Source organism: Camelus bactrianus, chromosome 20 (genome assembly GCF_048773025.1).
Source record: "Camelus bactrianus isolate YW-2024 breed Bactrian camel chromosome 20, ASM4877302v1, whole genome shotgun sequence".
NCBI classification, from domain to species: Eukaryota; Metazoa; Chordata; class Mammalia; order Artiodactyla; family Camelidae; genus Camelus; species Camelus bactrianus.
Window position 1 is genome coordinate 5,808,740 of NC_133558.1, and position 144,179 is coordinate 5,952,918.

The window sequence follows — 144,179 nt, forward strand, 5'->3', positions numbered from 1 at the left end:
AAAGAGGAGTGAGTTGGGATTGAGGGGAAGAAGGTGGGGGTTTTGTCCTGCCGGCAGAGGTTGGGAGGAGGGCAGTTTTACCCACAGAGCACTCAGGGCGGGGCAGGGAGAGAAGTTTAGAAGGGAGGAGGCCAGATCTTCAGCCCTTGTGCTGGATAAGGTTGATAGACAGGCCGCAATCATTCCTGCCTCCTTTCTGTTTTCCTCCCTGTGCTGTGCTGCAGAGCTGAAAAGTTAAAACCTGAGTTTCCTGGAGTCTCTTGCAGCCAGGCTTCTGGCTAGGAGTTAGGTCTGCCTAATTAGATGTCTCTGCAAAAGACCCAAAAAGTAGAGGTGAGGCAGAGACTATCATCTCGATGTTGATTCTGACCCCGAGGAAGACCACGGAACGTGGGTCTTGAGAGACATTTGCAAAAGCCAATCTGAGCATTGTCATGGCTTCCTGATTCCTGCATTGCACCTGTTTTGTCTTAAATGGACTGATTCTAGAGCTGCCTTCTTGTTTCCTGCTCCTCCATTCTATTTCTGAAAGCCCCTTTTTGCTTAAAATACTGAGAGTGGTCTCTGTTTTCTGCACTGAGCTTAGACTAATACAATCGGACTTGCAGAATTTGCAGTTGACAGATGGAAGCCAGACAGTTTGATAGCTGCCTACAGAGGAGTAGGAAGGCTTTGGTCATTGTTTGGGATGATCTATCTATGAACAGCGTAATCCAGGTCTTTAGTTTACACGAGAATACTTCAGAAGAAAGGGCTGCCAGAAGTTGGATGCCACCCCAAATAAACAATCAGATACTGGAGATTGTGTCAGGGCAACAAAGAATTTGTAAAAAGGAAAAAAAAATAAGGAAAAATTACACTAAAGCTTCATGCACTTGGCTAAAATAATGGATTGGCAGTAGGGTAAAGGGAAATCTAAAACTGAGAAGCTTAAAAAAAATTCCAAGCCCTAAGTTGAAGCTGGCAGAAGCTATTAGAGAACTAAATAAAAGCAATCTATAACAGTTAGGCTCTGGATTTCGTATCTAGAGGCATGACTTAAGTCTAGAGAAGTGAGTGATATGTGACCTGAGAGTAATAGGACTGACTCAAGAGTCAGAATCGTACTGAGATGACAGGTGGGAAAGTAATTCAGGGATCTGGCTCGTAACACATCCACTCTGACCTGTTACAGTGATCAGTCTGCAGAGACTGCCTGCAAGTCTGATATCACAGAAAGCGCTGACATGGTGCAGGCAGGGCAGGAGGTACGAAGACATTGAAAGGAGAGGGACCCTAGGAGAGGCCTTGAGGAACAGGAAGGGGAGAAGAAAGCTTGAGGGGAGAAGCATCACTTTTATTTCAAGAGAATTATTCAAATTTATAGCCAGAAGTCAACTAAAAGATTACAAAACTGAGTGACCTTACTCCCTCCAACAAGAGAGAATGTCCTCCTAAGCATTTATAAGGAGCTGAGGTAAATATTTTTAAAGGCTATAAGTCTGAGTTACAGCCATCAGATCTCATCCTCCCCACTGAGTTTAGGGATCTCAATTCCAAAGCGGCACCTCTGCCGCCAACCACAGGCCCTTTCCGTGAGCACAGCTGGCCGGTGGGTTTCCTGACCTTCTGGGGTGGGTCCGATCTACTGTGCCTGCCTTCCTGAGCACTATATTCCCACTTATTTTCTACAGACCAAAGTCATCTCCAAGCCTACAAGCAGCCATCCCATCAGTGAATTCAGACAGGCGTAGCTCTCCTTGTCAGCATGTGAAATTCTAAGTCACAGAAAGGTGCCCAATAATAAGACTGTCTCCTCTACCCGGCCTTACGTCATGGACCGCCTGTGTCAACACTTCATTCGCTGTCATCCATGTTCTTTCTGTTCCTACCAGTGCGTGCTACTGTGGTCATAAACCTGTGAATAATTCGGTGAATACTCCATTTCTCCCCACGTAGGAACAGTGCTTTCTTGTTTTCAGTCACGCTGAGAACTAATTCTAGTGTTGGTCTAGAAATAATAAGGAGAGATGGGGGCACGTCTTGAAGGAAAAGTGGTATTTTATGAAGCACCCGCTTGCTGTGAACTCTTTGTATGGCTTCCATGCAGAGGGCGCCATTTCTAAGATTCAGGTGATTCTAGGGATACAAAAGTCTCAAGTGTGCGACCCACATGTCTTTATTTGGGGTCTCAAAGACCTTTCCTTCTCTGTTAGAGCCGACTTAACTATGAGAAACTTCCCAGCTCTGTAAATAGAGTGTCCTTGTTAACTACCATCGACGATCACATTGTGGGTCTGACTTCATTCTGGCCTGTTCCTCTAGGTGCAGGATAGGGGTCTCTTTAAACCTTGCCACGAGGTCCTCTGACTTTCACAGTATACTCTGCAGCGATAGTTGGACGAGTCTGTCATTACCTTTTGTCAAGGTTTTTGTAGCAATCAGCAAAATCCAGCCAACTCAGGAGCCTTCCAGCGACCGTCTGTCCAAGTGGTGCTTCCCCTTCTTCGGTACCGCATTGTATTCCGACAAGGCGAGCGCGCTTGGCACTGCGACACAGGCGTTCTCACCACCCTGCTTACACCACCAGGATCAGACTCCGCCGCCGTCCCGTCAGTGGGTGATCCAGTTCCAGGATGGCCCCGCGAGGGACGGCTTTCTAGGCTGCTTTTCACTCTGTGTTCCTTCAGTGGCAGGTGCTAAGATGGGATTTTGGTCCACACAGTTATTTAGGGGGTGTCTCAGGGAGCACGGAGGTGTGATGAGGAAGTCAGGAAGAGAATGATGTGAGAATGAGGGGGTCCTCTTTGTCGGGAACTAAGCTCTGTGCCACCCCAGACCCTTTCAGATGATAAGTGGACCATGTCTCAGATACATCGCACAGAAGCGCAAGGAAGCCGGTGTATTTATCCACCAACTCCCATCTCTCATTTGTTCAGGGCTGCTCCTGGGACTTTAACTCCTTGAAACGTCTGGCTGTTTCCATAGCCAAAGAATGCAGGATGCCTCTGGCTTCGAACAGGACTATCTGTGCGTGCCTTTGAGGGTGCACTAAAGGGATGTGGGTGGGCTACTAATAATGTCTGCTCCTGCTAGGAAGCTCAGCATCAGTGAAGGAAAAGTTAGTCTCAGCCAGCTCATATTTATGAGCACTCTGGGGTCCTTCCTAGTATTTGGCAACACAAATGTTGCTTAGCTGATGGACTAAAATATTTAGCATAATTCTAGGAATCCCTACAGGGTCTTTCTTCACTACATGTACAACCTGAAGTATGGAGCAAATGAGCAGTAAATAGTCAGAAGGCATCTGCATCGGAGCTCTGAGTTACTCTCGGGCTGTGAGGATGGGCTCTTGCTTGGAGACTCTAGAGTCACTGAAAAATGGATGAGAGAAAGAGTAAATAAGTTCTTAGAGCAACAAAGAATGAATGCAAGTAAGAAGATGAAGGATTTTAATGCACTGTTTAAACTGCTACTGTCTTTAAAATATATGTTTCCACAGTATGCATGCGCATTTATCTGTGTATGTCAAATATATAAAATATATACATACATATATGATGCATACTTCTGTTACAAAATCATTTATGTATGTGATTTTATGCACCTTTCATAAATTAACTTTGTGTGCTTCTTATTAGACCCAGAGCATCTTGTTTAAGATTCAAAGCCCAAAATGTGATGATCTCAACTTTTTCACCTGCTGAAGATGTATGATCTACTAAATGGACTTAGATGGATAGATAAGTGGATAGATAGACAGACAGATGGATAGATAGACATCATACAATTATATGTCATTAAAATATGAAAAGGTCTTATGGCGGTTCAGATGATAGTGAGATTACATGGATTTTAGCTGAGCATTAAGAGAACAATTAAAGATGGGAACAGGTTGGGGAGCAGATCCAGACCAAACGCTCCACGTGGAGCAAACAGCTTAGGCAGTGAGTTCGAAGAATATACCAACTAAAACAACCACCACCACGAGCCTCGTATTTCAGAATGTGCTGTCCTAGGAAACTGCACAAAATTGGAGCTGAAATAGGCCCCATGGTCGCATGCCTACCTCTGGTGTCTCTTCGAGGTTCACATGGGATAACAGATGTGTACAACTGTACATAATTACAGTAAAAGGTTAGTGCCAGTGAAATGGCCACAAGGGGTATTAAAATAACTAACGGCCGAGCGATGCTTCTTCGCCTCTTCTGCCTGGTGCCCCTTCTTAGCCATTGGGGTGGAAAATCAGGAGCAAAGTGGGGTCCATCGCTGGTGGTTGTCCTTTCCTGGCTGATTTCCCTTCTGACCTTTTGGGGTTCAGGCTGTTCTCCGACGTCATTTGCATGCCCTTTTCTGCTCTCTCCTCGCTTTAGCACTCAGTGTTTCCACAGCAGATTAATGACAGCTAATAATATCTGATATATCTGGACATTGCCACCATAATGAGTTGCAGTCCCACTGGGTCCCAGAAGTGTCACCACTAACAAATTCGCCAGACCTGCACATAATTAGCATGTGAAGGGAGTGATCGCGCAGTAAATCTGTAGGGAAGATGGATAGCCCAGGAGAGGAAATAGAAAGGGGGGGGTCCCCTCCTTATCACGCCTCACTAAATATATATTTCTTGGCAAGGATATTTTCTTGATAACAAACTGTGGCCGGGTTACCTTTACAGTAACATTATTCCTTCCATGGCTGATAGGCAGAATTTCATTATGTCACTGCTAATGTTTCACTATTTCTGCAAAATGTCACCATATGTAAATTAAGAAAGGTTAGGGTTTCCCTGGCAGTTTCCTATAAAGATGCACGGCCCCCTTTTCACAGCAGCCTCAGTGATCATTCCCACACTCTCTGACAGGCTGGAATACGGTGATGAATATGCGGAAACTTTGCCTTTAGGTCGGCAGGACTCAATGAACTGACATGCGTCCTCGCAGACATTGCCTTAAAGGCTGCGAAGACTACATGTACTACCAGGTGAAACTGAAGAGAGAGAAGGGATCTGAAAAGCCGCCTTGTGCTTAGTCTAATTATCAACTTAGAGACCTGGTTCTCCTGTGACACTAGCGTTCACATCCATGTGAATTTCAGGATTTGTCTCAAACAGTCAGAGCAAAAATGGAAGTGTTTCAGGCTATGTGTGCTGTGCCCTGAGGGCTGCCCCTGATCTCTCCAACCCAGCCCGTGAGTCCACGCTAGGGGAAGGCTTCCTACTTGAAACATAAGAAGTATGGCTCTGGAAAGAAGCCTGGGGAGGGAGACACTTCTGGAACTTGAGTCAACCCTCTTCCTGCAAGAACATTGGTATGACCCTGAGTCCAAAGGCCAAGGTAGTTGCACAGAGAAGTTTTTAAAAAAAAACAAGTCACAGAAAAAGCATCCCTGCACGGTGCCTCCGGGAGACGTGCTCGTGGAGGTCTCCTCCTTCGCCTTTGATCTGGGGTGGGGGGCAGTCAGTCTTCTTGTTTCACATCTCACAGTGTTTCCAGCAGCCAGAGGGCTTTGGGGGAAGAGGGAGTCGCTCCTCAAGCTGGCGTTCTGGAAAGACCGTCCCAGGTACTCAGGAGAGGTTAGCAGGCAATCAGCATGTGTAACCGGATCGTTACCCTGTGAGGTGATGAGCAAGGACCCTGCAGACAGAGGCCCTCCTCCACCCCTCACCCCACCGAGCACCGTGACACTGGTGACCTCTGACCGGGTCACATGTAGGCTTTTTTTTGACTATCGTGTTCTGTTTCCACACATGGCTTCCACATCCCTTCTACCTGCTAATTCTCAAATTCATATTGAATTCTCAAATTCTTCCAATTCGTCTATTACTCATGAACTCAAGACCCATTTAAGCAACGGTCAATTGAATACCCGCTCCTGAATGGCACAATGGTGTCTCAGCCTTAATAGGTCTAAATCGAACATCTGATCTACCACTTTCAAGACATATCCTTCCTAGCCGAGAACGTAGACATGGAGCAAAGTAGAGTCGATAATAAAAAGATAAGAATTAATTAATTACATAATTAAACATAGATTTCATCCATTGCAGCCCCAACCCTGTTCCTCTTATATTGAAAAATGTGAAAATAACTCACAGCTTTCAGTGTCCAAAGCTCTTCTAGGTTCCATCTTTCCCCTCACCCTGGTATTCAGTCAATGGCATAATCTTATGTGGCAGGTGCTAAAAAATGTCAGAGCACAGAAAAAAGCAGATGACATTGGCCTGACCACAGCATCTGTCAGTAACTAAATTCTGGCCATGGCAAAGAGGTAGGGCTGAGGGGTAGGTTTCAGGACACCATAGGGTCCTCCTTAAGTATTGACATACACTAAGACAGAATGTTTTTATGTGTTTTCTAGAAAGTTTTCTTGCCTCAAATCACCAAGATAATTGAGTAATAAGCACTTTTATCTTCAATTCCCGTCCCCACCCACCGTTCCCCTCACAGATATAAACACTAGCATTGGCCAGCCTTCACAGCAAAAACAACGCTCTGTATATTGAGACGTCATTCTCCTGTTTGCCAGACAGGATGTTGTCTTCAGTTTTGTAGTGTGTTTAAGTCTTAGATGTCTTTGCGGGGCACGGACCAAAGCCGACCCACTGCATCAAGCCTCCCTCTGCGCTGCTGCCGCGACGGTTTCTTCCTTCTTGATCCTTTTTGTTTAAATGAAGTATAGTGGATTTACAATGTTGCGTTGGTTTCTGGTTTACAGCAGAGTGATTCAGTTATACACCTATACATATATACTCTTCTTCATACTGTCTTCCATTATAGGTTATTACAAGATATTGAATATGGTTCCCTATACACTAGGACCTTGTTGTTTATCCGTTTTATATATAGCAGTGTATATCTGTTCATCATAAACTCCTAATTTATCCTTCTGCCACTCTCCCCTTTGGTAACCATAACTATGTTTGCTATGTCTGTGAGAATGTTTCTATTCTGTAAATAAGTTCCTTTGTATCATTTTTTAGATTCCACATGTAAGTCATACCGTGTGATATTTGTCTTTCTTTCTGACTTACTCACTTAGTGTGAGCATCTCTAGGTCCATCCATGTCCTCTTCATTCTTTAGAGTAATAATGATTGTCTAGCTTGATGCTTTTATGCAAATTAAAAGAAAAGACAATAATACAAGAGGATCAACAATACAAGACAATCAAAGTCAGAAAGTATTCATGAGTCTGCTGTGAAACCATGCCGGCAGCCCCTGCAATGCCCTGCGTAAAGAGTTTTTGAGGAAATATAAAAACAATAATTCTTTGAAAATGTGTTTCCCTTTTAGTGTTCTGTTCAAATAAAAACATGATGCTTAAAATTATTCAAAAAAAGACAAGGGCTTTTAAAAAAATCTGGATTAGAAAATAATTTATTTTCTTGCTGTAAATGGTAAGAATGGCAGATGCACAGGTAGACCGTTCAGTAAGTGCATCAACCGTAAGGTAAAATCACTGTTCCAAGTTCAGGAAAGAAGGCAAGTATCCATCATGTTCTTTCTGGTGAGGAAGGGAAACATCCACAGAAAGTGAACGAGCTAGATAAATTCTCAGCCCTTGAGACGATTTTGAATTCTTTGTAAATTGTTACCGATTATCTATTATTGTTATTATGTCGTCATAGTAATAGCTACCACTTACTCAGTGCTTGTTGGTGCCAAGTAGAATAATGATCACTTCATATTTTTTTAGCTTATTTATTCCCCTCACAGTCCTGTGAAGAGAGCTCTCCAGAAGCATATTTATACTTGCCAGTTTAATTTGAATCAGTTTCTCCAAACGAAAGTTTTTTAAAGATTCCCTATTCAGCCAGATTTCCATAATAGAAATTTGGGATCAAACTTGGCATCCTCCCCTACCTCATATCCCACCCAAGTCACCCCACCGCAAAGCCCTGTCACTTGCATTTGCTGTTTCTAGTATCTCTTCTGAATCTACCCCCCAGTGTTTCTACAACCACCACCCTGGTGCTGGCTGCCCCGGGATCTCACAGAACACCTTCCCCTTAAGTGTTCTTTTCACATGCACTCTCCACCGCTCTTCAGTGAAGCCTCAAGTCAGCATCCCAAGTAGTCATTTTCCCCCAATCATGCATATGACCACGTAGCTCCCGTCTAACAGGGTGATGGAAGATGGGCGTTGGGAAGGTACCCAGCGGCTTGCATGATGGTCATTACCCTCACCATGCTCTTGACCACAGCCTCAAGAAGGCCACAGGATAGAGGTCGTTTTGAAGCAAACAACAACCCCCCAAAACCACACAAACAAAATGATAAAGAAAAGGTGCACAGTGTTACTCATCTCATCATGTAATGAGTGAACGTTCCCATGTTGAAAGCAATCACAGTGTTCATTGAACACTTGCAACGCATCAAGCCTTACGTGAATGAACTCATGTAAACTTTCCAACAACCATGTAAGGCAAGCCCTTTTATTAATCTTATTTTACAGGCGAGGTGAGCTTATTGTAGCTCTGACTTGTTAAGGGACCTGTCTAAGGTCACCTAGCCACTAAGTGACAGAACTGAATTCCAACCCAGAAATGTCCCTCACTCCAGAACCTGCGTATAGACGGTATGAGTGGTCCCTCAGCCCCGCCTGGCTCAGCATTTGATTTGATAAGGGTGACTTTGTCCTTCCTCCTTTACATCCTGACATGAAATTCACAGATACTATAAGCTGCCTAAAAAATGCAATGAAACGTTTAGTACAAAGCTACCAGTTTCATAGAAAGGAGTAATAAAGAGAGTATTTTATAGTAAAATAATATGCATTTTATTATGTGAATATTTGGGCACAACATTAGAAGACATAACAAAGAAGTCAGATGTTTACAGCTGAAATGCCGTGAATGCACCAGCTTCAAATGTAGAATGATCCAGATGGCCTGTGCTGGTGACTGAATGGTGAAGGTTCGCATTGCAGTCAGGTGACTTGATTTTCTAAAATGGCGAACAAATTATGGTCATTTTCCAGGGGAAGCAAAGTTACATCTTATCTCAACTTATGCAGCATTCAATGTAAATTAAAACTGAGTAAAAAAAAAAAAAAAAAGAAACAAAACCCAACAGCAACAATAGCAATGACTTTTGTTCACATGTTACCTGTATAGCCTCCAGGTTCAGATGAACAGATTTCCATCTACATGAATTTCCAGCAAGACTAACAGAAGTCGCGTGATACACAGGCAGCTCCTCGTGGGCAGGACTGAACCGCACAGTGTGGTGATAACTACGTCTCCGGCTTCCACCCACTAAATGCTGCCAGCACTCCTCTGCTCACTGTGACGACTAGCAATGCCCCCACAGATACCCTCAGTGCCCCCAGGGGTGGTAACTGCCCCACTGAGAACCGCTGTCCTTCACAGCAGTCACTCTCACACAGACTCGTGGAACATGGGCCTCTTTTGATAAACATGAACCACATTTCTTATTTTCAACTTGCAATTCCAAGCTCATTAATGACACATACACAGCCATTGTATTATCTAAAATAATTAGCCTCTACTGTACAAATGGAACTCACAAGGAATTCAGCTTTAACTAAAAAATGATACTACAAAGGAAATGTACCTTTTATTCAGAAACCACCATTGCAGTTTGGATCCAAGATGCGTCAGTGGACTAGAATTGATAAAGTCTAATGATTCATAGATACACGCCACTAATAAAGATGGGCAGGTTACCTAGAACTTTTTGGATGTTTTAGGTTTCCAATTAAATATAGTTTTTAAACAAATGTGTAACTTGGAAAGGTTAATTATTTGCAGGGGCTCAGCCATGCTTGACTGAACCAATATCGTTCAGTTGGGTCCACAGAAAATTTCATTTAGCAAAGTCATTCTTTCATAGGTTACGTCTCTTTGTGTTTCTTACCCTGAAAAGCCATGAATCCATTGCCTTGAAAAGTAATGTTGTCTCTTGTTCCTGTTTCATATTTATAAATACATGTTTATATGTGTATGTATGCAATTACAGGCATGTGTAAGTACAACAAAAAGCCTTTGTAAATAATTGTGATTTTAGAGTACAGTGAAGGAATGCCAAGAGCTACTAAATGCTGAGAACTTTATATAATTGCTTCCTTCCATTCTTACCACAGCCCTAAAACGTGAGTATTAGTAACTCCATTCTGCAGATGGGGACACTGAGGCTCTGAGAAAGCACATCAGCCAGGAAGCAAGCAAACCACAGGGCCAAGCCAGGGACAGCCGACCTGACAGTCGGTCCTTTTCCTGCGAGACTCTGTTGTTGCGAAGGAACGCAGCAGTGCTTAGTGGGCCTTAGAATACGTCCCAGCTCATCTCACCACAGGTGAAATTAAAAGAAGTAGAACCCTAGCAGTGAACCCCCAAACCCAAAACCTGCATGGATGATGTCCAGCCTCACCCCCAAACGCCTGTAAAGCACCTCTGAAGAACCAGGATGCTCCAAGGGAGACAGTTTTCAATCTGGTGTTCTAGAGCCCAAAAGAGGATCTGAGATAAATGGGCCTGTCTTCAGAGTTCAAAACGGAAGATACTCACTTTTTAGAACTTTGAAAGCTTTGATTTAAAAATACAGAAAATGAAGAAAGCATTCAGATTCCAAGTTAAATGTACCCAATAATATATATAAAAGTTAAACTGAACGTGCCACAGAGTTTATGATTCAGTAACTGTTAGGAAAGCAGCTTTATTGAGCATCTACAAATGTTCCAGCTTCTGTTCATACTTTAAAACTGACTTACATCTCAGAGGAAGACTCAGAAGTTGGCGTGAAGTGGAACTGAAATCTACGTTTTTAGGTTGGCTAATTGGAAAAATGCAGATCTGTTTTACAAGTACTAACTAATAAATGCAAAGTTCTTAGAATAGCTCCTGGCGCATCGTAAGTGCTCATAACTGGTAGCTAAGGCTGCTGTTACAATTATGTAACGGGAGCTCAATCTGTGCCCCTTCTTGTTTTGGAAGATAACTTTTCCTGAGTTGAACACTTGTTGCTTATTTCTTCCCGTTTCAAGAATCCCTCTGTGTCCTAAAGAAAACAATGATCCTTTAAGAGACCCTAAATAGTCATACACTTTTAAACTCAAAAGCCAAACTTGGGGGAAAATTATGTCATAAAATTTAACTTATATTCTATAGACAAAATGACTGGCTGATTGGCAGGGGGCATTTCACAGAATTTTGGCAAGTTGTGAATTCTTTGAAAAGGATTTCAAGATGGCTCTGCCATCCCAGGGTCCGAAAATATAAAAGCACACAAAGTGGGTCTGTCTTCTGATGAAAGCCACACATAAGAAATAGACATAGGATAATATGCCTGGAATGTGACCTCATAGTGAAAATGCCTTCTTTTTCATCTCAAGTTTAATTTTGAAAAACAAAATGCATCATTTCCCAACAGGAAACCACTGGGGATGATGAAGGGCATGAAATATGTTCAGACAAATTAAGCGTGTTTAATCTGTTTGGACTCTTCCATTTTTGTTTTCTTCTCTCGAGCACACAGCCCTTTGTTTATAGCTGTTGCCCAGGAGGAAACGAGCACCTTATGTGCCTAAGAGATCCGTCATGTGATTACCTGGAGGAAATTAGCATGATACACAATGTAATAAGGCGAAAGGAATGTGGAGCAATTATTCAGGAAACCGGACTGGCCAACGTACAGGGCAGTAATTCCTTAGACATTCCACTCTCAGTGAGAGCTTGTTCTGCCCTCAGAGACATGGAAAAAATTCCCTTCCGCGTAGAACCCCCATGGGAAGTCAATGCAAATCAGTGTACTTCCTCTTCTTGTTCTGCATAAAGGACTTGAAGGGCGAGGAATGTGTGTCACGAGAGCACCCCAGGACTGTATCCGTGTTACTATGCATAGGAATAAATGGAACCTTTGCACCAGTAAGTAAATCATGGGAGGTATATGTTTTTTCTCAGCTTAAAAAAAATCATTAAGTATCAGGGCATTTTCTTGAGATTAATCACTAGCCCGAGTTTTGTTACTTTGATATGGAACACAGTCCAGTCATTAACTCTGAAGAAATTCTCTGCCTCTCGGTCATGGATACGGACCAACCAGTGGATGGTTGCTCCCTCTTGGATTCAGGGGTGGTGCTCCACAGACGCTGGTCTGGGCACAGAGTTGAAAACAAAAAACCAAAACAAAGCAAAACAAAAAACACCAGAAAATGAACTCCTAGCCTCATCTCGATTATTTATTGGAGTCAGAACTTAAGTAGAATTTACCAAGTAAATCTTTTATTAAGAATCTTACCGTGCTCTAGGTAGCTGCAAGTCCCCAACATTTTGTGAAGAGCAGATGTGCACCTGCCAAACTGCCCAGGCACCTTTTGCTTCAGCCATCCCGGAATGATGCTCAGAGGATCAAAAGCAAACAGCATCACCTGGCTCTTTGCCAACTACGTAACCGCTGGGGGAAGAAAGATCTCTGTTAGGAAGGAGCTTATGACCAGTGACAGCCGTTCCCACAGGGGCGGACATACGTGTGTATGAGTATTTACTCATCAAAATACAGGTGCGGTGGAAGAGCTGTGATAACTTCAGTAGTAGCTAAATAGGAAGTTCAGTGAGAATATTGAATAGTCATTGAATCACATTAGGCATGGGGACTAAACATTAATGTTTCTATATCACAATTGCATTCGTTATTTTCTTTCTAATTACATATATCCACACTAGTAAAATTACTTAGACATTTTTCATCATTTTTAGATTAAGGATCAATGAATTAGCATTGTTTGATTTTTCTGCTGCACTGAAGAAACGGTTAATTTGGTTTGGGGGAGTATCAAACTACAAGATGAAGAGATAGATGTAAAGGAATCTTGACACAAATATGTTGATCTCACTTTAGAATCCGTGATTTCCCTCCCCGAATGCCACCAACCTATCTCCCATAGGACTTTCTCTTTTTGGACTAAAGTGTTCAGATGCAATTTTATACAAAGGGTCCAACTAATAATGAGAGTGGAGAAAAAGCTGAAATTGTAGGATTATTTCTCAACTGTCTTTACTAGAAATGACGGCTTCCAAAGGGTTCCTTCTGTTGCTTCCTTCATTGTTCAGGGTGCTCCTACTTAAGGCAAGAAAAATTAAAAATCCTCTCATTATTGCAGAGACAGTGTTACAAAAAAGAAAGTACATTTTCCATGAAATCTCTCTTGATTTTAGTGAGCTGCTCTAAAAAAAAATTGCTGATTGCACTAGCTTGGACTTGTATAGGATTTTATGGCTTCCAAACACTTTCTCATATGACCTCAAAAATCCTCATCCTCACTTTTCTGATGAGGACACTAAAACTAAGAAAAACGAAAGGGCTCTCCAACATCTGAAACCGTGGCAGACGATGGACTCGGTGTAGAGTGCAAAGCCGCTGAGATCTTTCCATGGAATCCTCTCACTAGACTAGGCTCCTCCTCTCGCCTTCAGGAAGACAGTGGTGGAGGACATGGTCTTTAAAAATCTCTCTTTAGAGTCTAAATCCTATGATGGACGCATAAAAGGAGAATAGGTCCACAAAAGCTGGAGGAAGAGAAAAATAGTTCAGTTTTTTTACACATTTTCAAAGAGAGTTGGGAGCAGACTTTTGGAAGAGTCATGTGAGAGCAAAACCGACAGACTCACAATTGACTGAGAGGCTGAAAGGGGCTTAGGAACCGATCTAAGACCAGAGCCATGACTAAGGGATCTTGATGAATAGGTGCTTCCCCTGCTTTTCATCATTTTCCCCTTGTATTAGCCATGACGTCAGTATGCATCTACCTCCAGGATAGAGAGATCTGCATCTTCAGTGTTTTCTTCCCCTTCGCCTCTTGGTGGGTTTTGTTTGTTGTCATGTCTTGATTCGTACCCTTCCCTCTCTGTCTCTGGAGTCCCGCTGGTAGTTCCTGTGACAGTCCGAAATTGTCTTTCACCTGAATGAACTATCCCCCCAATGCATTCTCTGCCTATAGTCTGTAACCAGTTACCTTCCGAAAGTCTAGGTCAAACCATGTCATGATGGTTCCCAGAGCAGCGGTTTCCAAACTTGAACCAACAGGAGAGCTTTTTCCAGCAGGTTGCTGGGCCCCACCCCCCTGGTTTCTGATTTGATAGGTCTTGTTGGGCTCTAAGAATTTGCATTTCCAACAAGTCCGAGGTGGTGCTGAAGGTACTGGGCCCAGGACCACACTTGGAGAACCATTCACCTGGAACAATACATCCTAATCCCTTGCCCTTACATTTCAAGCTACATCCGTCACTAAGTCAACTTATGTTCAAAATAATTGAGTCTAGTGGGCTGCTTTCCATTTGTGTGACATGCCGTGCAACTTAATATTACAACATCTACTGTTTAGACAGCTCCAGTGTCAGACGCCTGGCTTTAAGCTCTGCCTCTAGACCCTAAGAGCCGTTTGAACTGGAGTGGTTCACTCAATACTTTGCACCAGAGTTTTCTCAGTTGTACAAGAGAGACAATTGCATGTTCCCACTTAAAGAGAACATGAGCTCTTGATCCCTTGTGAACATTCAATTAATGTTTGCCACTGCTATTTCTTATGGATGTCAAGCTTTGGGCCATTCTTTTTTAGGCATCTTGTTTCTAATTCTTACCATAATTCCGTAATGTAGCTATTTTCATTCCTGTTTTAATAAATGAAGAGGCTGAGGCCCATAGACGTTAAATTTTAATTTGATTAATCTAGTTTAAAGATACATCTTTTTCATTTTAGTCATGTTGATCCCTTTATACCGCCTTCAATCTCGTCATTCCGCCCACTTCTCCCTTTCTTAGAATTCTGCTCCCCTCTCTGTGAGGCCAGTGCAGGAGACTTTCCTGAATTTGACCGTCCTCTGGATAGACTTTGGCTGCATTTCCACCAGAGCACCATTTTCATTCCGCCTTGCTGTTTATTCAGCCTAAAAAGCATATTAGGAACTTTCTGGTGGCCAGTGTTCTTGGAAACACTATTAGGTCCCACAGTACTAAATCAAGTCTCTGCTTAATACCAATTCTTGAATGTCTGATAAATTTGAAAATGAAACTCTAACGAAAATCTAAATTAAAATTAAGCGTTACATGGCCTCTCCATTCACCATTTTGATTCTGATCATCTGAGATGAAATTTACATTGAAATAAGACAATGACTGAATTCTGCTACGTCATTTAACTTGGACACCTCTAGTTGAATTCAGTCAGTTCAAATTCAGCCCTGTGTCACCGATGGCTTGTGTTCACCCTCCTCAACTGAAGTGCAGGGCTCCCTACAGTGAAATGAAAGGGAAATGAACCCCAGCAACAGCCATCTCCCTTTCTGTTCTTGACATCCAAGCTTAGTACTTAAATAAAAGTAGAATCTATTGCCTCTGATTGGATGTATTTGTTAAAAGTGTTTCTTGGCCTGCTTTCTATACTAATGATTGCCTCTGGTTTCTGTCTTGCTTTTTTGGTAAAAAAAAAAAAACAAAATCTTCTAAACTGACAGTCATTTCCTTTACTTTTAAAGCAGTAGAGATGTCATTTCTTCATATTGGCTGTTTCTAGGATACATGCCTTTGAAGCCAAATTTTGGTAGTTTTTATTTTCAAATTATTTTATCTAAAGAACTAGTTCAGAGCTCACTGCTGTCATAATGTTTTGCCTTTTTAAAAATCTACCTCGGATTTTCTACCTTAAAATTGTAATTTGAGTTTTTCAGAAAACTCAAGTGTCTTTACCATGGGATTTATTTCTGGGCTGTAAGGTGTATAATGTGAGCGTTATGTAGAATTTTTACCTTTTTTTTAAAAAAAGTTTTCTCTTACTTCCCACCGACTAAATTCTGAGTTAACATTTTCTATATCCATAGTAAGGAGCTCCCACAATAAAGTCGATGAATCACACACATAGAACTTTTATATCCTGAAAAGAGTAATATATAGTATCTTGTATTCCAATTAGATGGAACAAATATGCTATAATTTGTAATTATTATAGCTATTACCATTATTTTTAATGATTCCGGTCTTGAATTAAGGTTCTCCTTGGTTTATTCACAGTATTGTAAGAACTGTTATAAAAAATGAGCAAAGCTTTCAGCCATTTATAATAAAAGCTGAATGACTAAACAGACCTACATTTTTTTATTTGCATTAATGAGTTCATCCCCAAATATATATGCAATAATATATAAAATTAAGTTATAAATGTAGGGATGTGCTCCAAGTCACCATGAAAATCTGCATGCAAATGCATAATAATCACAAATCTACAATATTACAATATTAAAAAATACCCACAATTAAATTATCATGTGGAAATAATCATAATGTTATTGGAAACTCAATTATTGTGGCAACCCTTGTCGGGGAATTAGCAGAATATGGCAAAGGCAAGTCAGACCTGAATTCATCAAATATATATTATCACAATATTACATGTTCACTTCGATTCCATGCAAAGACAAACATCCTCTCTCACTAGTATCTGCTCAATGCATTTGTATTATTCATGAACAACTCTGTGATCTATTATACATACAAAACTGATTGTACGCTTCTTGCCGCAGGCTACGATGCAGAGACACAGAATTAATTTTATTATATACACATGCATGATAATTGTGAAGGATTCGGTCAAATACCAAACTCTGCTCCTGTGCCCCATTATCCGACTTCCCAAAAAAAAAAAAGGTCTAAGGTCAGCAGCAATTTCTCTTCCTGACAGTGAAGCTCTTTGTCATTCAGAATAGAAAGTTCTTGGGGAATAATGAGCCCCGAGCTGTGAAGAAGGGTCCGTCCACTGCTCTCTACCAAAGCCGACAAAGAAGTTCATTGGGTGGAAACCCTAAAAACTTTGGTCAGGCAACGTCACTATTAGGACTGTATGGTTGTGGCTGGTGGCAGCTACACTGTATCTGGCCAGTTTCCCTGCCGGGACAACTGGGGGAGCGCCTCCGACACAGACCAGGACTGAAACAGGATTGAAAGGGAGCAGTCTGCAACTTTAAGAAGGCTGCTCCCTTCCTCAGCAACCGTCCTTCCTGCTTTCCCCACTTCCTCCCTTGCGCCCTTTTTAAATGTTTCTGTTTCCTTTCCTCACTTGTAAATTCCTTGATGCCCTTGTTTATTTTGATTTTTCATTTCTTCTGTCCCCTGAGCCTTGCAGAGGGCTAGGGACAGAGGAGAAAATAAATGCTTTTTCATAAGTATGAGATATTCCAGCACTGCTGTCTATCATAATCTTATTTTCTGGATTGCTCTATACCAGTACTATCCAATAGAAATATAATGCAAGCCAAATGCAATTTTAAACTTTCTGGTGCCTATATATATATTTTTAATGTAAAAAGCCACAGTGAAAATTAATTTTAATAATATTTTATTTAGCTCTATATATCCAGATTATTGTCATTTCAACACATACTCAATATGAAAAATTATGAATGAGATGATTTACTTTTTTGTATAAAGTCTTCACAATTTGGTATTTTATTCTTCCAAGGACTGCTCAATTAGAATTAGCCACAATTAATTGCTTGGCATCCACATGTGGTTAGTGCCTGCTGCCTTGTTGGACTGAACAGGTCTAAATGCTGGTAAATTCACTAAAATGAATTAGTTAAATCAGTTTAGGCGCATGTGTTCCAGGTGCACTGATTCACTTTTCAATTGATTTTCCTCTTTTTTTTTGGTGGGGGAGCAGTTAACTAGGTTTAGCTATATCCACCCCTCCTTCAGTTGATTTTCTATATGTCATGTGTATATGGCTTCAGATTCAGAGAATATTTATTTTGTCTAATTAGAGCAAATAAATATAGCTTTAAAATAATAAAATAATTTTTGGAAAAGGCTCTCTGTTGTTTTTGGCATAGACAACTCTTCTAGAAGTAGCAGATGGGGATGTCAGTCTTACACACAATCCCCCATTTATATTATTTGAGTAAAATGTGTATATGGAAGAAAGTGAATTGTCAGAGAAAGTGAGCAAAGTTTGGAGTCAGTCAAACCTAGGACAAAAATCACGTCTCTGCCCATTGAGCCATAATTCTGAACCTTGGGTTTCAAATCTATAAAGTGAGGGCACAGTATAGTTCTTGGATGTGTTGTGAGTGTTACTGAGTCCAAATTCATTCTGGTTGCCAGACAGCAGGCCAGTAAATAGGGAGACAAGGTTTTGGGACAAGGAATAATGACTTTATTCAGAAAGCCAGCAGACTGAGAAGATTGCAGACTAATGTCCTTGAGAACCATCTTCCCCAAGTCAGAATTCAGGCTTCTTTTATACTGAAAGGGGAGGAGGTGTGGTTGGTAGCTGCAGACTTCTTGGTGTTGAAATCTTTTGTTCTTGTAGCTGTCCATGTAGGTCAGGGCACCATGTTCCTGTAAACCTCCTACAAGGCAAATGTTATTCTGTGTTCTGCAACTTTTTAATCTCTCTATGAATGGAAAAGTGTTATCCCCTTAAAGGTCAGAGCCTTGAGAATGGGCTCTCCTATGTATTTCAGGCTCTAGGCAACATTTACAGAAGGTGCAGAACCAGCATGACTGAGCCCAGGAAACTGAGCACAGAGTTAGAGCCTAAGGAACAGATCTAGGGGGAGGGTATAGCTCAGTGGTAGAGTGCGTGCTTAGCATGCAAGTGGTCCTGGGTTCAATCCCCAGTTCCTCCATTTAAATACATACATACATACATACATACATACGTACCTAATTACCTATCCCACCCCCAAATAAAAAACAACAGAAAATAAAGGAACAGATCTGATATGGAGTCAGGTTTGTTCTTTCCTATTACATGAAAGGTAAATGAGAGAAAATGTGCTTAGGATGGTGTCTAGCTTATATTAAGCACTTAATAAGTGTTAAATTGTTTATTTTTATTACTGGTTTTTATTCAAACTGTCACTAAACTGTCGCTCACCTCTTTCAGTGTAAAACTCATTATAAAAAGTGAGGATGGTGAAACCAGTCTTACTGGATCCCAGCTGGAAAGATGAATCATGGTGAATTGGGTAAATCTACGTGGAAAATCCACAAAGCACCATGTGCAGCCTGTCACCTAAGTGCTTTTTTTATGCCGATGCTGTTTCCCTCTCTACGTATCAACTGGCCAGTACAAATTTTTTTGAGGGATGCGTTTTTTAAGGATCTTCGTTGAGTCAGACCATCATAAAGAAAGATCTGTTGGAGGGTAATTAATAAAAGGTCTCCACTTTATGGTGGATGAGTTGGTAACTGAGAGAAGTTTGTGCAGAAGCGGAAGAGAGTCACCTTTAAGGGCACATGCCCTATTTTCTTACTGTTCTTAAGATGCAGTGGAGAATGTCTTTGTTGTTTTTTAGAAGCACTGTTACAGTATATGTCAGATGAACACTCTTGAAACCCTCTGCACATTTCAAATGCAGCAACAGTGTATATGTCTTCGGCCTCTTCACCTAGGACCACATGTAGAGTATAGACAAGTACTGACTGAAAGAAGAAATCCAGCTTTCAAAATCAGATGACTGAGAATTTTGGGGGAATTTCTGATAAGAAATTCCACACGCCAAGGACTCATTTAAAAAGTCCTTAAATAATGTTTGTTCAAATTAGACATCTTTATCATTTTTTTAATTTCCTTTAGTGTGAACCTGTCATCCCCTCTGTCCTTAAGTTTTCGGCTCTCCTGTGTGCTTGACAGAACATGCATTTGAAAAACAAATGTGCAGGGGGAGGGAGTAATGATGAGACCTGGGGTCCAATGTTAAAATCTGTGTGAAATCATGGATTTGCCTGTTGTAAATCAAAGCTGCTTTTTCCTGTGTTTCTTAGAGGCATGTGCTTCAACGGGCTTAAGCTTGGTTTGTTGTACAGCATTTATACCAACACGCTCTAAAGCATCGCTGCTGTAATGGGCATAATGAGGCTTTTCCCGACAAGTAGCAACAAGATGACGGCAAAGGTGAGGCTCAGGGAGGAGACTTTAGGAGCTCTTGCCTGGAATTTATTGGCTCCATAACTTTCTGAAAAGCTCATTCACTGCTTCTCTAACTTTACACAAACTTTGAATATATTAAGAAAACCCTGCACATGAATTTTTTTCAGTTTTCTTTTACTGAAAGAAAACAGTAATAGTAATGGAACCTCAAGCTTCCGCAGCTTGCTTCCCAGTTATCTCGTGTGCCGTGTGCACAGTCGCTAACGTCCTTCCAACCCCTTCTGGTCTGTGAGCACGTTCGCATTTCACGTTAGCCTTGAACGCCTAAGGTTTCTTAATAGCTCCAGACACACTGATGTTCGGGGAGAGGACACACCTGGAGGTGCACAGCATAGATTCCTATCAGAGAGGTGAGGCAGCTAATGAAACATTCGCATCCGCTGAACGATATTTGTAAACCCTGTGTCTAGAACGTGGCTACATTTCCACTAACATGCTGTCACACAGCTTGTTTGAGTTGGCGTCTTAGGTTTCCTGGTTTTACCACACAAAACTGTCACGCCAGGATTCTTTCTTCCTGCCCTTCTATTGGGTCTTCTCACTAACAGTCACTTCCATATACAGTCAGCTAGTGGTAACAGGAAAGAAAATTAAAATGCACTTTTATTGTTGGCCAGAGTCTTCTCTTCTCCTGGAGGTCTAGCCAGCATTGTGCTTAAGAAATATAATGAGTCACAAATGGGAGCCACTTACGTAATTTGACATTTTCTAGTAGCCGCATTAAAAAAGGAAAAAGAAACAGGTGAAGCTAATTTTAATCGTGTATTTTATTTAGCCAAACATATCTGAAATATCGTTGCAACATATACTAGTATGAAACAAATATTAATGAGATATGTTACATTTTTTTGCTAAGTCTTTGAAACCCTGAGTGTGTTTTACACGTGCGGCACATCTCACCCGGGACTCGCCGCTGTCAAACGCTCATGAGCACGTGGCTGTGCCGTGGCTGCCATCTTGCATAAGCAGCTCCCGGCCACCTCGGGCCTCTCTCAGCCCGAGCTGCGGAACGCTGCTACTGGTAAACGAAACAAAAGCTTTCTTTCCACCCAGCCTCACTCTTGAATGCTGACTGACATTTGAACAAAGAAAATGTCCTTATATTTAAGCATCGGAACTATTACTTTTCTAATAACGCGCAACCCTTGGGTCACTTCGGGCCATTTGTCATGATTTGCATTAGGTGTTCTTTGAGACACAACATTAATCCAGTAATAATTAAAATGATATACTGTACTATTAACATTCTCAGATCTTTAAAGCCAAGTGATCTATGCCTGCAGCACTGCCCAGGCTGGCTAATTAAACAGCACACAGTTGTAAATGGCGATTGCAAGCAGTTCCCTGTTTAAAAATACAGCTCTGGGAAGTGCAGTTTATAGTGACAGAGGCAGTACTTGGACTGGTCAGCTTTACATGGAGACCGAGGAGGCACCCAGGGCTGTTTTTCCTTTAGAGACTGGTATCCTGTGTTGTTGCCAGTATGAGGCTTTGGCCACAACTGGGCCTCCCGTCGAGCGCAGGGCGTGGGGCGGGGGAGCCAGGCCCCTGTGGGGCCGAGGCGGGGGTGGCAGAGCGCTGGCGTGGGCGCGTCCCCCTGGGCCTTCACCCGTGAGTCAGCGTTCCCCGCCAGCCATCCGACAGGAGCACACCGGCTCCCTTCCACCTTGCAACCTCTCACCTGCCGTGATTCGCCCCTGAGCCACGGGATTTGGGTGTGTAAACTATAAAAGGGCTTGTCTCCATCTTCTCCCTGCCTTCCCTCTTTCTGCCGGAATTAGAACTAAATGTTTTGCCTCTTGTTTCGCTTCCCCTGCGTGTTCCGCCACTGAACATCCAAGTTAGTCACTTCTCAGATTTTTTACACTAACCTTTCCTTGCTTTGAAGGGCAAGTGGTATTTGAATGCCCTTTATTCTTTGAAAGGGAACTAAAAATGCAGAGGTAGCTGCATTACCTGAGAGGGAGCGGCAACCTCTTTTGTCTATTTCACTTCCTTTGAAGATGCCCCAGGGAAGACTTCAGATAAACTGCGTCAGCCCTGGGAAAACCCTGGCAGTGAACTCAGTGACACTGCCTTCTCCGTGTCCAAGTTCCGTTCACCCTGTAATGATCTTTACATTATCCAGTATTATCTTCCCTACATCAGCGGCGTGTAACCTGGTCTGGCTACAATCACGGCGCCTGGCACAGAGTTAGTGCTCAATGAATGAATGAATGAGTGAGTAAAGACATGAATGTGTTACTGTCAACTCAGACTTTCTGGTAATCTCTCCTGAGTCTTCAAGTTGAATTTTGACATTTTATATATTACATCAAGTACTGTAAGGAAAATCAGACAGTTGTCCAAGTTGTCCAACGTTACTGGTTTTGGTTCCCAAGATTAGAGGGCGAGTGAAAATATATTTCCCTAAGTCAAGTATGAAGTAGAATTAGGGATAAAATACTGATAGACCAGAAAAAAGATCAGATCTATGGTCCAAGGATGAAATCATTGAAGAGGCAAGGTAGCCGTTTGCTCAAGATAATAATTCCTCTAGGTATCTAGGTATCCAGAAATGTTATTTTTAAAACATCTTATTTCTTCTGCCTGACAATGCATATAACTTGCATTTACCTGAAGTGTCCATTTACTCTGAATAGTGCTGTAGAATGATACATACTACACTGCAGGGTGTGACGCAGCCAGCAATGTGCTGAATAAACCTCGGGTGTGTTCTAACACACAGCCCTCTGATGCCTCAGCTTGCCCAGAGGAGGAGTGAGCTGGCCACCAAACAGAAGCCCTGCAGTCATTACAGGACTAAGACAGGGTCAAACTCCAATCTTACTTTATAATTTCCGGATGATCCTTTCTGATCAGAGTGGAACCCACTGCAGCAGTTGAAACTGTCAGAACTGTCAGCGTGGCCACGTTTAAGTACCAGAGGATGTGGTCACATCTACAAGTGGCGCTGACTGTGGGAGAGCCTCCTGGAACAGGTGTTCCCTGCCAGCTCCTTTGCATGGTTTAGCAAAGGAGAATCGTGAGATGTCCACTAGGGCTTGAGTCAATCTGATTCGGATGGAGATTGCCGTGTAATGTATGACTTAAAGTATCAGTACCTAGCAGTAGGAGTAAGAAGACTGAGCAATAATATTTAGGGCCTGGCGTGGTGAAGCACTGACGGGTCCATTACCTGTTAGGGTCTTCTCTAGGATGTCCTATGTGGAGTTAGGTCCCTTCTGAAGTATCTAAAACCATCAGTTGTGTAACACCAAAAAATATATACAAAACAGGTTTATAACAATGCCCCAATATTCAGGTGACGAACACATAGCTTCTACTTTTTGGCATTAGCAAACTATTTCCGTGTAAATGGTTTAGCCCAGTGACTAAATAAATAGTTCATTTTTCAAAGCAGATATGACATTGCACAGATGTAGGAAATCCAAAGTAAAGCAGAATGCATGTATTACCATGCCCTAGTCTATTGAGATACTTCCTGTTTGGAGCTATATTTTGAAACTATGTAAGAAATTTAATCATATTCTAAGTATCACTTTGCCTAATTTATACAAAATAGCATTTATTGGACCTGGTTGTAGACTGTTACTCGTCTTCATTGTGCAGTTAGTTTTTATACAGGGCATAAATAAAATTAGCACCCATACAATTAGGGATCCTAAGGGAAATACTGATCTGCACTTTCCTTAGAAATCAGATGAAACAAAATAAAATATGTATATACTGTGAGTGGTACAGCTAGTCATATGCATAATCACGGGTGTAAGACATTTCATTTTACAATTATCCAGTTGTCACCATTTCTGATGACATTCATTGGTCTGTCATATCATCTCTTGCCCCTTCCACCCTCTTTTAAATATCATCAAGTATATACTGCATTCAGACGATGCTGACTTTTCTCAATTAAAGTTCTTACAGAGATGATAATTTTCTCCTGCGTGAGAATTTGAACCTCTAAACATTGACTAAACTCACTTGGACATATATTTCAAAACCGTGACTAAATGTAGTGATATATTTTCAGTATAAACAGAAGTTCAAAACAATCTCAATATCCCATAGCCCTAACCATCAGTCTCAGTAAAAACAAATCAATAAAAAACAGTATAGCAGAACAGCAAACATAAATACTGAAACCTTATTTGTAGATGGTTGCTGTAAATGTAACAGCTACCATATATAGAGAGGGGTACTGAAAATCACTTGATTTTGTAATAGGTGCCCCGCTTCCTGGGAGTAAGGTAAGCTGAGATACATTATTCAACAGAAGTCGACATAACAAAGCTACTTCCTAATGTCTGACACTTCCAAGTTTATGCTGAAGAGGAAAATGTCCTTTTGAGTAATTGAACTCAAAAATCTAATGGAATTGAAAGACGCTTGATTGTAACCAAGTGACATCAAATCATCTTATTGATTCAATACAGAATTTAGTTAACTAAATATTTTATGTACATGAGAGCCGAAAATCGAAACATGAAGTGAATTGATTGGATGTTGTGGAAAAATATAGATCAGAACATTATCGTGATTGGCTATAGCATTTTGGCTCTAAAGGCAGACATGGGCTGCACCAAAGCCATAGGCATGCTGCCGTAGAAACAGAAGCCCCACTACTGTTTCACAGAAGTTCTGCCGTAACCCGCTGCTCTTCTACATGCATTACTTCCCTTTTATCTTCATGTGACAAACCTACAACCAAGCCAAGAGTATGCCTCATAGCCTTACATGCCGCGTACTTACGAAGGAACCTTCAGAAAGCAGGTCATGTAATGGATTACTAGGGGGAAATTTTTAACTTGACATTGAGGAGTTTTTCTATAAGGAGTATTTGTCTCTTCTCCTCTGACTTCGGACCGTCCGTCTCAGAGACGTGCCTAGGGAATCTCAAAAGATTTTTATCTGAATAAATAAACAAGAGAACAGATGAATCAGCTGCCCAGGCTCAAGATGGCAGCCCACGTGCTGTTTCCCGCTTGGAGGCTGATGAGTGGAAGGACCTCTCGCTCTCGGGTGATGGAGAGTTCGTCCTCCCATCCCCACAGCCGCTCTCAGCCTCTGTCCGTCTTGTGGGCCTCCCCTGTATGATGCCCACAATTAACAGGTCAGTGAGATTTTCCACTCTGTCTCTTCCTAATTTGTTTCTCCCCTTTACTAATCTATTCAATTCTCCATCCAAGCCATACAAGTTCATATGATAGAGGTAAGAAAGGAGGAATATGAAAACAACGGAGCACTGCCTTTAAGCCGGGTGTGTGCCATGTTTTGGGACACATTGCCTCTCTTCATCCTCACAACATCCATTCGAAGTGAGTGTTATTATGAATCCCATTTTATACGCATCGATGTGACATCAAAGCGACACAACTTGTGAGGCATAATCATCAAGGAATTTTGTTTCGATCTTCCCCATCCTTCAGTGTGTTCTCCGCGGGCTTGTTCCTCTCCTGTTCCTGTGACTGTGGTGCTAAGAGGGGCATTACGCTCCCCTTCCCCCGGCTTCGTACTTATACTCCTGCTGATCCGGATGCCTGGCCCTCCAGGATGGATCAGTCGAAGAGAAAGGGGGTTGGGTGGAGGGGAAGTGAGCAGGACAGTCTTGCTGGATGAGCGCTGCAGTGAGCTTCTGCTGGTTCTCACTGAACCTGGCAGATATTATGGGGGACCCTCGTGAGGGTCATCTTGAGTCCCTCCCCCTCCACTGCTGAGGATTCCTTCTCAGCAGTCCTCTTGCTGTAGGCAAGTGCATTCCTTCCTGCAGGCCACGTGCCTGCTTCCCCAGGACGTGGGAGCAGCTCACCGCCTGTTGCTGGGCTGTCCTCTTGCCTCAGACCCTGTCTTACATCGTTACCTGCAAGATTGAACTTGATTTGCCGCACTCACCGGGATGACCCTTGCACCTTAGGTTAGAGGTCTCTTCCGTGTTCACAGCCCCATGAAATCTCTTGCCTACTGTCATCATTACATTTTTCACATAGCATTGTCATAAAATGTTTGTTGCTTCTTTGGATCTCAAACAGGATCTAAGATAGTCCCAGACCAGCTCTCCCAGGTGAATAGCCCACTTCTGGGAGAAGGAATGGACTCACGGGACCCAGGATGCAAGCCAAAATTATTTTCAGTCTCTTTTTGATGACAGATCTAGGTGATCGGAACAGTACTGCAAAACTGGTTTTTCCACTTTTTTTTTTTTTTTTTTTTTAACAAATCCCACTTCTGTGGGCCAGCACATCACTTCGGTATGTGCCATCTACTAACTGGATTCACAATGAAAATCATTCCCTTTTAACATCCATTTATGTTTTAAACATCATGAACAAATGAATACACAGTTAGTAGTTTTAGAAATGACAGTATGTTTTCTAGCTTTTGTCTGACAAAATAGAACTGTGGTTTTGGAATGTGATTCACTTCTTGAAAATCAGTGCTGTCTTGCCACTACTGTTTTCCTCTTTCAACAACAACAACAAAAATCTTGTAACATGACACATCTTCAGAGCATCTGAAACATTATTCCACGTCCATAACAAACTGGACAAAACGGCAGTGGGTCCTGGCATTCCTCAGATGAAGGACCACTGCCTCCTGGAGGTTACGATGCGCTTCTCGCCTCTTTGTTTCTTTGAGGGAGAGTCTCCGTCAACTCTGTCAGCTATGATCACAAACGTGATTCTTTCTTACAAATCCTTTTTTTTTTTTAGCTCGGAACACACGTTTACATTTCCTAGAACTCAACCAGAAAAAAACATGACAAAACTGTAACTTGTTTCTAATGTCTTGGGAACATATAGACATTTCTCTGCGTGTACTTATGTTGTATGTGTTCAACGTTCTGAGCCAGGGTGAGTGATTTACGGTTAGGGGTGTGTGTGCTGGGTATCTGTTTGTTATGTAAAAAGCCAACATATACACTGACAGTTTGTGTCAACTTTAACCAAAGTATAGACAAAAGACACATAACTATCCAGGAATTAAGTGGGCAAGTTAAGCTCCCAACACATGCAAATAGCAGATGTAAATAATAATAAATATAATAAATTAAAAAAATAATTACTAGTAAAACAAAAACTAAAAGGACATGGGATCAAAAACAAATTAAACACCTCCACGGCCAGGGAGAGAACAGAAACATAAAGCGTCAGGAGAGTAAAAAGCCTGACGCAGACAGCTGCAGCTGACAGTTTGTCTCTCGAAAGGGAAATGGAAACTAAATGGGCTCCATAGAAATAAAAGAGCCTTCTCATAATTTGAAGCCTGAAAATGCGACAAAACTTCATTGCTAACCTCTGTCTGAAACTGTGCTTTTTGGGAATCATAAAACAAGGGGCAGCAGGTACAGTGTTCCTACCAGAAGTGAATCCAAGCTGCCCTCTGCTTCCATAATTGGATGTGTGATTTCTCCAGCATCTCTTTGAGTCAGAAAACCTGGTTCTGTGATTTGACCTGGTTTGGGATTAGAACCATAGAAGAAAAGTAGAAAATTGTTGGATAGGAAGGAGTTAGAACAGAGAGGGAAAGTAAGGACTATGGGAAACTTCCACTCAAGACAAACATACAAACGAAATTTCTAAGGCATGTGAATAATCTAAGAAAGATAAGGAAGGAAGTTAACAAGATCGGTGGGGATAAAAATTTCTTACAGATTAAAATAATTCTGTAGCTGAGTCTGGCAAGTCTTTTAATATATGTTTTGTATATTCAAAAGGAAAACATGATTTCTAAATATGAAACAAAAACAGGCGTAAATGAAACAAGAACAGATGGATATAATACTGCTATAATTTGAAACACAGGAAAAAGTAAAAACTTAAAATAACAAAATAATAATAATAACAGCTAACAATGAGAGCACAGCAATCCAATAAGGTAGGAACTATTATCCTCATTTAATTATGAGAAAACTGAGGTACAGTGAAGAAGTAGCTTATCCAAGGTCACACAGCTGGTATGTAGTACATTAATCTGATCAAGGATTCATCGAATTTTTTTTTCACAAAAATTTTTTAAAAGCTTTTAGTAAAACAGATGATATATACTCTAGTCTAATCACAGTAGACATGACAATTATTGAATTGAAAGCTTGTGCTCTGGAATCCAAAAGAACACAAGACAAAAAAAAAGATTTTTAAAAAAGGAACAATGAAGAGGAAAGAAAGATCAATTGAGCACGTCCAACATTTGTCATATAAGAGCTGGAAGAAAAGAGTACAGAATGATGGAGAGCAATATTTTTTAAAGTAACTGTTATTTTTTGGCTTTCAAATTTAACTTTAATAAGCCAAATAGTAATCTTAAAAATCAAAGCATCTGCAAATAGTCTTTTCATGTATAAGCATCACTATTTAAAAATTTTATTTTTAACTTATTTTTCCAACTTTATTGAAGTACAATTGACAGATAACATCATGTAAGTCTAAGATACATGTGTATATATTGCAAAATGATACCACAGCAGAGTTAGTTCACAACCTCCATCGTCTCCCATGACTACTGATATTTTTTCAATATTTAAGAAATACATAGTCTTCAGAACAGAATGTTATTGTAAGTACCCAACAGAAAACAAATAAGTAAATCCATTATACAGACACATTGCAGCAAAACTGCAGAATGTATGGGAAAGAAAAACTAATCCTCTAAATCAATCAAAGAGAAATACATTACCTATAGTAAGAGAACAATTAGAATCAACATCACTCTTCTCAGCAATCAGAGAAGCAGAAATGAAGGAACTGTATCTTAAAATTTGCATAAAAAGAAAAAATAGCCTCCTGATTTAGAAAGTTATTCAAGATGAAATATCATACAAACGTAAGAGCAAGTTATGTTTCCTCTTCCACGACCTTTTCCTCCTCCTTTTCCTTCCTGAAAAATTCAATCCTAAAGCCATTAGATGGAGGTGAGCAATACAGGTGTCCACACCAGACAAGGGGCGGGGGCTGGAGAATGGAGATGGGTGACCCACGGTGTCAGGGTCAGAGCAGAGTGAGGAGAGGGGGACACAGGGCAGGGGAGGGCAAGGTGGGCAACTCAGGAATATGGGCCAGGACCCTAGCAGGGCCAGAAGACTCCAGCAGAGTAAGAAGTGTGCCCACATGGAGAAGTGAGCTGGCTGGGTGTCAGTGGAAAGTGTGTTGAGGAGGGCGTCCACATTGGGTGATTATGGGAGGCTGGTTACATTCAGAGGAATGGATCACATAAGTAAATCTATTAATTCTAATGGGAGCTGTGTTTCTCACTATTAGAAAAGAGTTACAAACATGGAAAGAAGGAGGTAAGGACGAGCCTCATGGTTTGGGCTTGGAATGAGAGCTGTACTCGTGGTTTTCTAGATAGATCGATAGATGTAAGTATTTTTATATTCCTAAGTTAGGGTTTGATCAGAGAAACAGAAGTACTAGGAATAATACAGAGTAAGGAATCCATTGTAGAGATTTAACCTCATGCAGTCATGCGGAGAAATTGTTCCTGAAAGGAAGAGCCAATCCATGTGGCCAACTTCACTGCTGTCTTATTTTAAGAAATTGCCACAACCACCCCAGCCTTCAGCAGCCACCACCCTGATCAGTCAGCAGCCACCAACATCAAGGCTCCACCAGCGAAAAATTCTGGCTCACTGAAGGCTCGGATGATAATTTGCATCTTTTAGCAATAAAGTATTTTTTAAGTTAAGATTTATACATTGTTTTTTTAGACATAATGCTATTGCACACTTAATAGACTATAATAGACTGTAAACATACACTGGGAAACCAAAAAATCCATGTGATTCACTTTTTTGTGGTGATCTGGAATTGAACCCACGATATCTCCCAGCTATGCCTGCAAAACTACCTGTATATATACATAGGTCCTCTGTCTACACAGATAGATGTAGATTCAGATACAGGTTATACATATAGTTACATAGATACATAGAGAAGGTGTCTGTTTCTGCTTGTTGTGTTCCTGTGGTCTCTTTATGTGTGCATGTGTATATATTTATACCTGTATCTACAGCTGTGGGTATCTCCTATGACAAGCATAATTATAAATCCATATGAAAATACTGGCTGATAACACTTAATGGGGACCTGAACTTTGTTCATCTCTAGGAAAAAATGGAACTATATTTTTACCACATATTATGCACAACAAGTGTGGATTTTTGTCTTAAATTTAAAAATGCTTTATCAATGTATTACCTAAGCATACGTATATGTACACAAACTTCCTTACACATAAATAGGGTAGAATATTAAAAATAAAAAATCTGGGCAAAATATGCACAGGTATTTTTTTGCACTCTTCTTATTCTTGAAACTTTGGAGTTTGACATGATTTCCAAATAAAAGTACTTTAGAAGACATTAAGGGGGAATAAATAGTAGCCACAGACTGGGGAAGAAAAACAATACAGGGAACTAAAAAAAGACTATTTCCTAGAAAATGTAAAGAAATCTAAAAAGTCACTCACAGAAAAAAATGAACCCACTATAAAAATGAGCAAAGTATCTGAACAGGAAATTCAAGCAGCAGGAGAATGCAATGGTCAATAAGCATATGAAAAGGTGGCCAATCTAACTAATCCTAAAAGAATTGCAAACTAAAAGAAGAAAGCTTTATTTTTATCCCAGTGATAAAAATTGCATGGTTAAAAGGAGAATGCCAAGAGCAGTTAAAGAAAAAAGAGAGAGAGAGAGCAAGCCATGCACTACTAGTGAAGAATAAATCAGGACAGCTACTTTGGGGAGCAATCTATTACACACATGTGCAGGAGGCAACTCATTATTGACAAGGGAATGTCTCAGACATTGAAAAGTGAGGGGAATGCCCTTCTGCAGGAATGAAATGCTAGTAGCTCTCTGGGTTGACCCTCTGGAGCAAGTTTTGGAAGCACGGCTGTGTTCTGTACCTTTCTGTGGCAGCTGGTCGGGACAGCATAGATGCTTTGAACCCCTGGCTTAGTCACTGGATCCACACATCAAAAAGATGTACATCAGATAACCAGATGCAAGCCAGTGACTCAGCAAGCTACTTGGTCGTCTCCAAGTACACAGACCTTTGTTTGCTGGGGTGAAGTTTTACACCAGACTATTTCAACACTTGTGGTAACAGAATATCAAAACCCCTCTTGCTGAGACATTTGCCCAGAGTGGTGAGAGGTGGGATTTTGATGTGGAAACTTGATTAAAATAATAAGTTTCGTCATTGCTATTTTGTTTTGATAGTTTAAGCAAAAGTGGAAACTAGTAGAAGGTATTGTTTCTTTGGAAGTAGCACTGGTGACTCAGTATTTTAAATGCGTTTGAACACCTTGAGGTTTTCCTTTTGTGACAATTTCTTACTCTGTAACAGACAAGGTATTTACAGGGTTCTTGTTGCAACAGCCCACAGACAGAAACTTCCCCTCATTAAAAAAAAAAGTTTGCTACTGAATATTGTAATCCTCATGCATGTCTGTTTCATCCACACTAGCCTGAGTTTGCTTTCAGGTGTGCCTTCTTGGGGGTCATTTTATTCAGATGAACTCATATGAAGTGTTATGTCATTATTTGCAACTCACTTGCGTCAAACGTTCATTTGGTTCAGTTGCAAATTTTATTGAGTGCCAACAAGGTAACCCGTCTTGACCCTGGTGCTGGATATAATAATGATCAGCGTTTATTGAACATTTATTATGTGCCAGGCATTGTTCTGACAGCTTTATGTGAATTAACTCATTTATTCTTGCCAAGAACTCTGTGGGGCAGACGCTATCATTATCCCATTTTACAGGTGAGGAAACAGTTGCCGAGGGAGGTTAAATCATTCGTTCTAGATGACTCAGTTAGCAAGTGAGGAATCCAAGATATAAACCTAGTTAGGCTTTCAAGAATATACTTGTCGCAGCTATGTTTTTCTACCTCTTTAAAAATCAATCATATTTCATACCATCAGTATAAAAAATAGGTAGATTTTCAACCTAGCACCACAGTATATAATTTTAATTCAGTATACCATTTTCACAATTACAGTTTAGTGCAATTATTGACCTTCAGCATATTGTGATGAACAGCTATCATCTCCTGCTGAATCCTCTTACTAGTGGGGTAGCCTGGGCGGGGGGGAGCTGTTCACAGTAGAAGGCACTTGAGTATCTTTGGCAAGATTTGTCCCAGTGTCTGAGTAACAGCTGGGTTTCTGAGAGATGGGAGAACTAAAACAGAGAATTTTAATACAAGTAGATTAAAACAATCCTCTTCAAACTGTGCATAAAGTAAAACAGCATGCGATGTATTGTTGAAAATTTGCAATTTTTTAAGAATTTGGGGAAAATTATTCTATACTGAGGAGAGTTTCAATTATTACTATGATGCGTCTGTGCTTTTTCACAAGAAGCTGACAGCTTTAACATTTAAATAAAGTAGTTGAAATACCTAATAAATAAAATTAACTGTGTAGGAAGCATATTCTCTTGCCTAATGAAAGGCATTATTGAAAAGTGATGAATGTTATTTTTTTAAAGAAGGAAATTATGTAGATTAAAAATTTAACACAGCGGTAAAGACATGCAAATAATAGTCAATTCTTTGGTTTAACGGAAAGTTATAGTTTTGAATTGAAAATTAATTGTGTTTATGTAGTGGTCAATTAAATAAAAATCACTTAAATGAAAAAATAATTACTTTAAATATAGGACAATTAAGTATTAAAAATGAACACTTTTATAGAAAACATTTTGTTATATTTTATACCTGTGATCATATACAGAACCCCCCACCCTCTAAAACAGTCTGTTTTTAAAGGTGTCTTAAAGGAAATCACGACTTTAAAAAGTTTTGGTTTGGACAGAGAACTGTATGTACAGTGTGTGCATATGTCTTTACTACACTGTCTAGCTACTTGGTGTATGTGGGTGTGTGCATGTGAGACAGTGTGTGTGTGTGTGTGTGTACATCTGTGAAAGCATGTGTTGATATTACTGTTTCCATGTTGGAAATTCCCACCAGGACAGACACTCAGCAAAGGCATTTGGCAATGATAGAAGGTGTTTATTCAAAACCCAGCTCAGCCATTCATTAACTTGTGCCCATTTTAAATTATTAAACCACTCTGAGCCTCGGTTTCTCTGCATGTAAAATGGGGAAAGATGAGATTAGTAACAGCAGGGCAGCAGCTGACACAATGCGTGGAGCATTGTACAGATGCAGTAAGTGACGGCCATGATTATTACTGCCATTGTTACTCTTGGCATTACTCAGTTACCTGTGGGTAAGTGCTTGGTAAGACTTGGAGAGGAAAGACCTAAATACTAGGGTTAGACTGGATACGCTCAGGGTCCTTCCTTCCTGAGCTCTGTGACTCTCACACTGCCTCTACCATCCTCACCAGCCTCAATTGTTTACTGGAATGGTTAGACAGTGCTTTGTTTTTACAGATTGCTTTCCAACTTTTGAAATTTTTGGTCTTAGAGCAACATGTTACTCTTTCTGTCTTGCAGGTTAGGAGGCTGATGCCTGGCGCGTTGAAGGGATTAACCCGTGATCCTTCGGCCAGTGACGGACCCGAGATCAGATGCAGGGTTCGTTCTCTGAAGCTCTGCCTTTCCTGCCTTTTTCTGTCTGGTCTCTAAGCCAGCAGCAAGCCAAGCACTACGTTGTGCAGACTGAATTTAGCATCCAAAGCAGAACGTATCGGTGGGTGAAAAGTGGTGCTGTTACTCATGATGCTGTGACAAGAGGAGTAGATCAGAATCTAAAGAATAAGGTGTGCTTTCAAATTCCTCTTTTCCTTAAAAAATAGCTTGGGAGTTAGAATATAATTAAAACGAACAAAACCCTCTCTAAGTAGCATAGAAAGAAGTAAGTGATACCAGGAGTAGCTGTTCAGACAAGAGAAATAGATTCCTTAGGCAGAGAGACGGTGCTTCTGAGATCCCGGTACCTAGAATGATAGAAGCTCAGTAAAAGTTTATTAAATTGACTTGGATTTCTTTGAATTGCGATATTTACTAAATGAGGAAGGAGGGAAATATAGTCAGTGTTCATATGGAGTCTTTTCACTCGGCCAGTGGAAGTAATAAATGTGTGCTCAGTACCTGCCCTCTTCTAAAAGGACAAACTCAAAATATCTTCGTGCTTTAAGGATGTAAAGCACAGGGCATTCCAAGCTACGAATAATCGCACTGTGGGTGAGGATTTGGGGCAAGAGGCAGAGATAATATGCATTTCCTGTTGGAGCATGAAATGTTCTTGTTGCAAAGATCAATCCATCAACAGCGGATTGATTTCATTCATATTGGTCAAAGATAATATCATTGAAATGACGGGCTCAGTTCAGTCAATAGGGTCCAAACTGTGTCCTCGGACATGCACCGCTGCAAGTTCTGTATATGCTAATTAGCGTGATGTTTCTTTTTTCATTTATGGCTCACGCCCGATGCCGTTGCTAAGTAGATACGTTACAGCGTGCCCCACGGGACAGTACAGCCCTGTGTTTCCCACGAGTGCACCTTGAATTTGTTTGGAGGTGGGAGTTGCCACATTTAGTGCCTCTGAATGCACTCGACGTGATGTCACATGTAGGATCTGTGGGTGTGTCGGTTTGGTGGATAAAGAAACCTAGGTGACACATCACAGCTTCGTAGTTGGCTAGACACACGCCCTTCCATGTAGTGGGCTTCAGGGGCTGGGGCTGGGAATATTTAGAGAAAGATCTTTGAGGCAGAGAGATGGTTCAATGAGATGCTAATCCTGGCGTCCAGGGCTGGTATCTAATACTTCTCATTAAACCCTCCCAGGCTCCACGGCTTCATCTGCAGCCTGCGGTGCTTTTCCTCAGGAGAAGAGGTTTGAGTATCAGAGAGGAAGTTGATACCGGAATCAAGAACGTTGACTCCTAGATGGAGCTGTGCCACCGGCTAAATGTAAGTCTGTGGTCAAGTCTCAGAGCTTTTCTGGGCTTCCTTTCCTCATCTTCCAAATGAATGCTTTGCATAGAGTAAATCTAAGGTTCTTCGTGCCTCTAAATGACATCTCCTGGTTCACTTCCTGCAAATACTTGTCATCTTTGCATGAAGGAAGGTGTAAACACAAGTGTCCAAGAACTCTCATTTTCACAGCTAGTGGAAGGAAGAGAAATCACTACACCCCAAAAATCTCTTAAAACACAGGCTGCTGCTGAGTTTCTACTCCCCCTTCCAAACTTTACTGTGAAATTTTGCCTCAGTCCTCTTCTGATTTCAACCAAACTTGGTTGCCCTGAAAACCAAGACGCTGGTCGTTTTCAAAGGTCTAAAGGGTTGGAGAGTTGTTAAGTAAAAGGTCAACTTTATTAACTGCAATTATATGTAACTTGACTTAAGAAAGTGCTTTAGTTAATCTGCTAGAAAGATTCCACATTCATATTCAAATTTACTTAGAGAATGTTTTGTATATGCTAATTAGTGTGACGTTTCTCTTACTTGTCCAGTGACCAGTTAGAGTCCAAAGACTAAGGTGGAACGTTTTGTCAGTGGCGCCCTCCAGTAGCAGTGAGAATTGTGACGTTTTCCTAACTGCTCTGTGCAGTGAACTGTGGCTGGGAGATCAGACATGTGCACGTAAACACGGAGCTCGGAGGGGGCAGGGCAGGGAGAACAGGCTGTCCTAACAGGACGCAAACACACGCGGACCTAGGACGACCAGTCACTGAGGGTGAGAGGGAAAGGCCTCGAGCAGCAGGCCGGTCATAGGGAAGGGCACCCATCCATGCACTGGCCTCGGCTAACAGACTTCCTGTTAGCGATTAACTAAGAGGACCCCATGCAGGACGTGGCCTCAGTGACTTCTCAAATCCCAGAGTGAAGCATTTGCCAAGTGACGAAGGTCTGCTAGTGCTCACTGAGGATAAAGCCTGCTGGTTGACAGTTTCCTACTTTTTCTTGAGAAATTACGTAGCTCCTCTGGGATAACTGTTACTGAGCTTTTGATAAAAATATTAAAATTCTATTTAGATGTACAATGTTTTAATGCAAATTTTTAACCATAAAAACCAAACGCTCCATTCAGTTAAATTAATAGAATTACAAAAAGATGTAATGATAGCAATTAAGTCTTGAAAATGCAAATTTTATAGTCAAGGACAATTACCTCATTTATAGTATGTTGGAATGGTGCCAGATGAAGGTAATTTAGATCCCCCCAGCTCACAGTTACACCGTGATGGATATCTTCATTTCATTAGTACAACAAAGATGGGTGAGAAGTTAGACGATACATAAAAAGAGAACTGGAGAGTGTTTGACCTTTATGGTAGAACTAGAACCAGCATTCATTCACTAATTCATCAAGTATTTAATGAGTACGATTATCTAAAATGTTAGTAATATATTTCTTTGCCTTGGATTTAAAAAAAAAAAAAAACTCTTCTATTTTCAACGTCCGCAAAACCCTGATTTCCAGGCAGATCAGATTTCTTCTAAGTCAGGATGAGTCTTTGGTGCGCGGTGTACACCTCTCTGCACCGCGCAGATGCCCTGGTTCCGTGGTGACTGGAGGGATACCAGACCTCTCTGCAAAAGAACAATGGGTTTTTCACTAATTATCTTCTCTTTAATTCGAGCATTCCTTAGGTAATTTTTGGTGTCTTCAAATCATACAGCTGTGAAATTGTACTACCTAAATAATTACGTTTGACATTTTAATATTTTACTATGTATTTTCTAATGTTCTTTATTTTAATGTTATCCTGTTGGCTGCAGTTAATTTGCATAACATTCAGAGCACATTATCCTTTCCACATTACAGGAAGATAAGCAACTTTACCAAAAAGAGAGAGAGAGATTTCATAATAAGAGTGTACGTTTTTCAAGCATCTATGTTTATGTTTTCTTAATGCAATTTCCCCACTTGTATTCATAAAAAACCCTAAATAGCCCATAATCTCCTTCCTCCCCTCTAGAGGGCACTAGATCACACTCCTGCAGATACAAGGAGTCAAAGCTAAGCCCTACTTGCTGCTGGTGAATTTTTCCCTTGAGTCATTATCTCTGGAGAGAAAATGATTCCCATCTAAGGGAACGATGACTGTGAGAAGAAGGCAGTTGTTCCTTGCTGTCCAGCCCCTGGAAAGAGGGCGACCAGTGTGCTCACGGTGACAGAGGGAGGTGGTGCGTAGTGGGCCGACTCAGGGGACAGACTGCCCACCTTCCTCTGGATATGGATGTTGGGCAAATTATTTAAACTTTCTGTGCCCCAGTTTCCTCATCTGGAATATGAGGCTTATAACATCTACCCCATAGTGTGTTTGAGAGAATTGAAAACAATAGTATTTATAAAGGACTTACACAGGGACAGCCTACAGCAAGCACTCAATGACTATTAGTTATTATTATTTTAATCACCCCTATGAGTCAAATGGACAGAGACTCTTTAGGACCCCCAGAGAGAGAGATGCAATCCCCTTGCACGGAACAGATCCTGACTCAAAGAACTTTTTCAAGAAACTTATGTTATTGATGTAACAAATGTCAGAACAGAAGGTAAATCTCTTCAAGTTCAGAGTGACATGATAACCTCATAATTTTACTTTCTTGGTCACTTTTCAGCCATGAGCTCCAAACCAAGACATCTAAAGTTTATTGTAATGAAAGGTTTTAGGAACATGTGTATGTACTGAAGAAATGAATACACATGATAGAAATGTGGCCCTTCTTCAGTACACAGAAAACATTTTTTTGTTCATTTTGTCTGATTTCTTTAAATGCCATTTATAGTAAAATAAAAAAAAAAACTTATAGTAAAAGTCATTAGGGATTTTTTTCCCCCGGACCAACAGGGCTTTCGTGAAGGTCAGTCTTTGTTTCCAGTAATGATGCTTGCGTCTTTGTAGGTTCGTTTTCTTGGTTAATTTATCTGCTAGCGTAAGAATTCTGCCAAAATACCCATCTTGTGGGTGGTGGTGGTGATACGCTTCTCTCCTTTCTCCTCCTGATGTTTGTATTTATTTTTGAGGTAAATTTATCAACATCCATCTCTAATATTCTTCAGTTCTGCTTAGATAGCATTCACAAACATACATGCTGGTGGTGAATCTCCAAAGCATGCCATATCCAAGAAGCATTGTCGGAAATCCTATGCATTTTTGGCTATATAAGTGTTCAAAGAAATCTTTAAAATCAGTTGGCCCTGATGCTCTCACCTGTGGTAAGAATTCATCAAATGAGCCAACTGATAGTGTTTGCCATAACCTTTAATAGAACCAACTTTGCCCTGGAAACCCATTCAAGCTAAAATCAACAAACAACCTTTTCCCTGGACTGCATTTCTCAAACTGTCAGATTTTCAAGTGTCTTGTAAGCATTTCAAATATATTTGTATTGCTGTATGAAACTGGTTGCATCATTATTAATGAACTAAACAACTGTCTTAATAAACTGGTTACGTAGCCAGTTATTGCATCTTCATAATCAAATCAAGTATACTTAAATCTCGTGGCGTTCCTGTGGTCTGCCCGATTCCCAGTACGACACACACCAGTTTTTGCAGATCTATTCAGAATGTACAGGCAAGATGAAAACAAATTCATGTATGTATTTTCACCATTTGTAACGAGTAAGTCTGTGTGAGGCAATGGTGCCTAATACAGCCTTAGCGTCTTGACATTAAGGTGGAATTAGAAGCTAAAACTTCATTGTCCGGTTCAAAGGGAGAAATGAATTGATGTCCTTACCTAAAATGGTTTCCTATGCAAAGCCACCAAATTTCTGGTGTTAGAAAAAACAAAGGCACATCTGATACCCTGGCTGCTGTTTCTCAGTTGTAAAATCCCGTCTGTGATCATAATAGGATATTGATTAGTTTGGATGCCGTACAAAGCTGAATTGCATTTCGTGGCGGAGCACTAAAGGTCACTGTTTGATTACTCCATAACTTTTCAAATACAAGAAGTGCTATTTAAAAGTGTGCTTGAATGATTGGGCTGTGTTGTGAGAGAGAGATGGTGGCATGGAGCTTCTTTTCTTTCATAAAGATAGATGTTAAATTCATGTATCAACTTTACGTTTGACATTCTGAAATATTTTACATACTAGAACATAAACCATGAAATTAAATTATGAATGCAGTTTGTTCATGTTATGACCCATGTGATATCTAACCTATGAAACATATAATTCACTTGAGTTTTTTAGGTATTAATTGAGTTTGTCACCAGGGTCATCTTACACTTAATAGCATTTATTTTCTGAGGTCATAAATGTAAGGCATTCATACTTTAGAATATATAAAATATAGAACTAGATAAAGAGGATAAAATTACCTATAATTCTGGTTACTTTCATAATTTTCTCTTGCTACTTATCAAAAACTATAAAATCTTTTCTTATAATTATTATATTTGGTACAAATTTTGAAAGTAGATCATCTTATTCTAGTTTTTACTGATTTTCCTCCTTTCTATTATACTGGGGATGTACCCTTACAAATACTAAATGTTATTGGAAAATTAATTCTTAACGACTGCATAGTATTCCATGTTATAAATACAGCATATAATATTTAAGCTGTTGATTTGTGCTCATAATGCCTCCCCCAGATCATGCTGTTCGTATGACCTATTGTTTGATTGTAAAGAGCCGTGTGTGGTGGAGAATGACTATCTCCTGTGGTCCCACTGCTGTCTTCTGACATCATCACTGTATCCTTCCACTCACTTCCCTGTTTGATATTTCAGGTTTGTCTCTAATCACTGGCAACCTTGCTCTATCCTGACCCTCACCATGTGCCCAAACTAGTATCTTAGACGGTCTGATTGGCCTCAATCTGACTCGACAAGATGAAGACATCCATTGAGTCTGTTGCAAAGATGGGCTAGCAGTGCTCTAACACATCATTAGATTTCAAAATATATTTATTGAAAACATAAATGGCTTGAGCTCAAAGGCTGTTACTCTTTAAGGATCATGAAATATATATTTAAACAGACCAAGAATAAAGCAAAGAAACCAGTTAAGACACTACTGTAATAGCTCTGAGAAAGATCTTCCAAACCTAAGCTGGACAGTGTAGTAGGTATGCAGAGAAAGTAAAAGAATTACGAATTATTTTTAAAGTAAAATAATTGATTACTAAGACTGATTGAAAATATTAGGCATTAGGAAATGCAGTGGTCAATAATGATGCCAGGTGTCTTGGGTGATCCTGTTAAAACCATCCATGGAGGTGGGGAGCAGGAGGTTAAGGACATGTTTTGTGGGAAAGATTTGATTTATCCAATTTGGGACTATTGACTTTAAAATACTTTGAAGTCCTTTAAGTAGTTATGTCAGGGAGGCATCTGGATATTAAGGTTTATATCTGAGGAGAATGGCTCTGTTTGAAGGTATAAATCGAGTTTTGTCTACATGTAAATATCCAGGGGCGAGAAAATGAAAAAAGAAGTGGACTGAGGGGAAAAAAAAAAAAAGAAACACTACGTTTAAAATGATGAGCGAAAACGGAGATTCACAAAGGACTGAGGGAAGGTGTGGCGGGGGAATTAGGAGAATCCACAAGTCTGATAACCTAAAACTCAGGAAGCAGCTCCCGGAGGACCATCAGCTGTCAGTGAGACCCGTGGTCTAGCAAGGTCACAGCTGGAAGTGCCCGTTTAGTTTGAGAATGAAACGGCCACCTGAATGAGACCAGTTTACCTCGAGGAGTGGCCGGAGGAAACACTGCTGTGCTGATTATTAGATGGGAAGCAGGAATTAAGGACTGAAGTCTTTTCATAGGGAGCGTTCCTCCTCCTCTGTCCATATCGGGGTTTAGATGAGCAGAGAGAAGGTTCAGGTTCAAGGAAATACAAGGTCAAGGGGGTAGCAGTATTTGTCTCCCTTCGGTTTTGTTTTACAATAAGAAGAATTTCGACCTGTCTGTATGTCCGAAAGAGTGAGATCTAGCAGAGAGGGAGAGTTGAGGGTCGTGGAGAAAGATGTGACAGACGGAAGGTGACACTGGCCTTAAACAGGAGAGAGACAGCGTTTTTTCCAGCTCCTGTACTCTCCGCCCTAGTTCAGCTCACTTACTCATAACTCATATATGTGTGTTGGTGTGTGTTGATAAAGTACTTTTCTATTCCTCTGGCAATTATCTGTACTGAAGAGAGTTTAGTTTTATTTCCTAAATTTTTAACTATACGTCTACAGATCCAAATTAAAAAAAAAGAAATCTTCGTATTGTCTTTAAAGTAAGACATTTAAAAAATACCCTAAAAATAAGTCCTATCTTTTCTTCAGCATAATTTTTGATCCCCCATATTGAACCCCTAAGCCTCGTTCCTTCTACTTCCAAAGAGGTGAGGCTGCAAGAACAGATTGCCTCCAAGACTGCTTATACAACGAATGTGAGCAGTTCTCATACAACAAACACGTTCGGGGCAAGAGAATACAAAGAAAGTTAGCCTGAAAAATCTATTGTAGTTGATGGACTTCTTACCATGTTACTAAAAACATCTATACTATAAAGACAGAATGCTGAGCCCACAATCATGAATTTGAGAATATTCTCCAAAATGGGCATCAAAATAGAAGTTCTATGAGACTCAAGGAGAAAGGGCTCTGGGAGGACCTGTGTGGGGAGTCAAATGGGTGCTGGACTTCTACAGAATTCCAGACAGTTTCACTCACTTTTAGATAAGGGATCTAGCAGTGACTAACGAGAAGAGAATTTCACTGCACAGCACGTATGCATCACGACTGAAGTATTTCCTGTGCTTTGATCATTTAATATTCCGTACGTGATTGAGTTCATCCTGACTCTTCTGTTGGTAACATTCATACAGCCTGAGACAAAGAACCGGGTCGAGTATTGCTTAGAAGTATTATCTGAATCTGGGGGACCCATCGAATTCATTGTCTTCGTGGTCTGTGGGCACAACAGAATACATCCATGTTTTCCAAAATTGCATGTTACCGTGTTGGGTGAAACAAGAAGAATCACACGTGGGTGCATGCACGGGCGTGCGCTCACACACACAAAGGGAAGAGGAGCCGTGGACGAAGCTTGTATTATCATATGTAAGATCAGTTGGCACAGCTTATGGGCCCTTTGATGGCGTTCTTTGTCTGATCCAAGTCCAGGATGCCTTGATGATGATGACGTTGGTAATAATGCCAGTAACTGTAACATCAGCCTGTTTGCTCAACGTGCTGTGGAAAATTTTGTAGGAAGGTTGTACTGTTCAACGTTGATTTAGATAGACATGCCTTGTAGATAATAAGGGACCAGTATACAGGTACTGATTTGATTTGAAAAATAAAGTCTCAACAAATATGTAAGTAAGGAAAATGTCAACAAATACATGAATCAGAGGCCTGAGCACAGTGTCTCCCAAGGTGCGTGGAGAGGCGGTACACCCACTGGTCTGAGGCCTGAGGAGGCCGCCAAGCCACGTCATCAGGGAGGCCGAAGAGCGCTCTGTGAGCTTTTCTGGGCTGACTCGTGGCAGGTCACGTGGAGAAAGCAGTGGGCATTCGGGAGCTGTTTGAACCGTGGGTGGGAGAGTTCGGAGACCAAGAAGGGCAGACAGACGCACGGAGAGCAGAGGTGGTTCGCGTGGGAAGACCTCACCTGAAAAGAGTGGCAAGGGTGGCCGGGGAGCAGGCGGTCCCATATGAAGTTTAAGTGCATACGATGTTCCTGTTTCACCAAGACAGTAGATCGAGGACCACGGCAGCTGACAGCGGATGTTCGCCCAGCGCTCCGCCCTCGCCGCCCTGAAGTGTGCTCTGTGCTAAGTCAGCCTGAGTTGTTTTCCTTCATGTGAGTGTTACTCCTCCTGAGCAGCTCATTAAGCTCCTTACAGAGAGATGTTACTTCTAGATAGTGTATCTTCGGAGCTGTTTGCACATTGCAAGGGTCTAATGCTCCCTAGCTGGGTAGTGGTATCACTGTTTTCTGAAGTGGTCCCTCTGGTTCCTGTCAGTGTGGTTCAACCTACCTGGCGAAGAGACGGGTTGCATTAAGCTTCAGTGTTCCAAAGGAAAGATCATTTATGAGTTGCATAAAACGATTGCGACCTGAAGCAGGAAAAGCATCAGGCATGCCCAGTTTTACCGAGAAACCTTTTCGTCACTTGCTTATATCATTTTTAAAATATCTTCCCAGTGGGTATCACATTTATAAAGTCTTGAAAAACTTCACGCGGTTTTGCAAAGAGGACTCAGACTAAGCGTTTCCATCGCCCTTTTGTTTGCTGGGCCCTGTTGTTCCCTCTTTTTGCAGTACTTTAATGAGCAGGAAATTATTCACAATTAATGATAGCCAATCACTACAGTGGGGAATATACACTTAGGAAATTATGACAAATAGCCACACACCGTGTGATCAGGGTATACAAATTACACCATAAGCAGAAAGGAGCTATGCTTGATTGGAGCAATTAAATGTTTTCTTTTAAAAAACGTAACTCCACAGAGAATATTTTAGAAAATGACTTTTTAATCATCTGTAGAACTGCTAAAATTATTGTCTCATAATAGTTTTAAAGTACGGCATGTTTAGAATTAACTGTAATCCCTTTGCCTGGCCCTGGGAGTCTCCCCCCAGAAACCCGTTTACTTGAAACCTATTTTTAATCACAGACTTAACATCAACCCGTTCTCCTTTTGGATAAAATGACAGTCACTTCCTGGGATTAGAAAATGTGACGTTTTGGCTACAGCCAGATTAGGGAACAGAAAATTCTAAACAAGTACACTTTGTCACCTTGTAGTTGGACTGACCCCATTGGATTGGAACTTGGCCAAGGGTTGAGGGGAAGTTCTGGGGAGCTTCAGCAGAAGACCTCCATCATTGCTACAGGATTACTCTACATGGAAGCTGAGATGCTACCTGGTCATAAATTAAATAAAATTAAAATTTTCCCATTGTCTTCCATCGAAATAGTTTAAACCCTTAATTTGGATTTTTCTCAATTTTTTAATATATACCTACAACATATGGATTCAATTTCGTAGTCTCCTTTTTCACAAGATAATAAGTTGCACGAATTTTCATAATTTGACTTGTTTTGGCAACCCCTGAATAGTTGCATGATTCATTTAATTAAACTAATGCCATGAGAGAAATTTGTCTTATCTCTGTTTAAAAATACTTCTCACCTTGATTATTTTGAATTTTCCACACTTTCCCTGATGCCTAGTTTTTCCATCTTGTCTGTATATTCACATGAAGATAAGCTTTCCCAAATGTGCATCCACAGCCCACCTGAGCTCACACGACTTCGGGGGGAACTGACAGTGGGGTTATCATGAATGACCTTTTTTCCCCGACTTTTCATGTATTCCTTACCTTTTTCCTAGGCAGCGTGGCTTGAAGAGATGTGTTCATTGTTGGCTCAGCAACCTCATTCTGGATGCGTGAAGGGAAGCTGTCTTTCTCACCAAAAAGACAGCTAAATATAATCACTTAAGGAAAGCTGATGTATCTTACAGAAAGAAAAGAAAGTTTCCAGACTTTAAATTTACACAGCGCTATCTCCAAAGTCTCTGAGACCAGGAATCTGGCCATCTCTATGGATTATACAGATCTGTTGCTTTTCGTCCTTTGTTGGTTTCTTCACTTTCACCATCTTTATAGCTTCTACGTTTCCAAACTGAGTCCTTGTCTTCATGTGACGTGTAAATAGTAAAATGTCCATTTGACCAGACTCGAGTGGGTGGGTGACTTGAATCGAAACTAGAGAAATCTCCAAAGCAGATAACGTCTAAACCGTTCTGAATACGATCTTTGATCACATTAAATAATTGTAATCTCCTTGTCTAAAAACTCTGGGATCTAAGCCCAGGGCAGATCTTGTTGTTAAGGAGTCAAAACTTAGACAGATATGATAAAATAGCAAAAGGCTAAATATTCTGTGAGTTCTCAGCTCTATTCTTTCATTCTCATTAGCATCTTTAGTTGTTTCCAGTGAGACCCCTTTGCAGCAGACACAGAAAGACGACGTGTCGGTGCGCTGATGTGTGGTACCATTTGAAATCCGCACAGGCTTTCTGTCCACCTGCTGTGCTTCGTGCCAGTATACGTTTCTGTGATTAATTTGATTTTTCTTCAGTACATCCGAACGGTCTAAGTCATTTGTGCTTGTGCATTTTGTTCTGTGGATCAAAGTGGACTTCTGCTTTCTAAGAAGTGGGCTCTTTGGGAATTTGAATTCCAGACTCTCTGTCACAGATGACTATGGATCCTGATTCCTTCCCTGACATTTACAGTCCCACACGTGCATGACCCCAGCCTCCCTCTAGAGAATTCGAGCAGTCTGAACTTGGATGAGAAAAATTACCTCTTAATGTTTCGCTAATACATGACAAAATTTTTTAGCATTTCCTTTCGTGTTTCATATCAGAAAACCGTGGTGGTGGCAGCAATACTTACGGTTTTGTCACCAGTGAAAAGCACAGGTACATTCCTATCACCTTGTCACCGATCTCCTGGAACGTGACTCATGCTCGGCGCACCTTCAACATTGTGATGGTGATTCGATTCCACCTTTTGATCTTGTTATGTAATAAACTGGTGAGGAAGTGTGTGCGTTGTACTATCAGAACGGCCTTCACATTCTGATAATTTTAGTATAATTCGTTTCCTTTGTAACCTTAAGTACTTTATTTCTTTAAAAGTGTTATTCTGAGAATGGATTCATGGCTTTCATCCGACTGGCAAAAAAATCCATGACTCAAGAAGGGTGAAGAAACCCTGCGTCAGGTTACGTTAAAAAGGTAGATCACTAGTTGGAAAAACTATGTTTTACTCTCTTCTACAGAGTTTCAGGTACATCAGGGCTGAACTAAAGCTTATTGCTATATCTGTATTTTCCATCAGATTTATCTTCATGTTTCTATAAAATGCGTTAGTGCATCACTTGGTGAGAACAGGTTGCACCTCAGTATGTGTCTGCTCCTAAGCAAAGGTGCTGAGAAATACACAAGCTACGAGCTGCAGGCACGCTGAGTTGACCAGGTTATGACCCGCAGTACAGCTGGAGCACAGTCATCTTCTACATACTCAATACATATTAACAGTAAGTGCAAAAGAAGAGAGGACAAAGGAAAAGTCAGACATATGGACCCCAAATGCTGGGTGAGCTTGCATGGAAGGATGAGGTCTGAGCTGGAAACTGAATACGGTTAGAATTCCAGTAGACAGGAGTCAGCCCTCGTGGTCAGACGGAGAGAAGGAGCAGAGGAGAGACACGAACAGTCAGCCTCCCTGCTCCCAGCCTGCTTTGTTTTTCATCATAGCTCTTAAAACAACCTGGAATGTATGTATGTATTTAATGATCCATTGTCTCCGATTAAAATATAAGATCAGGAACTTTGTTTTGTTCACCAGTGCACCCTGAGTACAAAGAAATAGTGCCTGGCACATAGTAGTTGCTTGGTAAAAATTTATTGAAGGAAGAAACGAGAGAGGGAGAGAAAGAGAGAAGGAGGGAGGATGTGACAGAGAGGGAGAGGCAGTGATTGTGTGGCCGGAGAAAACGGACCAGAACAGCCTGATCAAAGCAGAGCGTGAGTGTAGAAACATGAAACTCCAAATGGAGTGGTTAGTACTTACTGCACCCGTAAGAGAATTAACCTGTACAACCGGTAGCTGGGAGCCAGATAGAAGGCATTCTATCTAATAAGCTAATTAACACCAAAGTTCCCAATTTTAGTTCTGGGAACATAGCAGGGGCTCAAAAAATGTTAGCTCTTCTTTCCTGATATTTAGATGTTTACGTTTTAAACTTAATGATTCGATGACACAAGCCTCACTTTAATTGCAAAGAGTGTTTCATTAAAATATGTGTCAATTTTAGAAAAATTGAAATAAAAAATTCTTTCCCTTGAGAACCTTTACCGCATAGAGTCAACATGACTGGCTTATGCTGTTGAGCAGAGCACTGGGTTGTAGAGTTCCTTAGGTTCCAGCCCTCAGTGGCTCATTCAATACATTATTGAACACTTACTAAGACATTAAGACCCAGGCACAACGTTTAGTTCTTCCTACGGCCAAACTTGTTCAGAGATGTTCAACTGAATAAAATGCTGGCATCGCAGAACTCTTGGACATAATATAAACTAATCCTTTCAGTTCTCAGGTTAAAGATAAACAAAACAAAAAACCTCAGAGAGACATGACCCTTGTCTAACTAGAACGTAACTTTTCCAGTTCACAGAGATGCTCTTTTTGCCATGTTCTCTGCTGGTATCTTGAGCAAACGTTCACCAGTGTGACCTCTAAGTGTCACTATTTTAGTGACCCTTTAAGTGCCAGTTCCCATAGATTGGAAGTGTTCAATTAAAAATTTTAAATGAAATAAAGGAATGGGGGAAGGAAGGGAGGGAGGGAGAGGAAGGAAGGAAGAATAAATGAATGGATGACTAGATCATCTTTTCAAATACCTGTGTGAGGTCACAGATCCACTCTGCTGTAGAGTTTACCATCTCTCATCTTAAGTGTTTGTAATCATGGGCGGTGGAGACAACTTCAAAGCTTTCATTTCCCATTACTTTATAAGGAAGAGAATTAAATTTTATTTTTGAGGTTTAAGAGGTTAAGGATTAAAATTTATAAATATGTATAAAGAAGCACTTCTTATAATTAAAATTTTAGATCTAGGGATGATAACAGATAATAGGGATAAGAGAAAGGTTATAAATTTGAATTTTAAACATTTTAATTGTATGTACTAGCTCCACTGGTTTTACCTTTTCCAACCCCAGTTCCGTCGTTATAAAGAATAGATAATGTTGATATATACTACCTGGGCTATAGGATTATTTTAGACTTAAATGTCGTAACACTTGGGGAAGTGGTTAATTCTTGGGGAAGTGGGAGTGTTACACATACGAGCAGTAGTTGTTACTGCTATCCAAAATTTTCCGAAGTACCAAATGATGACCCTAGGCTATGTGTAAGGATTAACCTTGTATCTGGCAGAATTACATAAATAATTACCAGTCACTAGACTCCGGGACACTGTGCTAATGTTAATTATTTGTATTCACATCTCACCCAAGTTACCTTTTTGGTCTCTTGATTAACTCCATAATCGAAAATATTAATGATGGCAAGAGAAAAGAGCTTGGAATTAATTCCAAATCTCAAAAACTTGGACCCAGCAAAATTTCAGTAATGAATTGCAAACCTAGGGTTTCCTTCAAAGAAAATACGGGTGGATTTCATTCGTTATTGTTTAATCATCTCCAGCCCTGTCAACGCAAGAGTTTGGAAATGAAAAACAAGCTGGGACGGGGTGTGTGGATGGGGACTGTCCGGAAGTGCCAACATCTTGAGGACTGCCCTATCAGAAGAAGCTATGGCATCTCAGTCCAGCTTCTGCCTTTCATCATGTTAACCTGGTGATGGAAGCTGATTCTCACACAGGCTGTAAATTGTTACAACCTTCGGACTGGAACATGCATGCTCTCAAATGGAGTGCCCTGCTACAGTGAACCGATTAAGTCTCCACCAAGAAGACAGCATACCTACTATATTTTCCAGATCTTCAAAGAGCAGCTGAAGGATCAAGTAACTACGAAAAGATTTAAAAGGGCGTCAACATGAGCAAATCAAATAGATCTGCTGTTCGCAGCCTCTCTTCACCATCCAGTGCAGATGGGGGCTGGAGAAGCTACAAGCCTGTACTCACACGTGCACCCTCGCGCGCACGTGTGTGTGTGTGTGTGTGTGTGTGTGCACGAGGGCGCGGGTGCACGCACATGTGTGGGAAGGGCTTTGGAACAATTTACAACTGCCGGTCTTCTGATGAATGAAGGCATTAGAATAGCAGATGTAGAGTGTGGGGCTAGAGAGTGAAAAGCTAAGCGCTGCCTTGGAGCGCCAGGAAATGGAGCCAACATGGTGAAAACCATCAAGTCGCCCGGGCTATGAATGTTTCAATGTACAATAAAGCACTTTGATCGCTGCCTTTAAAAAAGAAACCCAACTGGTAATGTTTGCAAGTGTTTCCTGAAGGCCTCACTGAAATACCACCAGCAGCTAACAAAGGGGAGAGGGTTAGTCGTTGGCAGCGATGTAGGGGAAAGGCGCTAAATGACTCTGGCAAGTAGCGCGCTAAGTGAGAGGCCTGGGTGCAGTGCGGGGCCGCGACATGGAGGACTCCGTTCCTCCCTCGGGGGAGTGTGGAATCCAGGAACGGTTGTTCCGCTGCTTCAACCTTCTGAACTGCAGCAGAAGACTTTTGCCCCCAGAGCTCAGTCTTCAGTTCTGACCTTTCAGTTTGCAACTTGAGCTTTCCGGAATAATCTGTTGGACAACGTAAAAAAAAAAATGACATTCTCCTACCTACCCATAAAATGTTTGTCTTGCGTTAGGGAAGGCTTAACCCAAGACCCTGAAGAGAAGCGAAATCACGGTTTCTTCCTGATAGGGTCGGTCCCTGGGTGTGATGGAGGAACTACAGATGCAGCATCCCCAGTCTCTCGTGCATCATTCCTCGTTTAGGGGACCAGTCACCTTTACTCACTGGACCTGTTAGTTTCTCTCTGTGTACCGTAGCTGTGCCCTCACTTAAGGGCACGTTGCTTATAAATTCGTACTATTGTTAGCTTTAAAAAAAAAGCTAAAAGAATGCAAGTGACAATCTCTCATTACTACTAGGGGAGATGTTATGCAATCCTCAAATTTATGAATTACGGAGACCCCCTAGAGAATAATACATTTAAATGCTTATCCAGTCATTTGACCTTCATACCAAGGAAAGGACCAGTTATTATTTAGGTAGGCGAATGTCTTTTAAGTTTTTGATACATTTCAATGACGTTGACTCAGTCAACAGACAATCTAACCCCATTTCCCTCCCAACATACAGATTTAAATGGAAGGGTATGCAAATGAATTCCTATTTCTCATGAACTAAATATTTTAAAAGAAACAAAAACATTTCCTCGATATTTTGAAATGCACACATGGTTAAAATTCAAGACTATAACTTTAATGCTTCATCCTGTAGGTTTGTTTCTAAGCTATTAATTTGCTATCATGTTTTGGGGGAACTTGTCAAGTTCAATTTTTTTTTCTTTTCCCCATATCTGCAAAATATGCACACATTTGAATTATGACTTTCCTACAGGAACTAACAGCTGTATGTGCAAATCATGCATATAAATCAATTACCAAGGCCTATGTACTATAAATGCACCCATTAATTAAGCAATGTCAGATGCTATGAACCATGAAGTTCATTACATCTTTAGCATTCAAAACCAAGGATTATTTGAAGAAGAAATACTAAGTTTACCTAATAGTTAATGAAATTAAGCCGGGTTGTTGCCAACATTTTTATTTTATGCCTAATTCAGTGTTTAAATGTTTATGAATAAAACACTAACTGCTGAAAGCAGATATGTTGAAATGTAATTACTGGTAAGTTATAACACACTTGAGGACTCATTATACCAGACTTGGGAGTTTTAAGATCACCAGTGTAACACACTCTCCAAAAAAAAAAAAGAGTTTTTATGGGCTAAAAGCTGGAAAGACATAAATGCTGTTGAATTTGTCCTGGCTGAGTGGAAATTTTGATGATCGCGGTGGTATGATTTATGAGTATAACATTTTCCAGTCATTACGTGGTCGCATTTCAGCATTGTGACATGATTTGCATATGTGAATATCCCAGCAAATTAGCTTCTGATGACTGCTGCATCTGCCTGGATAAAGAAGCCCTTATCTTAAAATCAATGCAGCTGCTACTACAAAAAAACCTGCTTGGAACAGAAATGTTCAGTCTTGTTTCCCTTTGAAATCTATCGTCAGTGACTTGACACACATGGGTTCAATTTCAGGGATAAATATATGCCTGAAATGACTAGGTTTACACATCTGTAGACATTTTAACATCCCTTAAGTTGTCTGCCTTACAAAGACTTCCTGGATGATTCAGAGAAGACTGACACCTTTTCCCACACCCCTCCGTCTGGGCTTGGAAACCCCATGACTCTCTTTCTGTCTGCCCCCCATAAATTGCCTCTCCGAGTCTCCTACATGTAAACCATCCTTATGTATGACCTAAAGTGTACTAACTTGTGTTCACGTATACTTGTGAGTCTGTTTTCTGTATGTCTACACATACAGTACCTAGATTCCTATGTTAGCTCTTTGCAAGTTAAATAAAATGTTGCTACTCAATTCCAGAATCTTGGAAAATGCAAGATATTTTCCCTTCAGACATGTGTTGAAGTACGTTTTGCATTTTATGCACACCATCAAATATCTTATACAGAAACAATTGTATAGAGAAATCATTCAGAAGAAGCTAAGAACATAATCAATCTTCGGAAATGAAGTATATCCACAAGTGATTTTGCAAGTTTTTTTTTTCCGCCTGCCACATTGGTCAAGTTTGGCTGTCTTTAGTCTCTGAATATGTGATTATGTCATTCCTAGCATGGTGTCATCTATTTCTTTTGCTTGTATTTTCCAAGCAGAAGCCCCATGTTTTCCTTCCTCATTTTCTTTCTCTAAGCATCGAATTTAAGTCATTCTGTTTTTTTTCTGGTTTTCACATTGTTTATGAATGTTTGCTTACTTTGGGCTTAAGTAATGTTGACATAATTTTTAGAAGCTTGCATCATTCTCTTGTTTTATGACTCTTGGTGTTGTCTTTTGATATTCTAGAAACGTCCTTGAACGTCTAAATGCATCAACTCATTTCATATGTACTTAGGTTGATTTTAATAGTCTCCCCAATTCTTTGTCATTAGATGTAGTCCAGATTTTAGAAATATATTCTTTAAAGGTTTGCATCATCCCTCCTTGGATTTCTGTAAACAGGATTATATTTGTTCTTAGTCTGAGAATTTTGAAATCTACTTTCAAAAATTGGAGGATCCTGTTTGCTCAATTCACTGTTAAATCTCATTATTTTCTACTCCAGAGATGGATAATCACTTCCCCCCCATGATTCCCAGTTCCTGTGTGTGACTCACCAGTTCTTCCTCATGGAAAAAAATCAAACAAGTCACATTTTCTGTATTTCTTAAATTAAGAGAACCATCAGTAGACAGTAAAGACAATGAAGAATTTATTAGATCCTAACAGACTTGGAAGTTTCGGAGTTGGGTTGAAATGTATCAGCCAATTCTGTCATTAGAAAGCAGGTCCCAGAGCCCCCTTCTGCCCGCGTGAGTCATCCGGATCCAACAGTATCATCAGTTCTGGTATTTCCCCCATTCAGTGTCATCCCAGTCATCACAGGCTCCGTTCACCTGGATGCTGAGGCTCTAATGAATCTGGAGTGTATTCCCAGCGAGCAGACATGCAAAACGGGGGAGCGGAACAGGAAAGCAGGGAGAACCACGATTGAGATTGTCAGAACGTTGAGGATTGCTCCAAGGGACTGGTGCTTCATGCTGCCAAGACCTACGGAAGAGACTTAAACTGTGTCTCAGAATCACCTGCTTGGAAGATGAAAGAAGGAAGCACATGTCTATCATGTCCCATCTGCTATTGTTCAAGAGCGGCTCCTTCATTTCTCCAGTGAAGACATACAGGTGGCCAATAGTAGGTACCTGAAAAGATGCTCAGTATCACTAATTATCAGAGAAATGCAAATCAAAACTACAATCAGGTAGCACTTCACAGCAGTCAGAATGGCCATCGTTAAGAAGTCCACAAACAATAAACACTGGAGTAGGTGTGAAGGAAAGGGAACCTTCCTACATTGTTGGTGGGAATGGAAATTGGTGTAGCCACATGGAGAACAATATGGAGGTTCCTTAAACTAAAAGTAGCATTATCATATATCCAACAATCCCATCCCTGGGGGCATATATCTGGAGAAAACTCCAATTCAAAAAGATACATGCACCCCAGTGTTCATAGCAGCACTATTTACAATAGCCAACACATGGAAGCAACCAAAATGTCCATCAACAGATGACTGTATAAAGAAGATGTAGTATATTTATACAATGGAGTACTACTAAGCCATAAAAAAGAATAAAATAATGCAGCAACATGGATGGACCCGGAGATTGTCATTCTAAGTGAAGCAAGCCAAAAGAGAAAGAAAATACCATATGATATCATTCATATGATTAAAAAAAAAAGAAGAGTTCACTAATGAACTCATCTACAAAACAGAAAGAGACTTGCAGACATAGTAAACAATCTTATGGTTACCAGGGGGAAAAGGGATAGGTAGGGCTAAATTTGGGAGTTTGAGATTTGCAAAGGTTAACCACTATATACAAAAGTAGATTTAAAAAAAACAGTAGTCAAAATCTTGTTCATTGTCTTTGTTACAGTTACTTAAACTGGAAATGATGTTTGTCTCTCAAGTTTGTCTGTCTCACTGCCTGTTTTGGTTCCATAGAGGCAATAATTATACCTTTGACCCTCGAACAACATGGGAGTTCTGAGTGCTGACCCTCATGCAGATGAAAATCCATGTATAAATTAGAGCTGGCCCTCCTTTTGCCCAGTTCTGCCTCTACAGATTCAACCAGCCACAAATCGAGTGTACTATGCTATTTACTAATGGAAAAAATTCACGAAGAAGTGGACCCACATAGTTCAAACCAACGTTGTTCAAGGATCAACTGTACTGATATTCTTGTATTTTTTGCTTTCTTACAGCCATAACTTTATTTCCTTAAAACCTTTCCTCTTATTTATTAGATAAATCTTCTTGTTTGGGACTATAGTCTCTTTCCAAATGCCTGGCCTTTTTTCTCAAATCGCTGTGCACGTGTAGGGAGACCTGCATTATGTACTTCATGGGAGATCAAATGGATTATCTCAAAGAGTCAGTGGCTCTCTGACCTTTCAAAGATAATTTAAACTATTCTAAACCAGTGTTTCCCTATAGTGGATTTTAGCCTGATTGCAAACTCAAGAAACTGTTGGAAGTGGCAGGAGTCACAATCACATACAGCCCAAAGGGTGTTGTGCTGATAGGAAAACTTCTTTGTCATACACGCTGTGGCAGCCAGAAGTCACCCAGGATCTGGTGCATGTTCTTTGCCTGATCTGACTGTCCCCTTTAGGGGACAGCTGTAGTAGTGACCCCACTTCTTGCTGATAAAAGTTGCTGTTGCCTTGGGCTCTTCCATGTGGTGGGAAGGAAGTCAGACATAACTCTGGACCCAGTTTTACCCTCAACCCTTGAGACTGGTTTTTCGTAGGAAGTCCTTTCCCTCTCGCCTCATCCCCATTATATTTTTACAGAAATCCCTCAGCCGGTGCTGTTACCTTAGCAAGCGTCAATATTGACATAGGCCTTTTCCATACTTTTAAATTGAATTTATTATTTTCATAGAGCACTTTGGAAAGACAAGTTAGACATGTGGACTTCATCTTGATTTCTGAAGGAAACTTAAAATAAGTTATTTACCTGTCAGGTATTTAGTTTACCTAAAGTGGGTTCAAATAGTTAGCAGGTAAGTTTAAAGGAAAAGGAATACATATCACAAATTTAAACGGGTTGAGATTATTGCCTGATTTTTAAGGAAGCAGTTCCATCCATCCTGGTGAATTAAAAAAAAAAATGTGAAATGTGTGTGGTTCTCAATGCACAGGGGCCAAGTAGCTTGGTTCATTTCAGGTTTCTGTCCACAGACCCAAACGCCAGTGAAAAGGTAATGAAAATCTCAGAGGTTTAACCAGTTTCTAGAAAGTCTCTTTAGGGAGATAGAGGGAGTTTTAGTTATTAATAATGGAATCATTAAAATAACCCCCCAAAATGTAACGTATTTAAGCCATTAACAGACAGAAACCTTCACAGTCATCACACACCTGTTTTCTAAAATACCGAAGAAATTATCGCAGCATTGCAACTGGTAAACTGTATTTTCAATCACAAAGAATTATTTTGAGAAGTTGCTTGAAATCAACATGTGGCGAGAAATATGGGCCGTTAATCATAACAGATGACACATGGTTTTGATGGCAAAACATTTGAAATGTTTAATCAGGTGACATTATTTGAGGAGGAATTAGGTTTCTGAACTCTTGGAGAGGACTGAGGTCCGTCATAGTTGAGTTAGAGCTCGTGCGGCTGTAAATCAGAGAACTAGGCTTAACCATCACCTGGAACCTGCTTCTGAAAAACGTCCTTACCTAAGTCATACCATGGAAAATAAATACCCAAGTCCTCCGCCATTAATATTTCTAATAGCCACACTGTTAGAGTCTTGAGGAATTTGCAATACCGCTTACATTTCAATATGATAATGATTCATTTTCTTTTTGGTTCTGCCAAGCTTAAGAAAGGGTTTTATTTATTATTTATTTATTTATTATTTATTTATTTATTTGTTTATTTGCATGTTAATTATTCGTGAAATGCTACTTTTTTTACCCTAAATGATCAGTAACGCTTTAAGTAAGATGTGCATTTTATTTTCTAGTCATCTCATTTTATTCAGTGTTTCAGAGAAGGTTTAAATATCAAGGGAAGATGCTATTTTAAATATTAAATTAAAACATATTTGCAGTGAAAATACACGTTCCAAATAAAAGCTTGAATTAAAAATTACATTTGCTTCTCATATGCATAAAATGCATTTATGTCGTCTGGATAAATGTCCCTTTCAGTCCAACTGAGGCCTTTCAACCAATGATTTAGACCCTCGTAGGTGCTGCAGTGAACTTCCTGTTTCAGAACAGAGGGTGGACAGCGGGGCAGCGGCATCGATCAGCAGGTGGTAGAATGGAAGAAGTAGATGTCCGCACACCACCACGTCTTGTGTCGTCTTGACAGCCTGCTTGGTGCAACAGCCACAGCAAACACCACAACTTAGGCGACACAAACAACAGAAATTCATTGTCCCACAGTCAGGAGGCCAGGAGTCTGAAATCAAGGTGTTTGCATCTTTGGTGCCTTCTGAAGGCCACGAGAGAAAGCCTGTCCCAGCCCTGTCTCCAGCTCCTGGTGGCTTGCTGGCCATACTTGGCACTCTTCTGCTTGTAGAAGCACCACTCCCATCTTTGTTTGTCTTCTTATGTGGGATTCTCCTTGTGTGCGTGTCTCCAAAGTTCCCCTTTTTGTGAGGACACCAGTCCTGTTGGACGAGGTGTCCAGCTACTGTGTAGCTTCAGCTGAACTACATCTACAAAGACCTGATTTTCAATAAGGTCACATTCTAAGGTACAGATGGTAGGACTTCAGCATGAATTTTGGGGAAGACAGTTCAACATATAACACTGCCCCACTCTCTGACCTTGTGACTGTGGGCAGGGCACTTCATTCTGAGCTTCCTCGTTGGTAAATGTAGTGAACCATGGCACCCATCGCCTTGGAGTATTTAATTTAATACAGCCTAATAGGACCCAGGCCATACATTCAGAAGCCATCTATCTGCATTTCACTTACTATGAACGGTAGTGGTGCAGTGTCTCCTGTCTATAATTTGATTTCCGCATGGTTGCAAGTTTCATTTAATTTTAACGTTTTTCTCTACATAGGAAAATGTGTAAACACTTTAAAAAAGAAGGAAATACGACTATCCAAGTATATTTCAACAAACAAGAAATCATTGTTAATGTCCAGTTTCCTTTTTCAGATGCATTCTGGATGTGCTCACATATCTTTACATAGTGAGCTTGGTGACTCAGTAGTAAAATCTCATCTGTGATATATAATGAAAGTTTAAAAGTTATGGACTAGCAAGACTGTGTTTATAATTTTTCCTATTGCATATTTATCAAGAGGAAATGTTGTACATTGTACATATTAAACTTCAAAAAGTGAGGTCAAATATAGCTTTGAGTTTACCTGTCAAGCAGGTATATACTTTGTATATTTTGAACATGTTTAATATTTTTTGATTTTCCTGAAAATGCGATACCCACAAGAGTTCAGTTACTTAACAGAACTCATTTTCCTACGATGCCATGAGAAGCCTCATTAGTTTTTCTTTGATAATTAGCTATAACTGCATCAAAAATTATTAGCTATAATGAAGCAAAGGGTCTCTGGAAAGTGAACCCTCATGAATACTTATCGTGAGTAAATTGAATTGAAAAAGCCTTGATTAAGCAATATACACCTAATTTCACATAAAAATGCTGATTTCTCCCTGAAGAACAACTACAGACTCCATTAAAATGGGAGCATTTCATATGAATATCAATTAATCAAAAAATGTATTTATATGATGTCCCTGACTAGAATAAAAAGCATATACAATCTCACACGTATTCAAAAGTCGAGTGAACTAATATTGATATTATGCATCAAAACAGCAATCAAGTTGTCACACCTCAGTGACACAGATTCATCAAATAAAATATGACCCTTTTGGAGAATTCTCTTGTTGCAGTCTTAGAAATATTTTTTTTTTCGTTTTATAGTCAGATACATATATTCTCAGTCATTGGGGAAGTCATCAAGGTTGGTAATATTTTTAAAAGGAGCTTGGATAAGAAAAATGGAATGGAAAGGACAGAGGGCAAAAGGAAAAGCGAGAGTAACTGAAGCACATGCTTCCTGGTGTCCCTGCCGATAGGCTAGCAAGTGCTTTCTTAATAAGCATTCTAAGCACACTTCGGCATGTGTGTTTCAACAGCAGCATCCTTTTGGGGATGGGCCTTCAGGGAAGTTTTCGGATAAATTTCAGACCTGATTTTCATTACACATTCACAGGAGACCCTGCGTGGTGACGAGACACATGCAGGCAAATAGTGAGAAGGGTTTGTGTGACAGAAGTATCTGATGGACTCTCCCTCCCTAGGTCCCTAAGCTAAGAGCCCCAGTGACAGTGGCTGTGGCTCTGCAGTGGCCCTCTGTCCCATCACTGACAACACGCTGGCTCCTCTGCTACCTGCGGGTAGTAGATCCAGCTCTCCTTCTGCCCACGAGGCAGGCGGAAGGCCAAGCTTGCCTCTCCAAGATCCAGCCGTCCTCGACTCAAGTCTGCTTCCTGGAAGCCGTGCCTCACCAGTGGTTAGCACTATACCAAGTATTCAGTAGATCTGAGCTGTTCAAACCGGTCTAAAGTTGGTCATTTAAGGACAGAGAGAATTTAAAAGACAAGGAAGGAGACGCTGCATTATTTCACTGGTCTTGATATCTTCTTATTTAGTGCCTGACTTACCAGGTGTTTGCATTAGATTGTCTTCTGTTCTGATACTTGGATGGGATCAGCCTCCGAGAAAACATTTCTATCTGTTCTTCACTGATCAACCGATGACCATTAGAATTTAGCTGCTATAATGTATAAATACTATTCAGCATATTTTTAATATGTCTTGTTTTTTTCCCACATATCTTGACTCCTAAAATAGATTGTAACTAATTAAAATAGAAATTTTGTCTTACACATACTTGTAATTCCACACCTTAATTCTTGGAGTGTAGTATGAGGTTTACAAATAATATGAGTTTAAATAGTTCACGAGGGGGAGGGTATAGCTCAAGTGGTAGAGCGCATGCTTAGCATGCAGGAGGTCCTGGGTTCAATCCCCAGTACCTCCTCTAAAAATAAATAAACCTAATTATCTCCCCCAGCCAAAAAAAAAAAAAAAAAAGAAGAAAATTAATTAAATAGTTCACCAAAATAACCATAGCTATAGTATTAATTAATACTTCTTAATGGAGTAATTGCAGAGGGGTCCAACCAGTTCTAGATGAGGATTATTTAAAAAACTTAATATAATGAAGATTAAACCTGTTCAGTATTTCTCAGTATTCCACACTAGGAGTAAATCTGAAACAATTCTTTTTATCCTAAAACAGTTTTCTCTAAAGAAACCAATATTAGCATAAATGGAAACTGGGACACACTCACTGTCTAAGAGGGGCAGTGACTGGCTGCATGTTGCCCAGCCTTTTTACTGAAATAGAAGGTGTTTTCTTTTAGCATCATGAAAATCATGGTTTCCATGTTAAAGCTCTATGCATACAACTGGAAAAAACAGAAACCAAGCCTGAGATGTCGGAATAAAGTTTTTTCTGTTCGTTTGCCATAAACCAGCATTCTGTGGCTCATTTAAAGGAGATCTGTTGAAAAAGAAAATGGACTCAAATGATTTTCAGATGTGAGTAGATTTCCAGGTAGTCACCTGGCCTAGGGACCACTCACACCTCCTTTTGCAGTCTCTTTAATGTTGCTACGGCACCATGCTTCAGTGGTCATGGCCTTCCAGGCCGTTCTGCAGGATTTTCCTGGTTCAGGTCAATAGAATCAATCATATTAACTCCTTGCAATGATGTAGGTGCTAAATGAAGCCCCTCTTGAAGGAGAAATGTTATCTAGGTGTTATAAGAAAAATGTTAGATTAATGGAAACCAAGGGTTGGAAAGAAACTCATGGGTCATTTACTTCAGTCCATGTTTCAGTTGTGGAGTACCCCCCACCATGTATTTGCCAAATTCTCATGATGTATGAGCTAGAAAACCTTTAATGCTATCATTTATGTTCAGGGGTAGGAAATAGACGTTTTTTCTGTTCTCACGGTCTGTGACATTTTCCATGCCACACTCAATGAAATCCACTTTGATTTAAACTCAGCCCCGGAACCTTGGAAGAAGGCCTAAACAGAGCCATGAAACTGGGCAGCTCTGCTCCCTGCAAGGCTCTGAGTACCTCCAGTTTCCTAAAGGCATAGAGCGTCTCAGTTAAGAAATAGAAATGGGTATCGATTCTGTTTTATTTACTTGATGTGACTTGAGCGCTTAGGGCTACCGTGACCTCAGAATTTCCATCCCATTTGAACTACCAGGTTTAAAATTCCATCTTTAGAGAATCTTTTGTTTCTGTCAAACTATAGCCTTTATTTTTTTTTTTACAAAGTGTAATAACTATGGAAAGGTGTAACACATAAAGTTGCTAAAATTTACTATATGAATATATTTATATATGAATTTCTCCCTTACAGAAATAACTGGCCTCAGCAATATGTAAACCCTCCAAACAAAGAGACTGAAAGAAGGGGAGAAGACAAATCTAGGAAGGGCAGGTGCCTATCGGAAACACAGTGAATAGGAAATGGAAACTGTTTTTAGGGCTGGCCTGACCAGGTGGCCTGGAGCAGGTCCCTCCCCTGCACCCTGGTTTTTATAAACCAAGGGCCCAGGTCGTACTGTCAGCAGCTGTTGCTTAATTGTTCTCACCATCCGACGGAACGTTATGGTAACTTCAGACAGTGTTGAGTGGGATGTGTAATTCCCACTGATCACAGGCTCAGACACGCTGCGAACTGGCCCTGGCCCTGGCCCCTGTCTTTGCTGGACTTCAGTATCTGCTGTCTGTCCGAGAGCAAGTTTTCATTAAGCACATAGCATATGCCAGGTACCAGGTGGGGTTTGGATGAGGTTCCTGAAAGACTGCAAATGACCCTGCCCTCATGTGGCTTAGACCCTAGAGAAGAAGAGGGACATTCAGGAGGTCACAGGGAGCCTGTCTCAAGGACCGCTTCCTCTCCTCCGGCCCCCAGCACTATGTGGAGGAGAGTTACCTGGGAGAAGGGCTGGAGAGCCACGGGAGCACTCCAGGGGGAGGGAACAGCGTGCCATGGCCTGAAGCAGAAAAGGCAAAGATGTTTTGAGGAGATCGAAGAAGCCCAGAAGAGTTAGAGCAGAGGGAGTAACTGGTGGTGTCACAAGGGACGAGTCTGGAGACCCAGGTCATGGAGGGCTTGCGCGGCAGGGGTCTGAGAGCTTCACTTAAGGGAAACATGCCGATCTTGCGTGACTTGAAACTGTCTGGTGACAAGATTCAAATTACTTAATTTTTTTTAAGTGTCACCCTGGCTACAAGTTCCAAACTGAATTAAATAGTGTAAAACAGCACGTGAAGGAAGGGAGAAGAGATTGGATTAGTCACCAAAGAGAATATTCAATGCCTAAACTAAGGTAGTGACAGTAAGAACACAATGGACACGTGTGCTTTTCAGCAACTGAGGGGGCTGGTGAGCCATGGATTTTGAGTACTGGGTGAAAGGTGGAGCCATGTTTTCATTTATTTATTTTTATTGTTTGTATACATGTGTTTTATTGGAATGTAGTCAGTTTACAATGTTGTGTCCGTTTCTGGGGTACAGCATTTTGAACAGGGAAAAGGAGGGGCAGCTTTGGAACAGGAGGCGGGGAAATCTATAAATAACAGTGGGCATTCCTTCAAGAGGAAGTGTTGTGTGGCCACGTTGGGTTTTAGAAGGCTGTGGTTTAGAAGAGAGATCTGGGTCCCAAATGAACATTAGGGGGAAAGTCCTTGAATTGCATCTGAAGCTACTGGAAAGGACAAGCTCCCTTTGGGGAGGGAGTTCGGGACAGTAAGGAAGAGTCCACCAAACCAAGTCCGGTGAACTTCAATATTTAATGCCTGAGTTGACATAGGAAAGAAACAGCAGAAAGATGTAGGGGGGAAAACCCACAAATATTTGACATTAAGATTCTTTAGAAGCCAGTGTATGCATGCATGGTGAGCGGTCATCTGTTTCGAACATTATAGAGAGATGAAATTGAAGACTAAAAAGTATCGATTGCCATGGAAAGTTGTCATTGGCAAACTTGACAATATATGTGATTAATGAGGAGCTGTATAAAAATCTCAAATTCTGAAGGAATATTGCAGATCATTTTGCCCTCAAACTCTTCTGTCAGATGTAGAGACAGGTTCAGAGCATCCAAGTAGATCTCCTGAGGTCACACAGCCATTTCAAAGCAGAGCCTGGGCCAGATCTTCCCTACAAGGCTTTCCATGATGCCGTGGTCACTGATGTTTTCTTGTCCTGGGGTGTCAACTTAAATTTTTAATTGAAATAGGCCTCCAGTTGCCCAGATCAATAATAGGGTTCAGTTGTTCAGAACATTAAAACTTTCTTCTCTGAATATCTATAGGAGTTAGCATATAGATACTTGAACACAAGGATGCCAGAAATGCTCTGTATCAAAGGGTCCACCAAAGGAGATGAGAGGTGTCCAGTCCAACATCTGTGTCATCAGGCATGAGGAAGATGTCTTTCATTTTGACATTTTAAGAAAGCCACCAAATGGCTCGGGTAAAATTACAAACAAACACACTGTGAAACGTCATGTCAAAACCAAACAAAACAAAAAGCTCCAGAAGCCGCCTTACAGTGGCATGTGAGAAAGTATTTGAAAATGGTTTCATGCCATTGCTTTTTTCACCGTGGTGAGATGAAAACAAACAACATGATTTTGTTTTTTTATGTGTTAACAATGTACTCTCTCAGGCTAAGACCTTGTATTCCAAGTCAAAGCCTAGGGCAAAATTTTTATAGCTGAATTATAAATCCCCCAAAATAGAGATTTATAATGGAAATTCTAGAAACCCGTACCCAATAGATCTGTACTACCTGGAGCCCATCTAGTGAAAGGCGGGCTCCAAGACTTTCTTCCAGATAACTTTCCTAACGAGATTAAATAATGAAAGGGTGTTCGGATGAAATATTTAAGATACAAACCCTTTTTTGGTACCAGCACATATTGCAGGAGGCTCTACGCACTGAAAAACATAAACAAAAGAACCCTTTACAGTTGGGTAGAGGAATGCAAGATATGAAAAATTCTTTGGGGAAATGATGGGTTATTAAGGTATGGACTGTAATATCATCGTCAATCTATAAAACTTTTACAACCTATTCTTATTTGCACAGAGATTACATCCCCAAAGCTCAGTGCCAAAGACACATGTTAATAAGCTCACAACTTTTAATTAAGCAGTATGTGAAAGCAGATCCCCATTAAGCTGTGATTTGTGGGCTAGTTCATTGCAGTGGGCCCCAACCACCAGACACATATTCAATACAGATCAAGCAGTCTGCATGTTCTCCAGCTTAATGTGAGCCTACCAGTGATGTTTCATTGCCAGTTCAGGAGAGAGGTTCAGAGACAGTGTTTTCCCCCAAAAGACTAAGACAGAGATCAAAACCTAATGACCCCATGGTGCTTACTTAATGAAATGACTCATCGGCATTGTTTATTTGCATAACACAATAATTACTCATACAGTTAATTATCATACATCTGATGATCTGACCTGAGGGGTTAGGGTTTTTATTATCATAAACCCATAGAGGGCAGTCCCCGTGGTTGGTTTGGGTAGTTGGGAGCAAGATTAAATTCCCATTTACTTCAGTTTGGTTGGTTATTGGACAATTAGTTAAGCGAAAAGAAAATGAGGCTGAATCTTTCCTCCATAAGGTGAGTTCTCCATGGATGAAAGTGTTAATTCTAAAAAATAAAACCATGGAACAATGAGGGGAGAATGTGATCTCATGATTGGGAACATTAGTAAAAGAGGGGAACAGACAGAAGAAAACACTGGTATATGTGACTGCATGGACAATAAAACTTTCTGCATAGAATATAACCATCAAATATCTTTAAAAAATGATGTATGATATCCTGAGCCTAAATATTTGAGTTAGTTATTTAATCAATCACTCAGTTGACTCACTGAATATTTATTCAAAATATTTATTCAAAAGTCATTGTGCGCCAGACCTTCAATAGCACATAGACATGCATAGATTCAGATGATGTATACATATATTTGATAAAATAGCTTGTACCCAGTGAGTGTCCATATGAATAGGTACAATCATATGCATATAGTTACTCCTGACCAATCATCAAAATCTTATCCTTCACTTCTGTTGATGCTTTGGATTGCATTTTAAAATTTCATTCACTGTATTCTTCAGCAACAGATTTTCTAGTTTTTTGCTTTTCCTTTTTTGTTGTTGTTGTTTTTAATGATTTCTGTATCTCTATCAATCTCATTTTGTTCATGTATTGTTTTCCTGATTTCATTGAAAGACCTTTCTGAGTTCTTGTGGGATAGTGCGCGTCCTCAAAGCCACTATTTTGAGTTTTTATTGGGCGAATCACAAATCTCTCATTTTGGGGGGTCAGTTACTGGAAAATTTTTGTGTTCCTTTGGTGCTGTTGTGTTTCCTTGATTTTTTTCATCTTCCTTAAAGTCTTGAATTGCTGTCTTTGCATGTGAAGAGGTAGTCACCTCCTCCAATGTTTAGTCGTTGACTTCAGAAGAGAGTACTTTCTGTCTGCCTTGCTAAGGCTTCTCAGGCTTTCTTGGGCTTCTTCCGAGGATACCCCTGCTCCACGCTTCTTCTTTCCTCTTGGTGGGGAAATTACTAAGATTATATGGCTTCTCTGATCCTGCAAATTCAGGCAGGACAACCTCTTCCTAGGGTGGTCTTGAATGCTCTCAACTTTGTGTGCTTTTTCCAAATCCTGTAGAGTTAGACCAGCTTTTCGCATCACTAGCCAGCTGCAAAGGTTTGCACTCTCCACCCCGTGGGTGAGCACCTGGCGTGCTGACTAGGAGGTGTGGGGTGCGGGTGAGACAGGTGGAGCACTGCGGGTGCCCATGGGCCGGTTGAGGGGTTTCACAGGGGAGGTGTCCCCAGTGATTCACGGGCAGGGTTTCTGATGGAGGCTGCGACGTGTTTAATAGGATCTGGGTTCCTTTGAGTATCTCCAAGCCCTAGCGGCTGCTCTCCCCACCTCACCCACCCTCAGTATCCTGGCCGGGCAGGAAGGAAGCGGGCCTTATTGGCGGCAGCATACACAGCTGGGGCAGCTGGATGCTCACTCACACCCGCTCTCTTCTCACATGATGGGCCAGATCACTGGCCAGGAGGGTTTGTCCCGGCACTGCGCCGCGCTGCCTTGGGGAAGGGATGCTGCATGTAAAGTGGAACTGTTCCTCTTAACCCTCGTACATGCAGCTCATCCTGGATTTTTTTTTTTTTTTGACCCAATTTGGCGCTAGAACTTCTCCAGTGGACTCCAGGACTCCCACAAGGTATGCTCATCCGTGGATATTGTCAGAATTCATGTTCACTGGGGCAAAGGTGGTCAGAAAGTCCTAATTTACCTTTTTGCCCATGCCACGTCTCTAAAGCCTCCCAGCGCAATTGACTGAATCTCTCTTTCTTGACTGAAGTACGGGAATTGATTATAAACTCTATCAATAAGATCATTTTTATTTTTATTTTACTAATGTTATGCATGTACTAATATACTTTTTAATGATGCGTCATTGTTCAGCAATTAAGTAAAACTTTTTTAGGGACAGGATAGTGTTCTTAGTTTAGTGCTGTACAGAACGTGCTCATCTTTTCCTCCAGTCCGTAGTTCTTGTGTTTGTACGAATGTCTGTGTGTGGATAGAGGGCGTGTTCTCGACATCCCTGTGGGCTAGCCACCAGTCTCATATATATGTATTCAGCTCATATAGACTTAAAATGGTTAATAACTCATAGTCTTCAGTTATTTAGAATAATTTAAATTGCATAGGATTTATTAGTTCCTTAATTATTTTATTTCAATAAGAAATCCATCTAGCCTAAGTAATTTTCTTCTGAAGCATGTTGTCCAAAATCCTTTAAAAATGTTTGCTCTGTTTATTAATTTAGAAATTGAACCTCTCAGAGATAAATTTGATACTTGGAAATATTACCCTATTGAAATATGTTTATCTATCACTACAGAGCTATGGATATTAAACTTTTATATGTTATGTCTCTTCTTTATCTGTGGTTATACCACACTGCTCTGATCTCCAGTGTTGTATGCTTGCAGTTTTTCTCTTTTTCCTCACTCTTACCAGAGTGAAAACTAATATTGGGCTTTGTCACTTAAAATTTTTTAATATTTATTTATGTTCCTATTTTCTGAATGACTTTCAGCTTTGGAAGATTTATTCTTTTTTATATTTTTTTTCTAACCTTGATTTCATTTGTTTAAATAATAAAAGTGTTTCTATCTGAATGTAGCTTTGGCTACATCTCATAAGTTTTCATAAATAGCATTCTAATTGCTTCATTATCATTAATTTCTTAATAACTTATGATTGCAATTTTTATTTCCTCTTTGGCCCACAAGTAATTTAAAAAGCTCCTCAACATGTATCCTTTTAATACAACTTGCATAATTTTTAAATTGCTTTTTGTGCATTATTATCTGACTATGTATTGTACAACTTCTGTTTTGTGTGATTTAGTAATTTTGTTCTCTTTTGTTGGAGAATCCTATTATATAATATAATTTTATAAATGTGCCATGAGCACAAGAAAACATGATTTTATGTTGACATTATAAAACATTAACATTCTTGTGTGTAAATTACCCTGATTTGTTGTATTGTTCATGCCATCTGTATTAGTGGGTAGCTGGAAGATTGTCATAATTACATTCATGCCTTTTAAAAATACAAATTTCCAGGAGCCACCCATGGCCTCCTAAAACAAAGTATTAAAAGATTGTTTCCAGGGTTATTAACTATTAAAAGTATTAAGTTCGCCTCATGACTCATAATGAAGCTGGGTTTTGTTTGTTTTTGTTTTTGTCTTGTTTTTCTTCTGTTTCACCTGTACGTATTCTTCCCAGCAGCTGTTATGAGGATTGCTCCTAGGGAGAACTTTTGGTGTGCACACACTTTTGAAAGCTTGTTCAGTGGCTGATCCTCCTGCAGCCGGCTGTGTGTAAAAGCCTGAGCTTGTGGTCAGTAAGAGTTAAATTGATCTGCGTAAGAAATGACCCAAGAGGTAGGGGCCGGAGGACCCTAAATGTCCCAGGGGAGAAGCTCATCAGATTTAGAGGGCTCTCTAGTGGGTGGTTGTGAGATGCAATTTTTTTAATAGAGGGGTCAGTGTTTGCTTCCAGTGAGAAGGTGCCATTTGAGCAAGGAAGAGGCGAAAGGGTTAGCTGGTAGATCCCGGGAAGGGTTTAGTGGTGTCCGTGCCAGCTTTAGCAGGCAGCCTGGAATGACCCTTTCAGCTGAAAAAACAGGTATGTTTGGGGAATAGGAAAAAGCCAGACTGATGGCTTAGTGAATTCAGGCAAGAGCACGCACGGCTGAGCTAAGGAGATACTGACTCGGCTGCCTGTGACTTGCGGTCATCCTGAGGGCTCTGCCTTTTATGCTGACCCAGCGGAGAGTCTGCGCAAACGAGTCACGTGTTTTGACTTATTTGTAAAGGGTCACATCAGTTAATGCATTGAGAGTGGGTCAGTGAGGTGAGAGTAGAGACAGGGAAATCCGTCGGAGAAAACTGCAAAAATCCAAGAGAGCGATAGCGGTGGAGAATTGGGTGATAGTGAGTCAGATTCTGGGGTGACTTTCAAAGTACATGCAGGAGTTCCGGAACGGTTGCCGTGGAGCCCAGGGGAGCGGTACGAGTCAGGGTGGCTGTTCGCGTCTGACCCAGCTCCCCCAGATGAATTCCCACCTTTCTGTGACCGTGCTGCTTGCTTTGATCCTGTGAGTGGAAGAGACATGGTTCACATCTTCCTAGAAGCTTAAGAGCCTGCCATGCTGCCTCATATTCCTTCTCCTCTGCTGGGGCAGCCGGCAGCATGCTAGCGGGCGGTTCCGCCATCTACCTGAGCGCGGGGTGAGAACGATGACAGTGCTGTGCAGAGCCTGGGGGGCCTGTGCAGGACGTGGAGCAGTTGCAAGGCATAACCTTTCCTACTTAAACTAGCAGTTGTTCCCAGCAGTAACTTGGGAGTTGTAATCTATCTAATGAGCTCGTGTCTAGGATCTGAAAACATGGAAAAAACAGAATATTAGGAGCACGTGTTGGATACTCCCGGCTGCACTTGACAATGTGCTACAAAAAGGGATGAACTTAAAGAAAACTATTTGCTGATTAGCAAATAGAAATGAGGGATGAAGGGAGTGGAAGAAGGTTGGTTAGAACTACTTTTGCTGCCACCACAAAGGGGACCATTAAGAAAATCAGGCTATGTGCTCACATCAAGCGTAGAGTCAGTTGAATAACCGAAGTGGGAGAATCAAGGCCAATCAAAGACAAGCTGGACTGAAAATACACAGTCAGCTTCGGAAGAAAACAGAAACTTCAGGACATTAGCTGGTGATAATCTGTCTCTTGGAGCTCAGCTGAAACCCCTTTAAGCTCCCTTCCTGACCAGGAAACTCTCATCCCATGCGGTCAGCTCTGGACCAGGTGAGGCCTGTTGTGAGGTGGCCTTTTTCCAGGACGGGGGTGGACAGAGTGCATCAAATGTTCAGATACTGCAGCTATTCTGTCCCATCATGTAATCCCCAAACCACAATTCTGTGTCAGTGAATTAGCGAATACTATTTGACATCTCTCAGAGAGGTTGAGTAACTTGTCCAATGTCACACAGCCAGTAAGTTATAGAGAAGGATTCCAACTTGGTCCTAACTTCAGAGCCCAGCTTTTAGTCATTATGCTGTACTATCTTACTCATTCACTCATTCCTTCATCCACTTGTCTTCTAATTATTGAGTTCTTATTGTGACTCACATGTTGGGGAGGTTATATTTAAGGAATTTGTATCATTTTAGGAAAGATTTTCCAGCTCATCCCAGGATTTTGACAGATTAAGGAAATCGATCAGAGAAGGGCCTCTAAATTCCAATCTATTCTCATCCTGCAAATGTCCTCGCTGTCCAATGTCAAGCAGACCCTCCATCCAACAGATCTCCGTGTTCCTGCCACGAGACCAATGTCTCACTAATTAATACAGATAGTTGATCCTATGTAAAGCATTGCAGGCATTGGTAGAGTAGGCAAAAAATTAAATTTTGGGTTAGTGGCACTTTTCCCGGATCCCTGAAGGGAGCACCAGTTACGTCCTCACCCTTGAGTATATCCGCCCTCCCCTGCCCCCAGCTCCTCCTCAGGTGCAAAAAGGAAAATATGTGTAAATGCACTGTATTCAAAGTAAAAGATGACATCGTTTTTATATTAACAAAATGATGAGGCTTACTTTATTTCACTCAGTCAGCTTCTATCTAGTTAGGGCCCACTGTTTGCCCAGGCGCTGAGATGGAGTATCTGGCAGGTTCTCACGAGGATCTCAAAGCCAGTTACGGCTGTTGGCAAGCTCCTGGAAGGAGCTCCCCGTGGTGATGGCAGTGAGAGTTCTCACTTGCCGTGGTGATTTTCCCGTCCCTGGAGGTGTTTAAGATTACGCTGGATGCCCAGCTGGAAGTGATGAGGTAGAAGGAATTTGTGTTCCATGTAACGGGACCAGATGACCCTGTACACAAATATGTATATACTCTGTGTGTGTGTGTGTGTGCGCGCGTGCGTGCGTGCGCACGCGCAGACGTGAGTGTGAATTTTTAGTGACCACAAAAGACCATTTTGGAGATAGCTCCTTGAACAGGCACTTATAAAATGGAAATATCGTAATGCCATCCAGGCTTTTTCCTGCTTATCCAACCATTATCAGTTGATTTATTTAATATAACTGAGGACCAAGAAAAACTGGAAATATAGCTTCTACTAGAACGCTCTCAAGCTGTGATTGTTGAAGTGATAAGTAATTTGCTTTTAATGCTAGCGCGTACCACTTAGCACCATATTTAACTGAAGGATGAAAATCACTCATTTTTCATCTACTTGCTTAACTGACACTCAGTGTAATCTATCTATTGTCACTGAGCCTAATATAAGGAAAATTTAACAGAGCTCAATTTTAAATGTACAGCAAGCATTTAAATTTTTAATTCCTTCTTATTTATATTTTTATTCCTTAATAGAATTTAATTTCAAATGGAGACTCTATTTAGGCATTAAGAGCACAGTGGGTACTAGCAAAAATGATCTATTAAAATATTTTTTATTTACTGTTTTCAATTATAGCCATAGCTTTTACTGTGTATTATCTCTGTGTGAGAAAAAATATCAATGTGAACAACACAAGTCATCTAGTAACTATAATACTAGAAAAGTTATCCGTGAGATAATTGGAAAAATATGCACAGTTTATAGATAAGTTTATAGATAAAGCAAAGCTTGTTTTACTTACAGATTTTTGAAAAATGATTATTAGCATTATACTGAGGAAAAACTGATGACTGAATTTACAGATACGTACAGCCCCACAGAAACCTACCTTGAATTTTGAAATAACACTCTGCTCTGTGTGTACATGTGTGTCCACCGGGGATGGTTTACTGGGGACTCTCATGTGAGCACGCTGCTCCTGTAGAGCATCTATTAACAAAGACCAGGGGGCGGGGACAGCTCAGTGGTAGAGCACGTGCTTAGCATGCACAGGTCCTGGGTTCAATCCCCAGGACCTCCAGGAAAAAAAGTAAACCTAATTTCCTCCCTCCAAAATTAAAAAAAATAAACCACCCCCCCTCCTTATCCATGGAATTACCATTTGCAACACACAAGGGGCCACAGAAAATGAGAGGGATTGATTGTAAGAATAAAAAGTTCCCTTTTTTCATTTATTTTTCTATTAAGACACTAACCACACATTTATATCTAAAAAAAAAAGTCTAAATTAGTTTATTTCAATGCCACTGCAAATGTGGTACTTACTTCAGAGGTAAGACAGTACCCAAATCTTATATCAATGTAGGACTAAGTTATAGCACTGAGTTCTTGAACATTACACGGGTCTTTTCAATAAGAAAGGACTCTAGAAAAGGCACATTAGTGAATCTCTACCCACAACACACACACACACACACACACACACACACACGTATAATATTAATGAAAGTGTTAGACTAACTTATATGTTGAATCTATTACCTAATACTTAAGGCTCAGTAAGATCACTTTAAAGACAAGGAAAACAGTTATAAATCAGCCAGAAGAACAAAACACTCTGCAGACTTGATTTTACAATATTGAACAACTCGTGCTTTGCAGTACTATGGTAGGAGATGTTTTTTGGACTAGGAAATACACTGTGGCCACGGGCAGTCTTCAGGGGCAAGAAAATACTGTTTTTCTTAATTATACCCATCCTTCCATTAGGGCCACCAATCCCTAAAGGAAATAAAAAAAGAAAAGTATCAATTGATTGCTGATCTCTCATTGTTCATTCAACTCACTGTTGTGATTAAATTAAATAAAAAGTTAAGTGAAACTTGGGTTATCAGTTTATACTTTTATCCAACGAACATTGACTACTCACTTACTAGCGCAAAGGGTGGCACTGAGGCCCGGGAAGGGTCGCGCTAACTAAAGCAGACTGCGACCCCTGCCCTCAGAGAGCGTAACTTTTAGTAAGAAAAGCAGACACAAAAGCGACAGACCTGTAAAGTCAGTGGGTAGTTTTACTAATTCAGTTATGCAAATGACAGTTCAGCTACGTTTGCTTTATCAGCTCGACCTGATGATCTAATGAAACACAGTGTAAGATGCAGAAATCGACATATATGTATACATTCATTTCTCCTTAGGATGTTCTGTACAGATACAGGTCCATCGTAGAACTTACTTACGACGTCTGGCCCCACTTTTTCGGGGGCGGGGGTGGGGTGGGATGGGCTCAGTCTCAGCACCATAAATGGTAACACGATAAAGGCCAGGCCCTTGTCCTTCCCCCATCTCTCCTTCACACCCTCTTCCCAGCAGCAGGTATTTACTGAGCTTCTGCACAGGACCAAGCACTGTCCTAAGTCTGGTTAATAGGAAGATACATCTGAAGAATTCTCCACACGGGCAGTCCGTGCTCCGATGGGAAACGTGAAGCATGCAAGTGGGATAGAAAGCTACTGAGTGAATGTGGAGGTGAGCATCTGGTGATGAGAGCTGTGAGTAATCACACTGGCAGGCAGGCGTGGCGGTGGGGAAGGCAAGAAGTCACTGACACTGATATTCAAGCATCATCTTGAAGGAAGAGTCCGGTAGCCTGAGGTGTGCAGGTGCAGTAATTTAAGCCATTAAAACATGCTTAGAATGTTTACTAGTTTCTGTAAACTTGAGATCTGTTGACAGAGATGTTGATATACGTAGATCTGCCTTCAATCATAGCCATAAAAGACGGAAGAAATAGACAGTAGATGTATATGCTAATTTCTGCCAACAGAGGGAACATGTAGTGTAATCCTTAATGCAAATGTCTTACGTAAAATTGAGGATCTCCTACTAGTTAGACGATAATGAGAGATGGGGATTGAAAAATCACCACGATTGGATGTGTTCATGTTTCCCGATTGTAGGTACCAATTTCGACCTCTCTAACAAACACTGCTTTCTGTTTGAGAGAAGCGACTCTCAGAACACCTGCTCACCCTTCCTTAAAAGCACAAGGGAAGATACCCTCTGTGTTTATTGCTCTACAAGGAGGGCAAAGGACCCTTGAAGATGCAAGATTTTTTTATAAATGCTAAATGAAGGGGAGAGGGGATTTATTGAGACTTGGTCATGTCACCCTCCAGCCGTTCCCCTGTTCCCTCCAAATGAAAAAGTGCTACTGTAGGAGAGTGTGCTACCACCTCCTGGCCCTCTTCACGGTCCACGGCAGATGCGGATGCAGAGCTCTCTCTAAGCTAAGGGAGTCAGCAGGAGTCTGCGTTCTCTGAAGACCTACTGGGGGCGCCCATGACTTCCAGCTGTGGCTCCCAGCACCGGTTATTGACTTTGAGTAAGTTACGTGTTCTAAGGCAGTAGGCTGAGAAGGAAGCTGGACGTTGTCTTCTCACCATGACCTGCCCCTACCATGGAGCTTTAAGAAAACAAGAAGGAAAAGCACCTCTTAGTCAGGGCATTCGTGTACAGCAATGAGGGAAATCTTTAATCAGGGGGAACGTACCTTTTTACTTCAATGGCTTCTTTTCATTTCTCTTGATTTAATATCCAAGGAATCTTCCAGTGTATGGTCCGTTTCACTGAAATGTTCCTGCAGAGCGGTGAGCACTTCAGTGGGGATAAACTTTAAGCCACTGATATCGCCAAACACCTGAAAAGTGGTGATAAAATGGCACATCTTCACTTATCACATTTCAAAGAAATATTTAGGCAGAATGAACAAAAGCTGTGATTTTTTTCCCCCTGGAAAAAAAAATTATAGCTTGGACGTGCCCTGAAATTCCATTATTGTTAACCTAATTCCACATTTTAACAGAAGCTTTCAATTTACGTTTTATGGCTTGGCTCCATTTCTTTCTGACTTTGACAATAATTTTATAACACACCCAAAATACAAACGAACATTTGTATAATATTTACTAATACAGAACACAGGGTCATAATTAGCAATTTAAACACATTTGAAAAGTGAATTATCCTAATCCTACGGAAACCAAAAAAAAAGTCAAAATAAAATACAAGACTGGGATTTTCTGTTTTGCCTCTAATGACTTTTGTGTGATGAAATGGATAGAAAACAAAAATATCACGGGAAAGCACAGGACAACATTCCTTTTAGTAGGAACTCATTGTCCCTAGAGAAGCTTTCTGTATACACAAGACTAATTGTCTTTGAGCGCAACTAGCTACCATGCCAACATCCTGCTTCACTTGTCACACACAGTTTGGGTTTATTTCTGGGCTGTTTATAATAATCATCAATTTCACTGACTTCATCTGTCTCTCCTACATCTTGAAGGTATCTCACATTTCCAAGAATTCTGCTGAACGACTGTTTTCCCCAGAACTTATGGCCTCTTGAACTGCAGGCTGTGCTGATGGGAACATCCGGGAGCCACGGCTACATCTGCCCTGGTAAACTGAGTGCACGTCTCTGGATAGCAAAGGGGACATCTACTATCGTTCCCACCTATGTGGGTTAATAAAAGCAGTTTGTGATTAAGCAGAAATAGGTTAGATATTTGACATATACTAAATAATACACCAATGCTGAGGAAGAATAATAGATAGCCTTGGACACCTTGATTCCTCCTTTTGTTGACTTTCTCTTGTCAGGTCTTCTCAGAGTCCACTTCACCCACATTTACCTAAACTTCTGTTGTACTTTTCCATCATTTACTTCCCCATCATTCTTCTTAACCATCTCTTTTATTTATTCTTCATTATACATTTTTTTTTTTTGCTCTTCTTAGTATATGATCTTTTTAAAGCCTAAGTTTATTGGGACATCTTCTATGCCACATCAGCATTTACTGAGATGTCTTTCTTATCAAAACTATCTAAAAATACAGCTCACAGTCACAGTTCTAGAATTTGTTATGCCTCTTGGGAAGCCGTCCCTTTTAGGCCCTCATGTGATAGATCATGCGAATTGTTCCCAGAAATTCCGAAATGCATATTCTTACTATCAAGTTGGGTGGCATTAAGCCTTCTCCAGAATTAGGAATTCCAGAATGACAAGGTCACTTTCTTCTAAGTTTTCTGTCATTCACAATCTTTCTCTATTATTGAGAATTAGATTCAGAGTAAAGCTTCAATCGTCACTTTTCTTCCAGGTAATGAACTATCGGGATGTCTCCCTGCTCAGGACTCTGTCTTTATTAACAGGAACTCCTTAAAGAGCCCAGAGTGTGCGGGCAAGAGGGGAGATGGGGCAGGAGGGGTTTAATTTGCTCAGTATTTGAGGGACTTCCTAAGTGAATCATTTAATTGCCCAGAAGCATTCCTCTACCCTGACGTACAACAGCAGGGCCATGGGCCAGCAGCATGTCGCCTTCTGGCTTCCACTGTTTTTTTTTTAAATTTACTCCTACAATTTTAAACTATTCCCTTTGTCCTCATTACAGCTGCCATCACAAATGTATCAAAAATGTACTTGAGTAAAATGATTTGTACGTCTATGTGAATATACATCAAATTACAAATATACTTTGGTCAGACAGGTTTGGGAAAGAGGGAATAAAAATATAACTAGCCTTAATTATAGTTGCTAAAGAAACTTACTTCTCACTTCTTAGTTAATTCTTGTGGAAGATGTTTCAGTTTCCAATTATGGAATCTGTTTAGAGTCACTTATCTCAAATGATTTGTGCTAGAAGAAATAAGCTAATAATATTATAATCTTACTTATTTTATTTTATGAGTGAGTTTCATTGACTACTGGGAGGAAATCCCAGAAAATAAATATGACGAACACCCAAGATCTCACGGCAGGCTTGTATTTAAATGTGCCAGGCTTTAAAAACAAAAACCAAGCTAGTCTTGTCACATTTTTCAAAGGCAGAAGATGACAGTGAACTATCATATCCACATGGTTTCGTATTTCAAACACAGCACTATCTCTTTAAGTTACAGACAGCTTAGTTTGTGTGGCTGTGGCCAAAAAGATCATTAAATGTTGGGCCAACGTCCCATTCACCGCAGTGGTGAGTCTGTTTGTTCAACTTTTCTGGAGGGCAATTTGGAGATGTATATTTATGTGTGTAACAAATGCATTCATAAATATTTGTCCTTTTCAATTCTCATATTCTTTGGGCTGGTAATTCTGTCAGGATCTAGCTCTAAGAAATAACAAGGAACATCCATGAAATTGACCGAGAAAGAGACTCCAAATTTGACCCATTCATAGAAACAATTTGAAAAATGGCAAAAAACCCTCACAATCAACTTTTTTTGGAGGAAAATTAGTTCTGGCACATTATTTGGCTGAGGCAGAAGCCACAGAGGACTTGACTATCTACTCAGGCCCCACCACAGTGTCACAAATTCGCAGACACATTCGCAGATGTCCCCCCCTGACAGCAGGGACATCTCAGTGGCATTGCCAGGCAGTGTGGCCTGGAAAGGATTTCTGCAGAGACAGACAAGCATCTTTAAGGGCGTGTGGACGTATGGAGCTTGTGGTCAACAGAAACACCCATGGCCACAGAGACAACAACATATGTTATCTTCCTCCTGTCTTGTGCTTGAAGCGGGCTGGACCTCGGTATAAAAAAGTCCCAGGATTTCTTAGAAATTGTGTTAAAACAGGCCTTAAGAACGAGTTAGCGAATTGATTGCTAATAAGGGTAGCTATATCCTCAAGTGTCTAATTTAAAAAATGAAGTTGACTTTATTTGCGAGCTACATGGTGGAAGGGGTCGTATTCAGCTGCCAGAAACCCACATTGATAAAGATTTAGTGAGAGGCCATTATAAATATGGTAAAGAGGCCGAGGAGGAGGAATAATAAAATAGATACAACATTCGGACAGATTTCGTTTTCATTCAATTAATTTAATTAAATTGTGCTGACCACATAGGACTTGGGGATGCACTGCAGTAATTCACTGACTGCAACAAGACAGCAATGTTTGGAGGCCGAGTGAAACCCACGACGGTTCCATAGTGAAGCAAAATTCTCCAAAAGAGCTCAGATCGCTGTGCCTGAAATCCAGGCAACTGGACTAGGGGCAGAGAGTCTTCATAATTAGATTACAACTGTACTCTTCAGAAACAGAACTAGAAATCATACAGCACTCAGTGTAAATTAATAGGCTGAATCAACATTATTATAGAGAAAGGAAGTTTTGCATTTTGAAACAAGGAGAGCGTGGCTGTTAATTTCCTCACCCAGTCGAATAAGGGCTGACGCTGGGATTAATTCCCTGGGATTCAGCGATGACGGCTGTTGGCAGTGGCGGCCGTGTTGATCATCACCGCTGTGAAAATTACAGGCCAAAGCACACAGTCCTTTCATTTTTGTAAAAGTATACTTTACTTGGTTGTAAAGAAAAGAACATTCAACGTTCTTAAGATTAAATATCTGAATATTGCTTCTGAAGGAGCAGCTGTCACCTTAAATCAAAAGTCTAGTTTGTTTACTGACTGTACTTTATACCCTTCAGAAACTGACACAAAATGGCAATAAAATCATTGGAAGTATTCTACAGGGGAAAATAAACGCCCTTTGGTTACAGCAGATGTATCTTTATACATAATTCCAGTTTATTTTCCGTGGAATTATGTTAAATATGTAAAAAGCCTTTTCTCATAAAGGTAAAAACGCGAGATGTTTCTGAGTTGTAATTTAGCATTAGTGTCAAGATTGCTTCAGAAAATAAGCTACCATTACTGTTTCATGCCTTTTAAGTGTCACTCAGTACACTGTACGTGATTCTGCCCAGAAAACAAACTTGTGTGATTTTATGTCAATGTTTTATTAAATGCAAATAAGATTAAAAATAATTTATAAGACACAAATATGTAAAATTAGCTGACCCTAAACAAATGGTTTCTACCTTGTTTAACTTAATATTACCATTAAGTTATTTCAGGTAATTATATAAAAATTTCTTCCATAAACTGAAAAGGAAAAACTCTATACTTCTGAATCTATCGATTCTTGGAAGAAATCAGTTCATTTGTAGATAGTCCTTAATATTGACACAATTACCAAATGTACCAAAATGTTTTCATGGTATTTCTGTATATAAATATAAAGAAAAATAATTATGCTTAGGGGTTTGTGGCTTATTTTGTTTTCTTCGTGAGTGAATTAGCTTTGACTTTTTTAAGAAATCAGTGTGTTAGGCAGCTTTGTCAAATGGAATCAAGATAAATATCTCTGACGAGGAGTATCATAGCATATGCTGAAATGCTCATCTCCAGCACTGACTGTGGGATGCGTGGATTTAAAATATATTTAAAATAAAAAGTAGAAGCATCCAGTTATAAGGCAATGTAGTGCCAAACATGATGACTGTAGTTAGCACTGCTGTGTGATGCACAGGAAAGCTGTTAAGAGAGCAGATCCTAAGAATTCTCATCAAGGGGAAAATTTGGTTATTTTCATTTTATTTTATCTCTATGAGACAATGGAGGTCAACTAAACCTATCATGTTAATCATTTCACAGTATATGTATATCAAGCCATCATGCCACACCTTAAACTCAGACAGTAATATATGTCAATGATTCCTCAAGAAAACTGGCAAAAACATTTTTAAATAAGTGTATTCATAATGTAAAAACTCAAAAAAGTTCCAAATTTCTAGTAACTTAAGATTAATAAATAAAAAGCATAAATTTTTTTTTTCACATTTAGAAGGGCACCCTTCAAGTCATGGTTTACAAATTCCAATTCAATAAGAGAGAAAAATATACAGAAGTAAAAGTGGGCATATTTTACTCAAGGTAAAACATCCGCTCTTCAATGACTGTCCAATAAAGATTTAGCTTTTTCACGTCTCTAATGTTCACAATAGATATTTAACCATGTTTTAGTTGGTAGATCAAGGCTTATTTTTTAAAACTGCTTCTTCTCACTTATTATACCTTTTAAAACATTTCTCAAGACTTAGAATCCTATGAAGTTTTTCTTCTTCAGAACATCATATGTATATGTATTATTTCCAATAGATATATAAATGCAGTAACAGAGCAGGGCTTTCCCACAACCTTCATAAATTCAATTATTTGGAGAGGCAAAGGAAATCTAAAGTGCTGAAAATTATTTTCTGAGTATTTTCAAAAATATGTATCTGATTATTCTTTTTATAGACACCAATAACAAATATGCAGTCGGTAAAAAACTGGAGCTGCCAATCAATGACTGTCTCAAATTATGTGTACAAATGAAGTAGGGGGAAATGTAATATTTTGTAAGACTGAACGAGAGAAGTTATTTTAGAAAAGACCTGTATCTCTAAAGTGTTTTTTAAAATCACATCTTAATATATATAAAATAGAACAAAAATATTTCTTCATGATTTTCTAAGGATTTTCTAAAGAAACCAAACATAGTTTTACTAAAAATTAATTCACAGTTACATTTTTGACCTTTAAAAATAGGTCAAATAATAAAATAGCTTTCTGGAAGTAAATAGCTACGTTTTCTGAAAATACATCTGCAATCTGTTGTATTTATTTTAAAAGTGTGCTGATTTTTAAAAAATGTGCTATTTTTCCCTCTTACAAGTTACCCATTAAATATATAAATAATAAATTAAGCCTGAGGTAAGAACCATCTAGCTTAGTTTTGTGAAAAGCAAACCATGTCGTAGCAAGTCGCACTGACCTAATTATTACAGACAAATAAAATCACTATTTTGACACATACCTGTGGGAATAATAATTTTGTCAAGTAATTTTAAAAGAGAGATAAATGCCTGTCTATATTTAATATATACCTAAATGATTACTAAATGTATCATTTTAAGACTTTTCATGGTAGTATGACAGGAGAATGTTTTATAAGTGACATTACATTCAAACATGTCAGATCATTGAATTCTCCTTTGCTCCTGCATTCTGGTTTTTTATAATCTGTGGCTTAAAATGAGGTCTAGGTTTTAGATGTAACAGAATGATGTCCCTCTTCGGTTTATGGCAATAGCCAATCATTTTTAGGAAAAAGAAAAGGCAAAACAGTATTAGGAACCGATTTTTAAAAAAATCAATAGATGTAGCAGAAATAAAAGACAACCCTGGACTTGACATTTTGGGCAATACTTTATGCAAAGTCTCATGCAAAAAATAACTGTTGCTACTCTACTTCATTTTCATGTATAGTTTCAATATTGTCACCTAAGCAAAGAGGCCCCAAGGACTGACCGACTGCGGCTTCTCACGCAGGTGTTGTGCACAAAACGGAAAGTGTTCTAAACTTGGGAAATGAAAAGCTGACTTTCTTCTATTTGCATAAATGAATTAATTCTAATATTTCTGTAGGCCAGCCTAAAACTATGCACAATGAGAAACACAAGGATGGCTTTGCCCTTCCCATGGCCAATGACTCAACAAAAGGAAAAATTGGATGGAGGAATTTTCCAACAATTTATATATGTTTAATGAATAATTTCTGGAGACTCCCATTGTTCAGTATTTCCCCTTTGACTTCTCTTCCACATTTCTGTCTCTCTCTCTCTCTCTCTCTCTCACACACACACACACACACACACACACGGCAAATGTGTCATTGTATCAGATGGATATGGGAATTTTACAGTAAGTAGTCTTTTCTGAAAGAAACTAAAATAGAAGAGTTAAACCTGAAAACTCTCAGTTATTTGAATTATGTTCTGCGGCTCAAGTCACTGATTCAAGGACAAAGTACGACTCCTCCCCCTGCATGTAGTCAGAGCTCCGCGCAGCCTTGCAAGACGAAGTCGGGTTCCTTCGCAGCCTCCTCGCGGAGGACAATACCGCAAGTGAGGCCCGGCCCCCCGCCACCTGCTCTGCGCGCTGACGGGCGGTCACTCAGTCCCCCGAGCAGGAGAGAAGGCCGACCTGGGTGAACCCGTCTAACCGTAGCACTGCGGCTCCGGGTTTGTTTGCGCCTTCCTCCTCCTGCTGCTTTCCATCAGCAGAACATTTAACAACCACTAATTGGTTAATGTGTTATTTAGGCAAGTATTAATATTCTCATTTTGCAGACAAGGAATCCGGCTTCCTGCTGTGCATCTCCTGGCCCTGGGTAAGGAGCTCTTCAGATGGGAGATTCAAAGTAGGTGAGCCCGTCCCCCAGAGGCTGGGAGATTCGCCCGAAGCCACGCGGCAGGGCCTCACGGCGCCTCTGTTAGATCGCTGAGTTCCTGACTCCCTCTTCCCTGCTCAGACCACCAGGTGACACCGCCTCTAATGACAAAAAAAAAAAAACCCTTTTCCCATTCCACCCCCGCTAATGCTCCGAGGACTGACTTAATTGCGGTGGTTACCCTGGGATCGGAAAGCTTATTTGTGACTTGATGAATCTGCGCTAGTCTTGCCTGGGTTTCTAGGTTTTGTAGCCCTGCAAACTTTAGAATAACTTCGTACCTACAGAAAGACTCAAGCTACGGAACAGAGGCAGAGCGCTCCTCTGCGGGGGCTCAGCGAAATCAAATCGCCCAGCCTCAGAGGGCTGGTAAAAACAGAATTCAGGAGAGCCCCTCACCTCCTGAAAGACCAGGGGCCGTCTCGGACAAGCGTGGAGGGGATTTTATGCTTTTAAAGCAAAATGCGTAGAACGCTGTAAGAGCTTTGTGTGTGTCATCCGGGGTCCGAGGCCTGGTTGGAAAAAAATGGTGAACGTAAATCCACAAGAAAGATCGTTTGTGGCATCACTCCTATTTCAGCCTGGTGAGTTGTGACCTCTTTATAGTGCAGAAGTCATTCTGTTCCAAAACCATGAATTTTCACCAAAAAATATTTAAAATATGAAGATAACTTATTTCAAATTCAAATTGCTAAGGTTTTATTGAGAAAAAAAAAAAGAAAAGGTTAATACGTGACCTATATTTCATATCAGAATTAGGAGAGACTTAGAAATCACTCCTGTCACAAGTTAAAGCTGTGTTAAATGCAGAAGGAACTTAGGATACTTGACACCCTATTTACAAACGGCCATAAAACCTCTGCAGATACTAACTTCTATACATAAAATAGATGAACAACAAGTTTCTACTGTCTAGGGAGCTATATTCAGTATCATGTAGTGACCTATAATGAAAAAGAACATGAAAAGAAATATATGTATATATATGTATGACTGAAACATGATGCTCTACACCAGAAACTGACACACTGTAACTGACTATCCGTCAATAAAAAAAAGAATGCAAAAAAAAAAAATTACCATAAAACCTCTGAGAATACAGCTCCAGTTACAACGGTAAAGCAGAGTTTCATCCATCACTGTTTCGTGTTTATTGCCATATCTAATCTGTAAATAAATTAGGCCCAGAGGCAGTTACCTGTTTCTTCCCCTAGCAGAATATTCCACCGAAATGTGGCGTAAATCTTACAGGCATCTCTAAACGGATCCAACTTCTTTCCTCCGTGTAAGTTCCCTCGATTCACATCATGTGGGTGTTAATGGAAAAGATCTCGTGGTGCACAGCTACCCGTCAAGCAGCATAACCTGCCACCCAGAAATTCAGTGCAATGTGAGAGAGCCCACTGAGCAGTAGCCACGCGCCAAGGACAGAGACAGGAAAGTCAAAGGCAGACCTGAACTTGAGTCCACATAGGTGACTACTTACAAACTATAATTTTGAAAGTTCAATAGATGTTTCTTTCATCCAGAAAGTATAACCTGTTGTTGGAAATGTCTTTACAATACATAGTTCTTTGGGAAAGACAATATGTGAATTTCATTTCTCCCTGAAGTTGCAAAAGACCAGTCTCCAGTCCATTCCAAGTTCATGTTCTGTAGCTCAAAAAGCCAGTAACAGACCCAGCTGGGCCTGTTAGGGGTCAGGAGAAAGAGAGGAAAGGAGGAAGGTGGTTGAATAGCCAGGCGAGTGGCTGAAAGAAAACCTGCCTCGTCTTCAGTGTGCACTGGGACTGGTGTGATTTTTATGGTTCCTGGCCTCTGGGAGACACAGTTTAATACCGGAAACAAGTTTAGAAAGGCTAAAGAATAAACTCTAGCCCTCCTGAGGAGAGTTAGAGAAGGTGCGAAGAGGATCAGTCCCTTCAAAAAGGATGTCACGGCTTTCGGAGAAGTGAACGCAGGTAACATCAAGCACAAAGAAATAAGTGGGTAGAGTTTTGACTCGGACTCCAGAGGGAGGGGGATCCTGTGCCTTTGCTGGGACTAGTTAGCTGGTTAGGATTTGCAGGCTGGTTCGGTATTAGCCTCCCAGTGGGGGACGTGCCAGGCACACTTCCACCATCATACACTCCAGCGGTGTGGACAGCACAGGCCGCCAGAGCCAGGTGGGGCGGTGACACCTACCGCCCCACCTCTCAGTCCTTCCAAAAGTTATTTTCTTTTTAGCATAATCTTACTACTAGGACTTGGAAAAAAAGGTTTAAATGTTGAATGGATTTAACTGCACATGATCCATAGAACTTTGTAATGTTTATCACGCCTTTTTAAAAAAGAACTAAAACTCGTTGCCGATGTTACCGCATTAATCTGTCCCAAATCCCCATGAGGCAGGAGGAGTAAGTTTTCATAACCCAGTTTTACAGACAAGGATGTAGTCGGCAGAGCAGTGGGAAATGACTAAACCAAGGTCCCAGAGCAAGTGCAGGAGGGAGTGGATTAAAGGGCCCAGATGATTGCTCTGCTTATAAGAACAGGCCACCTTATACCTGGGCTTCCCAGTGGGACCCAAGGACTACAAGCTACAAGATGCTTTGCAGCAGAAAGACAGACACCTCTGACAGCCTTGCTTCTCCAGTTTTCTCAGTGCATGGTGTGGATGCATATTTAAGCACATGCTTGTGCAAATTAAAAAAAAAAAAAATTAAGCCGTGGCAGTTTTGTTCCACAAGGAGATTTCTGAAGCAAATGTTTCAGAAGTCTGAAACAGATCATACGCAGGAGTGCCAATGGTGACGCAAACCCCCAAAGAATTGCATCAGTTACAGTCCTAACCCTGCCTGTGCTTTGCTGCAATGTACTGTCTATGGTAGACACAGTCCCCTCTGACGTCATGCCTCACTAGGCGGGGGACATGGAATGATGAGGACCCTTGTCTAGCCCATCTCTGCTTCTCTGAGTAGAGTGCCTCTGTGAGCCACTCACGTACCAAACCCTTGTATTGTTAAAAAGGGGAAGCACCTGCCCCCCAAGATTGCACTCTAAACAACTAGAAATTCCTTCAGGGTTAGATTCAAATGGATTTGTACGAGGACACGCTTTCATCAACTTCATAACAGAAACAACGATAGCTAAAATCCATAGGGCATGTGCGATGGGAACAGAAAGATTCTTCATTCTGCAAATTCTTAACAACTAGTATTGTGCCACTGCTAAGTGAGTTTTATGCCAGCAAGACCAGGGAAGCGAATGGGATGTAAATCTGAATCCTCCTTCTCCCCCGCCCTTCATTCCCACCAAATAGTGGGGAATGACTCCTCCAGACCTCACAACGCAGCAGCCCTGCTGAGACTAATGGGAACCTCGGGTTTCAGCGTGTCGTGAAGCTAGGATTCTGAGAATATGAAGCAATGTAAGAGGGTGTTTTGTTTTGTTTCTTTGTTTTGTTTTGTTTTTTGAACTCAGCTCACCTAAAGACTTTGAGTTTTTAGGAGGAAACACAACTTTAAGATCTTTGCCAAATGCTACCCTAAAAAGTTTTTAAAGATTTCAGGATAGAAGTTTTCTTTATTATTTTCAGATTTATCTCATGGGGAAAATAGGAAATTCCACCATCTCATTCATTGTTTGTGAGATCACTTAAGCCAAGGGCCATGCGCTTTCCTGAGGCACCAAGGTGTCTGTAGACTCAGATCTCTTCTTCATCAACCTGCTGATGTTTACAAATATTCACTAAGTCAAAGTTACGCAGGTAAAAATCCTAAATTATCTTACGTGATTTGTTTCCTGTCTCTCTCCTAATAGCTACACACAGAAACATTTTTTTTTTCTTACGTGATACCTTTGTTTCAGTAGGAAAACACTATATCTCCAAGTCTTCTAGGGTGTTAGAAGCATCAGTTACAATATGTTTGCAAAGTAGTTTTGAAGCCTTTGAAATCAAGTATAAACACACCCACGTACATTCATGCACTACGACACACACAGCATTTGCATTAAAATATTTCCATACATACTCACCTCGACAATGGCACCGCTAGGGAGTCTAAGAAAGTGGCGGTACAGCTCTTGGAACCCACTGGGATAAACGGTGTACACGGCTACATGAGAAGTGATACCTCCGGGACCAAGTGCAGACACAGGAATTTCGTCCGGCTGTTGGAGGTCACAGCTGGAGATGCTGGCCTGCACGCCATGGCTTTTCCAGATATAATCATACACTGCCACCTAGTGAGACACGGAGACCCCCCCCAACCCCCCAGCCCCAGAAAAGAAGAGAAAAAATTAATTAACTTCTGGCAAGAGCATAACCAATTTTAAATGATTTTACAATAAATCTGAAAGTCTCTGCCATCTGCAGCGCCTGCGCTCCATTCCGTGCATACTTTTATGACATATATCTAAATAGTGAAGAAGGACAAATCCCCGGTGTGTGCTCCGGAAAGTTAATTCTACACAGCTGAAGCTGTAATTGGCTCTCATATTAACCCGAAGTAGGAAGATCAAGCAGGCTGTGACAATGACAGTGGTGATTAAAAAAAAAAAAGAAAATGCTTACTCATGGTTTTATGAATGGGTGTTTACGCTTTCTCCATCCATCCAAAATAAATCTGTGCTCTTTGTTGCTTATTTGCAGTGTGCTAAGTCTCTGGCATCACCAGAACAGTGGACAAGATAAAATTAAAGATGCGTTTTACTGAAGTGCCCAGGGCAGGATTTTTGCGTACCTTATGTAGGTACCTACGATTTTTTCCTTCGTGGCAATCCCAACTTTTGTACTTACTGGACTTGATTTTCTGGTGGGATTTCTCTACAGTGCACCTGCTCGGGCCTTCAGTCACGTTCACTGAACTAGCAATGAGCTCAAAAGACAGTGTTCAATTGCTAGTCTGAAATATTTGCAATGAAGATTAGACCATATCGCTTTAAAATTGAGGCTGATGAACCCTCTGGTCTCCAGACAGATTGGTTTTCTTTTCCTGCAACTGCTAAGCTGTCATTTACTGAAATTTTCCGTTTCCATATTCACAGACTTCAGTCGTTTCTGAGGTAAGCAGAGGAAAGTATTCAACTGACTTCCTTCTGCACTGGCTCTTTCTAAGGCAGAAAACATATATCTGTTGTTGCAGAAAGCCCCTATCAAACACGTTCTCCAAAATTAACTCCTTCCAAGATGATTTACAAGTACTTTCAATCTTCAAGAATATGAAAAGATTTAATAATATGAAAGAAAGTTCTGGCCAGTGATTATTTAATTCAAGTCTATAATTAACAATAAACCCCCAAGATTCTAGCTAGTGATTTTTTCTCTTTGAAAATAAAAAGGTAAGATTAAAATCTGGAAGAACAGGTAAAGAGGTGATAAATGTCTTGAAATAGCCTGAATGAGAGAAAAGATTAAGGTTGAATACAATTAAAAACAGAAGTTTACTGAGGATCTGTTCTATGTGAGGTTTTTGAGAAAATATAAACAAGCTTCAGGAACTAACAATCTACCAGGAATTTATAGTAAGAGACTGGTGTACATTTAACTTAGAACAAGTTTGATTGATTGTGATGAATTCACAGAAGGAACCTTACCAAGGAGGTGGGGTTTGATCTGAATCTCAGAACCTTAGTGGGGTTTCAGTGGGTATGAAAAGGGCCACAGGTGTTTCTGGCAAAGGAGCGATACTTGTCCAGCACCGAGGTCCAAAATGCATGCAGGGCCAGTCCTGGTCCAGGGAACTTGATTACAGTAGAGGGGTGAGGACCAGGATGTGAAGCTGGAAACATCATTTGGTTCTGAGAAGATGCTAGATACACTACTAAGATATGTTTAATGTTATTGACAAAGGGGAGAAGCTGCTGGAGATTTCTGAGTGGAAGACAGGCTTCACTTGACATATTTTAGAGTAACAGAGCTGAAGGCAGAGTAAAGGGTAGACCAGAAGGCTGAGAGACTGGAGCTCATCCCACCAAAAGCTGATGCTGGGACCCTGCATGTGGGCAGTGGCAACTGGATTAGCGACAGGTTGATGGTTTCTTTTTCTGAGGTAGAATCATCAGTTTGGTTGCTAGCCAGATGCGACCTTTGAGTGACAGAGACACCTCCTAGGTTGACAGCGAGCACAAGTCACCACTGGCCAGTGATGCCACTGCAACAGGATCATAGCAAGAGGCAGGACAGGTTGGGGGTGGGACAATAATCGATTCTTCATTGAATATTTCTAAAGAAGAAATTTATTAAACTATGTCAAAACAGTGGTAGCAACGATGGGAACATGGATCTCAAATAGGTGGGGAAAAGAGGCATAAATATCATAGTAACCTCCTGGGACCCCAACAGCAATCAGGAAGCTCTGATACTTGAACCCACGCTGGTCTGACTCTAAAGCCGACATACTTTTGATGCCACCACGTGGTAAAATGATCACCTAGTACCCCACTATGATTGTGCGTCAGTGTGGGGCTGCAGAACGGGGCTGTCTGAACATGATTCTGGATGTTGAATTTTCCCTCCACAGAAGTGCTCAAATGGAAGAATCTTTGAGAAGATCCAGTCTGAGTGGGAACTTTGCAGACATCCTTCTTGACTCAAAAGGGGGTACAGGGTAATTTGTTGTGGAAAAACAAAATAGAGGCAGCAACCAAATGATGACAATCATTTAGTTCTATTAATATCCTATGAAATGTTCTCATGCTTCTCTGAATTGAAGATTAATTAGAAAAGACACTGAAGTATGTTTTTCTCCCCGTCCCCCCACCCCTTTTTTTTTTTTTGGACCGTTGAAGTTCTAATACTAAAGCCATTGTGGCCACTTCCAGAATTTCCAGCTAGCAGTCCTCAAGATAAGGGAGTCAAACACCTATCCCCAAGGCATGTGGATCAAGTTAAAGCCTATTATTTTTGCTTTATGAGTACACACCTTTTGGAAAAGAAAAAGGGAGATTGACCCATAAAACCTCACTAGAAATGGTTAAGAATCTGAACCAGATGTTCACCCTGAAGAGAGTATTTTCAGTTACCTGCTGATAGAGTGAACATTGTCCCATTGGCCGTGAACACATCCTACCCTCCGGGTAATTGCTTTATATTCTGACTTACAACCAAAGACAGCCTGAAGCAATTGGGGATGCTTAGCTTTGAAACCTTCTTAAAATCCTCCCTAGGGTTAAGAAAGTAGGGCAAGGTAAAAAAGAAAGAAAGAAAAAAAAAGCAGAACATGGATGTTTTATAACAGGAGCTAAACCTGAAGAGAGGCTGATCGCGGGATGGCCGCAGAGAAGAGGTGTGATGGAGAAATCACCACTTGATTTTTCTTAAGTCCTTGGGCTCATCTCTGAATAATCTAAGTGGGTGGGTGGGCATGATTCTCTTCAACCCTGTCCTCCTGACTTTTAACTCTATTTCTTTAAAACGAGTTGTTGCGTAACAGGCTCCTCAGCAAACCGGCCTGATTGTTTGATCACCAAGCTGCATGTTCACATGTAATATTTCCCATTTCGTTTTATTTCAGGCCAGGGAGGCATTTCAAAGAGAGGAAGGGAAAGATTTGTTAAGGCAAATACCAGACAGCCTGGACGTTCTCGCCTGAAGTAGGTGAGAGACAAAAAGAAAGACGCAGAAAGTGATTTTTCTAGAGATGCCTTTGTTTTCCATTTTGCAGTAAGAAATGGTTAAATTACTTGGCAGACTAACCAGGATCCATGGCAGGTTAGAGATCGTGCAGTATTTCTGCAGAACGACAGGCCAGAAGCCAGTCACTGTGCCCTGCAGAGCCCGAAGTCAGCTCCACAAGTCAACGCCCCTGTCATCTGAAATCTCTGTCATGGAACCAATCAACTCTGTCCCTTCATTTCCGTGAGAGTCCAGGGTGACTTAACAAATCTTTTGAGACAAGTGAGTCAAGAGACTACATAGAAGGCACGTCTGAGGAGCTAAAGCTGGCCTGGATCTGGAAGCACAAAAGCGTCGAAGAAGCCACAGCACGCCAGACCCGCAAACAGGGGGCCTTAAACGAAAGTCAGCTCTCAGCAGAAAAACAAGTTAAGGGCGTCATTCAATGGTAGATGGAACAGGCCGGAACAGGTTCAAATGCTGCATATTTCACAACGGAGCTTAATTAAAACAGGACTCTGAGGCTGTTAATTGCATTATAATAGTTCGGCATGAAATTAGGTCTGATGTGAATGTCCTTACAGTGGCTTTGTTTACGTTGTTGTAATTACACAGCGGTACACAGCTTTACTGCACAGATGGATTTTTAGCAGCTCTTGGGTGGATTTCTTTTCTTTCCTCACTCGAATTTGCACTTTATTTGCCAGTGTGGAAAGTCAGCGAGAGGGAACCGGGGTCAGGAAATTAGGTCATTCTGGGTGACCCAGTTGGTCTCCCGTGTGTTGGAAGCTGAGAACTCCGAGTAAGTTGTGCCTTGACGATCGTGATTTTGTTCACCAGTTCTTCAGGAGAGAACGTGTCCTTTAAAAACTGGGTCTCTCGGTAAGATGCGCACCTTATTCAGGAATGCTGTGTTTTGTCGTGGAAAGCAATGCCTTTAGAACTAATACATGCAAATGTATGACAAAGATTCTGTAGTTCTATAATACCATCTATTCCAGTGTATATTAGAAACTTCAGAATGTCAAAGATTTGCGTCTAGTTAAAAAAGAAAAAAGGTAGCTCCTGTTCCCAAGATGAAAAGGCCCAGCAGGAGCTGGTTTTCCAAATGGTCAAAATGGATCCTTTCCCTTAATCTAGTCATAGTTTCCACTTTTTGGACAAAGACATAGCTGGTCCACACGAGAATCTCACCTGTCACCTTGACTTAAATACAAAAACCTTGGAAGACATCAGAGGTTTTGGAAGCATCTAGGTATTTGATCATGTTTTCAGTTTTCCCCTAGATATTTCTATTTCTATGCAGACTGTGGATATCAGCAGTTTGGCACATTTCTTCATTTTGTGTGTTGCTTCAAAATAAAAGAGCCAAAAATTAATAGAAGATTACCTAGAAATAAATTAGGTGAGTAAAATGATTATACCTTAATGCTTCTTTCTTTAACACAACTGTTAGGAGCTAGAACGAGCACTTAAGTAAATTTGAACCAATTTGGAGAAAGATAATAAACTATGTCACGTTGCCAAAAAGCCATACTTCTAAACAAAGTTCCTGGTGCTTAATTTAGAGAGAAATAATGCAGTTTGGGGAAAGCATGTATAGCCATGTGTGTTTGTATACACATTATAGAGTAAGTTTTGTTATGGTGAACGTTGCTAATTTTGGTAACCCCAAAATATTACGTCTTGCATCTGTTACCAGAAATATGTATTTTCCATCTCACTACTGCAAAACTCTTAAGAAACACACTAGGAAACCGCAAAGAACATGACTTCTGGTTATGATCTTTTGCAAAGCTCCTGGGAATAGAAATAAATGCAAGAAAAAGATGCAGGTGGTTTCATGTAAGTAGAAAGTCACAGGTCTTAGCAGTGTTCGCAAGGGCTTTGCTTGGGGACGTGTGTGCAAATGTTAGTAATATTAGCAATGCAACTATATACGGACAAGCTAGAAATGTGTTTCAGAGTGTCACCATAGAGCACCCTCTGCCACTCCCTACCTTGTCACCAGGCCTGGAAAGCACTGGCTACCAACGTGGAGAGTGGACCACAGAGGTGAAAACACTCCGCTACAAATCTGAGACTAGGAATGGAGAGGGAATCAAAGAATGACAGAAAGGAGAAAAGTTAAGGAAAGAAACAAAACCTCTTTGCTTTTGCCGCCCACTGCTCTCGGAGACAAATGCTACAGGCAGTGAACCCACTGTTTAAAGGCAAAGGGGTCATAATAAGTTGGCCAGCAATATTTTCCACTTACATACTCCACTCTCTGTAGACACAGGGAAAAAATTCTTTAATTTTAAAGTGAGATCGTGTAACACACATAAATCAAGGCCGGAGAATTGCACAATATGCGCAGATCTTCAAATTTTAAAGAGTCTCTTTTTCTTCTGATTTCCAGAAAGGAAAGAAAAAAAAAAAAAGCATGCATTTGGAGGTTATTTATCTATTTGCTCTAATATTTTAGTTCCTGGTGTGACATAAATGAAGAAAAATAATTGGACTGACTTAGTTCAGACAACTAATTTTAAGCCACTTATCAGAAGGAAAGAAATCTGACTACAATTTTTTCCTTTACAGATAGTGGATTTGCAATGCAGTGCATAGTCCTGGCTAAAGTTTACTCAAATCCATTAAAGCCAGTAAGCCACTAAATCACTGGTAGAATGAGCTTCAAATGTCTGCTAACATAAAGCTAACTTGTACCTTTAAAAAAATAAAATTATTATTCTACCTCTGCTTTGATGTGAAAGGCATTGAAGCAGAAGGCGCTTCCTCTGTGAGGGAATTATTAATCTCAAAGCATGGCCACCACCATGCTGGTGACTAGTACTCTGTTCTTAGCTCATCTTTTGCTTTAATTTTCTCTAATGATAGAAAAACGCCAAAGTGTAAGGCAAACAGAAGATGGGGGGAAGGGTTGTTCTGTTTATGTATGTGTGTGTGTTTTACCCTATTTTGAGGCTAAATTACCCCCAAATTTAGTTGCCCAAATATTTTTGTGTCAACTGAAATGAACAATATTATATGAATTATAATTTCTTTATTTGCTAACCAAATTTACCCCCCAAACTAAGTTGAGTTGTGTAAATTGGCTGAAAATCTAGGAGAGAGAACCGGTAGCAGCAAGAGGGAACTTACACACATCGAGGATGGTCCCACATGAGTTTCCGCGATGACACTTGCATGGGTCTTCCTGCCCCAGCCACCTACTGGACTCAAGACACCTCCCTTCCTTCAAGAGTCTACTCAAAGGTCACCCTATCTGTGGAGTCTTTCCTGGCCCCCAATTGTGAAATAGTATCTCCACCCTATGCCTTGTTTTCAGAGTAACACTTACTATGTGTTACAACCAAACCTATGTGCCATATATTTCCTTGTTTATGTCTGTCTTGCTGCACACAAATGTAAGCCTCAGAAGGAAAGGGAAAAGGGTTTGGCTCATAAGAGGCACTGAATATATATTTGTTGAAAGAATAAGTAAATGAATTATGTGATGTAAATGGACTCAATAGTGAAGGCAATCTGTTTTTTGGTTTTGTTTTTGTCATGGCTATCTTTGAAGCTACTGAAATTGATTGATTTTTGCCAACTGCAAAATTAATATGCAAGACAACTCTTTTATGTCTGTTTTCTAACAATACTACGGCCGTTCTTTCAGAAGAATCAGTGAGGTGAACTCTCTACCAACTTTCCACAATGCCAGTTTTAACTCCCTATTTCTTAATTCAGTGGTGTTTGTTCAGCTGCTTTCTTATCAATCACCCCATCTACTCCACCCATATGCCAAAAATCGCCCATGTCTTAACTCTCTTAGAATAATACCCCTTTGCACGCATGTAAAACCTTTACCCCAGGAGTTACAATGCATTTATCAATAATTATTGCTTCATTAAAAAAGCTCTACCAGTAAGAAAGTATTATTTTGATTTTATAGATGGTAAGTGTGAAATAACGGAAATAAAAACCACATCCCTACCTTCCTAAGAGTACTGAAGACTAAGTCTGGCTTCATGCAGAGAGTTGATAGGGATATCAACGGTTTAATGACAAAAAAAGATTGTATTTAACTTAATACCTCCCTCTTACAGGAACACGAAATGTTTCCTAGTTATTTTTCACAAGTATAATAAATTAATAAGTGTCATTTGTGCTTTAAAACTAGGTACTTTTTCATTCAAATTATTTCAAAAATATTTTGGGGGCTCACTCATTCAAATTAGATGCTATGAGATATACAGGATAAACTATATTTTCTTGGCCCCCATGAAACTTACAATCTAGTAAGAAAAGTAAAAACAAATGCAAATATCTATAATTTAAAACCAGTAAGTTTAAATGCCCTGGGAGAAATGAAATATTCTAAGGGATTTTGAGGAGAGAGAAATCAAGCCTGGGAGTGATGGAAACAGATGCTTCTGCTGGATACATCCCCTGTGCTGACGCAGAAGAAGGGAGAGAAAAAGGCCACACGTGAAAAGATAGACACTTTTCATGTGACAAATAAAAGGAATGGGAGAATTTGGCGTCCGTCTTTTAACCGAATTCTGATCTAGTCACTTTAAGCAAGTCTAGGTGTCCAGAGAATTAACACCTTTTGAGATTTCCAGGGACTGTTTCGGCTTCCCCATTTCATTGTCACACACGAACATTCGTTCTTCCCCTTTTCTTGAATATAGTTCTCTCCCGGAGCATGAAATTTCCAGAGCAGGATAAAGAAAGGAGAAAATAGCATATAGAAAATTGATCACAGCAGTGACTATTTTGGGAAAGATTAATTAAGAATAAGAATTATAAATAATACTTATTTAGGACTCATTCTGTAAAAGGCTCTGTTCAAAGCACATTCATTCATTAGTTCATTCACTCAGCCATCCACGCAAAACCGATTTACTGAAACCTTCCTTTGCACCAGAGGATTGTGGAAACACAGGACTGAACCAAAGAGACAGCCCTTGCTCCGCTCCAGCCGGTATTCTAGGGGAGGAAGGCAGAACACAAATAACTATATATATCGTAAGCGCTATGGAGAGAAAGGAAACGGGGCAGCGGACCAACTGGCAGCGGGTGGAGTCGGGGAGGAAAAAGGGCCATTTCACTGCTATTGTATTGAGAGTCTCTACTTTGTTCAGGGAAAGCCTTTCTGAGAAGGAAACATTTGAATCAGCGTCTGAATAAAGTGAGGGGGTGATTCGCGTACATAATCAGAGACAGAGCAGAATTAGAGGAGGGAGCAGGACTCCCATGGCTTTGAGGGAAGTCTACTTGCTTTACATTCAAGAAAAAGCGAAGAGGCCAAAAGAACTGAAACAAAGTGAGCAAAGGGAGAGACAGGAGCTAAGATCACAGTGGGGAGAACTGGAGGGCAGCGCAGAGCACGCAGGGATACGCAGATCCATGAGGAGTGTGGCTTTTTCTCTGAAAGAACTGGGAAACCATCGGACATTTTTGAATGGAGGAGTAACATTGATGACAATATTATAGGAATCACTGGCTGGTACTGAGGGATAACCTGGGCTCGGGACAATGTTATGGATGGAACTGTGTCTTCTTGAAAGATACCAAAGGCTTAAGTCCCAGTCCCCATGAATGCAGCTTTATTTGGGAAGTGAACTTTATTTGCAGTTGGTCGAGTTAAGATGAGGTCAGGAGGGTGACCCTAATCCAGTAGGACTGTGTCTGGACAGAAATGAGAGATTTGGACACGGAGACAGACCTGCACATGCAAAGAGAAGGCCACGTGGACATGAAGGCGGAGACGGTGGGGGTGCATCCATGGGGCAGGGACGCCAAAGCGGCCAGCAAGCCACGGGCAGCTCGGAGGGAATCGTGGAACAGACTTCTCCTCACAGGCGGCGGGAGGAATCAGCCCTGCCAACCCCCTGAACTTGGGCTTTGAGCATCCAGAAATGTGAGCCGATAAGCTTCTGTTGTTGAAATCATACAGTCTGTGGCACTCTGCAGTAGCAACCCCAGGAGACTAACAGAGGCAATGACTCACTTTATGCTAATTATGGCATGCAACCCTCGCTATAAACCTGGGTGGTTATTATTGTCCCAGATTTCAGGTAAAGAAACTGAAGCATAAAGGGACCAAGCAATTTGTCTAAGATAAGACTTTGTAAATAGTAGAGCCAACATATGGCCCCAGAATGCAGACTTTTTTTTAAATTAGTCGATTAACAATGTTGTGTTAGTTTCTAGTATACAGCATAGTGATTCAGTTATGTATATATAGATTCCTTTTCATATTCTTTTCCATTATAGGCTATTACAAGGCATTGAATAGAGTTCCCTGTGCTCTACAGTAGGACCTTATTATCTATTATCTATATGGTAGTTAGTATCTGTCAATCCTGAACCCTGCCTTAAACTCTGTTTCTACTGCCTATCTAAAAGAGTTTAAAATTTTAAAGTAAGCAGAAAATACTGCCAAAGTGCCAGTCACTAATGAACTCTGGGTCTCCATTTCTTCCTCCACAAAATAAGGAAATTCAGTTAAATAATTTCTAAGGCATCTTCCAGGTCATATATTGTGTCATATATTTTGGTTTTTCTTATTAAAAAATTATTTGAAGATAAAAAAAATATATCCACTGAGAACATCACCAAGACTAAGATGTAGCGCATTTCTAGCACCCCCAGACTTTCCTCGTGCCACATTCCAGTCACCGCCTACCACCAATCCCTGCAGCCTCCTGCTTGAACTAACAACAATTCCGAACTCCCACCAAAGCAGTATGTAAATGTATACGGCAAAATTTCTCAGGCATTTTACAAAAATGAATTCAAGACTCCTAGGGAGAAGGGAAACCCCAAAGGTCAGACTTCTGATGTCCCACCCATAGTGCAGAAATCTAGGATTTCTTCTTGCATGTTCTCAGAGAGCAGAGCAAGCCTCTAGCCAAGAACACACACCTCAGAGTGATACGTGAGAGGCTAATAAACCGCTTTGTTCTTTAAATTACTAATTTATGGTGGGGGGAGGTGAGGAAGGGGCAGAGTCACTAGGAAGCAGAAATGTAGCTTACCAATGTACTCATTTTGCGTTTGTAATACACCACAACGCAGAATGTTTAGAATGACTAATGCAGTCAACAGAAATTCATAATGGCATTTCTTTACTTCTATGAGGTTCATCCTATATTAATGCAGGATTTTATACATATTTATTTGTAAATTATTCTTATTGCGGTTGCCTAAATCGAGCTCTTTAAAGCATATAATTTACATTAAATTTTTTAAGAAGCAAATAAGAAAATACCAAACAAATGTTTTCCTCCAGTTCTTTTCTTAGACCAAAGCAAACCCAAACACCGATAAAAAGTAAACATTGGATTTTCTGGATTATACACAGTGTAATCACAAAGTCTGTAGACATAGGTAATATTATTTTAATATTCATTTTAATATTAATATCATCAAACCACTGATCTTTGCCTGTTTTCAGCTTAACCTTTCTATCTCTGGAAAGCAGTCTTCTGCAGTAGTCACGAGAACAAAATTCTAGATCTGGGTTTTTACCATTTTGGCAAAATTCTTTACTTGTCACTTTCCTAAGTAGTAAAATGGAGTTACTGAACTCGATGATTTCTAAGAGAATTTCCGTCTCTGAAATACAGCAGAGTAATGATCATGCACAAGGTTGAGAACACATAAGAAATCCAAGACTGAGGATATAACAGTACCTAAGTCAGTATTTCCAGTCTTTCAAGTTCCTAGAGATCAGCAAGCCATGATGAACAGTTTTTAACAGAATTTTTTTCTTCAACTTCGTTTGAATCTGAAAGAATGCAATATCAAAATACACAAATGTGACCCATCATGTGCTCATCTTAGAAGCCAGAAAATCAAGACTCAAGAGGCAGGACCCTGATTCTGGAGCACTTCTTACTTAAGAGTCTAGAGGAAAGAAATATTTCCCAGAGTTTTGTTGAAAGATTATCTGTGAGCGTGGAACTCATGTGCTGTAGAATTCTACTAGATGTGCACTTCTTAGACAGAGTCGGCGTCTCTCTAGACATAAAGAGTGTGGACCAGCTGGATTGGTGAATTTTTTATTTCGGGTGACTTACAACGACATGAAGCACTGTCTGGTTTCTCTCATCTGTTCAGTTACTGGACATGAGAGTGAGTGACAGATGGACGAGTGGGTGGATAAAAGTGGGACATCAGGGCTCTCTCTCGAGCTCTGCCTCACAACACACGTGCACAAGCGTGACACACACATACGTGAAACAGAGCACTTCCACTTTCCGGGTGATTGAAGCATGCTCTAATCCACATTTCCAGCAATGCCAGCTTGATAGACTCTTTCAATAAACACTTTTTTGTAACCTTTCACTAATAGTCTGTTATTATCTCTATCAAAACTACAGCTTTATTTTTTTATCAACAGCCTAATCAGCAACTAGACACAAGTTCACAATTCAGAGTTGTTTGCCTGGTTTTTAGATTTTCGGTCAATTATCTCAGGTTCATTATTTTTCTGTTAAGTCTAGTAAGAGAATCAAAAATTTCAACCAGTAGTCAACTAGCACAGTCTACGTACCTCCTTTGTAAAGAAAAGGAGGCAAAGAGGAAACAAAACCCATGTCCCAATTTTCACTATGACAAATACAATTTTCAAGATAATACAAAAGAATTACAAATAAATCAGTAACCAGCAGATTATATACTACCTGTTTTTTAGAATATTTTTTAGTATAATCCCTTAGAAATCATTTTAAGAAACCATATGAATATCTCTTAAGCAATAGGAAAATTGGAGAGAGTTTTTAAAGACATGTAAGTTGATTAAAAATTGATTTCAAAACTGCGTTAAAGCTAATGATGTTAAATTGCTTTACTATTTTAGCTCAGACTTACTGTCATTAATTTGGCTTTTGTTAAATTACCTCAGTGGGAGGATATTTACTGATTTTTGAATTATTTATGTTGAAAATGCCCCATTTAAGTTTCCTAGTGATTTGGTGGTATAATATCTCGAAGTCAGGCAGGAATTTACTTGTGGAAGAAATAGGCATTAGAGGAGATTCAGCTAGAAATTGGCTTGAGATTTACAAACTGGAGAAGAGGAGCAACTGGGGAATCACTTCAACCCCTGGGGCGACTTTAGGAGAATAGCTGGGAAAGCTGTGTGCAGAGTGCGTGAGGCGTGGGTTCTGTCTCAGCCACAATTCCAGAAATGGCTTCAAACGGGCAGCTGCACTTGATCTTCTGAATATTTATCTTTCAGGTGCTTTTAATTCCAAGGTCACTTATTGGGCACATGGAGTTTAATGAACACAGCACTCAATAGATGAACACAGAACTAATGAGTGTCTATGTATAGGAAACAATAAACAAGCACTGGACTCAGATTATCAGGTAAGCTTATCCCTAAGGTTACTTTAGGTAACCATCACTGGGTTGTTATAGGAATTCATAGAGACGCTGTGTTCCTCTGTGTTTGCTGCCCATGAAGAAATTATTTTTTTGGAAGAGAGTAGGGTGGGTACAAGGATGAGCAAGAAAGAGTATCTGAAGGCAAAACATGTGGAATAAGTCGGGGAAAGTGGTAAGAACTTATTATTACAGGCACTATTTCATGTAATCATTATCACAAATACTAACCAAGAGAAAACAAGAAGAAGAACAAGGAAAAGGGGAAGTTTTTTCTGAAGAACATCAACCCAATTATTTATAAGGTAGAAATTCTGAATATAACCAAAGGATATGGCTTCCGAGATGAAATAGCTAACAAGAAAAATGCCCCAGGAGGAGACTAAAAATCATATTAGATCATTGAAAACAAGTAGTTATGGGCTGAAAAATCATAAGTGTGTTTTTCAATAAGCGGAAGAAATAAGGCAAGCTAGAGAGGGTGGAAGTTCAAATTCCGGAATTAACTGGATTATCAACAAAGATTTCTCCGGGGCTAGAAAAGAGAAGAAGAGATGCAGAGAGCAGACAAGTTGGAGAAGAAATAAGCATTTAGGGAGAGAGAGAGGAGCCCAAAGAGCTCAGGGAAGGCCGTCATGAAATACACGTTGCATAATACATGACGGATCAGTTTTATTACTTAACTTTCCGAAAGATGAAACAATACAGAGATATGCTAACCATCATCGTCGGCATTAATTTACAGTGGGAGAAATAATTAGGATCTCACTTTTTCTGAAGAGTAGAGTGAAAATGTAAACAATGCTCCGCTCCAGGCAAGTGCTTCATCACGTTGACAGGAGCATTTGAATTTCCATGGGCGGGGATATAATAGGTTATTTATGTGTCATTTTAATAGAAAGACCCAACCATCAAGATGGACAGCAGACTTTATCAGTACTGCTGTTTGCAACTAATCCTCCAATTTAGTACCCCATGAAAATACCTGCGACAAAACCTGTCCATTTTTCTTTTACACTCCATTATGGAAAAATCAATATGGGCGCTATTCATCACAAACCTCCCGCCTGGCGGGGGCCCGAGCCACAGACCCTGAGAGAGACCTGACAGGTTAGCACTCTGTGCGGCAGAGTCCATTGCTTATGGTCTTATTTGACCACATACTGCCACCCAGAATGGCCCAGGTGGCCTAGTGTATGTTCTAGAATCTAATCAACACTGGCCAGAGACCCCGAGTCTGATTCCCTTAAGGTGAACATCATCTTAGTTTTCAAGCCAAGCACAGAAATTAGTTGACTTCCAAACGTGACAGATTAAATTTTAATCTGTTTTTTGTTTAACATTCAAGCAGTGAATAATAACTGGAAAATTTAGTAAAATTTATTATTCAGTAATTTAGTAAATTTAGTAAATAATAATTCATTCAAGCAACCCACAAACTATACAACGACTCATTTCTTCACTATTCAACCAGTGTTATTAAAGTCTGACCACCTATTTTCCAGGAAAATGGTCTTTTTTTTTTCCCTCCAAAGCATCTCCACCAGATTTCATATCCAAAATCATATGTTCAATGGGAAAAATTCTTCTGTATTCCAAAGTAAATATGTATGAATAGAATGCCACAGAGTTCATAACTGTCAGTTACAAAGCTGCATGAGACTAATTATCAAAGTGTCCAAAATTCAACACTGTCCCTATGGAAGAATCTTGAAGGCAGAAAGTTTATTTGATTCCTCCTTAGTTCCCTCCAAATCACCAAAATGACATAGTTGCTAATATATTTGCTAGATCGATGAATGTTTAATGAAGCAAAACTCATACATTTATTTTTGCTATTGGATATATTAGCAAAAGTTAAAAATTATAAAAAAAAAAACTGATGTTAAAAAAACACAAATGATTCTTAGACGTCAAGATTCTAATTAACCTAAATTTAGGTCAACTAAGCATATTACATGGAGCTCTGTACCAGATCCCACAGACTGGCTCACCCAACGTATACTCCAGACACTTTACAGATAGAGAAAAATCGGAGATGGCATTTCCCAGGCCCCCTTTCAGCTGCAAGTCCCTTTAGTGCATTCCTTTCCTCTTAAACTAGCCAGGGGGATTCTTTTCTCCACAATCCATAACCCTGACTAATAAGAGATCCGAGGACTGCCCCAAGATGTTTTGCCAGTTAAGTGATAAATTGTTATTTCCATTTTGAAGTCATAATTTTGCACTTTTGAGTTAGAAGTTGGAATTCTACAAATTATCAGCTCATAATACTTCTTCATTAGCAATTTCCCCGCTTGTAAGGACTTTCCAAAGCCAAGTCACTACATTTTATCACTGCCTTTCTTTTAATCATAAGGTAGCTACATATTTGCAAGCATTATCAGAAATAATCTGATACTATTGCCTACAATGTCTTATCTCAAACAGTCTTTATTGCGCATTGTATTATGTTCCAGACACACTACCAGAGTATGCTGGGGGAATAAGGACAGGGTGCAGAAGAAAACGTCCCTCAAGACGTGTGTTTTATTTACATGATGTTTAATTTGGGGGAAAAACAAGCAACCTCACATCTTCTAGAAACTAGACCCACCCTCTATATTGGGTTCGCCTGCGTCAATGCGGAAGGGAGTGATTTGGAGGATGGTCTTGAATCCCAGCGATCACATATCATACAGGCAGAACAGCTGTGCCAAAGGGCGAGAAAAAATTTATCAGTGCACGTTTTATTGGCCTCAATTCTAAGGACTATTTGCTTCCAAGAGTTCCTTAGGTGATAGTAAAACGGATTCATTTGGAGGCAAATAAATTCTCAGATATAAACAAACTCTTTGGGAAGTGATGGTGCCTCTGAAACTTTTTGATATGTAGATGTGTCTCGTATGGCACGCGCACGCATACTTCCTCAAGAGTTATATGTACATTTCTAAGCCGTGCCACACAATTGAGCCATTCATTATAACGGCTCCTCTTTGCTGGGTGATTGTTTTATGTGTTTAATTTTTGTCTTACACTCCTGGCTAGTAAGCTCCTTTACAACATACTTTATATGTCTTTCTATCCTCCAAGGTATTTACTGCAGCGCCGGGCAGAGCAGCGGCTCGAGAAAGGCCAGGCTCACTGTCAAGGAGATTTGGCACGTTCAATGATTTTTAAAGATTCAAGCAGGTTCATGGTTCTGTGATGACTTCTTAGTAGTATTTTAGTTTCGTTGCTCCCTTAAAATGACCTGCAGAAGCTCCTTCATCGATGAGCCAGAATCACACATTCAAAACACAGCTTCCAGCAATACCAGCTGTGAGATCAGTGTAACCTTGAAGGATGCATGGTAACTGCAGTGACGTCAGAAAAAGACACGTGAGGAAATACAGGGATGGGAAATGTATTAATTCACAACAGCTCATAGCTGGATTTGCATCCATTCATAATCATGATTAATCGTGAGCACTGTCCAAACATTGCTATGTCATGAGACATCTTATTCTGGATTTTTGAAATAATTTAAACCTCTGCCTTTACTGTCCTGTGAATGATCAATGTCGCCTGGACCCAGGTGACGTGATTATTTGTGGGTAGCTGCCATGTTTTGGTTCTGATGAGCATTGGGAAGCATGTATTTCTAAAACAAAACAAATAATTTTCATTGAATTATTTTGACAGCATTAAGCATAATATGGTAAAAAAAAAAAAAAGCACTCTTATTGGACTCAGGCCAGGATGACCAAGGTTGGAATGGCTTTCAGTCACTTACTTTAAGCTGCTTCATTTTCAATTCCCCCATTAGGAAAATGAGAATTAGAACCTATGTTTCATGATTCTACAAATAGGAGAGGTGACAAAGAAGTGAAATGGCTGAGTCTGTGTTTTTGTTATTATTATTTATGATTACTTGGAAACAATCATTAGATAATTTTCCTTAAGTAATTTAGCAAGTGAACATGTTATTAATATCGCATAGGCTTACAAAAACATAGACTTTCAATGCATAACATTTAAGTTGGATTTTTGTTTGCAGAATACAGTACTTGAGAGTAAATGTAACAAAGTGGTATTTACAATGATTTTTTTTTTTCCTAGGAAAGCCGCCATCCAAACACTCTGAGAATCGTTACTCCATTGGTATTACCATGTGATCTCTTTATCGTGGATCTTGGGTTTCCTGCCCTTAAAGCAACTGTCACTTCTATGCACACATTTCTCCTAAATATATATCTCAGGACCAAATGTTTCTTAGGAGTTCAGCTGTATATGTTCACTTGCATGCTGAACTCTGGTTTCCCTCTGTTGGAGACTGTCTTGGGGCATATATTGTACCACAAAGGTCACCAGTGTGCTCCTCCGACACAGAGGGCCCTCCGCTCTCATAAGGCTCTTCCTTCAGTGGTATGGAGGATGGGAGGGGGTTGGTGGCATTACTGCTTGCTTTGTCACCCTCCTAACCCCAGCCTCTTCTAGAAAGCAGAGAGGCCACATTCAAAGTTTTAAATAATCTTTTATTTATCTTTTTATCCTGCTGAAAGACCATCAACTCAGTCACTTCAAAAATATCAGACCTCTTATATTTCCCACGCATGCGCCATGGTTCGGGAATTTAGAAATAGAGGCCATTACGTTAATGTCTTATCTCATCTACCCTGCTGTAGGCTTCCTAAGGACACCGTAGCTCATCATATATTCTAGGTTTCAGGACTTTAGCAAATAGCAAATGAAATGATAAAAGATGAGACCCCCTTTGATGATTTTTTAAAACTCGGCCCCTGTCCCCTTTAACACATTCCATTTGAGACTGCATACCAACACTTTTATTGTGGAAACCTTGAGAAGGAATGCTGCATTTGAAGGCGAACTATCATTTTTGCATTTCTCTTAATGCACATATTTTAATTCATATGAAAAATAAGACCACCTTTTGTCTTGGGGAAATCATTGAACTGGACCATTTGCTTATTGAAAGGGAAAGTCTGATTCCATTAAAATGTGGGGAAACTGTTGAGCATATTATTAACTGTTGTCTTCACTGCGTAGAATTGCATTTCCTAAAGTTTCCTTTTGAAAAACTGTTATTATATTTTCTTTTCTTGAGTTTCATGGCAGTGAGACTCTAGACTGCAGGTAGAGTAGGGGATATATGCACTGGACACTCCCTAATGAGAAAGAAAACTAGGGGCAGGGCGGGTACAGCTCAGTGATAAAGCAAATTCTTAGCATGCATAAGGCCCTGGGTTCAATCCCCAGTACCTCCATTAAAAAATTTAAAAAAGAAAAAAAAGATTAATATGGAGGGGCAGTGGGATGATATGGGCCAAAGGGAAACAGGTGAAGGTTCTGGTCTCATGAATTCTTGGGGAAAAAAAACTAAACCACTTAAAAAACAATAATAATAATAATTTGTTTCTATTACCCAGGATCATACAGACAAATACGAGGGAGTTGAGGAGGGGAAATAAAAGCATGCCTCATCTTCACATCACACAGGGATAAGTAAAAGTCTCTATACTATTCCTACACTGATTTTTAAAGAGATTAGAAAAACACATAAGCTGACATGAGTAATTTTTAAATTTAGCCACTAATGAAATACAAAATAAGAGTTACATTTAGAAGTCACGGAGCGGTAAAAAAACATACACATTTCAGATGGCAAAGAGCACAGCATCAAGGAAATGTAAAAGAAGGCAGAATATCCAACAGTTTATAAAACAAGATGACAGAACCAGTCAGTCAACGGAAGTGCTGGGAACAGTGGAAAACATTATAAATTCTCTTACTGAAGGACAAGATTCATACTAGATTTTAAAAATTCAAGTACAGGCTGCTCACAGGGAAATTAAAAAAAAACCAATATTAATAATAATAGCGTATCTGCAAGGTGCCAGACCGTTCTTCTAATTGCCTTAGCGAGATGCCCACATCCAACTGAAGTAAATGCTAGTATCGTCACTTATTGTTGATTTCTATTCTTTCCATTCTGATAGACCTAATTTTTATTAAGTGACCATCCCTCCCTTTGCGGACTTGCTGTGGAAAAACTGACCAGCCCTCCAGCTCCTAAGAGCAGCCTCATGGACACCCGACCCAACATGTCACTTACGAGACCAACGAGATAGAAAGCGAAAAAGGGACGCTGACAAGACCGTTTCCTTGCTCATGGAAATAAGAGCTCATGTCTCTGGATGTGAAACCTTAACCTGCAGTGACCCCCTTACAACCCTGCATAAGGCCGGCCTGAGGATGAGGCTACCAGACAGAGGAGGCACAGCAGAGGGCATTTCAAGGAAATGAAGCAGGATAAAGCCAAACTAATTTGAGCTGGAGTCAGCTAGGCGGTCCTAACTGACACCCTCACTTTACAGATGAGGAAGTGGAGAAAGAGAATTGAGTAGGCAGCGTCAGTGTTGAACTCTGCGACTTCTTCTACAGATTTGCTCTTAACTAACATCCTGGACTAAGAAGGATTCATAGACGTATAAAGACAATACGTGTGGAGATACCGACTGATACAAAATAGTGTTCAAGCTTAAAGGAAAAAATGATTAATTCATACCCTAAAAGGTAAAGTCATGGCCATGACTACTCATTAGCTCTAAAAATATCTCTAAGTCCAAAGTTCTTAAACATATAAGAGAATTGTAATGTCATTACAGTAGAACTATAAGCAGTCACTTGAGTTTTTGATATGTGTTCAAAGACATAAAGTATTTTAATACACTATAATAAAGACAGAATTAATGGATACTCTAGAAGACATATCAGTTGTAAATCCCACAGAGAATAATCTTTTTTTCTAAGTGTACATTAAATATTTATATAAATAATCAGGTGTTAGACCATAAAGGAAAAATCTTAATAAAATCTAGTAAAAAAGTATACAAGCTAAGCACATTCTCAAAATACATTAAAATTAGTTAGAAACTTACCATGTAAATTTAAATAAAAAGCGTCAAACTGTTCGGAAATTAAAAACATAACAATACAACAAATAGCCTCTTCTAAATACAAAGTAGGTAAGAAAAGAAATCAAAACTGCAATTAATTACAACTCAGAAAATAAAAGAATAATATACAATGAAATATAAGATAATGTAACCAAATCTGTAAATACTTATAAGATAGATTAAATCTTGTAGCCAGATTCACAGATGGGCACAAATGCTTTTAATGCCTAATTGAAAAAAAAAAAATCCAACAAAGAAGTTAGAAGAAAGAACATATTTAAAGAAAATAAATGTAAAAGTGAAAATTAAAGGAATTAAATTGATACATAAATCCATTAGCTACGCTTTTGAAGAGAACAAAGCAAAACAGATAATAATCCTTGTCTCATCTAGGCCAGGGAGAAAAAAAGTGGCTAAAGATAAAATTTAAACTATAAATAATGAAGCAGATCTGTAGCATACAGTGGAAGAACCAAGTTCTGTAACAGTGGTGTCTGTTTTTCTCTGGGGCGGCACCAGGTCCTCTTTTAGCAAACTGGTGTGCTTGGATTACAGAGTCTATTTTCAGGAGGAGCCAAGGTGTTTCTTCAGAAAGTACTCATGGTCAGTGAAGCCAAGCCTTGCTTGCCCATCAACAGATTTTTAATCAACAGAGAGAACTGGTTCTGGGTACAGGATGGTCTTTCTCACCCTGACTTGTCTTCAATTTCAGCCTCCTGTCATTCCAAACTGAAGTTACCTGCCTCCAGTGTATTCTGAGGATGTGTTAACTAAGGAGTACACACGGGGTCCTAACTTAAGACATCTTGAATCAGATGCCCCTTGGCTAGTTCCTGGGTCTCCTTGTGGGGTGTATAACCCCACAGACAGGGCAGAAAGTTCTCTCTTACATTTCGGTTCCATTAATGGCTTTGTGCCTTGAGGAGATCAGAACTTACAACTTCTTCACTGGGATCAATGACCAGAGGGAGTTAGCATCAGGAGAGAGAAAAGATGGTGCCTCTGGGGAGAGCCTGGGCTTTGCAGAAGTGGTACTTGATGGCAGCCCCAGGAAGCCAAGGACGTTGGGGGGCTGACATCAGGAGCTGTGAGTGGACAGGACTGACTCATTGCTGAGCACCCAGGACTCCCTGAAGATACACAAAGATGCCTCAATTGCTTTTCGTAGAGGAGCTTTTATGCAGAGAGAGTGTGCACACCAGAGAAATGGAGGTTCGGGACATGGAGATGTTTTATATAAATATAACGACATATAATTCTGTAAACAAATTTGTAAAGCTCCACAAAGTTGAAAAAAGTTCTGGGAAAATATAAATCCCCCCAAATAAGCTAACAAAAAAGAAAATCTCAGTAACCAAGAAATATCTTTTCAAAACTTATTTCAAAAAGGGCTCTATGTCAGAGCACTTGACTAGTTGCAAAAGTAGAATTATTCTCTTGCTATTGAAAAGGTTTCAGGCCAAAAAATGGTAATTTTTATAAAACTAGCATAATCAAAAAATCCAAGACAAACATAGATAATGTTACGAAAAAGAAATAATAGCTCAAGCTCACTTATTACTGAATGATTAAAAATCTTAATCGTTCTTAGGAAAAATATTCTTTAGTGTAATAAGAATTTATCTCCCTCAACCAAGTAGCATTTGTCTTCAAAATACAAAGTTATTTTAGTACTGGTAAATCTATTACTATGGTATATTACATTAAAAAGTTGAAAGAAAAGCATATTCCAAAACCGCAATAAAAGTTGAAATTTCAGAATACATTCTTGATAAAATCCCAAGAAAACCAGAAAAAGAAGGATCCTTATTTGACATTAAAAAGATGATTTATTTTAAACCAAGAGCCAACATAATTCTCAGCAATGGCATACAAGAGGGAATCTGCATGAAAAACAAGTTATCACCAGTGCTATTTGAAATGGTTCTGAAGTTACGGGTAACGTCAATTTGGTAAGATACGAATTTAAAATAAGAAATACAATCACTGGGGAATAAGGACTGGGCAAAATGGCTTTACTATTCCAGAAAACTAAAGAGAATAAATAGGGGGGAAAGTCTCCAGTTATGCTAATAAGAGAGTCTAGAAAAGAAATCAGACACAAAATAAAAATCCTATTAAATCAGTAACTTGCCTATTTAAGGACACAAGCAGTTAAAAGATTTAATGTGAAAAAAAGGTTTTATTTAAAGCAAATTTAAAATAACTAGAAAGTCTCTTAAAATGTATCTAACCTATATAAAGAACACTGTAATATTTCCTTGAGGGATCTAAAAATTAAAATATTAATTAGTTAATTCTTTTATATGTCTGGAATGTAGATTTCAAGTTATAAATATTTTTGAGATGAAATGCTCCCAGATAAGAAGATTATTGAAAAAACAGACTCACAAACTAATTTGTCCAGGTAGTCCTCACTGTGCATAGTACTGTGTAAACTAAACCCTACGTGCTGGACAGAATCCTTGCTTTGCACACTCCCACGAAGTGAATTTCAGTGAACCGTGCACAGTGAGGACTGTCTTGCAAAGTTAAAGAAGTTCCAGTTATAATTCTGATGACATTTTTCTTTCCAACCTTGACAATATGACTCTAAATTTCATCTAAAAGAAGAAATAAATGTATGTAATATATATTTATATTATTACCTATTATATATTATTATAATATACATATATATGTAATAAATGGCAGAGCAATGAGAATAACATCGTGTGATTAGATATGAGAATTAATGAGAAACAATTTAAATGCTACGGTCTACAAAATTTGACAACAAATGTAATAAAATATTTAGCCCCCCAAATAGATTCTAGCGTATGAATGTCTTTAATATTTAAGAGACGCTTGACTGATAAAGAAATGGGGGACTTTTCATTGGATTTTCATGATGCCACGTACCAAAGTAAATTCCAAGATACAGCAAAGTTTTAAATGTTTAGAGTAAAACCACACACACACACACACAAACTAATAATGATCTTAGACAAATTAACTAATCTGGGGGGGTAGAGAAAAACTTAGAAGTCATAAAAGCAATGAAAAAACTCAGAAAGAAACATTTAAGTCACTACAAATTAAAGCTCAGAAAAAAAAATCAGTCATTATTAAAAGGCTAGTGACAAACTGGAAATATGTTTATAACAAAAAAACTGATAAGCCAAAGGAAAACATGATAGTTGTAACCAGTAATGAGCTCTGACAAATTAAAAATAAAAATCACTAATACCTCAACAGGAAAATGGCAAATGTCATAAGTGAGTAAGTCACAGAAGAAATGCAAATAGGCATTAAACATGTAAAAATTTTCAGGTTTATTAACAATCAAAAAATACAAATTAAGATAATGAAATCCTATTTCAGATTGGCAAAGGTATTTTTCTAAAAAAAAAGGATGATACTCAGTGCTGCTACGGATGCGTTAGACAGTGTCCGGCATCGCTGGTGATAATGTGAGCTATTATGCTTCTAGGGGGTAGTCTGATACCAGGTCTTTCAAAGTTTTTGTATCTTCTGACTTGGAAATTCTACTGCTAGAAAATGAACCTAATAAAGTTAGCACATGTGGACCAGATTTATGTACAAAAAAGTTAATTGTTTATTATTCATAATAGAGTAAAATTAGGGAAGAAAGTGCTTGGATGTTAAATACTAGGAAATAAATTGTATCAGTGTAGGTACTTCCATACAATGGACTCATACAAATATTAACATCATATGTTCATAGAACATTTAATTACACTGGAAAATGCTTTCAGCATATTGGAACATACATATAGTATGACCTAAATTTTGATAAGATTTGGAAATTATGCACCACTTACATTTTCTCCTTTGTACTTTTTCTGTCCACGGTTGAATTTCTTTCAAGAATGAGCACATATTCATCAGCAATTAAATAAGCATCATTCAAAAAATAAATATTTTTTCTCAAGAAACAAAGGCGCTCCCTTTGAGGGACTTGAGCCTATTTGTCTAATTTAAGAAAAAAAAAAAATCCTGTTTCTTTAAATTCAAGCTCTGTGTTGGGCCGCCCCTGGGAGGTTGGGCTGAATTTTCCCCATTAAGCAGTTTCCTAAGGAGAAACCACCTGATCAAGCACTCACTGCACCAATTTCTTCAGATTTTTAATTTCAAAACATTTCACTTGGCAGAGGGAGAGCAGGGAGCCCTGTCAGTGACTGCTGGTATTTGGCAATGACAGTGGAAACACAGGAAGGAGCGGAGCTTCAGAGCAAGCCAGCACACTTTAATCAGCTTCGAGTCGTGGAAGAGCCAAGATTTACAAGGGCCTCCCACCCCTAGGTATAGACAAAGTGACATCCAGTGTAGCTGCAAAGTTTTATGGCCATGTTATCACTCAGGGAACAGAGACACAAATGCAGAGGGATTGGAAGGAGAGAACATAATGTTTTCACACACTAAGCTTAATTTCAATATCGTTTCATGCTCCTGGGGCGTCCTTACTAATGACTGTAAAACTCCATTGTTTCAAAAATCAGTAGTTCCCAAGGAAAACTGCACATTTGATGACTCTGGTGTCATGGGATGGTATACTGGTGGACTCACCTCACACCAGGGCACGCTTAAGCTGGCCCCAATTTCGGGGAAAAGATCTGCAGAAAATGACAAAGGATGAAAGAAAACTTTTGTTTGTTTGTTTTGCACTTGGCACCAACTGAATTTTAAAAAAGAAAAGAAAAAGAAAGAAAAGCATAATGCCAAGAATATTCTAACGAGTCATGCCTGTAATTTCACAGTCGCTCTAGGGTACTTGTAACTTACATGACCAGTGTGTGTGAGATCGGGTGGGGGACACATGCAGCTTTTGAACTTGACAGCATTGCAGTTAATGTCTCCATAACCACCCCCCCCATTTGTGAACAATTTCTTCTTGTATTATATATTGTATCTACAGCTGCGCTATGTTCAGTGGCCAATAAAACCATCCATTTGTGTAATCTCGGGGCAAAAAGCATCACAAAGAGAAGCAATGGGACTGGGAAAATGATCCATCTTCATTTATGCATTTAAAATTTTTCTCACTGTGATAGCCTGGTGAGGTGGATATCTTCTTGTGAAAACCACAGAGAGCCAGCTGCCTCTTCCTAGTCCAACAAACATCAGTAGAGACAATAACATTAAGGATTCATAATCCCACATAGAAGTACACCACATTATCCTAACTAAATTTTCTCCTTTTGCATCCCCAAGACTTATTAATACACGGGATAAAAAGCTATGGGAGCTCTCGCTTGCACAGTGTGTATGATGGATATCATATTCCAGCTGTTCAGTTTGGAAGCCCTTGTCCCAGATTCATCAAGTTCTAGTGGAAATAAACAGAATGTGTGTATCTGATTCTCACAGTTCATCTGAGCACGCGCTCTTCCTTTCTCCTCTCTTACATGCCAGAAATACTACCTGAATCACAAATGTTCTCCATTTTTCTCTTTGCAGTTTCATCTCAGCCGAGTCGGGGTTTTGCCACCAGACTATGATAAATACCTCCAACATCTGAAGCCCTTTCCTGGGGAAGATACACTGATTTTAGCCACATTATTATGCCGTCTCCTTGGCTCTTCCTTCTCCATTACAAGGCCTCTACACACCATCTTCAGGACTAGGGGCTTCTCCCTATCAGCTCTCAACCCTCTCTTGACATTTTCTCCCTGGACTTTAACTACTATCTACGTGTTGATGACTTTCAAATAATTGTTGCTTTTCCAGACTTCTCCTTTGAGGTGCAGACTTTGTATCTAACTGACTATTTGACGTCTGCATATGTACATCCATTAGGCATCTCAAATTTAACATGGCTGGGATCGAACCATTGATTTCTAGGCTCCCCTGCTCCTTTGTTATTTGGGTTTTTGCCATCACCACAGTAAATGCCTCTGAACCATTCCCTAATTACACAGATCTGGGTGTGGACTTTCATTTCTTTCTTTCTTTTCTTTTTTTTTTTTACATTCTTGAGGAATTTTTAATACCACGACATAACAGAGCCATTCTCTCTCCTTCAAGAAAAACTACCTTCTTTTAAGGATATTTTCACAGAGGTCAATTCAGCTATTAACTTTTCAGTTAGAAATATGTTGTGTTAAATAAATATGGCAACAGTAATACTAATGCTACTAATAGTATAAATTTAAATGCATGGAATTATTCAGTTCCAATGCAAAAAAACAAACAAATAGACAAATTAGAACACCAGGTGCACCGCCAGTACACAGAAGAACAGGTAAGTTTTCAATTTGTCTAGGGCTAGAGGCTCCAGATTGCCCTGGGAGCAAGTTTTTTGTGACTGAGTTATTCTATCATGTAAATTGAGTTATCTATAGTGGAGTTCTGTGATTAGATTTCCATGTGGAGTCCTTCGTTCAAAATGTAAAGTTTTATGTCTCCTGATGTCACTGAGAGATATTTTACAGTAGAAGAGTTCAAGACATTTTTGTGACTACCCTTAAAATAAGGAGGTTGGCTGTACCGTCTAGTTCTTTCCAACACTAATGCTTTAGCCCATCTTCTATACCTAATGTGCTGGATTAATTCTCTTAGTTTTTCCTTTCAAGAGGATGTTTTATTTAACCTTCATTCCTGAAGGATATTTTAATTGGATACAGAATTCTGACTTGACAGTTTTTTTCCCCAGCACTTTAAAGGCATTCTTTCACTGCAGTCTGACCTACGTTGTTTCTGATCAGCCCTCCCCTGCATGCAGTGTGTCGCTTTTCTCTGGATGCTTTCAGGATTTGCCTCTCTGTCTTTGATTCTTAGCAATTTCGTTCTGTTTCAGGGTGTGGTTTATTTTGAGCTTGTCTTGATTAGAATTTGCTGAGCTTCTTGGATCTTAAATGTATGTTGTTTATCAAACTGGGGACTTTTTCACCATTATTTCTTCATTATTGTTTTGTTTTTTTGGCACCAATCTCTCTTCTCCTGGGATTTTAATTACACACAACTGTTAACTCTTTTGCCAGGTAATCAGCACTGCACATAAAGCTTGTGATAGCCAACTTCTATGTAACAACAGTTCAGGTTTCTTTTTGCATTACTCAGTCATATGGCCTATTCTTTGGGGTAACTCTATGATTGATCCTTTGAGAGGTTTTATCAAATATCTAACAACCGCAGAGATTCCTTGATAAACATTACATATATAATTCTTAATTTTACAAATAATAAATACAAAGAACGGGAATATACAGGCTTCCTATTTCTGTAGCGACTTTTATGAAAGGAAGTTGACACGCTTAAAGTCTTATTCCCACATGTGAATTTTAATATTCTGATCTTTAACATCAAATAAACCCTGAGGTTTTGGTTCTTGATTTTTTTTTTTTAACTGCAGCCTGGTGGTCTGTCTGTGATCAACTTTATGTGTGAGGAAAAAATAAAATTTTATTTGCTGTTTGCAGACTAAATAATTCTTTTAAAGAAGAAAGTTTATTGATGTTGGAAGCAACACGATGCCTCTTGGGGTGACGGATGACCTGGCTGAAAGCACCTTCTGCTTTCTCATCTTTCTTCACATTCTTTTAATTAAGAAGCTTGCTGATTAAAGGTTCACTATCAGGCACATTTCCTAGTCTTGGCAAAATAAGATTATTTTAAGAAATCCGACAGGCTCAAGATGTCATGTTAAATATGAGAGCCTCCTCTCTCATATTTCCTCCTTCAGGTAGCATGTTAAAACCTTTGTTCCTTCACACTGTTCCCTTACTGTGACCCAGCGGCATGGTAACCCTACCTCTGTCTGTTTCCTGATAATATAAATGTGTATTTCCCACTGTAGGAATGCCGTAATTACTTGGATGGTATTGTTGTATCACTGAGCTTGTCATGGGAGAATTCTGTTCCCAGAAAGACAAGACCTGAATTTCTCCCTGAATTCCGATAATGCCTCCTGTCAGTCACCAGAGGCTTGCAAGTCGCCTTGTGGGGGAGGGTGTGTCTCTCGGACCAGAAAATGAACTCCATAAAGATCTTGTTTTTGCTACCATCAGGGACCCCCCGGGGAGATCATTTCCAATCTTATTGGTTGTAAAGAGTTTCCTTTGTTTAGCAGCAAACTGGGAGTTAAAGAGCAAGGAAGGAGGAAGTTCCTAAAACTTTATAAGGGCTCTTTGGAGTAAAGGTGTGGTAGCTGTGTCGCCCAAGTGGCATTTAACAGGGCAGGGTCTTCCCACGGAGCAAATTAGCCACGGCAGGATCAGAAACTGACTTATAAGCTTGAATTTTTTTTACATTTTCATCTTGTTTCCCTGCTGTCTAAGTGTTCCACGAATTCCTTTGCAAGTTGAGGGCTAACGGCGCTATGTTGAAATACCCAAGGAAGGAGCGTTTATCCACACTTCTGTTACAATGCGAAAGCGAGAGGAAGGCATCTGCATCTCAGCTGAGATCACAGGGGTAATTCAGGGGAGAACCCCAAAAGGAGATGACGTTAAGAAGGACCCTTCTGGCATCACTTGATTGAACCACAATCCATACACGGAGATTACCTTTTCAATAGTAAAGCCTTTTTAAAGGGCTTTTTTTCCTGTGACTTTTTAAAACAATCTTTTAAAAAATTTTATTTGCTTTTATTAAAGTGTAGTTGATTTACCATGTTGTGTTAGTTTCTGGTGAAAGTGTAGTGATTTCGTTACACATATATATTCTTTTTCCTTATAGGTTATTACAAGATATTGAATGTTGTTCCCTGAGCTATTCAGAAGGACCTTGCCGTTCTTCTGTGTTACATATAGCAGTTTGTGTCTGCTAACCCCAAGCTCCTAATTTATCCTTTCCCCTTTGGAAACCAGAACTTTGTTTTCTATGTCTATGAGTCTCTTTCTATTCTGTAGATAAGTTCATTGGTATATTGCTTTAGAGTTCACATATAAGTGATGTCGTACGATATTTTTTCTGTGATTCTTAAGAAGGAAACAAGTTCTCTCATGCCGTCCCTACCTGGCGTGGTCCCTGAAGCTTCAGCTCCCACAGAACTGATTCATTATTGCATTAATAACTGCCTCAGATTGTTTTCTACTTTTTAAAAGGATGATTCTAAATAGAACTGTATGCTCTTTGAAGTTAGCGGTGTGAGTTAAAATTCACTATTTTTTTACAAAAATTATAACATACTCTGGAGTGTGAGATACATATTCCATACTTTCAAAATGCAGATTGCAACCTAGACTTTAAAATTATGTTTAATATTTAACAGTGCAAGTTGTGTCATATTCAACAAACTAGAAACCTCTGTCCCCAATTCTTTTGTGAAATACAATGTCATATTATATATTATTATTATCAAATTCAAATCGCTGTGGAGGAAACAGAAAGAACAGAAGACCCAAGTTTCATTCCCGGCTTTGCCTCTGACTAGAAGCACTGCCCTCGTCTGGGAGTCTCTCTTAAGTCTTTGTTTAATCATTAGATAGGGAAATAAAGACTTTTGCTTAAAGTTACAGCAATTCATTAAACTTATATATGTGAAAGCTGCTTACAGTGGCAGTAGGATTAGCAGCGTTGTGTTAATCACCCCAGGATCTAGACAAGCTCTGTTGCAGATTTAGCTGGAGAAGGTGTTCTTTAATAGGAGGGCACAAAGCCTTCCAAGTTAAATACTGAGCTTTATAAAAGGAAGCAATACAATACTGCTTAGATGTATCTTGTAAACTGGAATATTCATAGTTAGTCATTTACCTCAAATGACTGAAAGAAGATATTCAAGAGCCTCCCCAATTACAAATTATGAAAGTCAAGTAATTTTTCTCCTTCCTTTAAGATAATAGTGCCATTCGATGGAAGAAAATATATCGGTGATTTAGTGATAAATAAGCAAGAAAGCTAAGGATAAACACCCACCCACGTAACAAAGAAGAACAAATCTGCCTCCATATTAGATCTGTTCCTTTAGCCCTAACCCTGTGCTCAGTTTCCATGCTTAGTCATGCTGATTCTGCACTTTTAGTAAAAGAATGTTGCCTAGAGCCTGAAAAATACAAGATAACCCATTCTCAAGGCTTTGACCTTTAAGGGTATAACCCTTTCCCATTCACACAGAGATTTAAAAGTTGCAGAACAGAGAACAGCATGTGTCTTGAGGGAGGGTTACAGAAACACCGTGACCTGACCTACGCGGACAGCTGCAAGAACAAAGGACATCGACACCAAAAAGTTGCAACAACCAGCACACCCCTTCCCTTTTTTAGAATGAAAAGAGCCTGAATTCTGACTTGGGGAAGATGGTTCTCAAGCACATTAATCCCCCATCCTGCTTGCTTTCCAAATAAACTTGTTATTCCTTGCCTCAACACCTCGTCTCCCAATTTACTGGCCTGCAGTGAGCAGAATGAGTTTGGACTGGACCCCCCACATACCCCCCCCCACACACACACACTAGCTCTAAACTGTGACTGGAAATGTTCTTGCTCCTGTATTGCATCAATTCTAGTCAACCTACTATGTCAGGTCTTCAGCTTTTTGCTCAGAGTTCACTAGTGTGCAGACTTGCCTGCCATGAAGCTTCCTTTCTTAAGCTAAAACTGAATCTTGAAAACAGTGTTAGTGTGTTTAAAGTCCGGCCAATTCACATGCAGAAGTACTAGTGTGCTTTTCAAGACCATAGCTTCCAAACATCCAAGCAACTGAAATCTTCAGTGTTCTTTTACTTAACCTACACGCTGCTTCAAACGCTGCCGTTTATAAAGCAATAATGAAAATAACAAGTCTATAAACTTGCGCTTAACGGCAGGGGTTTTGCACTTCCAGGTCTTCAGACCTGTATTTATGCAGTGATTTATATTGAGGGGAATTAAGGAAACAGGATAAAAAGGGGGAGAAGAGGAGGGAACACTCAAAGGCGCCCTGTATGTGTGTGTTATGTGTTGTCATGGAAAAGACACAGCAGGAGGAATGAGAAGAATCAGGGAAAAGAAACTCAGAGACCTTTGGCCAGGAAGCCCCTTGTCTGTGGCACAACAAAAACAAACAAAAGAAAACACAACACAACCCCTCCCCCTACAAAAAACATGTGATGTCTGTAAATACGCTGAAAACCCTAGAGCTATGTGGGGCGAGAGAAGCCGCTTACGCAACGGCCCCTGCAGTTATTTTTACATACATGGGGGGGAGTCAGCGCTGTCTGCCTTTTGGAAGCGGGCGACGGTGCATATTTTGAATCTGCAAGCAGTTTGGATCTAAGGTACACATTTTGGGTGGTGTCCAAGGGAGAGGGGTTAAATGGAGGTTATTGGGAAGGGAATGGCAATACCACTGCATTAAACGATCTTCTTCTTTATTTAAAGGTAAAGGGCCTAAAAACTGATGCACTCGGTGACTTCATGTATCTTCACAACTGTTTCGTTCTTGGACCTTGAAGCCACCACACTAGCTTTCTATGCTCCATGTTTTCTTCACTGACACAAGGACACAAGAGTGTCCTAAAAGAGAGGCCAAGGAAGAAAGTATCTCAAATCTACTGTCCAGATCCCAAGTCCATCTTGTGAGCGGTCTTACCTTCCAATGTCTTACTTATCGGAATAACGTTAAGGTGTCTTCCTTGTCCAGACAGTGACGCTGATGTCAACAGCAAAGCCAAATAACTGCTTCGCGTGGTTTTCTTGCTGAGCACAGAATTGGCCATTCTTTTAGTATTGCCTCTCAGTCTTATCATTTAAGTTCTTTGTGAGCAAAATAACAAGTTCTTAGTCTACTTTCTAAGGACTCCTTGTTTCAGGAAGATGCCTTTATTATTGTCATTATTTACCTAAATATGTTGAGACACATAAAGTATTCATGTGACTTTGAAATCTTCCTCCATTAAGTTTACAGGATTCAGGTAAAAGCTGGTATTCTTGTCCTTGAGTGGTTTTCTATGATCTGGAAAAGTCTTCCTACCGGTGGGACCTCATCAAGGTCTTCCGAGTGCTTCTTTACTGGCTCTTACCACGGGAGCAGGCCCTGCTCACCATCAGTGCTCGGGGAGCAACACTGCAATTCCAAGTTGGCTAGAATAAAAAACTGAAAACCCCGCTCCCTAATGCTTGACTCTTGATGTCTTGGCAAATAAGCTGTGATTCCCAGGTTGAGCATCTTGCAGAGGTCATTATTCAGGAGGTTTTCATTCCTTTCCTGAAACATTCTGATACTTGAAAAGATCTTGCCTGGCAAAATGTCCCAGATTTCAGCCCTGGATGTGACATTTATTATGATGGGCAAGTCATTTCTCTGAGTCTCACTAATTTCCCTCCCCTGTGAAATTATCTGACCCAATCACTCAAGGTTTCTCTAAGGAAGACATAAAATAATACTAACAGCAATAAAGACCCTCACGTGTGACATTAATGTGAGGTACTATTATTCTTTCCAATGTTTTAAGTGCAAATCTACAAATTGCTTACAGTTCCATGGGGATATTCAAATAACTGTTAGATCATAGAAGTAAAATCTTTGGGGTTAAAAATAATAACAAAAGAGCCAAGGAAAAGGCATACCCTTCTCTGGAACAGTTTTGTTTTCTTATGATCATCCTTCCACACTCTGACTTGTTAAACAATGTTCCCATCCACATTTGTATAATGCTCCTGCAGTATAAGGTAATTCTTCATCAAAAGCAAGGCAGATATAAACACTTCCTTCCACTCGAATTACCTAACAGCATAACTCTCTGTGCTTCACTATTCCACTGGGAAGCAATTATAAATTTAGTTGGGGCCAGGGAACACTTTATCAAAAACAACATAAAAGAATTACATGAAGAAATATTTGTTGAGTGTTTCTGTGTTTGTTAAACATCTGAAAATCTTATTTATGCCTTTTGGGAAATATCTATTAATGAAAAAGTAATTTGTCTATTTATACAATATAGACTATCATGTGTTAAGCCAATAAATTTATAATGATTAGGCTGAAGGTAAAAAATCTAAACACAAAGTCCTCTTCCACCGTTATATTGCACATTCAGAAATGTCAGGATTGGCGAAGTCTAGAAGTTGGAAGACACAATTAATAAAAATGCTTTGATTCAATTGTGTAGCTTCCCCCATCATGTTTCCTCATTACATTCCTCTTAAAAAATTTACTAGTGGCAATTTTCCTAAATATTGAAAATGGGAAATACTAGTGGCTGACAAGACCACTTCAAAGAATGTGTTGGCATTGCCATCATCATCACAGTAGAGTGGCTTACACAGTCCTTCTGCGTGAGGGATATGCGTCATATTTTTGGCTTCTGCCCAACAATAACAAAGTGGTTATGCATAGAGGTTTTCAAAGAATGAAGAAAGGAAGGAAGAAAGAGAGGAAGGGCGGAATGAAGAAAAGAAGGAAGGAAGGAAGGAAGGAAGGAAGGAAGGACGGAAGGACAGACCACCACTGCCTAAACTATTGGGTGACTTGGTTCAGCCATAAAATTTCCACTTAGTGCTAAAACCGAAAACTTTTCTCTAATATTCATGCAGAGAGGAGGTAATGCCTTCTCTGTGAATTCAATACATCAGATAGACACTAGCCTGATTTTGGGACCCCTACACCAAAACAAAACAACAAACCCAAGAAACATGCTGTTGATCTGCTCCTCCCCTGGACAACTAAATGTCACAGATGATTTGTAGAGCTTAGATTTGATACGAATTTTTCCTGGTGAATAGTAGGCAAATGAGTTAAACTGTATGGTAAATAAGGATACATGATGTAGCGAACGCAGCATGTCCTGCCAGCAAGAATCAGAAATACTCAGCACTGTGAACAGGACAGAAACTCTGAATGTTCACTCCTGCTTGTGCCAGCCACTTCGGGACAGACTGGCCTTCAGTGTTTGCCTAATAGACACAAGTGATCTTGAAAAAATTGAGAAAAGGCAAACAGAAATTCAGCATTTGCTTTTGAACACTTGAAAAAACATCTTGAGGGCAATAACTACATTAGTTTATGACAACGAAGCTCTTTATGCGTCGTGGCAAAAACTTCAGTAAAGTGAACTGTTCCTTCATGACTATTCCTGGCCTCTGGTGAAATGGTTTGTTTATCCATTTAAGTTCTGCAGAAAACAGCACCTCCCTTCCAGGTATGGTGATTAAGAAGATGATATTAAACTGTTAATTGGATCAATCTCCACCGTTGCGTCCACATAATTAATATGTTTGTTACAAGACTAAAACGATCTGACATTCTTCTAGGAAGAGACAAAAGTTCTAACAAAATTTTGATATTTTAAGTGAAAACTGTAGTAGGTATTTCCTATGACCCTGAAGCTATGGAAGTAAAATGAGCCCCAGAAAGCACTGTTATCATAACAGAATCAATTCTCTGTCTGTCCTGGTGATCTCTAGAATTATTCCCTCTTACATGATTGCATGGTCTGCAACACTAGACTATCAAAAGTACTAGCATGAGGCTTAAAACAGAAAACAGCTTACACTATTACTAATATTTTTTGTTTCCTTGGCATTTATTATTGAACCTTGGGGTTACAGTCTTTTAGGCTATGTTTCTCTAAAATCCCTTAAAAAAAAAAATCCTAGGAGGGTAGAAAGACGACTTGGAGTCTTCAGGTCTCAAAAAAAGAGAATATAGATTATGTGTACATATAGAGTTGTTCATCATTCTGAGTATCCAAATATCCCCTGTAGTAGTCTGACTGTCTTAAAAGATGTGAGGGACAGCAATATATATTTTTGTCTCCACAGAATCCACCTGCTGACTCATGGGAATTTGTAGGAGAGGTGAGTCTTCTCTGTTTATCAAGCCTTGGCGCTCCAGCCGGCCAAGAGAAGGACCAGAGGAAGATGAGGGAGGAATCAGGGCTCTACATAGGCATATTCAGTTCAGGTCAACGTTACTTGAATGTTTAACGTGTGAGGGTTCCTATCCCAGCACTGGGACGGAAGCGGATACCCTGAAGAAACAGGACAACTTAAGGAACTTTCAATTAGGAAGGAAAGAAATGACATTTAGGGAAAAACATAAAATATGATCAGAATATGATCAACATAAAGTTTTTACTGGTCTGAATACATGGAGATGGTGAAGCTGGTTTCTGTTGGCTTGGTCAGGCAGATTCTGGAAAGCTTCCTAGAGGAGCTGATATCCAGTTTGCCCTTGAAATGCAGGGGATTTTGAGGGGGCAAGATTGTGGGGAAGGGGGTTTCATATAAGAAACAGGACTGCAGAGGCCTAGAGATAGAAGTGTTAAATGTATATTTCAGAAAAAGGAAATATCCAAGCATTGAAAGGGTTATATTAGGTAGAACTCTCTAGAATCAAACCAGATGTGCTCTGTACACCTTAAGTACCTGGAACATTTTTGCTTAAACTAAAAGCCAAAAAAAAAAAAAAAAATCCCAGAAATCCTATGAGTTTTATTTTTAGATCAACTTTTTCATTTCCATGATAATATCTGAGGTGATGAAAATATTCTAAAATTAGATTACAGCAATGATTGCAGAACTCTGTAAACATGATAAAAACCACTGAATTGGGCACTTTAAATGGGTGGATGTTATGGTATGTAAATTATATTTTAATGAAGATGTTAAAGTTTATTTTACCCAGTTTAAAGAGGGAAAAATGTTTTAAAATAATGAAATAAGGCTTTCATTACTTAACTCAATGTTTGTCATACTATAGTCTGCTACCACTATGAAGTTCTTAGCTATATTTTAAGGGATGCCCAAGAATTCCTTTAAAAGGAGTCTTAGCTTATTCCTAGGATATTCAGGCATAAGATGGCAATTAAGAGACGGAAAGGAGCGTTTTAAAAGTAGGATATACACGTTAAAAGAAATTGTCAACAGGAACAATTTGGTTTGCATGTTAAAAATTCCTCTGGTAATACATGACACAAAGAAGTGGTATGAGTTGAACCAGTGCACATATGGCAGATACCAGTATCTCCATCCCTGATTGGATTGTGGCTGTTTTCCCATGTAGACTGCCCGGAGTTTGAAACCTGCTCCCTCTTGATCAAGGGTAGTTACTTTCCTATACTTAGATTCTCTTGTCTTTCCCTTTAGACTTTGCAGTGTCTAAAGCATTCTACAATTTAAAAAAACCAAAACCTGAAAGTTTAGTTTAAAATTTCATTCTTTGTTTATAAAAAGACGACTTACTGACATATCTCACTTCATCCTAATGACAAAAATAAGCTTATTGCTCACAATTTTCTATGCGACTGAGATAATTAGAAGAGACCTGGAAAGGAATCCCAGCCAAATATGAACAACCAAAGGTTGGAAGGCAATCTAGAAGGAGCCAACTTTTGGAGAGGGCAGACTTTATTTATTTGATAAATCATGAAATATTTACCAATAAAACCCAGAAACATAATTTTCATAGCAAGAAATTAAAAGTAACTAAGCTTCTAAAGCAAAGGGATGGATGAGTCATAGATCAAGCTGGTGACAGGTTGTTGAGTGACAATGAGAGCTTTCCCAACAGCTTGCCTGAGAAGAAGCCAAGGGACCAGCCGCGAAACTAGGAACTAAATGTAGATGGCGGTGCGTGTCACTTGGAGCGCCGCATTGTGCTCTCGCTGCCAAACGTACAGCAGGAACAGTCACAGCAGCTTAGCTGTGTTTTAGGACCTAATCAAGGCATAAACCACAACTGCTGCTGTTGGCGGTGACAATGGAAACCACACTGCATTTTAATTGGAAAGGAGGAAATGTGGACCAAGAGAAACAACCAACCAAATCTCATTGGAGAAACAAAGTGTGACCGGGTTCTGCCACCAAAGTAAGCAATGTGCATGTTTCCTCCAATCTTGAAAGATATCCGTCAGGATGGACCAGGAGACGTGCTGTAAATACGCTGGCCTATATGTTCCTACAACACTGATGCTGTCTATGATTTTCTTTCCTCCCTGGATGAAGATACATCATAAGCCCATTATGCAGCAGACAGATTGTCATGGTTCAAACACCTGTTTGTGAGCATAGCATGAACTGCTGGTTTTGTCTGTTTCATATCCTTTCTGCAGAATGGATATTCCTGAACAGTATGAAGTGGTGGCTTGTGAAGGATTTTAAATGGTGCATGATGTATTTTCCTTTCAAAGAGGAGTTTTATAGGTGCTTTTTTCTTAATTGTGAAAATAGCATGTATTCAGTATGAAAATTAATAGGAAATGTATAAAAGCACAAAGAAGATCAAAGGAAGTTATGACCATTTTGACAATTTTACGTATGTCTCTGTAACTTTTGACTTCACTTTAAAGTCTTCCATGGGTCACTTTTGCACCAGTTCTTATTGAATTACCGGGAACTGTTCACACAGTACGTGAGATACTAACACAGTATGAGTCAATTTCTTTCCTATTTATCCAGTCGTAGGGCTTCCTATTGGCTACATCTGTCATGTTCCAACCATACTGAACTCTTTCCTGTGCTCCCAAATAGCATAACATTTTATCCTCTGTTTGAAATGTCCTTTCCTCTCGTGGCCAATTTGTCCTGGAACTACTCTTCACCTTAAACACCTAGCTCAGTCACCTACATTGTGAGATCGTCAATGGCCCTTTCAAATGGATTAATACTATTTTTGTTTAAGCTACCACAGTACTATCCAGCAAGTAGCTCTATTATTCCACTGTCTTACTGTACTGCTGTTATATTTTCACTTATTTATCTTCCTTATTGGACTACAAGGAAAGAGACACTGTTTCATCTTTTTCATTTGCACCTAAGAAAAGTGTGTACTTCCTAAAAGATGGTCAATTAAAAAGTGGTGAATAAGTGAATGGATGGATAAATAAAGTTACTTCATCTGAATCTCAGTTTTCTCATCAGAGTAATAACAAACCACATATGTTTGTTTTGAGAATTGAATGAACCAACATATAAATTGCTTGACATGGGAACCACAGTAATAGCTATTTATTTGCTCCCTTCATTCCTAAGGAAATATTAATTAAATTCTAAGAATTGTTTTTTAATGCTCTTTGACCTACCAATATGTGAGTGTTGAGTCAAACAAGTGATTTCTCTGAACAAGTAGTAATGCTATGGTGACATTAATTTATCCAAGCTTTGTGACTGCTAAAAGCCCAAAGAACACCCTATAGAAGTTAAATAAGTAAAAGGAACAAAGAATAATAGGCTTGGTTGTATTTTGATAGTATTTTAGTCTCATTAAAACCTATACAAATGCAAGTAATGTTGGACACCTTGTGTTTCTCAAATAACACTATAATGTGAAAAAGTGTTTGACTTTCATTCTTCCTGGTAAAGAACATTATAATTCCAAAGGAAAAAAAAAAGGACATTGTTTAATGCTTTACATGAAATTTCATTTCCCACTACATAATTATTAAAAGCTAAGTAGCTTCTGCATTATTAATAAGAATAAATAATAATATGGCAATTAAATAACTATCATTAATGACTTCATTAATATGTTAGTAGTTGGCTGTTTTATCAAGAAGAGAAAGAAATTAGAGTAAGATTGTCAGAAAATTCAGTAAATAATAAAACAGAAAGCTGTGTATTGTGTCTCAGTTAATTACAAATATGTCTGATTTTTAGGGGTCACTTAAGAAGAAATTTGCATACTAAGAACAGAAGTAGTTCAAAGCTAATAGGTGCTTTGTGACAAACAAAACTCTCTCATGTCTCTTTGAGTTTAAGTTTGTTTACTGTTAGAAAAACTTGATTTCCTGTGTCTGAGGAAAATAAGCTTATAAAAAAGATGAAAAGACCGCTATATAGCACTCCAGTAAAGGGAGGCTACCAAATTAAGTGTTAATGAATCAAAAACATATGGATTACACTTCACTTCAAATAGAAATGATTTTAGAATCAAGGGGGAAAGTACTCAGCAAAATGTAAATAAGTCTTTGTCAATCTTAAAACACAAACATTTGAGGCATCTTCAGAAACCTCTAAGTTACTACTTTCTTTAATCATTATCTATCATTTTCATTTTATAGAAGAGCTCAATCTCTCCCCGTCCAAATGACCTTTCAAAAGTTTAACAATACATTGGGTAAGTTATAAACAAACATCCCAGAAGTTCAGAGATAAAGATCAAGGGAGAAATGTGTATCAATTAACCTAAACTACTATGCCATGCCATCACAGAACACTTCCCTCTGTTCCTCGTTTACCACGACTTAAAAGACCGAGCCAAAGAGAAATGTCAGCTATCATATACCTTTTTAGAATCATCCTCTTTTAAACACATAGATATTTTCTATTGCAGTGAAGATTTCTATTTTCAAATTAGTTAGATCAACATCCATCTGTCTATTGTGCAAGAATTGGAATTTATATGATCTTTGTAGTTCTGATTTCAGTCCACATGTATACAAAAGCCTTTAAAAGGTAACTGTCTTCATGCTTCTGTAAATTGGGAATTTGTTTAATGCAAGAAGAATGTAACCTTGGATATGGAGTTCAGAATATATATTTGGTTACTGAGCAGAAACCTCTTTATTTAAGACATTTTAGGCTGTATTGACTCAAGTCTCTAAGAAACACCCTTTACTTAAAAAAAAAAAAAAAAAGAATGTTCTTCAATGCAGCAATGTTTTTAGCACCTAGTCTACTGATTTCTCATCGAAGAACCATTCATTCACCTTCCTACATCGCTGCTCGTATCTCTCACTAAGGATTCTATTCTGGAGCCTAAGATGCTATGCTTGTGGAAGCCTGAATTCAGTGCCTGACACTTAGTGTAAAAAGCCTCTCGGTCAGTTGGAAGTGGGCGCCTCTGCAGGGAAGCCTGAGTGTGAAAGTCTGCTGAACGGCAGTCGGGGACCAGAAGAGCTGCATGTAGATGGCTTCAGTGCTCACTTTTTGCTCTTCTGCTGTCAGGAATTAAGATGCTCTTTGGCTCTGATTGAATCAGGCCCTGCTTCCCACCTCCTATAATCAATGCAGCCTGTTGGTGCCTGGTACCAACAAGATCCAAGGGTTCTGGTTTGGCAGTCACCACCAAGTCACCTACCATTTTGGATTCAGTTTGCTTCCTCATTCCCATTTCCATTCTCTCCCACATGCCGCTCCTAATGCCATACTTGGTTAGGTCCAATGTTGCTTGTTACTTAATCCTCACCTACTTTCAAGTCCCCGTCAAGCCTGTAAAATGCTCAAAGCCTTGGACCTGTCCCCCCACTGCAGGTCAGGATGATGAGCATTTGATGACACACAGCCACAACCCACAAGTGACTGTGGAATTGAATTGGACAGTTTGAGGATGCTGTGGATAATTTAGACCTTTCAGGAATAAACTTCTCTTAATGACAGAAAACTGGAGGGTGTATCAGAGTGCATTAAACTGTTGACTCTCTAAGAGGCAAAAGTATCCATTAGAGCTTTAAAATAGGAAATGTATAAAGTTCAGTGCAAAGGCACCCCAAATTCTCCATCGAATGAGTTACTTCTTTCTATTAAAACTTTCAGAGGTTTCCCACTGCCTGTGGTAAGTGTATAGTCCTCACTTCTGAGCACGTTTCTAGTCTTCCAGTCAATCTTACCTCTCCAGGCTGATCTGTCTCCTCCTTTGCAACCTTCTGCCGTTCGCTCCAGACAAAACAACTTGTTTTCAGTTTTCAGACTTGCTTGGTATTTCCTGTCACTATACCTCTACTCATTGTCTCCTTTTGCTCGGAGATATTAATAATAATTGGGTGGATAATATTAAATCCATAGGCTCATTATTTAATAGCAAAGATAGATTATGAATACAGACTTTTGCCTGGAAGTCTCTCGAGTGTCTCCACCCCAAGTCTCCATCAACCTGCTTCCATTTTTTCTGTTTGCTGCCACCTCGCAATTTGTGACCCACATCAAAGCTTGCCCCTCCCTCCCTAACTGTATCCTCCAAGTAGAGATGAGTGTCACTTCCGGGAAAACACGGCAATCACACACACCACGACACACGGCCCGCAGTCGGCTGTGTTGATAACAAGGCTTAGTTTCACCTCTTTATATAATTCATCAGTGAGTGTAGGTTCAGCTTCTCTTCATCATTTCCTTTTATTAAACATTATGAATCGTACGTAACCTTCCTGAAAGAATTTCATCAAGAATGAACTAAAGAACTCAAACAAGTGTTGTGTTCATTGCCCAGGTATACAGAAGTAGCGGATGAACAGCGGTTCTTATACAGGGATAAGAGAACAGGGTGTGTTTCTGTGTGTGTGTGTGTGTGTGTGTGTGTGATTCCTGTACACACACATTTAAACAAGAGATGGGCAGCTCCTTCTCAGAGCATCTTACACACTTCCATTCTGTAGCCATCAGCTAATAAAAACTATTCTAACTTAGAGCAACAAAAATATTAATCCTCATTCATTGCATTTGGTAGTTCTCAGATAATACAGACACTTGAGAAACAGACCTTCCGGCGTTTTTGCTTCCCAGTCACGCTGCGGGAATGGATCTCTAAATTTACACTCCATTGTCCTGCGATGCACAACCTTCCTGACTTTACATCTCTGCCTAACATCCTGCTATTTTTACGAGCTTCAATGGCCCATTTTAAAGTGGTAGTTTCTTTAAGAAAATAATTACAATGTAAACTACTCTTCAACAAATAGTAAGGCACATTTTGGAATTAAATTCCTAAGTATTGAAGCTTTGGTTCCCGATATATTTTAAACCATTATATAAGTTTAACCAGAGCCATTCAATCTATGTACCTAGAAATATCATTTCTTCTGTTGCTAATGAAGGTCCTACGGCACAAATTTATTAAAGGTATACGTTTGCATGGGATAATAATTGGGTCGATAATATTAAATTCATAGGCTCATTATTTAATTGCAAGGGCAGATTATGAATACAGCTTCTAAAATGTATTTTAATGAAAAACACTACATCCTGACCTAATCATATCAACCTTATGCTATCTAATTAAGGATGCAAAAAATCATTAGAGTTGCAAAATATTAGTTCCAGCTCCATCAGGCTGCGAGCTGCCCCTTCATGAATATATATTTTTTTTACTCCATGATAAATAGTTAATGAGGTAAAAATGACAAAATTTGCATGTAGGCAAATTAGTTTAATAGAAGGATGTCTTTTCTGACTACTGAAAGTGACCTTTTCCTTCTCAAAAAAATGGCTAAAATACTTTGGAATTATCATCAGGTTGTCTTTGCGCAAATGACAAATTGTATGTATGAACAATATAAAAATTACACAATGCAATAATCCTAAATTCTCATCATGCTCTAAATGTGTTCTATGCTTTAGCATTTATCAATTTAATAAAAGGAAATTAAGCATATTATAAAGTGTCCATTTATGTGGCAATTTTTAAACCAGAGCATAAAATTAGAAGCATGTGGTTAATAGCTAGCAGTGCGGCAAAGCTCTAGATCAAGCTTGTAACGCACAAGAATTCTAGACTACTTCCTTGAAATACTTGTATATTAAAATCTCTACCCCACTCTTCATTTAGTATTTTAGACTATAGGTGATTGTTCTCAATTCAACTGGTATAATATCTTGAAATTAGTACCTCAATTATTCAACAGGGCTACCTTGCTTCCCTACTGAAATAAACAAAGCAAGCAAACATAAAACAGATTAAAAAGAATAACATACAAATATTAGTCATAAGGAAGAGAAAGCCTTTGTGGTACAAACACCAGGTCATGAAGAGACGTGACAAACAAGTAAATGTCTACCCATTTAACTTTGGGAGTGTTTCTGTGTGCTTAACAAATGTAACCCCAACAGCAAGAAACAGGTGCCCCACAGATTTTCAAATGACCTGCACAGACATCTCTGAGTCTCATCACTGATGGATGCTGAGTCTATCCGTGTTGTGAAAGGGATGACAGCAGTTTACCTAGATGTATTAATTTCTGTTAATGGCCCAACAGAATCTAAGCCAAAATATTTTACTTAAGACACAAATGCCTTTGATTAAATCGTTTACTTTGGTAACATTTAATCAAATTGTCTTTCCTATGATTGATTTGAATGTGTGCACACAGTCAGCATTATGGACTCGAACCTTGAGTGACACTCTCTTCTTGAGTTCTACACTTGTCCATCATGCTTTAGCTAAGCCATTTTACAAAGAAGGGAATAAATACTAATTTTTAAAAATTAAGGTATTTTGCAATCTCCTTTAATTTTCCTTCTAGCACCTAAGAATTAATTTCCCTCCTCCTTCCACCTCCCCTCCCCTCCTCTCCTTTCTTTCCTCCTTCTCTCCTCCCCTCCCCCATGTCTCCCTCTCTCTCTTCTGCCTTCCCTAGTGAAAACAAAAATAATAAATGATAAAATAATTCTGTTTTCCTCTGTACACTCTTGTTCAACTCAGATCATTTTGGTACATAACTTTGGATGGCTTCCAAATTCTTAAACATCCATGTTGTGAAACTTAATAGTGAAATAAAATGAACTCTATCTACCCCAGGCACTTTGAAATTATCCTAGAGAGAAAGTGCTCTTTGCTTAATTTTTAGGATCATTTCAAACATTTTGGCCTTTTAAAAATCATGCTGTTAGTCAAGGATTTTTGAAGAAGAAACCAGAATGAATATACAATAAAGTAAAAATTGTTTTACTTCAAGTCAGGGCCAGTGGCCTTGAAGAAAATGTCTACGGTAATTTTAAACTAATGATCAAATTAACAGAATTCAAGACATATTGAGTGTTTTATTAGTAAACCCATGTGGATTTTTTTAAAAGCTGATGTTTAGCTTTCTACCAAGTAGAGAACAGGAAGAGGTAGATTTTATGTTTATTATATGAGCAAACTAAATATGTTCAATAATTCAACGACTCATGCACACATTCTTTTATGCATTGAACAAATAGACAATAAAAAGCGCTATATTGTGAAGCCTCTGTTAGGGATTGACGACACAAAGATGGAGAAGCTACTGGTTTATTCTACAAAAGGATTTTGTCTAAGAAAGGAAGACGCACACACGGACAGGTAATTTTTAGACTGTGTGTTAGATGCTGGGAGGATCCGGTAAAACAGGCAGTTTTGACAAAAAGAAGGTAGTCTTCTCTGGCAGGCTCCACAGAGAAAACACTCAAGTTGAGCCTGGAAGAATAATTAGTTTGCAGGTGGTACATGAAGAGTTGGGAGGATGCCCTTCCAAACAGATAAATGTATGGGAATGTGAAACAATATGACCTATTTAGAAAATTACCCATATTTTTATATGGCTTAGTCATATTTGGGTAGGAAGCATTTGGTATGAGGAATGCTGAGAAAGGGTAAGAGAGATGAGGCCACGGGAGATGTTGCTGCAGAGACAGAGCAGAATCCGATCAGATGGCAAATACCCAATAGTATGAATTTTGGCTTGTGTGCTTCAGGCAGTGGAAAGGCTTTATGACAAGAGAGAATGAATTCCTCGACAGTGTGATGATATGGCAACTGCAGCATGAGACTGAAGGTGGAGAAAGCCATTGGCAAGTCATGCTGCTCTTCAGAAGGTGAGTGTTGAGGTCCTAGACACATGTAGCAGCAAATGGAATAGAGGAACATAGATACTAAGGGAGAAAAAGAAAAGTCTAGAGAAACTCTGAGTTTTGGATCTTTGTGATTCAGCATACGTGAAAACAGAGATTATGGAAGTGTAAATGCCGGGGTGCTGGATTATATTAGTTTGCGACTCAGAAAGGAATAAACTAAGTAGCGAACCCTGGAAGATGCTAACACAAAAGAGGCCAGTGGAGCCAATGAGGAAGTGTGCAAAGGAGATTTCTACAGAAAGTGGGAAGTTAGTTAAGGGGACTAACAAAGGCATCAAAGGAGAAAATCAGAGGTAATATTCCCTTCCTCCTGTTCACTCAAAGTCACGTTAAAGCCAATAATCTTGTCATGCGTGGAAACATACTCTTTTATATTCTTCACAACCCTTGCTAATTTTACCCAATATATATACAGCAGGTATCAATACATATTTTTGTAAGCATATAGGAGTGCTAAACTATAAGAACCATCTGGTCACATCTCCTCATTTCCACTAATTTAAAAAAAAATCAATATACAATTGAGTTGCAAGATGTGCATAGTGGTGGCAATCAAATACAAGAGTAAATGGCTTCAAGACAATGTGACAAAATTTAACCACTTGCTTATATGCTAACAGATGGGTTTCTTTTGTGCAGTCAAAACACAAATCTACTTCAGACCAACTCACCTTCCTTCTCTCCCCATTGATTCCCCTCCATTGCTCAGCTCTTTTCACTATGTAACTTAGCTCCTGATTGGAAATCTCCAAATCATATGGTATAAAAAACTTGGTTTCTTCACTGTGGATGCGCTGAAATGCATCTAATATCCAAGAATCACTGTGCAATCTAAAAACAAAATCATCTGTTATCCGGTTTTCCCCTAAATAATGTTTACTTTTTTCCAAAAATGTAGATAATTTGTTCCTTTTATAAATTTCTATTTATTTAATTCACTATTCCCCTTTCCTTTTCAGAAATTACTTTACTAAGTTTCCATAAATGATTTAATAATTTTCTCTGATAAATATCATAATCCAACAACAACAGTCTGGGATTTTTGTATTTATCTCCAATAAGTCTACTGTGTCTGATTCTAAGCTACTGACTGTTGAAAAATGAGAATTATTTAGCCATTAAGTTGTATCTGAATATCCAAATTTGTTCAAATGTGAGGGATTTGTCAAAGGAATTTAAATTTGCGTTTATTTGTCCTCAGTGTGTTGGTTTTAGCGCCCTGTCGTGGACACCCCATTGGACCAGCTCAGCCAGCACAGAGGTTTGCTTGATTGGCTGTTTTGCAGTGTGAGTAATAAATGGACCAATTTGCGAAGCACCTAACCTGATGAACTACTCATTTAATCTTTTCCCACTTTTCAAAACAGCTCCAAATATTAATTTAGAAAAGCACTGCTCTTCTTGTGATACTAGAAAAGTGACAACAAAGTACCTTTTGAAAAACATTAATACTTCATTAGTAATATTTAGATGAGAATTATAAACATTAATTAGGCCAATGCTTATAAAGCTTTTTTCCATTAATTACCTCGAAGTTCAGAGACAAGAAGATATGGATTCTGTTCCTAATGTATCAGTGTATTTGTTTCGATGTTTGCTTTTTGTAAAAGTTTGGGTAAAATTAAAACTCTGGGGAAACATCATAACTATCGTGTGACTTCGTGTACACTTGGCTCAACAGGTACCTGAAACTAGTTTAAGAAGGACAGAATGGTGCCACCAATAGTCTGTCTGTAGTCCCGATGGAGAATCCCAATGCCTCAATGTCAAAAAACTAACCCTTTGAGAGGTTAAGTTTTTACAAAATGTCCAAAATATAAAATTGGACTACCAGGATAGTTAAGGATTACATGGAAATGCTTCTCTGCACAAAACGGAGAATTGTAAGTATTTTATTTCAATGATCAGGATAATTAATTATCGTTTGCTTTAAATAGGCTGGATAATAAAATTCAAATTTATTGCTTTCCTGTTTTTTTTTTCAAGTTATATTTTTTTGAACAAGACTTTGGGGTGGGGTGGGCAATGAGGTTTATTTATTTATTTTTCTTAATGGAGGTACTGGGGGTTTAACCCAGGACCTCATGCAAGCTAAGCATACACTCTACCACTGAGCTGTATCCTCCCCCTGCTTTCCTGTTACAATGGCAGTCGGTTCCACATTCATTATGCTATCTAGCCTTACCTTAATCCTATCATTTACATATTAACATATTATAATAAAAAGTGTTCATCTTAACTGTTTATAAGTAACAGACAGAGAATTTAAACTCAGAGCTAACTCCAAAGTTTACTTTATTCCATCATCAGACTCGTCAGTGAAAATAACTGACCCATGACATATCTTCATTTAAGATTCTCTATCTTGATTTTTTCCAAAAGAGTAAAATAGATTTTTTTGATCCTTCTAGCCAAATAAGATCTATGTTTCTTTTTCTTCCTCAACTATTTTGCATTCATTGCAGAGTGGAAATACAATCAGCTTCCTCATCCATGGGTTACACGTCTACATGTTCAACAAACCAGGGATTGAAAACATTTGGGAAAAAAAAGTTTCAGAAAATTCCAAAAGTGAAGCTTGAATTTTCTGTGTGTAGGTAACTATTTACATAGCATTCACATTGTATTAGGCATTATAAGTGATCTACAGATGATTCTTAGTACAGCTGACCCTTGAACAACATAGATTTGAACTGTTAAGATTCACTTACACACGGATTTTTTTCAATAAATATACAGCCGCCCTTCAGATTCTTGGATTCTGCATCCACACGATCAGACCATGTACCACAAACTTAATACACAATCCACACTCTACAGTTCATTGAATCCTAGGATGTGGAACCCCAGAATATACAAGTCCACCGATGGGACTTGAGCATCCTTAGGGTTGGGTATCCACAGGGGTCCTGAAACCAATCCTCCACAGATACTGAGGAATGACTGTAAAAGCAAAACTGCCACCCAGAGTCCCGGATGGCCCAAGACGGGCCATATGGCTTGGTGCCATCTTGAAATACAACCACTGCTCTCACTGTGTTGTGAGAGTCTAGGTCGGCCATTTGAATGATTTGCTAGTTGTCTTGTTAAACAAGAACTAGTCTTTACCATTCTCTTCAGCTTGTTTAATGTAACATTCATCTTTTTCTTTTAATGGTGGTAAGATTTAATGTAGTTAAATTACTGTCAATTTGCTGCCATAAACATTTTCTATATGAAGATTTTAAGTGCAGGATTATCAACAATGCAATTAACTTTGAATTAATTAGGAATCACAGTCCTGTTTCTGCTAGCTTCTGTTCCTTTTGCCCAAGAAATGTCTGTCTCCTCTTTATATATCCTTCATTCTGTGTAAAAGAATAATTATATAAACATCCAAGCCAGAATCTACAGGCTGGTAAACAAATGTTTTAACAGAGAACAAAATGACATATTGGGATATGGAACGCTGTGTAAGATCAATTACATTTTAGTTTTATTTTTAATTTTTCCCTACCATTTTGAGTGGCATTTCCCAGTGAAAAGCTTCACAATGTGTTGTTAATGAGTCAACTTACCAAACTTTATTAGCTTTTAGCCTATTTTTCAGCTCTATAGACTAGTTTACACAAACAAGGAGAAAACAGTCTATGGTTGTATCTGCAAAATTTCAAAAACAAACTGAATGTTGATAATTCCGTAATTCATCTGGTAATATAATCAGTCAAGCAATATAACATTTATCCAAAAGTGAATGACTTTATCCTTTGGGATATTTATGCAGTCCATACTGATCAAAGTTGATGACCAGCTATTAAACATTCACTTTTTTGGTTCTCTTTAAAAGGGAAAGATTCCAACTGAATGTTAGAATAATTTCTATAAAGATAAACAATGTAGAAAGTTTCAATTTCATAAATAAATTGGGCATTGGTAGACACTGATGAGTCAGAGCAGCAGACTGTTTTCTCTGTATGCAGTATCAGAGTCATTCAGTAAAATGTTAAGTTTAAACTTTCCATGATCAATTTAGTTAAGAAAATTTGTTACTTTCAAATAGATTAGAAACAGCACATACATACGCGTATTTTCTTTTTTTTTTTTTTTTTTGCCATTTTGGGTATGTGTGTATAAATATCAGACTGAATTGTATCAAACTGAAAATACTGGATCATATCGGATGAGAGAAGAGAAAGAGAAAAGCAAACATGAAAAAATTCTATTACTTAGTGAATCTAAAAGAAGACTATACAAGCTCATTGTACTACTGTGAATTTTTATAGGTTTGAGTTGTTTTTAATAAAAAGCTAAAATTTTATGATACTCTTGATATCATTATATCATCATTATATGGTGATGATAGAAACATTTTAGATTGATTTAACAATACAGCTATTCAATATGTCTGAAAATTTTACATTTTAAAATTATTTCTTCAAAATGTAATTAAAAGAGTAGCTATGTTTCACCTGTTCGTAAAGCCTTAGGCCTTATTGTTTATAGAAGTAGGTCACATATTATGCCACAGGTTCTGGTGATGGACAATGAAACAAAGTAATCTACAAAGTCCTCTGCCCTGTGTCCTACATTTGAAGCAATTCATTGCCTGGTGAATGGCAGAAGCTATTATGTTTGGTTCACATCTGAATGTGGGTCATTTACAGAAACCTAGCATATGACATTTCTTTTAAAGCTAAAAAGGACAAGTGTGAACATTTAGCTAATACAGTATTTTAAGAGTCATGAAAAGGATGGAATATATAACTTTAAATAGCTCTAAATTCAAAAATACATTAAAATGAAGAAGAATCAAATATGATTGTTCATTTCTAACTCCAAAAGTTACAAATGAGTTTAGCAGTCTGGCTTTATACATACTGTAGTCAATGTGCTTATGATGTAAGTTTGAAAACTGCTTATCTACTGGTGTAAATACTGTTCTAAGAACAGCTCTGAACAGACAGCATGTAAAAAGTCGAGCTTCTTAGAGGGTGACCACAATACGCTTGCCAAAATTCATTCTTTTTTTCTTTAAGTGTTCAAATCCATATATTCTTTAGCAGCATTGGTGAACACTTCAGATGAGGTGTGTGACACTGAAATGTTTATATGTATGGAGAAAGCCTCCATTGGCTTTCTAGAAACCCTTGGCTAGTCACCATTCTTTTCAATAGGAATTAAACTCCAAATAGCTTTGCAGGATGATGGATCCCTCACAAGTGTGTCCAAGAACACCAGGAACCCATCCGCAGTTTTGAGCACCTAAGGTTGCCACATAGTAACCTACTTACCAGATCATTAAAGAAAAAAAGACAACCTGGAGAGAAAGGTGGACTACAGGGATTGCGAGAGTGGAACTGAGATTTGGAAGCACCAAGTTAGAGCAGAGAACTGGCGAGAAGACAGCTAGAGGTCATTCTGTACCTGTGGCATGGTTAGTACTTCCCTAGGTCCTCTGGATTTCTTACACACCGTGCCGAAATATTTTGCCTTTCCTCCGCTGTGTGCGTTATTGTGATCCTTAAATTTTTTTTTCCTTCCACATGGCACTGTATTTTTTTAAGTTGGTTGTTGCCAATGAATTCAAACTAAAGTCCTATCCTGATCACTTGGATAAATCAAATTCACACACACGAGAGCCATGTGTTAACCTTTCACACTCCTTCACTATATTCCAGCTGAGAGTTCCAAATGAAAAACACTTGGGAACTAGTGTCCTTTGAACACCCAGCTTGTAAGGCACATTTTATTTGAAAGAGGATGTGTCTCTTCAGCACTGAGATAATGCGTTCATGTTTTTAATTGAACAAACATTTGTTGTGTGTCTACTGTGTTGCAGGCTATTTTCTGGGTCCAGAGATGAGATTGGTCAACTCTAGAGTTAACCGTCTTGCCTTCAGTCCTTGGTCCAGAGTTTCCGGTTGTTTTGCCTCCATATTTCTTTTTCATTCTCACTTGACTACTTATGTAACATTTAAAACACATGGTTCAGAGAGTTTAACCTACCATTTTATGCACCTGTAATTCTCCCTGGCTTGTGGCAGCAAACCAAAACAGTTGCTCGTTTTGTTTGACTCTTTGTTCAACTGTTTTAGCGATAAGTGTAGTGAAAACGCTTCAGAAGATCTGTATAGTTTATACATCGGGCTGACACAGAGAAGTGGAGAATAACACCGGCTCATGCACAGGGACTGTGTCATTTCGTGCGAGTACTTACATGGAAGTGAAAAAGGAACCTTCACGGCCCAGTGGCCTAAAACAAGCCCGAACCATGGATGTGGGCTGTGCCAGCAAGACGATCTACACGTTGTCACTTCTCTCAGGCACCTGCACTGTCTTAACACCTATTTGTCACTGGTCAACACTCACATACCCACTTTCCCACAAGCTTAGATTAAAAAAAAAAAAAACAACAACAAGCAGAAGTGCCAGTAGATTATTCCAGTTTCTTTTAACCCAGCATTACAGAAACTGGCTATTTTACTGAAACACAGTTCACCAAATGACTGATCAACAGTTTAGACTTAACTGACCAGCTTTTATTTTCTTTTCATAAGAGAACATCATGGCATGTTAATTTTGAAATCTAGATGCTAAATTTTTGCTGTAAAACTCCTTCAACTTTTCTATATATCCGACATTTTTCATAATATAATGTTGGAAAAACCTTAAAAAGAGAGAGAGAGAACATCAGGTCAAAGAATGTTCTGTTTCTCTCTGATTAAGCTTCTTGTGGGGACAGATGGAGATAGCTGGGGTAGAAATAGATGGTTGGGGTAGAAATTTCTTCTTCTATTTGCAGAATAAAAGAAGGGAGGGGAGTGAGCATATAGCATGAACTCAAGTGCCCACACCAAAGAGCTTGAGTATGAGAAACAGAGAGAGGTTACCGATGGGCTTTTGGCAAGTGGTCCATAGTGAACTGATCTGGACCCAAAGCAATGAGCCATTTGGGTTATGATTATTCAGTTTACTGGAGCTGACACAATGTACCATCCAAATTTTTAAAATAGGTCTGTTCCTGTACCAGCATGTCATAAGATGCATAGTCCATTTTTGCCTCTCAGAACACAGAATACCCATAATTAGGTGACAATTTAGGGGAGGGTAAAACTTGTTTAGCTATACATTAACTATAAAATTTTCAGAATTTTTTTTCTACGTAGTAAATAATATTTTGCCTTTAGTAAGGAAAATTGTAAAGAAGATTGATTCAGAAGTGGAAAATCTTTGACTATCTTATACATATTCGCTAGACAATGAATATGCTCATAATATTCTCATCAAAATCTGTCTTTAAATTATTTGAATCTAAATTAATTTTCCTAAGTAATAAATGACAGCAGCTAAAAGTTATAAGGCTATTTGGCACTATTAAGACAATGGTTAAGAATACACCAGCACCCCAAAAACTAATTAACTCGAGTACCAATCCTTTAGATTTGTGTACAGCTTCCAGGAATAGGAACGCTTAAACAAATCTGACATTTAAATTGTGGTTTCTCATTCTTTTTATATTATAAAGAAATATGTATGCAGACCATAGATCTTTTGGACTATTCAGATAAAGAATTTAGTATCAAAGGATCCATGTAAAGTCAACAGAGGCTTTACTTGGAAGGTTATGAGGAACTCTGCAAAGCCAAATATGCAGTAAATGTTCTGAGAGGTATCAGTGGTCCTCAGAGTTTCTCCCATGTGCCAATGCCTATAGATGGCCATCTATTAAAAATTGGGTAAAAGGGTAAATTTTAAAAAAGAATCTCTAGAAAAGAGCATCTCAATCTATCACATCACAAGCAACTTTGTAAAATTATACACAGGAAACGATGGAAAAAATGTATCAAAAGATTAACAATGCTTTGTTGCGATGGTGAGACGATTGGTGTTTTTTAATTTACGTTTTGATTCTTTTTCAATTTTTTAAACTAAATAACATATATTCTTCCTATAATAAGGAAAAAAATCATTAAAAAGATGCATGCTTTTTTTACAGCCACAAAGTTCAAAGTAATTACAGCCAGCTGAAGAACTTCATGGAACAGAGGCAAGGAACCAGTGTCCCAGTCAACTCCCCACTTCACGTGGCGGGAGAGTGGGAAGAAAGTGGGTGGGGAGAACGAGGAAAAGAGGATTTTAGACAAGCTTTCCTAGAAATTTCCCAAAATGGCATTGTGTGTCCAAGGATTACTCTTTGTCTCTTGTTGGTTCTTGGTGTGAAGAAACAAGTATAACAATTTACAGCAAAATTAGGTCTCCCTATTATGGAGAAAATATTTCCCTAAAAGTCAAATAATTCCTCGGCTGGTCTTCATGACAGCTGTTAGACACAACAGAGATTTCTACCTTAGACGCGGAGACGTGATTCTATCTTCTCTTCTTTACCCATGTTCTTAAAGCCTAATCATACAGCAAGGAGACTGGAGGCTGAACGCTCTGAAGAACAAAAGGACCGGGGGTGGGGAGGGTATAGCTCAAGTGGTAGAGTGCATGCTTAGCATGCACAAGGTCATGGGTTCAATCCCCAGTACATCCTCCAAAAATAAATAAACTTAGTTACCTCCTCCCTGTCAAAATAAATAAATAATACAATAATAAATAAGTAAAATATTAAACAGGTGTATGTGTGACATTGTGCTGTACACCAGAAAATGACACATTGTAATTGACTGTACTTCAATAAATAATAATAAAAAAAAAAGACTGAAACACCTTACCTGAGACAGTACAAATACAAAATCAGAGATGAAATGACAAACAGGAGGATGTAAAGTAGCACCGTGAGCATCACACCAAGAATCCCTGATTGCATGGTTCTTTCAAACATCCAGTAGAGCTTTGCTGCGTCAGCTACAGGAGTCTCCCCGCTGTGGGCAAGCCGCTGACAAAAGGAAATACAAAGTAAGAAAAAAATTAGGGTGGAAAGTTAGTTAGATCATCAAGTTAGGTTAATTTAAATACGCAAAGACCATATGATAGTATAATTTGTTTTTTGGGTTTTTTTGTTTTCTTTTTGGGGGGTTCTTTTGGAGGTAATTAGGCTTATTTATTTTGTTTTAATGGAGGTACTGGGGGTTGAACCCAGGACCTCGTGCATGCTAGGTATGCACTCTACCACTGAGCTATACCATCCCCCCTGTTTTCAAATTAAATTAAATTTTCAAGGTGCTGAAGATCACCAGATCTTCAGCTGCATGAAGGAAAAGAGAAAGACTAGGTTTGTGTGGTTGGTTTACCAGGATTTTTCTCATTTTCCCTATAAGCATTTAAATGTGTGCTCCACATGCAATTCATAAAGTAAAAGCCATGTTTTATTTATGTACTATTAACTTCTGAATTTAATAAGCACAAGCTATGCAGAAATTAAATATGATGGTGGAAAGATTCTTTTCTTTCTGAAGCAGATGTGAAAGGAGTTTAATTTGTGCCACGCATAAAATAGATGGCTTATTTTAGAAACTTATAAAAAAAAAGTTATCAGGCTATTTAATGTGAGCTTGAAAACCAAAGTTTACATTAGGTCAGTTTAATAATGTCTTTATTTCAGACAAGGGAAAACATATTCTATATTGGGTTAGAAATAAATACAGGCAATGAGATCTTTAAAAGCAAATATAAAATGCTACATACCTAAGGCATTATCATGTGGCATCTTTGACCTTTTGAGTTTTATAAAACATGAATGTTCTTTAATTACGACTCTCATGATCTAGTGGAAGTGGAAGTCTTATGTAATAAAAATGTAAATAAGGTATTTTTTACCCAATGTAAGAGAGAAAAAAGAATTTCTCTACTCTTTAAACTGACAATTATATAAATAAAGCTTAATAGGGCACTTTAAAACTAACCCGTGGTACACATGTATAGATAAAAACAGAAGCCTAGAGATGTTAAGTTGTATTTACTCTACACCAAAAAGTCCATTAGTCATTGGGCAGTGATATAATTTAGACGTTTTGACACTCAACTACTGCTTCCTCCACCACACCAAAACTTTTATTTTTATGTTCTGTACTGGTTAATCGGTCTACCTTGCAAAATGTGAGTCTGTTGCTAGGATTTTAAGCAGCAGATCTATAGCGGTGGTCATGTGTTTCCCCTACTTCAGATCTTTAAAAGTAAAAAAATAGAGACACGGGATTCACTGATGAAACACACACAAAAAATGACGTATGTTTGATGCCAATAACATAATCTAATTAATAGATGCTAATTGTTCATCTGCCCGACACATATGGTATTGAATGCCTATTATGCATCATTAAGCTTGAAGATAAAAGAGTGAATAAAATCACACAAAAGCCCTACCTTCCTGGAACTTTCATTTAAGTAGGGGTGGATGGTAGAAAACAAGTGATAGTAAGCATGTAAGATTAAGTAACATACATGGTATATTAATTAGAGAACAAAAATTTAAAATTTATTATTATTATTATTATTATTATTATTATTATTATTATTATTATTATTATTAAGTAATTAGGTTTATTTGTTTACTTTCCAGTGGAGGTACTGGGGATTGAACCCAGGACCTCATGCATGGCAGACACTCTACTACTGAGCTATACCCCTCCCCAAAGAATGAAATTAAAAAAAATAAATAAAAAGCGGAAAAATTATAGGAGCAGTGGGGTGTGTTATTAAATATTTCAATCAGAAAAGGCATCACGGAAAAGGCACCATCTGAGCAAAGACCTGAAGGGTGTAAGGGAATGAGCCATTGCCTCCCAGGTGGCACTGACCCCACGCGGCCCTGACCCCACGCGGCCCTACTACGTCTGTGTGTGCGTAGATTTTGATTCCTCAACTAGAGCATCTAAGTTCCTGCTCGGACCCCTGGGGCAATGGTTGCTACCTCTTGTATCCCCCGCAGAGCATTAGTATCCTCACATACTACAATCCTCATGCTTGTTCACTTAATACGTAGGGTGCCTTAGGTTGTTCCGTTTATCCCCAGTTGGTCTCTCATTTGATTCTCTCAACAGTACTGTGAAATGACTAAGGTGGGTGTTACTGTTTCTGAATATTCTTACTGTTTTGTAATGCGGATGACGAAACTGAAGACTGGAGAGGTTGACTTGTCCAACGTCATATAGCTGACAAACGGCAGAGCTGGGACAGAATCAGTCCCCCCGACCCCGAGTCTCTGCTCTAATACTCCACAGTCACTTCAGATGGATTCTCAAGACTTCTTTGCTGAGTGAAAATACTTGCATTCTACTTGTGATCTTTGTTCTTATGGTTTATTCTTATCTGCCTCTACTGAGGCCAAGAACAGTGCCCTATTTATTCTGTATCTTTTAAAATCCTGTGCAGAGAGCAAATACATGCTGATCAATTAAAAGATTCAATAGCAAATCTTTCCTCTACTTTTTATCTAGATCAGGGCTCAGTTAGAGAATGAATTTATAAACTCAGTGGAATTATTGAGCAGAGTATCGTTAATGGGGGTCAGGGGACTGCACTGCCAACCTTTGAGCCAGCAAACTGAGACTGGCAAACTGTTCTTAGCAACATCACAATCAATCAATGCTTCAGTCTCAAATCATTCTGCCACATCTCCTTCTAGATTTACATGAGAAAAATGAATCCATAATAAAAACTATCAGTAAAATTAGGTATCATCTCTCTTGGCTCACTGACAGAGATCAAAAAATCATGTCAGTGGAAGCAACCTAAATATCCATCGACAGATGACTGGATAAAGATGTGGAGTGTGTGTGTGTGTGTGTGTGTGTGTGTGTGTGTGTGTGTGATGGAATATTATTCAGCCATGAAAAAGAATGAAATAATGCCATTTGCAGGAACATGGGTGAACCTAGAGATAGATGATTATACTAAGCAAAGTAAGTCAGACAGAAAAAGAACAAATATATGATATCACTTTTATGTGGAATCTTAAAAATGATACAAATTAACTTATTTACAAAACAGAAATAGACTCACAGACATAGAAAACAAACTTACGGTTACCAAAGAGGAAAGATGGGGGAGGGATATATTAGGCGTTTGGGATTAACAGATACACACTAGTACATATAGAATAGATAAACAAGGTCCTATTGTATGGTGCAGAGAAGTATATTCAATACCTTGTAGTAACTATAATAGAAAAGAATCCAAAAAAGTAGGTATTTATGTATGTACAACTGAATCACTTTGCTGTACACTTGAAACTAACACAACACTGTAAATCAACTATACTTCAATTAAAAAAAAAAACAGAAACAGAGGAATTTTAAAAATCAGATGATTCTCAGCTTTATTCACTAGAAGGAAGTGTTGAAAGGACTGGAGGCAGGAACTCGGGCAGCCGCAACCTCACGAGTGACACTGAATCCAGGATAACGATGATGCCGCATGGAGCCGTAGTTCTCCAACTGTAATGCACAGGAAAATCATCTGGAGGTCTCATTAGAACCCAAAGTCCCTTCCCAGAGGCTGGCCCCCTTCCCAGAGTTTTTGCTTCAGTGGTGAGTGAAGCGCAGGGCTTGAGATTTTTGCATTTTTTGTTTTAAGCTCCTAGGTGAAACTAACGCTATTCATCTAGGGACCTAATTTTGAGAACCACTGCTCTGGAGCAGCTCTCACACTTCAGCGTGCTGTTAAATCACTGGAGAGCGTGTTAAAATCCATGTTTTTATTTCAGTTGGTGAGAATATCCAACTATGGACTCCGGCTGATCAGTGGGCCACAAGCAGCTTTAGCATTTTTTAAAAAACAGCAAAGGTAGGTGTCATCTGCGGTGAAACATGGAGTCTAACAGGAGAACCGTCATCGTGCAGATGGGGAAGGAGCCTTCAGCTTTTCCTTCCAAGTGAAGAAAGATATGGGTGTTCTGCTCCTCTGCCGGGGTCCAGGTCGGCTTCCATCCGCTTACAGACCTCTGCAAGGGTTCTCAGGTGGCCCACCTGGAGGCTGCTTTCCCATCGGTTACCTCAGAGGCCCCAGGGTAAATTCAGGCAGCTCATTTTGTCAGCTGCCTTTGACGCAGTGCACCATTCCACTATTAATCTGTCTCAGGAACCTGACTGGGAGAAGGAAAGCAGCAGACTTTCCTTAGGAGAAGATCTCGTAAGAGCATAAAGGACGTCCTTCCCCAACAGCTTCCTGTGTGGCGTTGCAATAGGACCAGACGCGCATCCCGCCTACGGGCCTCTGGGGGGACCTGTGACACGCGGGACGTGGTCCTGCTGGAATGCAGGCAGCATCCTTCTCCACATCTCCTGCTCAACAAACCTTGACGGCACCGTCCCTTCCTTGCGAACCTGGAGTCTGAGAGAAGCAGCAATGTGGGGAAAAAATCCAGTTGGATCCAGCTCAGTCCACTCAGAGCCAGAATGGGGCTCATCAGAGGGTGAAAGAACAGGATGGGGTGGAAAACGCAACCGCGTCTGACGGACAAGGCGCCCGCTTCTGCCGTGTTGTCAAGGTGTACCCTGCTACTGAGTTTTCCGAGGGAGAGCGAAGGCTAGCACGTGAGGACAAGCCTTCCCAGCACTGGCACACTTCCCTTGGCACAGGGCTCAACCTCCAATCCTTAGCCGAAGGCTAGAAACTAGATCCACTGGTAGGCTCGAAGTACACTGCTTTTAGTTCATCGTATTAACGTTAAACGATCCACACGGTTGTGTAGCTTTGAGAATCACTGCTTTTAGTTCAATAATGTTAAATAATCTGCAAGGAGGTCATACCACTCGGAAGTGAGAAGTCAGAATTCTCACACAAAGCCTCAGAAGCCATCAGTGGACTCAGCACAGCAAGGACCCCAGTCTGTCTGGTAGAGGGCAGCTCGGGAACCCTGAGCAAGCGAAAGCCAGCCTAGCAAACAGCAAAGGGAAGGGATAGGCCTTCTCAGAAAGTGCCCAGCATCTTGTCACAGGGTGGTCTGGTCCACAGAACCAGCATCCTTGGCACCATCTAGGAGTCTGCTGAAGTGCAGCATCTCAGGCCCTACCTGCTGAATCAGTTTGCCTTTTAGTGAGATCCCCAGGTGACTCACAAGCACATCAGAGCTGGAGACACGCTGCCGCAGCATAGCGTGGCCTAAGAGAAATGAGAGAGCAGCGGGCTTTGCGGACCCCAGCTGAACCCAGGACCACATCTCCACCGGTGCAGCTGGGATAGCAGTTTGGTCTCCCGTTCCAAAAGCACATTATTAATGGTGGAATCCATTTCAAATACAGTTAACAAGCAGAGTTCATCAAAACATCCCATCCCTACGATCGACTAGGCTCAATGAATATAGTCTACACACATATAAACCAGTTGTAAACCTTTATTTTCTTCTTAAAGGAGAAATAGAGGGGAGGGTATAGCTCAGTGGTACAGTGCATGCTTAGCATGCACGAGGTCCTGGGTTCAGTCCCCAGTACCTCCACTAAACTAAGTAAATAAGTAAACATACTTGCCTACTGAAAGAAAGAAAGAAAGAAAGAAAGAAAGAAAGAAAGAAAGAAAGAAAGAAAGAAAGAAAGAAAGGGAGAGAGAGAGAGAGAAAGAGGAAGGAAGGAAGGAAGGAAGAAAGAAATGGGGATAATTTTATATTGATATATTTATACTACCCATCTGTTTTCTCGCTTGGGGTATATATTACATAGCCAGGTCTACAGTACAAAAATGCAGTTAAAATTCAGATTTCCTTTCCCTCTGTCTGTTAAAATTGCTTTAAAATCGGTGACTTCAAATTGAAGTTGTTTTTTTGACTGGAATTACTGTACTGTTTGCTAATATCTTTAAGTTGGCTTTGCTAATCTGATTTAAAGCTTTTGGCAAGTTCAATGGAGCTCAGACAAAGCAACTAAAGGGCAGGTAGTAGGGGGTGGTTAACAGGAAAGGCAGGAAAGCTTTCCCATTAACTCTTCCCTTGCCGGAGCCCGGCTCTTTCAAGCTGTACTGGCATTCCTAATCTTCCAGCACGCTCCCCAGGTGGCTCCACGCAGCTGTGCTGCCAGTGGTTCTCAAACCGTGCTCCCTAGACCCACAGCAGCAATGTCATCTGCTGTTAGAAATGCAGATTCTTGGCTCTCACCGCAGATCTGCCAAAACAGAAACTCTGGGGTCAGGGCCCATCGTGTTTTTTTTTTTAACAAGACCGGCAGTAGATTCTGATGCAAATTAAAGTTTGAGAACCAGTACGTTCCAGCAACACTCACCAGGAACTTCTAGGCCTTGCAAACTCAAAGCAACAAGGACATTTGGATGTGGCAATAAATTCACACGAATATCCACGTTAATTCTGCCTCAAATCATAGCCCCAGCTTTTACTAGTAAGTTAACTATTTTGAGGCAGTCAAATAACTGTCATCAGGAAAGATACATTTGATTTCACAAAAGAATATACTAATTTAAACTTGATGTAGAGATTTTAGTGTAATGGAAAACACACCAGCCTCAGAATTCACAAATCTGGGTTTTAGTCCTAATTACCATGTGTGCTGTGGCTCCGGACAAGTTATGTAATTGTGTGTCTGGTGTCTCCCAGCTCTAAAGTGGGAAGCATACTTGTCCCACCAAACCCATGGTGTTATTGTAAATATGCAGTCAGATAAATTGTGTGAAGGTGCTTGAGAAGTACACAGTACTCTCCCAATATTAGAATCATTACCACCATTTTTTATACATAATCATGTATGCTAGTTCATCATTCATGGTCATGAAGCCCTAAAACTATATATTTTAGAATGAAAATGCACTGTTTTGTCATTTCATAAACATCACAAATGTCAAAATAAATGCCTATGGAGTCATTTTTAAATCTATGTACTACTTAGAAATGTTTAGAAAGCTCTTATTCTCCTTGAGTAGATTTGTTATGGAAGAGTACACATCAAAAGGAAATAACCTAACCAAT

The 144,179-nt window shown here is 39.6% G+C and overlaps 1 protein-coding gene and 3 long non-coding RNA genes across 8 annotated transcripts in view; 2 read left to right on the forward strand and 2 right to left on the reverse strand.

Annotated features, from left to right (window-relative positions):
• Window positions 1–33,023: 33,023 nt before the first annotated feature.
• LOC105061627 (uncharacterized) lies at window positions 33,024–84,741 on the forward strand. 5 transcript variants are annotated; one of them, XR_012500947.1, is made up of 8 exons: window positions 33,024–33,160; window positions 33,390–33,655; window positions 34,689–34,814; window positions 71,232–71,390; window positions 71,822–72,246; window positions 73,210–73,325; window positions 79,885–80,569; window positions 84,619–84,741. It is a non-coding gene; the product is annotated as an uncharacterized LOC105061627 (long non-coding RNA). The 5 variants fall into 5 exon arrangements; XR_006721548.2 differs by lacking the exon at window positions 84,619–84,741 and having other exon boundaries at window positions 79,885–84,004; XR_834615.3 differs by lacking the exon at window positions 84,619–84,741 and having other exon boundaries at window positions 71,235–71,390; window positions 79,885–84,004.
• Window positions 64,627–84,129, reverse strand: LOC123614069 (uncharacterized). Its single transcript, XR_006721550.2, has 3 exons — window positions 84,003–84,129; window positions 72,415–72,561; window positions 64,627–70,643 (listed from the first exon to the last, which is right to left on the reverse strand). It is a non-coding gene; the product is annotated as an uncharacterized LOC123614069 (long non-coding RNA).
• An 18,644-nt stretch (window positions 84,742–103,385) lies between the features above and the next one.
• LOC141574196 (uncharacterized) lies at window positions 103,386–111,320 on the forward strand. Its single transcript, XR_012500949.1, has 2 exons — window positions 103,386–103,521; window positions 109,365–111,320. It is a non-coding gene; the product is annotated as an uncharacterized LOC141574196 (long non-coding RNA).
• A 16,891-nt stretch (window positions 111,321–128,211) lies between these two features.
• The window catches only part of LOC123614109 (uncharacterized), a gene marked incomplete at its 5' end in the record, with an annotated part of 163,406 nt that continues 147,438 nt past the window's right edge, over window positions 128,212–144,179 (reverse strand). Inside the window, 2 exons of the mRNA XM_074349060.1 lie at window positions 128,212–129,178; window positions 137,044–137,207. Coding sequence (XP_074205161.1) covers window positions 128,842–129,178; window positions 137,044–137,207 — 501 coding nt within the window. The remainder of the gene's footprint in view (window positions 129,179–137,043; window positions 137,208–144,179) is intronic.